Below are 144,179 nucleotides of genomic sequence, written 5' to 3'. Positions count from 1 at the left end.
ATTCTATCTCAATGAGAGATTTCTTAAGAACCGGGCTCAGGTCAAAAAAGATAAGATTTGGCAAGAACACCAGGAAGAACCACTCTTATGTTCCAGAGAACCAGAGAAGGGGTTATAAAAGAACATGTGATGAGATTAATAACTCTGTTTGTACATATTTCTCACGCAGTCTAAATGAGCTGTCCTTTCTCCTGTACTGTGTCTTTCTCTGCAGAATTTACTCAGGCTTTTATTACAATCAATAAAAGTCTAATTTGTTAAAGATCTTCGGCTGCTGTTGATTTCTTCTGCCACCACAATTGTTATGTTTTACAGTGTTCATTGCTTATTTATATTATTTAATATTCTTATTTTTATTGAATTTAAATGTAATTTCAGTATGTGTTGGTAAGTTTACCAAGGTTCTATATCTATTTGTCACCATCAACAACTTCCAGAGCAATAAGTTAAAGCACAGCAATGAATATATTTGTCATTATGAACGATAGTTAACAATTTATAAACACTTTCTATATAATTTACATGATGCGTTTCTTTCTTATGTGATGCAGTACATGTAGTAAACACACTGCTGAATGTTTAATGTCCTTTTATGCATATTACTGTCTAATATTGAAAGCAGAAGTTTAAGTTGTTCTTGCTCTTCATGTCATGTTGGCCCATATTACCCACATAATGAGGCTCAGCAACAATATATATTAGAGCATTTTACTCATGCTGCTGTAGTTAGATAAAGGAGAGAGAGTAGCGCTGACTGCACACTCTGGTATTTGATCACACTATGAAATGTGTTTTTACAGGCCTGATTAAGCTGTGGGTGGTATTAGCCAGGAAAGATGGACACACATGTAATTTTAGGACACTGGTTGTGTCTCCAATACATTTTGAACTAATAAATCATTATGAAGTAAAATAAAAGTAAAATATATTTGTTGATCTTACAACAAAGCCAGCATCGAAGACAGAGCTCATCATCATCATCATCACATTTACTCATATTCATACAAATGAGATACAATCGTATCATACAAGTCTTTGAGAACATCTGCCTCAACACGAGAGCAAATGTGGGACTGGCTTTGTGTCATTTGGTGAAATAAAAGGCTGCGGACAGACGGCGAGCAGGACTTCTTGCTGTTGGACTAGTCAGTAATATTAGCTTGGCTTGCTGTTGTCTTGTGTTTTTGTCTTGTGTGCTAGCAGAGTTGTATAAAGTAATAAATAATAAAAAATAATTATTATTATTTAATTTGGTTTAATAATAATAAATGCATGTGTGGAGCTGTCCATATTTACCACAGAGGTATCTCAACTGGGGTTGTCAAATCGCTTGGAACAATAATGTGAGTCTGATGTGTGTTTTTCTGCTATAAATTATACTTTAAAACCCTTAATACATACATACATACATCTACTAATTTGACTTCTTTAAAAATTCCAGTCTATGAATATGCAAATGTAGTTCATCATTAAGTATTTGTGATTTCACAAATGATGCCCATAGGCCCCGCCCCTTAAAAACCCAACTACCAGTGAGCACAGAGAAACTTTGCAGATCAAACATCCTTCTAGAGTCAAACTACATCATTCTGCACTGTGAAGATCAAACATCCAACTGTAGGAACAAGAAGAAAAACAGATTTGTGAGTGGAGGGGGGCTTTAATATTACATTAAAAGTTGGTTAAAAGTGTGAATTAAAGATTCCCTGCATGGACAGAATCAATTTGTGTCACAACACACACAAAAAAAGGTGCATTAGCCAGCATGTCTGTCGCTGAGGAAGAGGACACGATTTCCAAATGAAGGGCTGGATTGAGTTTAAGGTTTGAAGTTCAGTCGAGCTGCAGACTTCAGTCGATGAGGAGCAGACAGCAGGTCAATATAATTCATTATCAAGTTTACTGAACCAAACCAACCCAGTATCACGCCAAAGCGTGTAATACACACGCCGGTCACTAGGGCCTTGCGTGTCCTCCCCACGCCTTTTATCTCACTAGCGTGTGGAGGACACGGTCATGGTAACACCTTAATATGAACGTGCAGTACCAGCAGATGGCAGTCATTTACTCATTGTCAACAACTATTACAACAACTACATGGAGCAGAGGAAGAAATCAGTCACGCCATTTTTACAGATCCCGACCCACCAGGTAAGTCCGTGATATGTTGCTGATTTTAATTTTTGTTTATGATGACTTTGTGTTGGATATGTTCTAGCCCGCCTATGTGTCTTACTATGTTTATTGGATTTGATGAGAGTCGGTAGAGATCTGAAGGTTATTAATTTGAGATTAAACTGAAGGACTCGGTTAGCAAACGCTAGCTATTTTAGCAATTAGCTTTACAACTAACGTCATATAAAAGTATGTTTCAGCTTTAAATTATTAAGGGGAAGTCTTGGTTAATGTTAATTATGGCCCCGCGACACTTTACGGAGGTCCGTTGTTTTTTCCTTCTCTCTCTTTTTTTTTTTTTTATCGTTTTCAGCAGGTCCGGTCAGCCAAGGTCCTTTTAAACAGCGCTAATGATGTTTTAGCCTGCCTATGAAGTTAACGTTATATGTACGTGTGCACAAGCATTAGAGGACTTCTTAAAATGTCCCCTAAAGGGACATGATAAAAAAGAAACCTTTCTAGTGAGCTAATGTTAGATACAGATCGAGTGTTGTGGCGAATCAGCACATGAATCATTTAAATATTTAAATTAGCCATGTGTTGATAGGTCACAACACGAAAATGTAACCAATGAAATTACTTATTTTGACACACATTTTAAGCCAATAAGTCTTAAACTAACAAGGTAATGTGTCAGAAGGTGGACTGTTTTTGTTATTTTCTCAAAAGGAGGACAAATGAGTGTCCGACTGCAGGACAGGGCATTTAATTGCGGAATGTAACAAAACAGGTTACAGATGAATTAGTTATCTAATATATAATAATATAATTAGTATCTAGTGCTCACAAAATAGTATCTAGTGCAATGCTCAGATGAGCCTCTCTGTGTCCAGTGTATTAATGTCTCTCCAGTCTGCTCCCATTTTACATATTCCTACAACAAGTTAGTTTTGCAGCCACAATCTTGCAGTGAAGGTGTCTAAATGGCACATTTAATTCATTTTGAGGAATTCTGCATAATCCTGTAGATATGTATTGTCCACAATGTCCACTGTGTTTTGCTAGCATGCTTGTAGTTGACACGTTGAAGATGACTAAGAATTCAGTATTTGCTCTTTGTGAAATCCAAAAAGGCTTGCTGCAAGATAATTGACCATGTTTTTATTTTCTTCTGTCCAACAGCTCCAGCCCATTCTCCCTCCTACCTTTACCTCTCCTTGGCTTTTTCTATAGTAAACCAACGGCTCTTTTAAGAGCCACTCCTCTACTGCACTCGCTCTCTCTCTGTCACACACACACTCTCACACACCCCTCTCTATCTCTTTCTCTCTCTCTCTCTCTCTCTCTCTCTCTCTCTCTCTCTCTCTCTCTATATATATATATATATATATATATATATTTGTTTGTTTGTTTACCTGTCTGTTTGTCTGCGTCTGCCTTAAATGGCTGATCCGCGGGGCAGTGGGAAGGCAGCGGATGCTCTTTTCCTAGCAGAAAAGTTACTGGCTGAATATAAAGTGAGTCTTGAGTATTTGTGATAATACTAAAACATGGCAATTTGTAAGTGTTCTGAATTTCAGTGTTATCATACAATGCACGCTTTTTCATGAAAGGAAAGGGAGGCAAAGAAAAAATCTGCATCCACTACACCTGCTGAAGGCAGTAAGCCTACTGTCCGATGGGTGGAGAGAGATGCAGATGGACGTCGAATCTTAAAAAGAAGCAGAAGTGGAGAGACACGGAAAAAACGTGCATCGGCTACAGGTATTTCATGTCTTGCAAGATAACTTGTCATTACCCTAATCAAATGAGTAATAACAAGTAACTGTGTCCATAGTATTTAAAATTAAGCTAATGTACAGTTTTTTTACATTTAAAACATAGACCACCGAACAGGGTGGGTTTTCCACTGTATGTCTGTTTCCTTTCTATTCGTCTATGGTGCCAAAAAGGCCACAGGTTGGATCTGTTACATTTGTTAAAATATATTTTCCGGGACCAGAAACATCTTTACACTACATAAGCTCAAATGTCAACTACTGTTATGCTAAACAAATGCAAAGATATGGAGTCAAGTTCCCTGATGTGTTGTCCCATTCTTCTGTTAAGGAGACTGAGATTTGTGTCAGTTAGATCTGTTTCCAGATTATGTCTTTTGATCCTCAAGTGCAAAGAATCTTCTACCGCTTATCCAGGGTCCGGTCGGGGGGCAGCAGCCTAAGCAGGGAAGGGAGGCTAAGAATCCAGATTTAACTGTGCAGCCTTATGTTACAGTACATACTGTATATTCTATACAGATTGACTTTTTTGTCTTTCCTTTTTTATCAATCTTTTCAGTTTCTGTTGCCCCTAAGGAGGCCTCTACTTCTTTTGAGCCTGCTGAGGAGGTTCCCACAGTGACCCAAGACACCCGTTGTCAATATGTATTTGGTAAGATGATACTTAATTGTAATTAAGTATTCAATGAAGTGTAATTAAGTTAGGACACAGTGTGTAGGAATGTTTAATTATTTAATGTTTATTTTATCTGTTTTTAAGACACTGAGATGCAGAGCTTAAAGGACATTCTGACTACAGCAAATGTTCAGAATATGGAAGAGCAGCCTTCAACGTCCACATCATGGTGCTTGCGACAGTCTGCTGCTCAAGATGAGTGGCGGAAAGCACGGTCCCATCACCTGAACTGTTTGCTGTCCTGCAATGAGGTCCCAAAAAGGAAGTGCTGTCATTGCACCTCCCCTGCTATAATTCGCTGCAGAGACTGCATGCCAGAGGAGTGGCTGTGTATGGAATGTGATATACACATTCATTTTAAACTCACACTCCATAACAGGGAGTCTTGCATTGATGGGATTTACAAGCCCATTGAGCCAACAGTGTACTGCGTAGAAAAGGATGGCGCATACTGTCTGGTCAATCAAGGTATTATTCTGATCCTTTTGGTAAAGTGCTTAAAGTTATGTTTGACCTTTTAGTTTAGATAGAAATCTTAATTGGATACATTTTTAAGTCTTCTCCCTAGTTACTGAACCTCTCTTTTCAGTGCGACTGTTGCCTACAGTGAGACCTTCCCAGCTCTGCACCTGTGACCCTGAAAACATTACAGAGTCAGCTGGCAGAGCAGTTATCTTGGTTTCCATAAATGGTATGGACTATCAATTTATTTAAGTTGTATGTCTCAAAATAACCACATATTTATCGTATTTTTTTTTTTGTTTTTAGGTCGGTATGATTTGCACATGCCAAAGTTGTTGTGCAGATTGTGCCTGGCACAGTGGACACCTGACAGAAGCGACCTTATAAAGAGTGGCTACTGGCCAGCAACTGTAAATGCTGAGACGTTGTTTTCAGTTGATGTCTTCAGCACATTTGAAGAAATGAAAACTGTTGCACCCAGTTTGTCCAGGCAAGCTTTTCTGCGGATGTTAGAGAGGAGAACTTCTCACTTTGGAAGGGTAGGTTCAGTGTGGATGACTGTTGTAGAGATTGGAGAATATTACTTTAGCTATTTCATGTAACTTTTTACAAATTGACAGGCTGGGAAAATACATGGAGACATATTCCAGAGAAGCTTCATGGAGTATACATTCTGCCAGTTCCAGTGTGACAAAATGGCCTGTGTTAAACAGTTCACCTGTCCTGCATGTACACCGAACATGCTGGCTCTCTGTGCAGATGGCAACCGAAAACAATACAGATTTCGACAGTCAAAGGGGTGAGTTAATTTACACTTTTTAAAATTAGCTGAATAAATAATGTCTGAGACCCACGAACATAATCTTTTTTTTTCTTATCTCATTAAGGTCAGAGGAGCCATATTTTGATGGCACTTTCATTGCCAAGGATTGTGACGTACATCATTTTGTTGAGGACGTCCAGAGCAAAATGAAAAGTGTTAGTAGTATTTGCACTGTTATTTAAATACATTATATGGCCAAACTTTTGAGATATATGCCTTTTACATTATTTAATAGTGTTAGTATTCTTCAAGGTCAGTTGTTGTCTGTCAATATAATATAAAAGTATGTAAGTTAAGGAAATGGCACATCCCAGTTTTAACCAGAATATTTTATCATCTAGACTGCTGGCAGAGGAATCTGTGGAGCCAGTAAGTGGTCTGCTGCACGAGAGACTGCCCGAAAAGCAAGCAAGCTGGATGAAGAGGGCCTTGAAGTGGTTGTTTGCAGACATGGAGTGCTGCTCAAGGCTCTCAACATGTACAGGGGGGAAATATTTGCCTATCCCCTTTTCCTTCAGAAGGAGCTCCAGGCAGCCACAAATGGGCAGTTCTACTGCACAGACATTGCATGTAAATACTGGCCCTACCTGGAGAAGTTGGCAGTGTCCATGGTGGACCTCAGACCTTTGCTACAGATGAGGCCATTCCTCTCTGTGATGCATGCTAAGGCCCATTCCACCAAGTGTGAGGTACTACATATTCATAATTAAAACAAGTGTAACTGCTTCAGTACTTAAATAATATATATGACAGGTTTCCCTGTGATTTGTTAGATCACATGGAGTGGCAGGAATCAGGAGGGTGCTGGAACAACTGCAGGGGAGGAGGTGGAAATGGTGAACAGCTTCCTTTCTCGATGTGCTCTCACGACTAAGTACATGACAAAATCTGGTAAGTATTCCTTATTTATATTACATTCTAGTCTTTTATTCTTTCTTCTTTTCATTCTAATACTTTGTACAGTATGAGATATTCTTAATTTTTATTCTAATATTATAATGCATTAATAAAACTTCTATTTGTCTCTAATTAAAGCTCAGTTGTGAATGCATGTACCATGACCATTAATGGGACTTTCCTCCTTGCAATGTATGTTCTTTTTTAAGCCCGGAATGACATGCTAACGATCCACGCCATTGGTTGGAACCAACGGAAGCAGGATGGCCTTCATCTTGCTTTATCCAGCAGATATGTCAAGGTATTGACCAGATGCCATGTGACAAAGCTGACAAACAATATTAGTTCTGTGTGTAAATGTGGTTGGAAAACATGACTGACAACATGATTACCTCATACTGCGCTTTTCATGATTTTCCTCACTTTTCTAAGATTTTAAGAAGATGGCAAAGTTTGTTTATTTACTTTACTGTAGACTTTCCAAAAGGCTCAAGAAGAGTCTCAGAGGCTGGAAGATTTGAGCAGAGAGCTTGGGTGTCCTGAGAACATGGTGCAGCAGTGGGTACACGATGTCAAACAATGGGCTGCTGATGGTACTGTATTTTATGGCTAATTTATTCAGTAATAATTTAAGATAATGATCAATTGAATAACTGAGACTGTATGGTCTGCTTTGCCCAAAGACCAAAAGTCAGCTTAACTTATATTTTGAACTCTTTCAATGCACTACCTAAATGAAATATGAAATGTTTACTTATATTTTTATTGTTGTTGTTTTTATTAAGATTCTCTAGGTACCCAACGCGATGACCAGCAGAATCTTCAGCAGTCCATTGAACAAATGTTTCTTAGTGTCCATCAGAAAAAAGCCAGCCTTTATACTCAAACTGGTATGTTGAAAACGCATGTAATATTTCTACCATCCGATGTCTGCATACACACATATGTGCATAATTTCTGTGGTTTCTAACTTTATAGATAGCAACAAAATTCGACACTTGCGTAGAAGGAAATTGAGGGAAGAGAAGAAGAAACTCCTGGAGACAATCAAGCTCTATAATGAGCAGGTGTCTAATGAGGAGCAGATCGATGTGGTGAAGGTGGAGAGCAGACTCTCTGTGGTTGGAGGAGACACTGGGGCAGATCTGATATGGCCATGGGAAGTGCACAGCAGTGGTATGGGACATTTTTTCTCTAAAGTGATTATAAGTTTGTGATCATGATTGACCAAACTAAAGATATGACATATTTGCTACTCTATACATACAGGTATGCCACACAAAAGATCTTGCTCACTTTACAGTGTTAATTCTGTAATGTTTGGGCAGCTGTGGTGTCTTTGAGTGTCATTTCTATACTTGTTGCCATTTGGATCTACACTTTTTATGTATGTATGTATAGCTCAACGTTGTTTTGATTGAATGTTGTTTGTATTACTTCAGAATCCAGCAATATCCTCACCAAGAAGAAGATTTTTGATGCATACATGTCAAAGATGAGGCTTCAGGAAGAAAGGGTCATTGTGGTGAGGGAGATGAGACAGCACTGCACCTACCTCAGAGGACTGGCTGAGAACATCAGGACAAAGATGTCAGAAATGTCCACTGTCAGGACCAGTGGTAGGTTAACTTGTATGTCCTTGCAGCTACGGTTTGGGGCATACTATGGATTTGTACCTTTGTACCACACTTGTACCACCACTACAGATCTTGGTTTGGAACAGTACACATGTTAAATTTACTGTCCAAATTCATGACCACTACAGGAACAATCCTATTGTTTTTTGTGAGTGACATTTCCCCTGCCACAGTAATCTCTGACTCAACCCTAACTTGATAGGATAGGTTCAGACTACTGATCAGAAGAAGTATCTAGTAGTGCTTTGAATTCCTTGTGGCAGAATGTAAATTCTGTACTTCTTCTGTAAAGTTAGTGAAGGTCTAGTTGAACATCACAAACTCACTGAAATTATGCCTCTTACATTTTTCCTTCTAGGAAGTTTAAGCGAAGTGGGACATCGAGGGCTACAGTGTCTTCTTCAGAAAAGGCTTGCAGATGTGGATGAGAAGTTCCAACTTGTATGTGCAAGTTACAGCCAGGCCCTGGGACCAAATGCTGCATCTTTGCTGGAGGACTGGCCCCAAGAAATACCGGAGTGCCAGACAGAACTGGATGAGAGTTCAGAAGACAGTGATTTTGAGGCATTGTAAATCTGTGCTTCTTGACGGGTGGGTTTTATGGCAATTCTGATTGGACTGCAAAAAATTAAGTTTTAATTGATCAATCTATAAAATAATAGATTGATTTATCGAGTTGGAAAACAGTTGTTAGTTGCATTCCTGTAGTATTTTCTGTATTATCTATTTGTTGTATCCTTTTATAATGCACTCTGTTGTAGTGGAGTATTTTTTAAAGTGTGTTATCAATGCTTTTCTTTATATAAAGGAATTTTATACTCACTACGCCACTGGATGTAATATATTTCATACTGTGTGCTCCAGTATGATGTCATTCATGGTGATAGTGTGACTAATCTTTGGAGTGAGCTTATGTACATGTCACTACATAAAATACTTTCCAAAACATACATATGATCAATAACAATAGTTGAGTCTTGAGTGTAGTGTTTGCAGTCATTACTTTACCAACTAAAGGAAGTAGTTTGTCATAGCATTACATGAGGCATGCATAAAAATGTGTTGCAGTGCTTGTAAACTTGCTCATGCTAAAGTGTTGTTAATGTCTATGAAAATAAAATGTGTGAAAATTTTTTTTTCTATTTGTAACTCTGTTTTCCAGTTATTTTATTTATTTATTTTTGGTAGACTATAGACACAAATAAACAACAGTTAATATTGTTATTATTATCATTAGTAGTAGTAGTAGTAGTAGTTGGCTATTTGCTGTCATATACAAATGTTTGGTCTTGTATCCCTAAGCAGCACCTTACTTTATATGATGCACTTTTACTGTTGACAAAACATCTGCAATAATACTTTATTAAGTCAAAAAGCTTATGAGAAAAAATCATTATGTGATTGATTGGACACATTTCACATTATTTTAAGAGGCTGTCCTTCCCCCAAAAAATGACCCTATAGGTGTTTGTACATGCAGCTTAAAAGTCTTCCTCAATAGAGATACACACAGTCCATGCGTGTGCATTAAATCTCTATATCTTTGCACTTGTCATTTTCATATATTTAATCAAACTGGGCTTTCCATTTGGCATTACATCCAACCCCTGCTGTTGCATAATCATAAAAACATATATCCATATATATATATCCATATATCCAAACATATATATTATATATATATAACAAATATCCAGGGTTGTGTTAATAGCTTATGTATGACTAAGAATGGGTCTAACCCTAAATCAAGCAATTCAGGCCTTCTTCAGAATCAGATCAGAATCAGAATCAGAATCAGAATCAGAATTCAAAACCTCTAGTACTGCCCTAGATTGTCATTAGTATTACAATCTCCTAAAGTGACTAATTTTGGTCCCTAATTCCACTAATAAATAACAAACAAATAAACAAGAGCTTCATTTTATCCACTGGTCCTTCAAAGTGCTCTTAGAAACTAAGCCTGTGATGGCTTGGGTCCATGAAATGTGAAAGTTAAAACTTTGTCATAGAGCTAAACCAAATACATCATTGGAAAGGTCTCGGCCTGGAGAGTAACATATATCAGTATGAAGACTCTACATAAGCGCCTGCTTTAAAATATTGACCTTTAAACCTTGAACTTGGTGCTTATAGAAAGCTTCAAGTTTGGCTGTAAAATAGGGTTATGAAATTATATTTATACTGAATATATGAAATATCTGGTACAGCCGAAGTAGTAATCGGACTGTATCTAGATAATCTATGTTAAGAAAAGGTATATACGTTGCTTTATTTCGGATATATTCGCTTATATCCTAGAAATTGCGCTTTTGGGGCGGTAGTTTTGTGTCATAAAGTAGGGTTGTAAAATTATATTTCTTCTGAATATATGAAATATCTCGTAGAGCCGAACTGGTAATCACGCTGTTTCGAGATGATATATGTTAAGAAAAAGTACAGTCGTTGCTTTATTGCTGCTATTATCACTAATATCTTAGAAATTGCGTTTTGGGGGCGGTACTTTTGGGTCGTAAATTGGGTTTGTAAAATACGGATATGAAACGATATTTTTACTGAATATATCAAATATCTGGTATAGCCGAACTAGTAACTACTAGTATATAGACGATCTGTGTGGAGATAAAGTAAAGATGTTGCTTTATTTCTGCTATCTTAGGTAGTATAGTAGAAATGGCGTTTTGTGGACGGTAGTTCTTCCAAGTTGCTAAGTTGTGACGTAAAATATGGTCGTAAAATAATATATTAATTAATTATAATATATTTGTTGAATATATCAAATATCTACTACAGCCGAATTAATAATTGCATTGCATATAGATGATCTTTGTTTATAAAAAGTAAAGATGTTGCAACCTATGTGTTTGTTTGGGTTGGAGGACTTTTATTTTAATCATATCAGAGCAAATCATAGTATAGTATGGCCAGAATGTTTTCATACAGACAAGAGTGTGAAGAATGTACTTATATTTTTGCCCAAATGTAGATAACATGAATTAGAATGATAAACGTATTAGATAATAATCACTTTATTCATCCCCAAAGGGAAATTCAAATGTCTGTCAGCTCATCTTTTGATCAAAGAAGTGTAAAGCCTGATGACTGTAGGTACACAATATGTCCTGTATCTCTGAGTCCTTGAGTGGAGAGATAGGAGCCTGTTGTTTCTTTGGTCCATCAAGGTGTTAAGTGGTTGAACCATGTTGTTCAGGATGGCCTCCATCGTCTTCATTGTGTATCTCTCCACCACATCCCCCTGAATCCATCTTGGCTCCAATTACAGAGCCAGCCTTCCCATAGTATTATCTCCAAGAACAATGTACCAATGATATTAAAGAAGACTTCATTTAGTATGTATTTATTAAAGAAAGTACTGCAAATGAACACTCATTGCTTCAAGTGGCAATAATTGGCAACACTGCAGAACAATCAAATAACAAAACAACATGACAAACACAAGGGCACTGCAGTCCCATCTGCACTTTGGCAACATTAGCAAGTGGTGTCTTTATCCGGCACCCACTCCAAAGGCCAGTCCTTTCCACTGTAACACAAAAAAAGAAAGCAACTGATGTTATGTTTGGTTATGCAAATGCATAGTCAGACATAGTAAGACTCACATTAGACCCCTGTGACTATTTTCCAATAGTTGTATCGTAGTGGATTTTAATGAAATGGACAGTAAATTAATAGTCAAGAAATGGTTGTAGAAGAACACCATGGGGTGCACACAAGTCACTCATGTATCCATTCTCTTCCACTTATCCCTGTTGGGGTCACAGTGGGGCTGGAGCATATCCCAGCATCTTTTGGGTGAGATTATCCTATCCCCAAAATGCGGTGGGAGGGAGCCAGAGTACCCACGCAGACACAGGGAGAACATGCAAGCTCCACACAGAAAGATCCCAGGATAATCTAATCTCCCTCTTGCTGTGAGGCAACAGTGCTAACCACCAAGCCACCGTGTTGGTGTTTTATGTCATATGGCCAAAATCACAAATTGCATTTGTTTTGTTGGGCTTTACAATATGTACAGTATGTGACACCCTCTGTCCTTAGACCCTCGATTCAAGTAAGGAACCAGTGTTATTTTTGGTGGGAATGTCTGGAAACTTAACTTTTAAATGAATATCATATACAAAAATGTATCATATACAATCATGTTAGCATGTACACCAATCATCCACTAATAAAGTGAGAGTAAGGCAGTAAGGCAGTGATGCAGTGACGGACAATTTTAGCATTTTTAAATAAGCCTCTTTCTGACTTCTGTACAATGGTGCTGTTAGCAGAGAAGCATGATAGATGTTTTAGAATTTCTGACTGAGACAACTGCAGCCTCTTTATATTCAATGACACTATATTCACAGGGTGGATAATCATGGACTAAACCTATGTGGCTTTATTTATTTTTCACATTTCTCCTAGAAGACTAATATATTTTATATAATGTAGGCTATTTCAGCACTGAATGTTTAGTGTGGGGACAATTTTGGCCATGACTAGATTATTGGTGTTCATGTGAATGTTCTCAGTGTTGGTGTCAAGTAAGACTGGAGACAGATTAGGAGAAAACAACATAACATGTAAACTATGACAAATCAGAAGTCATACATACCAGAGTTTGCACGGCTCCCACTCCACCAGCTTCAATTTTTGTCCCTAAAAAATAAAGAGACTTTTTCAGTTCAAATATTTGGCTATACCACTGTCTTGACTACTTTTTCAGGATTATTACACAGATTACAGAAAAACTATCAGCACTTTTTGACTGGAAGATTCTCTAACATGAGACTTTCTAAAAAACTTGGAGTTCAGAGGTTGCTTTTATAGACTTTATCCACAATATGAAGAACCAACAATGACAGACAGGAAGTAACCCATAAAGAAATAAAATCATTTTGAATTCCTTATGATTACGGCAGGTGAATGACTCTGACTGTGTGGGATTATTGAACCTTTACAACTTTGCATTTGGCAACCCTCTTCACAGGGTAGAAATCTTGGCTCCCTGACACTGTATGTGGGCATTCTGAAAGGGAAAATATGAGGTTAAAAAATCTTAATACTACACTAAACCTTTACAGACTGGTGGACTTTTTATTGTAGTTATTCTGGTACAGAGCTGGCATGCATCATTGGTAAATTACTGTGATCAATGGACTATAGAGATGGGTGATAGGATAAATATATTGGCAATCAGTGCTCAAATCAATCAAAATCAATTCAAATTACTGTGTCATGGAAGTGTAGAGCACTTCACAGCAGAGACTAGGGTATTTTTGTCTTCGACAACCAAGATCTCTTCAAAATCATGTGTTAGTAGACATGTCTGTTTACAAAGAATGGACACACTTACTGTATGAATTAAGGGAAACGTGTAGCAATGAGACCAGTGGGGAAAATAAAAGATTACAGTCTCATTCACTGTCAGCTAATGCTCTTACTTAACATCTAAACTGAGACCAAGTGATGACCAAGACTAGACCAATGCAAATCCCACACTAAAATGAAAGGTGGAGCATTCAAACTATAAGCACATTTATTTAGAGTGACATTTAGAGTGAATTGATAACAATTAATCAACTATTGATCAACTATTACATTAATCAAGTATTAATTTATTTTATTATGATTTTAGCCTCTCAGGTGTGAATACGTTTTAATTTCTTTACTCCTCTATGACCGTGTACTGACTTGGCTCTGACACTATTATGGACAAAAAATATTTGATGACAAAACAATTACAATTATATACACACATTTTTAAACCATATTCTGACATTTATGGATTGACATTATGACACACCTTTCCTCTTTCGTCGCAGCACTGCACTGGGAGCTGAACAGCCTTCTTCAATGTCATCTATTACAGGAAAGGATATAAAATGTGTGATCATGATTAAAAAATGTGCTTAATATTACATCAATGTGAATAACAAACATAAAAAAAAATGTATAGATCCAGTGCTTTTCTATTGCATCAGAGATGACAATTTTGGAATATAAGTTCACCATGAAAGCTCATAATTAAGATGCTCTTCATTGGGGATTAATGGCAGCACACAGTGAACATTTTGGGTGAATTGCCCCCTTAAGGATAACCTGGCTTTAGCAGGCTAATACAAACATTTCTAGCTGCCGAATTACTGAATTACTTGTACATTCCTTTTGGACTAACATTATCGCAATGAAGGAATTAATACACAGTGGATGATTCTACAGCACCATAGTTGTACTTCATATTTAACATGTTACTGTCACATCCTCCACATCCACATTAATAACGTGAAATACTTAAATCAATTCCTGAAAGTGTCTATGCACCTGAAGCACCGGAAGCCATATGAACACCCAGAGACAATCAGGGCTCTATTTTTGCCTGGCGCAATGTGGTGCACAGCAAAACACAGCACAGTGCTGTAAACGTGTGTGCTCCATGCTTTATGGACTATGCACTATAGAACAACTAAATAGGACCCTAAGTGTCCTAATACAGTCTAGGCCCCTGGCCTCTGAAGGTGGGAAGGTCAGAAAAAGTTGGAGAATCATAGATACAGGCGTGATGTATGATATGTAATGATAACAGCTTAATCCAATAACCTGTTTTCTTTTCTATCCTTATTTTTTTAATATCCATTTCTGCCATTCTTATACACAATGGGATGTCTGGTGCTGAGGATTTATTTACATTTTCACATTACACAAAGTAACAATATGGTTTTGTGGGGTTTGCTATTTGTTTCCTACATACCTTTTTCTAAAGAAACTGGGGTTGCTGGAGTTCCCTCTGAGGAATGGGGTCCAGATGATGATGGTTCAGTTTGGGCTGCTGGTGGCCTAGTCAGGGACTTGACTGATGTAGCCGAGGTTGCTGTGGGATAAAATGAAGCCACTGCTACTGGTGGGTCTGGTTGGGCCATTAGTGGTCCAGTTGGGGCTGCTGGGGGATCAGGTGGAGCCAATGTTTGCTGGGGATCTGGTGGAGCGACTGGTCCAATTGGTGGTTCAACTGGGGCTGATGAGGGTTCATCCAACTGTTCTGTAGCATCTTGTGGGACCCAGTCTGCATAGCAGAGAATTAGGAGTAATTATGTTTTCAATGCGGTTTATGTTATAAACGCAATGTGCAATATAGTAGTATATTGTAAAATACAGAGTTAACTAGGGCTTTACCAAAAAGATTTTCAGTTGAACTGGATTTGGCTGTTCAACATGATTTTTAATATTTGTTAGTTGCCTTTCTTTGTTATTGGTGATGCCAAAATTTTAAATTTTGCATTTGGTCAGAAAGTGAGTGTCCTGCTCATAGTTCAATTAAAAAAGTATACCACAAAGCATTTCTCCTGCCAGGCTGCTGTCAGCTGAACAGTCAATCACAGTGGACAGCAGTAGAGGAAGATGTTCCATTAACTTAATCAAAATTCTCAGATTCTCATGGATTTTTCTGTGTGGACTTTGCATGTTCTGTGTGATTAACTGGCAACTTACAAGTACTTGTGTACTTGCCCGAAAGATGCTGGGATAGGCTCCAACCCACCTTGGTCTCAACAGCGATAGCGGTAGAGAATGAATGGATGGATGGATGTTCAATTAGGTATCTATTCAAATAATTTTCAAATTGATTTTACTTCTGTTATTACCCTTCTTGGAGGGCAGTTTAGCCAGAAAAATGTGTGGACTCATCAGCAATAGCTTTTTACTCCGCTAGGATCAGTGTTACTAACTACAAAGGTAAGTAAAAGTATACAGCCCTCAACGTGCATAGAGCAATAGGTTTAGGGTGTTGCCTAAAACTCAATGAGTGACTGAAAAAACCTGCACATCTATATAAGTTTGTAAAAAAGTTCCATCTCCTCAACCCACAGAGCTTAAGCATAGCGAAATGGGTTACTCATCGTGACTGTGACCACAAAGCTGAAAACCAAACACAGAAGACTCACCTTATAAACCGTGAACAAGAAGTCCATAAAGGTCCTTCATTCTGTCCACACATGTAGTGGCGTACTCTGTCAATTGGCAACGGGGCGCTAGCACCTCGGACAGCCAGGTGTTTGGTTTTTTGCCAGGTTTTGCTGTAAAGAGCATTGCCCTTACACCCAGGGCCTGCAGTTTTTCAAGCTAAAAAGGACACACACAAAAGAAAAGTAAGAGATAACATTAATATTAACATTCATAACAACATTTGCAAATTGCACTGCATTAAAACAACAAAAAGGAATATCATACCAATATATTTGCTTCATCGTGGATATGAGATACAGTCCTGTTTTTCTTGTTTGTTTGGACCCAGCTCTCCCGTTTCTCATCAAATTTAGCCAGTTTCTTTTTAAGCCTCAATTTATGTGGCTGTCCTGCCTTGCATATTTTGCAGGTTTTGCAAGCTACGTTTATGATAGCATGACAGGCCACACACTCTCTTGAGGTTGACCCCTGGCCTGGCATGTCTCTGAAACAGAAAGATAGACAGACAAACAGAAGACAGACAGAGCGACAGACAGATTATAGACAGAGATGAAGCTGTGTATGTGTGTGAGAAAAAGAGAGGTGTGTGTGTGTGTGTGTGTGTGTGACAGAGAGAGAGCGAGTGCAGTAGAGGAGTGGCTCTTAAAAGAGCCGTTGGTTTACTATAGAAAAAGCCAAGGAGAGGTAAAGGTAGGAGGGAGTATGGGCTGGAGCTGTTGGACAGAAGAAAATAAAAACATGGTCAATTATCTTGCAGCAAGCCTTTTTGGATTTCACAAAGAGCAAATACTGAATTCTTAGTCATCTTCAACGTGTCAACTTCAAGCATGCTAGCAAAACACAGTGGACATTGTGGACAATACATATCTACAGGATTGTGCAGAATTCCTCAAAATGAATTAAATGTGCCATTTAGACACCTTCACTGCAAGATTGTGGCTGCAAAACTAACTTGTTGTAGGAATATGTAAAATGGGAGCAGACTGGAGAGACATTAATACACTGGACACAGAGAGGCTCATCTGAGCATTGCACTAGATACTATTTTGTGAGCACTAGATACTAATTATATTATTATATATTAGATAACTAATTCATCTGTAACCTGTTTTGTTACATTCCGCAATTAAATGCCCTGTCCTGCAGTCGGACACTCATTTGTCCTCCTTTTGAGAAAATAACAAAAACAGTCCACCTTCTGACACATTACCTTGTTAGTTTAAGACTTATTGGCTTAAAATGTGTGTCAAAATAAGTAATTTCATTGGTTACATTTTCGTGTTGTGACCTATCAACACATGGCTAATTTAAATATTTAAATGATTCATGTGCTGATTCGCCACAACACTCGATCTGTATCTAACATTAGCTCACTAGAAAGGTTTTTTTTTTTATCATGTCCCTTTAGGGGACATTTTAAGAAGTCCTCTAATGCTTGTGCACACGTACATATAACGTTAACTTCATAGGCAGGCTAAAACATCATTAGCGCTGTTTAAAAGGACCTTGGCTGACCGGACCTGCTGAAAACGATAAAAAAAAAAAAAAGAGAGAGAAGGAAAAAACAACGGACCTCCGTAAAGTGTCGCGGGGCCATAATTAACATTAACCAAGACTTCCCCTTAATAATTTAAAGCTGAAACATACTTTTATATGACGTTAGTTGTAAAGCTAATTGCTAAAATAGCTAGCGTTTGCTAACCGAGTCCTTCAGTTTAATCTCAAATTAATAACCTTCAGATCTCTACCGACTCTCATCAAATCCAATAAACATAGTAAGACACATAGGCGGGCTAGAACATATCCAACACAAAGTCATCATAAACAAAAATTAAAATCAGCAACATATCACGGACTTACCTGGTGGGTCGGGATCTGTAAAAATGGCGACTGATTTCTTCCTCTGCTCCATGTAGTTGTTGTAATAGTTGTTGACAATGAGTAAATGACTGCCATCTGCTGGTACTGCACGTTCATATTAAGGTGTTACCATGACCGTGTCCTCCACACGCTAGTGAGATAAAAGGCGTGGGGAGGACACGCAAGGCCCTAGTGACCGGCGTGTGTATTACACGCTTTGGCGTGATACTGGGTTGACCAAACATGTGCAACATGGGTTGAGAATATAGCAGAGTGCACAGTCTCTATCTGCCAACATAGGTCTTACACAACGGACACATGTTCCATATTGATTGGATGAATAAAAAGTTTGCACTTTAAAACTGAGTGCACTGAAACCAAATCAGTCAGCATACCTGTACTGGGAACTAATTACTTATATTATCACTTTAAGTGCAGTCTGTATTATTTGCCGTTGGCTCTGGACTCCAGCTGAAATGAAACAGTGATGGTGAGGTCACAATGAGCTTTAATTTGATGGTGTTCACATCCATTAATATATAAATGAATATCCCTTCGCCAGGTCCATGTCCACTACCCACAGGTTGTTTTCCAAATGAATAAATCCAAGAGAACAGCACATAAAAAGGGACACAGTGAGGCACTGAAGTTTTAGTTTTCCACAAATTTCTTTCCATTGAATATCAACTTAATTATCTGTTAACATCCTAACATTTGCAGGTCAATCTCTGGTTGTCATTGTTAGCAGACCTCCAGGCTGCAGTGCAGCTCCGTACTCTTCACTGATGAGCCACACTGATTAGACTGAAGTACATGGCATTAGTATCAAATTAATGTTAGTTTCAGTTACACATCTCTTCTTCCCGTCCCTATCCCTCTCTTGTTTGCCCAAACAAGTCCAGTCTCTACTTCTGTCTTTCTGTTATTTGTTATTTCTGTCTTTGCGAGGTTAAATTGTGATTAAAAACAAATTCAATTAAATTATCATTCCAATATTTTTACTGATTGTCACATTATATAATCACAGTAGTACTCAATACCCCAGAAAAAAAAATACAAAAATAAGAAAAGGAAGGAAAATAAATAGAAATTACTCAGTATACACAAGGTAACTATACTGTACATACACATTATTTCCTTCATACATCCATGTCTCTGTGTGTTCTTCACAGTCCATCGTTGAAATCCACACAGTTCTGGTGGATGCTGATCCTAACAGCAAACTAACCTGAGTAGTCTGTCTAGTTAGTCTGTTTTAAGGCTATATAATGTGCCATTTGTATAACATATAAAACGTGTCTAAAGTGCCCTCTACAGTGGTGAGGACCTGCTATATGTGCCCTTTTTTTTCTTTCCGCCCCTGCCCTTCAAAAAGTCTGTGCACGCCACTGCTCACCATGTCATAGAATCACCTCTTCAGTTTCACCTATGTGTCGTCTCAAGGTTGCCTTAATTTCATTTATCCACTTTCACTGGTTTCAGCTTAACTAGTTTATGACTCGACTCACTCGTCTGCTTTGACTGAGCTGCTGAGCGTCAACCTGGAGGGGGTGGGACTTAATTCCCCTCTCCAATCAGATATCTGTATTGACTGATACAGCCAATAAGAACCAATACTGAGCAACCTCACTTTGACTGACACATTTTTTAGCAAACAGAAAGTAAGAATGAGAATAAAATGAAACTAAGAGATGAACTATCTACTGGGTTACGTAAAGTGTTATTAAAGTTTAAATATATGGAACAAAAGGATCGCAGGAAGTCTCTCATCAGAGAGAAAGCTCCTTGTGTCCACCATCATCAGTCTTCTAAGTTTCACATTCCATGACCATAACTCGATATCTCCTGATTTCTGGAACACAACAAGAAGTTCCTGTTCCTGTTTAGGTTGTTCCAGCTGTTCCAGTTGCCTGTCTCGTTACTTCCACGTTCTTTACAGTACAAAATGTTTTACGTTGTTTAATTAAAGAAAATTAAAGGAAATTGTATAATACAGATCTAAACGATGAAGACCTGAACACAAACTATATTCACAGAGCCTTCAATCTAAACAGCCTCGTCCTGCATTAGAAAGGTGGTCAAAATAACCAAAGAGCTAATAGAACAAAAGGGAAGTATGAGGGACAAGAAAACACTTACTTTTTCATTTTTATTAGTAATTAATCACTGGGGATTAATAATACACTCGTAAATGGGGCACCACCTCCGTTGTTTAGCTACTGGAATAATCCGGAGGAAATTATTCCACAGATCTAATCAAATCAATTTTAAATCAATTTATTAAGTTTCAAAATCTATATTTAATCTCATATTTCTGAAGTAGTGATTTCTTTTACACGATTCATCGATTTCCCCGCATCAAATCAAACCTGCACCAACAAGGACATACGGTTATATATGTTTATTAACTAAACTAATGCAGAGTAAATAGCATGAAATGATAAACAAACAAATGACAACAAGTAACAGAATATGTGGACAATATATGAATTATTACTATTAGGTGATTCAGGAGCGATGGTGGATTTTGCGATGCGGCAGTAAGTTTAAAATATTACGAGAGTAAATTTTAGAACTGAGAGGCCCTAATCCAAAATTCTCTTAAACTTAAAAGATGGGAATCAAAGCTTACAGACAGACACCAGCTCTTCTTCATGTGTGTGAATCCTGCTGGTACCGGAGAGTCAGCCTACTTTGTTTGTAGATGGAACTTGGAAGGATTCCAGGTCCTTGGCTTTCAGCTCAACTGCGGCTTTGCGTCACTGATCCAACAGGCTGAAGGGAGTTGTAGTCCCTGGTTCCAGTGGCAATCTCTCCAAAAGGCCCAGCTGTGTGCGCTAGTGAGCGTTGGGGGCAAGGTGGCTGGAGAATAATGTCTTTATTCGGCTGGAAACGTTTATACGTCTTCTTGAGCAGTCAACTACTGCGACGTCCTTCTGGCTGATGATGAATGTCTTAGAGTGGTTGGTCTTCAGCTCTGATTGTAAACTCATTCAGCTTCTTGTTTAAAAATAACTGGAGGATGAAACGCTGGCCTGGAGAATTCTCCAAGAAAGTCCAAGAATTTGATTAAATTCACTTTCTGTGAAAAGGCGACAATACTTGACGATAAGACTACAAAAATATAAAAGAAGAAATTCGTTTGTGTCTTTAGCTTTCAAAATAAAAGTACTTGAAAAGTACTTCAGCACGGCAAGTTATTTCTTGAGGAAAAAATCAACACGTGTCGCAAACGAAGTAAAATAAAGTACGGAAATTAAAGAAAAAGCGAGAATAAATAACGAGTTGATACAAGAGAGAGAAGAAAAGCGAGAGGAGCGAAGAGTGACCGGAGTCTATCTCTTATAGCTTTTATTTTGGAGGCGGAACTGGACGAGAGGAGCTGACCGCGCGCGTCACTTCCTCTGGTGATAATTTGATATACGTAACTTTATAATTTATTCCTATCGTGTTTTAAAGTTTCGAGATCATAATTCACCGTTCACAGAACCCACCATGACTTAATACATAGTTCACATATTTTAACATAACATAACCGAAATTACTTAATGTAAAGGTAAAGTGGAACTTCATTAAAATCATTAAATCATTAATCATTAAACACACACATAAAGTAGCACTGAGGGATTGTACATATTTCGTATAGTGCTAGATTAATCCTTGTTATAACAAATATGTGTCAGGCATTTACTTATTGTATTACTATACAGTTATCAAACAAAGTTCGTTTTGAAAGTACCTTACGCTATACCAGAACCTTACCAAAAGGTGGCGCTGTGGCTCCATCAAACATTCAGACATTTTACACATGATTTTGTAACTTAGTCCAATCTGAAGACAGAAACATCAGACAAACATTACATTTGCGTCCTTCTCATGCTGGATGGCAATCTGTTAATTAGGAGGAGATGAAATTTTACCATAATACTCCAACAGAACTAAATCTATATCCGTGCAACTGTTGTTACTGCTTCCTAGATTGGATTGTCCACTATCAAAAGAAAACATCGTCATTTACACTTTAGAGGAAGGGGTGTCAGAATACCAGATGTGGATTCCAGAGGAGTTTCTCTCTGGAGGTGGACCTGTCAGACTAAAAGAGATGTAAACACATTTCAGGGATATCTAACCCTGATTTACAATCAAAAAGGCATTTAATTATCACACACGATCTACTTTAGGTGTAGGGTGTCGTTCTGATCTGTGGAGAAGTCAGTGTTCTGTTAAAGAGGATAAAACATATTGATACCTTAGAGATCCCATCTGAGAATCTGAAAAGAACCAGGCTCTCTGTGCAGGAGACTGTCGGCGCCACAGTCTCACCTCCCCTCCTGGGTCAAAAAGGTCAAAGGGAAAGAGGAGGCCTTGAAAACTCTCCTGGTGGAACAAAATCAAAATAATATGATGATTGTTGAATTAAGAGACAGATAAAGCGTCTCTTGTAGAGGAAGACGAGGACAAGGTCCTACAGAAGTGTATTCAACTATTATGACAGTTCCTAAAATCAGGAACACTCTTCCCTGATGCAATAATCAGAGGAAATAATCTGCTAGAACTCCCTCCAAATCCTTCCTCATTTTACACAAACTTCCAGTTATTATGTTCACTACAACTATAACATAATATCAATACATATATTAAAAATATAAACACATGAAATGTTTGAATAAGAAATAATGGCATTATACGTTTGCACAAACCCAAGGGGGGTTCCAAATATATTTATTTAAAGGACCAGTGTGTAGGATTTAGTGGCATTTAGTGATGTGGTTGCAGATTGCAACTCACATGCTTCACCCTCCCTTTCCAAGTGCGAAGGAAAACTACAGTGGAAAAACCTCACCAGTCCTATCTGAGCTAGTTTTTGTAAAAGGGTCCAACTGCAGCACCACAGACCTCCTTCATTAAGCCTCTCTCCTCAGGCCCCTGCAATCTCTCTCCTCAGGAACCTACAATCTCTCTCCTCAGGCCCCTGCAATCTCTCTCCTCAGGAACCTACAATCTCTCTCCTCAGGCCCCTACGATCTCTCTCCTCAGGCCCCTACGATCTCTCTCCTCAGGCCCCTACGATCTCTCTCCTCAGGCCCCTACGATCTCTCTCCTCAGGCCCCTACAATCTCTCTCCTCAGGCCCCTACGATCTCTCTCCTCAGGCCCCTACGATCTCTCTCCTCAGACCCCTACAATCTCTCTCCTCAGGCCCCTACAATCTCTCTCCTCAGGCCCCTATGATCTCTCTCCTCAGGCCCCTACAATCTCTCTCCTCAGGCCCCTACGATCTCTCTCCTCAGGCCCCTATGATCTCTCTCCTCAGGCCCCTACAATCTCTCTCCTCAGGCCCCTATGATCTCTCTCCTCAGGCCCCTACAATCTCTCTCCTCAGGCCCCTACAATCTCTCTCCTCAGGCCCCTACAATCTCTCTCCTCAGGCCCCTATGATCTCCATACCATATTGTATGAAATATAGTGTAGTATATTGTATGTCTATATTGCATGAAGTGGATCACTGGTGACTTTCAGCAGAATGGCTGTAGTAACGGCAAATGTTGAAAACAGTACAAGAACACGTAGACTACCTTCCTCAAAAAGCCTTTGCATTTAGTTCAAAGTCAACAGCTAACACGGTCACTCTTTAAACCGACACCAGTAGTGCAGCTGCCCGTTCCTCATTAGAATCAGAACCAGAAATACTTTATTGATCCCGTGGGGAAATTTGTTTGTTACAGTTGTCCTATTCACACACTGTTAAAGAATAGAAATATTACTTATAATACAATATCTAACATAATATATAGAATATGAATGTATGTATAGGTATATACATATAAGTAAAATGTATATCTAATAAGAGTGAATATTTAGCAAGTGCTGCTAAGGTGAAATAAGTTCAAATTTACTCAGCTCACTCCATACAGACTCTACTACTCATGCTTAACTAAGAGTGGCTCACAGATCAAGGGGCTTCAGGATGGGGGGCTCAAGTTGGACCAAATTTTAGCTAGTTCATTTTGGGCTAAAGTGGAAACATGGCAGACTCCACGAAAGGTGATCTGCAGCATCAGTAGAAAAAACTGCTCATTCTAAGGTAATGAAAACACAATTCTTATTTTCAGGTCATATGAAAACATATCTATGAATATTATATTACATTTCTGCCAATAGATCCCCGGTAACACTTTATAATGAGTACACACTATTAAGCATTAGTTAAGCATGAATAAATACTGAATTCATCATTTATAAAGCATGAATACACATTAGTATGTAGTTTATAAACACAGTTAAAAATGTTTTATTCATCATTGATAAGCACATTAGTTATGGATTGGTAAATACTGAATTCATCATTTATAAAGCATGATTCTGCTGTAAATAGTCATTACTATGTGGTTTATAATCACAGTTATAAATGTTTTACTCTTCATTGTACTGTACATTTCTGCATGCACTTGCACATCCACTATTCAGACATGTATTAATGATTAGTGACTGTGTTAGCAGATGTTCTATAAAACTCACAACAAATTCATTTTCTAATGAATGCCTATAAACAGTGATTAATGCAGGAATTCACAGTTACAAAGCACTTACTACTCGTTAATTAAGTATTTTGCGCGAGCTTATCTAAAGTGAGCACTATCTATGGCTTATTAAGGATTTACAAATGAGATATAAAGGCTGACAATGCCTCGAGACTCACAAAATGTTCAGTTATCTTAACAGACGAAGGAGAGACACAACACAAAGGGATATAGAACATATTGTATTGATATTTATTGCAACTTCCCAACATATTGTATGAAGACGAACAAGGGTGGTTTATGAAGACATGCTATTGTTGTGATCTTATCTGTTTGGGACGTGTACGTTGAGCTAGCAGTCCGCTCTCAGCACGTTGGTGGGATGTTACGCCATATTTACGTTCTCCATGCTCCCCTTGGCTGCACTGTCAGAAACTTCTGAGAGTTAACGTAAATATGACGTAACATCCCGCCAATGTGCTGAGAGCGGGACTGCTAACTCAACGTACACGTCCCAAACAGATAAGATCACAACAATAGCATGTCTTCATAAACCACCCTTGTTCGTCTTTATACAATATGTTGGGAAGTTGCAATAAATATCAATACAATCTGTTCTATATCCCTTTGTGTTGTGTCTCTCCTTCGTCTGTTAAGATAACTGAACATTTTGTGAGTCTCGAGGCATTGTCAGCCTTTATATCTCATTTGTAAATCCTTAATAAGCCATAGATAGTGCTCACTTTAGATAAGCTCGTGCAAAATACTTAATTAACGAGTAGTAAGTGCTTTGTAACTGTGAATTCCTGCATTAATCACTGTTTATAGGCATTCATTAGAAAATGAATTTGTTGTGAGTTTTATAGAACATCTGCTAACACAGTCACTAATCATTAATACATGTCTGAATAGTGGATGTGCAAGTGCATGCAGAAATGTACAGTACAATGAAGAGTAAAACATTTATAACTGTGATTATAAACCACATAGTAATGACTATTTACAGCAGAATCATGCTTTATAAATGATGAATTCAGTTTTTACTAATCCATAACTAATGTGCTTATCAATGATGAATAAAACATTTTTAACTGTGTTTATAAACTACATACTAATGTGTATTCATGGGTTATAAATGATGAATTCAGTATTTATTCATGCTTAACTAATGCTTAATAGTGTGTACTCATTATAAAGTGTTACTGATCCGCCTAAATGTGACACTGGACCTTTAATATTAATATTTGTGATAGGGACATGGCCATAACTGGTTACTGTGATTTTCCTTCCAAATTTACTCTCAGAATTCAATGACCTGCCACTTTTTTGGGTTGTCTTGCTTTTGCCTGATAATTGCGCTAGTTGTCGCTTTCGTTTGAACCAAAGCAGTTGGAATTGATTCACAATCACTTGTGCTTCCTAAATGGACAGATTGATATCCCTAAAGTTTAACTGACTTGGTGTTATACTGTAATATACTTTTTTGAGCAGTGAATTTCCACTGTATTACAGATTCCTCTGTATTAACAACCACCACTCTATTTACACAATCATTTCTCCACATTTGGGTGGCTGTGGTTCCTCCCATCAAAAATATGTATAAAAATATGTATGGCTATGCTATGCTAAGGGCAGTAAAGGGGAGAAAGGGAAAGGACCAACATTGACACCTGGAGAATTGCGCCACAAGAAAACTCACTCAGGCTAATTTCTGACATAAAACTCTTTCCCAATTAACCAACTATTTTATGAAATACTAAAAACAAAAGCAGGGACTGGAGCTGCTGAAAAAGAAAGATATTTAAGAAGCAAAGAAAAAAATATCTACAACTCAGGCAGTGTGACTGCTCAAATCTGTTAACATGGATGCCGACATAAACAGGAAGATGTTCTACCACACACACATCTCAGTTATTTGTGTTTACAGTATGTACATAAACACCTGATCAAAGAATCCATACAACATGTGGTAGCAGTGATGTGAAAAGATGTGCTGTTTAAAGTGGAAGTTGTTTTTCGACACCCTCATATAAAGGGTAGTGCCTGACTTCTAACAGCTTCTAACAACAGAACATAGAACAGCACAAAGTAAGAACATAGAACAGTAAATGGACCTGTGCTTGTATATATTTACACTACGTGCCACATTCACCCATCAGTGATGGCAAAGCCCATTGAACAGAAACTAACTCATTCATACACATTCACAGACTGATGCACAGCATCAAGAGCAATTCGGGGTTCAGTATCTTGCTCAAGGACACTTTGACATGTGGCGGGAGGAGCCAGGGATCGAACCAACAACCTTCTGATTAGTAGACAACCCGCTCTTTTTCTGAGCCACAGCCGCCCAGTACAGTGCAGCACAGTCCTCCACAGCGTAATCAGATATTGGTTAGAAATGTGCAACAACGTAGCTACGGTTACTAGCGATGTTGCTATGGTTACTGTTACTGGTATAGTGTAGCCATGGATGTTAGCTACCAATGTTGATATGGCTAGCTATAGATACTACTGGTAATACAGACATGGCTACAGTTTCCCTACAGTAGAGTAATGTACACGACCTGCGCTACCTGACGATGGAGTCTTAATGAATAATTCATTGGGATTGTCTCATTATTTATCCGTTCTTTACAGAACAAACTGTTTGACATTGTTTCATTCACACTGTTTCCTTTTTGTCACCCTGTTGATGTGAGAGAACAGAGTTGACTCTGTAATACTCTTCAACACTCGTACTAATTAAATGAAGTACTGGAGGCTTTGTGGTCCCTCAGTTGACATTTCTCCAAAGGTTGGAAAAGGCTTGAGATATTATGTAGGCTGCTGCCCTGGGTCAACAGTTCACCCGAGGAATGCTCTCAGATGCTTGAAGTTATTTAGAAAAGAAATCAATGAGATGTGAACAATCAGTAACATCAGTGATGTGGGTGCTGGGGTGAGGGAGAGACTACAGACTAAATCCTAACCGACTTTGAAATCACGTTGCATCATGCACATTGGTTTGTCTAATCTCAAACATGCACACACTACAAGATTTGAAAATAATGTGACCTTCAGAACGCGTGATCTCATGGGGAAGCAGATGTAAACAAAATGAGGTAGCGGAACAACTTGCTGTAGTAAGGTTAATGCTGTTCAGAAATGGTTGGGGGGATGAGGTTAACAGTGAGAACTGGAGGTATTAAGGTTAGGGTTCTAACCCTTATCCTTCAGTTTTAATATCTCAGAAAAAGTTAACCACTTCTGTACCGCAGTAATCATCCAGATTTTAACTCCTGGATCTATAAACCCCTCACATTACCAGGTAATCTAGTACCAAGATTGTCTGAGTTATGAATTACATTTAGGAAACTGTATATACATATACATATAATAGGTAGAAAAATATACAATATATTGACAGTAATCAGTAATACCCTAAGTTAGTGAACATACATGTTTTTTATGTACGGTTACATAATAGCCGATTTGTGCAGTTTCTCAATATATAGTATAGTAGGATAGTGATCGATATAATAGCATATAATACAATATATAGTAATATGATACTGTGGGATGAACACAGGAGCTGCTGTTGACTCTGTGTTAAAACAACATGAACTAAAGTAACATCTAACATGAATCAGTGCTAACATTAGCAAGCTGGGCTAACACTTCCACTTTCTAAGTGGAATACAAACTTAACAGCATGATGGGTCCTTCCAAATGTTGAATGAGGTCACATGTAGCCACTGATGACAGCAGACATCATGTTAAAATCCACGTGGAAGCAAATATTACCTTCCTCTGTGTTCTTATACTGTGGAGAATGAAAGTTATATAAAGTCCTCTGAGGATTTATGTTGTATCGCTGTAGTGTTCTTTGCATTGTTCATAAATGAGCTCAGAACCTTTGGTACAGTCAACTTTTTGAATGTACAGGAAATAAAATAGCACACAGTGGTAAACTCAGCTCTCTACTTTATTGAATATTCTGCTCAACATTTCCAACAGGTTTCACAGGAATCTGACATTGCTTCAGCTCTACAAACATCAGCAGTGTACTTAACATCTAACAAAGTGATTCCCTCCTCAGAGTGGTAAAGCCATTAATTTAACCCCAGGTCATGTTTAAGACACACATGTGACAAAATGATTCCTTTTATATTCTTTAAGGTTACATATGATATATTTTTAGGCTGAGCTGAACAAAAAAGAAAAGAAACAAATGCTAAATTAAAATATTTGCACTTTAACTACCTTATGTCCCAATATAACCAACATCTCACATTCAACTAAAGCAATATCAATATTATACCATTATTGTGAGTATCTGTTTCAACATTCTGCTCTTAAGACAGAAAGAAAACTTGTGTATCAGTATACATATGTTTAGGTATTAGAACAGAAAGTTACAATTAAAAACACATTATTGATTAATCAAGCAATGCAAACTGATTATGAAGAACATTTTGAGAAGAAGGCTGTGCTTAGAATCATCATGAACTAATACATAGAAGTTACATGTACAGTCACTTCATTAGAATCAGTGATCCTGGTCCATCTGGGTTTGAATGCATTTTTGATTTTTTTTAAGATTGAAGCTAAACTGGGGGTGTTTAAATGAAAATCCATATCCCCTACAGACCAAGATCTAACAAGTATTTGTCATTGCTCTTATTCAACTGGACACACGTACACAAAACTGGATTTTCGTCCAACCCAGAAGCATGGGTATACAGGCTCATTGAATAGGGTTTTAAAGGTATAGAGGTGAGTCAGTGTGTGAGAAGAGACTTTGTAGTAGGACAGAGTGCCAGCAGGCCAGTCCAGAAACAACCCAACTTTGTTGCAGCCAGAGGGAAAAGTATCTTCCCCTAGCCAACCATTATGATGTATCTGAAGTTTGCGTTCAAGATCCGAATAAAATTGGCCAACACCCCAAGACATGGTATTATTTCCAAGACTACTCTCTGAACTGCCTGATTTTCTGTCAATTCCCTTGTATGCAACACAGTTATAAACAGATTCAGGGGAACAATGACTCCACTCTACCTCCCAGTAATGGCGCCCCTTCAACCTCTCTTTGCAAAAAACCGTAGGTTGTTTATCAAACCTCTCTGGGTGATCAGGGTATGTCTGCCATTCTCCATATTTTGCCTTTTTGTTTCCCTCAGACAGAGTGAGGTAGTTGTTGGCAGTGTTTGGGTCCAGGTTGACATCACAAGCATCTGATGGAGAGACCAAAACAAAATGTGTTATTAGTTATTCTGATGGTCAAACAGGTTTCTGGAGGACAGAACATTCATATGGGGAATTTGTTACTCAAAAACAAACATGGAAAGTGACTTACACCAGATCAAATCTTTTTTGTCTGTGATAGTCTCCACAGGAGGGAGGTTGGGCTTTGAAAAATCCTCATTGATCAGAATGCCGTCCCTGTAATGGTAGATGGTTGCTCCTGTGTATTTCTTATTTTCAATGGCTGCTACAAGGAAACAGAACTGACTGTTGTTCTTCAGTGCTTTGGCAAGATAATTGAAATCTTTGGCTTTTTTCCTCATTTTGATGAAAACCTCATCTGAGTAGCACCAGTGGTCTTCATTGCTTCCTAATTTAGGTGATTTTAAGTAGTCAGCCATTGCATCAAGCCTGGGGTCAGAGCTCTCCAGGGAGGTGAAAACAAAGCACAGAGCATCCTCTACACCTGGAGCACGAACATCTCCGTCCAGCTTCAATTGATTTGGAACGATCTTTGTTCCCTGCATCGTTTCTACACAGGACCTGATGATGTTGATCTCTTTCTCTTTATGATCCAGCCAGCTCTTTAGTTTTTCATTACTGAATAGTGACTTGTCTCTGTCTTCCAAGAGTTGTTTTGTTGAACTCTCATCTTCTTTACCTTCACGGATGAGGGAAAATTTCGTCGCCATGGTCCTCTTCAGGTTAGATTCATAGTCTTCACACAAGTTTCGGAATCTGTCTAACCCTCCTTTAATCTGTGGAAGATTCTCTACCACTCTGTCATCCAGATATTCGTTGTATCTCATTCGTGTTTCACTGAAATCTTCAAGAGCATCTTGTGCCTTCCTCACTAGTCCAACACTGATCCCACTCTTAAGTTCATCAGCTTCGGAATACAAATTTTTCAATGGCATCAGCCAGACCTTCAGAGGAACACCCTTCTCTCTCTCTTCTCCCAGTAGCTTGGGGAGTTCTGCATAGGTCTTCACTGCCTGTTCAAATGATGCAGGGTTGCTGTCAAGAATGAAGTCTCCGTGGAATTTGCAGGAGAATTTGTTGGACAGGTCTTTTTCTTCATCAGTCAGCTTGATGTCAACTTTTCCCTCAATATCGAATAAGGGGATTTTCTTTATCACAGCTTCCATTCTGCCCTGGATGTTCTGAACGCTGCTGACATCTAATTTCTCACTGTCAAACACAAAGAAACCATTTGCCCCATAAAGGATGCCTGTGACTACATGTGTTGCTGAGGACTTCTTAATGATATCTATCTGCTGGGGGTCTTTGCATTGAAGGTGAGTCACTGACAACTCCTTGAATGTGGTGGTAGCGTTGTACTGAAGTGTCACTCTGCTCTGATTCTTGTATTTCTTCGTATCATTCAGATATTCAGCAGATCCTCCAACTTCAATCAGTCCACACAGGAAACTGGCCTTCAGAGAAGCGTTAATATCCAGCAGAGAGGACTTGGATTCAATGGTGTCAGATGCAGAAATTTCAAATGTACTGCCCTGATGAGAGGTCTCAGTTACTTTATGAGTTTCTTTATCCCATAATGTCACACCTGTAGGAATTTGAGAACATTAATCATCTGATAAAGCAGGAAACCCATTTTGTTAATATAAAATAACACAAAGCTAATCATTAAAAAGGAAGGAAACATAAAATTGAGGGTTTTTGGTAACAATATACATAATAAGTGTAATTGCACAACAACAAAACTTTGTGCCTGTAGACTTCAAATAAACAAAATATAAAAATATTTTAAAAGTTCAATATTGCAGTATAGTTTTTTGAAAACACAATGGCATTGTCTATTAATACAAATAAATTGCACAACACACAAAACTTTGTGCCATTTTTTTCGGGCGCTTCATTTTTGGGGGGGGGGGTGTGTTTTAAGGGGGGGAGGCCCCCCCCCAAACAAAAAAAACCGCCGGGGAGAAAAAAAAAAAAAAAAAAAAAAAAAAAAAATGTATGACTTCAAATAAACAAATATATATAAAAATATGTTTCAAAAAGTTTTTAATATAGATGCTTTTAGTATAGTATTTTTTATAATAACACAATTGAGCATATGGTATGAAATGTCACGTGATCAAGGCACTACCTTGTGATTTTGATACCAGCCTAAATTTTTTTAAAAAAAGTTTTAAAAAAAATGGGGAGGGGGGGAAAAAAAAAAAAAAATAAAAAAAAAAATAAAAAAAAAAAAAAAAAAAAATAAAACACGGGAAAAAATAAAAAAAAAATAGAAATTTTAAACCCCCGAAAAAAAACAGGAAAAACGGATGAAGATGATGATGACGATGATGATGATGTACTGTAGCTGTATGTTTAAACACATGCATGAAGAGCAAGGGTTTAATGTGGTTAAAGCAGGAAGTCAGTATCAATCACGATCTTGATGATTGATGAATGAGTGATTCTTACAGTATCAACTGTCCACAGCAGTGTTATATTGTATAAAAGCCTGGTCATGGTCGGAATGTTAAGTTGTTTTGCCGCGCCAGAGCGCAGTGTCTTTATGCACGACTGTTCGCTGAGTTTACCTTCATTAAATCGCCTTAAAATGACAGCAGACAATATAACCATACAGAGCTCTACACACATCAGACTGGTCGGATATAACTCGATATTCTCCTTTTAGTGAAGGAGATGTCCAGTTACCAGGGCTAATTATAGCCTCATCCAACTTTCTTTTTGGCAAACGCAGCGTCTGATGTTTTATCCATGGAACACAATGCATTGCAAACACTGACATTAATTACTGAACTATATGACCATGTACAAGGTGAGAGAGCGTCAGTTAGAATAGTTTCACTAGCATTGACCTTTCAATTAGAAGGTGCGTATTAAGACGCCCATACAGTCCGTGCGCCTATAAGACCACCTTGCACTTGACAAAAACCTTGGCTGAAATGCATGTTTGCACCGTCGTAGAACCAGGCCTGATTATTAAAAGAGTATAATTACATATTATTTAAAGTGGGGCATGTGCCCTTCCAGCTTAAATGGGCATGACTGGACTGTCTTGAAGCAACATTGTAAAGATATTACACATCTAAAACAATAAGATGGTGCATTGCCTTGATGATGTCATATTTCATTCCATATTTTCATATTATATATATATAATAATTTCTTAAATGGCATTCAATAATATATATATATACACACATTTTTATCTATTCTAAATGTCCCTTGATTTCTTTTTGTCCCATTATTTGTTCTCATTTTAATGCTCTTATCAACATGGAAAAGTGGATCGGCTTGCTTTGTGCAAATGTTGTTTTTATTGAAAACAACATTGGCATATACTGTAGTGTTCAATTTCACACTAACATTCTCACTTGGAGCAAATAATCTCTCACACAATGTATAAAAAATACTTTGTCACACAAACAGCCCCTTCAACAGCCCTTTCTAAGGGATCAAAACAGGGCCATACAAAATAATTACAAAGTGCACATGTAAGGTATACTAGGACTGAGCCTATAGTGCAGTTAAACCATGGCTTAATACTTTTCTCAAGTTTGCTTTGAACATAGCAGTCAGGCTACTGCTCTTTATTCACCAGAGGCTCAACCCAGTCTCTTATTTCAGAAAGAATGAACAGTAACGGTTACCAATAAAAGGTTAGCCTACTACTTCTTTGCTTTGAGCCAGTTACTCAAACAGACAAGCCTGTTGACATTTTAGGACAACAAGGAATCCATCCATTTCGGCGTCTTGCGCTCGCCATCCACTCAAAACGTAACGTCTACTACTCTTAAACAGGTGTGTGCGGCGTGCCTGTTGTTCTGTTTCCGGTCTAGCTAGATCCGGTGTGGTGTTGTAGTTTTTCTAACGTTACTAGTTGTTGCAACAGCATGTGAAAAAAACTACAAAGTGTGCTAGGCCAAAAAGAACGTTAATCTTGCGATAAAAAAATTGACGCCGTTAAAATGGGTTTGCGTTAATGCCGTTAATAACACGTTAAACTGACAGCACTAAAATATATATAGAGAGATGTTTTCCAAGTCAAAACTTACCTGGGATCAGTTGATCTCGCCGAGCATCATAGAGCATTCCTAGGGTGAAAGGTCGACCCAGGCCTGCAACTTTCATGTTATCTGAGGCCATTTCAACAACCTGTGGAGAAATGTAAAGTCAGTGACCACAGAGCCTTCAATACTTCATTTAAAATGTATTATCAGTATGAGTGTTGAGACTCAGAGAGAAAATAGACAGGATGACAAAGATAAGAAACAGAAAGACAGACCGTTTACTGTGCTTAGTATTTCCCAGGAGACACTAATGTGACAGTGATAGCTGTACACAGACTGGAGTTCAGTAAAAGTCTAAAGATATTTCTGTTTTTGTCACCCTCTGTGTCTGTCCACCCAGTTTGTCCTCACCTGGTGAAGTTGTGTAGATCAGTTGAGTTGTGTAAGTCTTCTTGTCTTCCAACTGGAGCTGCCAGTCTGATCATCTCTGATATCTGCGAGATTACTTATATCCTCTCAAATACTCCTCCCATGACACTCCTCCAGACATGACTACAAGTCCAGGAACAACTACAGAGCAGATTAAGGGAAATGGGAACAGGTGGGTGGATGGGTGGGGCAGTCCGGTTGATGGGGAAAAGAATGATTGTCCGTGTCCATCTGGTGGATGGATGGAAAATGGCAACGAGGGGGCCTTGAAATGGGAACTGGAGAAAGAACACTTTAGCTTGGAGAGAGAACAGTGGTTATTTGAGTGGCTACAAGAGGTGTTTTGTCATGGGGAAGAAAAATACTCAAACCATTTTTCCAGTGAGGACAGTCTGGATCATGACACTTGTGTACAAAATAAACTTTTACTAACTTTTTCCTAGTAAGACCTGGTTACCGGTATATGTGTGCAGGACTGTCACATCACAATCCAGGGTGCATTTAATGAAAGCACTTTAGTTAAATGTTATTAAATGTCACTGCTGACATCTAAGATTTTATTCACAGTTTTAATTCAATTCAATTTAATTCAATTTTATTTGTATAGCGCCAATTCATAACAGAAGTTATCTCAGGACACTTTTCAAATAGAGCAGGTCTAGACCGAACTCTTTGTAACATTTTTTACAGAGACCCAACAGTACCACCATGAGCAAGCACTTGGTGACAAGGGCAAGGAAAAACTGCCTGTTAAAAGGCAGAAACCTAGGACCTTCGGCTCTAGGTGGGTGGTTGTCTGTCTCGACCAGTTGGGGTGAGAGAGAGAGAGAGAGACACAGAGAGACAGAGAGAGAGAGAGAGAGAGAGACAGACAGGTGCACAGCAACAACAGTATTGGCAATGGCAATCTAGCAGGACCATGGCAGGAGGCTCCACCAGGATCGATAAGAACCTGCGAGACGAGAAAGCACAAGAACTCCGGGGAAGAAGTGAAGTTAGTAACATGCATTAATGGGACATGAATGAGTGCATAAAGAGAGAGGAAGAGAGGAGCTCAGTGCACCATGGGAAACCCCCTGATAGTCTAGGCCTATAGCAGCATAACTAAGGGATGGTTCAGGACTCACCTGATCCAGCCCTAACTATAAGCTTTATCAAAGAGGAATGTCTTAAGCCTACTCTTGAATGTGGAGAGGGTGTCTGCCTCCCGAACCACAACTGGAAGCTGGTTCCACAGGAGAGGAGCTTGGTAACTGAAGGCTCTGGCTCATGTTCTACTTTTAGAGACTATAGGAACCACAAGTAGCCCAGCATTCAGAGAACGTAGTGTTCTAGAGGGGTAATAGGGTACTATGAGCTCTTTAAGATATGAAGGGGCCTGACCATGAAGAGCTTTATAGGTGAGGAGGAGGATTTTAAATTCTATTCTAAGTTTTACTAGTTTTTATTGTTTTATCTGTCATTTGTATGTATTGCGTGGTATATTTTTCACACAATATTCATATTAGCTGTAAGTTAAGACATTATATGTAATCCATTGAGGTTTAACGTTAATGTATGAAACTTGACCCACGTAAAGGGTGAGTACAATGAAATAACTCATTCTGTGATCTGTACCAAAGCAAAAAGAAGCATTAAATAAAAGGACAAAAACAAACTTTTTGACAAGGAAGGAGGGAAAAAATCAAATAAACAAAGTAAACAAAGGCCGTAAAGTGAAACAACCAAATAGCTCCTATCACTTGTCTCTGAATGTGATTTTTAACCTTTGAATAACTTTAAATGTCTCCAAGCCATAGAGAGAGCCGGCATTCAGCGCTGGCTCAGAACACTATTCATCATGTTAAAGGAGAAGGGACAATATTCATATTAGCTGTAAATTGAGACATTATATGTAATCCATTGAGGTTATGTGTGACTTTATGTTTAACTTTGTGTTTATTCTGTCTCAATGAGAGATTTCTTAAGAACTGGACTCAGGCCAAAAAAGATAAGATATGGCAAGAACACATGGAAGAACCGCCTTCCTTCTGGAACCTTATGTTCCAGAGAACAAGAGAAAAGGCCAAGTGATTAGGAGAGACGGCATCCATCCCACTTTGGATGGAGCGGCTCTCTTATCTAGAAATATGGCGAAGTTTATTTCTAAAACCTGACAGTCCAGAGTTAGGACCAGGAAGCAGAGCTGCTGTCTTACACACTCCTCTGCGCTTTCTTTAGAACAGTCACCCACCCAAAACCCCATAGAGACTGTGTCTGTCCCCCGACCACCTAAACTATTTAAAGAAATAAAAACAAGAGGAGTTCAACATAAAAATCTAATAAAAATTAAAACCAACTCCTCAGTAGCACAAAATAAGAGAATGAAATGTGGGCTGTTAAATATCAGGTCTCTGTCCTCTAAAGCTGTTCTAGTGAATGAATTAATATCAGATTATGATATTGATTTACTTTGTCTTACTGAGACCTGGTTGTCCCACGAGGAGTATGTTAGCCTAAATGAATCCACCCCCCAGTCATATTAATACTCACATTCCTCGAGGCACAGGCCGAGGAGGTGGAGTAGCAGCTATATATGATTCGAGCGTTTTAATGGACCCTAAACCTAAACTAAATTATAATTCATTTGAAAGCCTTGTTCTTAGTCTTTCTCACCCAAACTGGAAAACACTGCAGCCAGTTCTATTTGTTATAGTGTACCGCGCTCCTGGACCGTACTCTGATTTTATATCTGAATTTTCAGAGTTTCTATCAAGCTTAGTCCTTAAATCAGATAAAGTAATTATTGTAGGTGATTTTAATATTCATGTGGATGTTGACAATGACAGCCTTAGTAATGCATTTATATCATTAATAGACTCAATTGGCTTCTGTCAGAGTGTAAATAAACCAACTCATTGTTTTAATCACACTCTTGACCTTGTTTTATCATATGGCATTGATATTGAACATTTAATAGTCTTCCCACATAATCCTTTCCTATCTGACCATTATTTAGTAACTTTTGAATTCATACTATTAGATTATAAGCCATTAGGCAAAACTTCCTACAGCAGATGTTTATCGACAGTGCTGTAGCTAAATTTAAGGAGGAGATTCCTTCAGTGTTTAATTCAATGCCATGTCTGAATTTAACAGAGTCCTATAATGACCTTAGTCCCTCTGAAATTGATAATCTTGTCGATAGTGCTACAGGCTCACTACGATCAACATTAGACTCTATCGCTCCTATAAAAAGGAAATTATTAAAACATAGGAGACTAGCACCTTGGTATAACCACCAAACCCGCCAGTTAAAGCAAATAGCTAGAAATCTGAAAGGAAATGGCGCTCTTCCAAATTATCAGAATATCGCTCAAATTGGCAAGATGATCTTAAGATTTATAGAAAGGCCCTCCGTAATGCCAGAGGGCCTATTACTCAGCACTAATAGAAGAAAATAAGAACAACCTAGGTTCCTCTTCAGCACGTAGCCAGGCTGACAGAGAGTCACGCTCTATCGAGCCACATATCCCCATAAACTTAAGTAGCAATGACTTCATGAGCTTCTTCTATAATAAAATTATTACTATTAGAGAAAAATTAATCCCAACTGCCATCACAGTTATCAGTGGCTCTCCAAGTTCAGGGACTTCTGTCATGTAAACTTAGATGTTATTTAGACTGTTTTTCTGCTATCGATCTTCATCAGTTAACTTCAATCATTTCTTCATCGAAGCCATCAACCTGTCTGTTAGACCCGATCCCAACTAGGCTGCTTAAAGAGTTGTTCCCTTAATTGGCACTTCTTTACTGGATATGATTAATCTTTCTTTATTATCAGGATATGTACCACAGTCCTTTAAAGTAGCTGTAATTAAACCCCTTCTTAAAAGTCTACTCTTGACCCGGGGTTTTAGCCAACTATAGACCGATTTCTAACCTCCCGTTCCTCTCTAAGATTCTGGAGAAGTAGTCGCCAAGAGTTGTGTGACTTTCTACATAACAATAGTTTATTTGAGGATTTTCAGTCAGGATTTAGAGTTCATCTAGCGAGACAGCTCTGGTTAAAGTTAATAATGACCTTCTGACTGCTTCTGACAATGGACTTGTCTCTGTACTTGTATTATTAGATCTTAGTGCTGCATTTGACACCATTGACCATGATATTCTTTTACAGAGACTTGAGCATCAAATTGGCATTAAAGGAACTGCCCTAACCTGGTTTAAGTCATACTTATCAGATCGTACTCAGTTTGTACATGTTAACGATGAATCCTCCATAAATACTAAAGTTAGTCATGGAGTTCCACAAGGTTCTGTACTTGGACCAATACTATTTACTTTATATATGCTCCCTTTAGGCAACATTATTAGGAATCACTCCATTAACTTTCACTGTTATGCAGATGATACGCAGTTATATCTATCAATCAAACCCAATGAAATTAATCAATTATCTAAATTACAAACATGTCTTAAGGACATAAAATCCTGGATGACCTGCAATTTTCTGATGTTAAACTCGAAAACCGAAATTCTTGTTCTTGGCCCCAAAACCTTAGAGACTCATTGTCTAAGATATAGTCACTCTAGATGGCATTAACTTGGCCTCTAGCACCACTGTCAGGAATCTTGGAGTTCTCTTTGATCAGGATTTGTCATTTAACTCCCACATAAGCAGACCTCTAGGACTGCCTTCTTTCATTTACGTAATATTAGAAAAATTAGACACATACTATCACAGACAGATGCAGAAAAACTAATCCATGCTTTGTTACTTCAAGGCTGGATTACTGCAACTCTTTATTATCAGGTTGCCCCAATAAGTCCATTAAAACGCTCCAATTAATTCAGAACGCTGCAGCACGTACTGACAGGAACTAGAAAAGAGATCCATCCTCCTGTACTAGCTACTCTGCATTGGCTCCCTATAAAATGTAGAATTGAATTTAAAATACTCCCCTCACCTATAAAGCTCTTCTGGTGGCCCTTCTATCTTAAAGAGCTCATAGTACCCTATTACCCCACTAGAACACTCGTTCTCTGAATGCTGGGCTACTTGTGGTTCCTATAGTCTCTAAAGTAGAACAGGAGCCAGAGCCTTCAGTTACCAAGCTCCTCTCCTGTGGAACCGGCTTCCAGTTGTGGTTCGGGAGGCAGACACCCTCACCACTTTCAGAGTAGGCTTAAGACATTCCTCTTGATAAAGCTTATAGTTAGGGCTGGATCAGGTGGTCCTGAACCATCCCTTAGTTATGTGCTATAGGCCTAGACTATCGGGGATTTCCCATGGTGCACTGAGCTACTCTCTCCTCTCTTCTGCACTCATTCATGTCCCTTTAATGCTGTTACTAACTCCACTTCTCCCCGGAGTTCTTGTGCTCTCGCGCAGGTTCTCATGGATCCTGGTGGGCCTCCTGCCATGGTCGCTTGACTGCCATTGCCAATACTGTTGTTGCTGTGCACCGTCTGTCTGTCTGTCGCCCCCCCCCCCCCCCCCCCCCCCCAACTGGTCGAGACAGCGACCACCCACCTAGGCCGGAGGATCTGTCCTGGTTTCTGCCTTTTAACAGGCAGTTTTTCCTTGCCCTTGTCGCCAGTGCTTGCTCTGGTGGTACTGTTGGGTCTCTGTAATTAATGTTAAAGAGTTCGGTCTAGACCTGCTCTATTTGAAAAGTGTCCTGAGATAACTTCTGTTATGAATTGGCGCTATACAAATAAAATTGAATTGAATTGAATTGAATTGATGTGATTAATAACTCTGTTTGTACATGTTTCTCACGCAGTCTAAATGAGCTGTTCTTTCTCCTGTACTGTGTCTTTCTCTGCAGAATTTACTCCGATAAAGGAGAGAGAGTAGCGCTGACTGCACACTCTGGTATTAGATCAAACTATGAAATGTGTTTTTACAGGCTTGATTAAGCTGTGGGTGGTATTAGCCAGGAAAGATGGACACACATGTAATTTTAGGACACTGGTTGTGTCTCCAATACATTTTAAACTAATAAATCATTATGAAAGTAAAGTAAACTCTAAAAGTTCATTTACAAAGCACACTGAAATGATTGGTTAGCATTATAGGCCCTTTGGGTTGAAGCTGTCTTTCCGACATACAGCAAGTGCTTCCAGCTGTTGCTCTTCCACACACAAACCCTCAAAGTGAAGAAAACGACTGCTTCAAGGAGGTTTTAAAATATTGTGTGTTGAACTTTAATATATGAAACTTGACCCACCCAAAGGGTAAGTGCAATGAAATAACTCATTCTCTGATCTGTACCAAAGCAAAAAGACTCCAACTCAGCTCATAGGCCTCCTCGGCTGAGAAGCATTAGATAAAAGAACAAGAACAAACTGCTTGACAAAGAAGGAAAATTGAGTAAACAGTAAGTAAAGTAAACAAAGGCCGTAAAGTGAAACAATCAGATAGCTCCTATCACTGGTCTCTGAATGTGATTTTTAACCTTTGAATAACTTTAAATGTCTCCAAGCCATAGAGAGAGCCGGCATTCAGCGCTGGCTCAGAACACTATTCATCATGTTAAAGGAGAAGGGACAATATTCATATAAACTGTAAATTGAGACATTATATGTAATCTATTGAGGTTATGTGTGACTTTATGTTTAACTTTAAAGATAAGATATGGCAAGAACACATGGAAGAACCGCCCTTATGTTCCGGAGAACAAGAGAAAAGTACATGTGATGTGATTAATAACTCTGTTTGTACATGTTTCTCACGCAGTCTAAATGAGCTGTCCTTTCTCCTGTACTGTGTCTTTCTCTGCAGAATTTACTCAGGATTTTATTACAATCAATAAAAGTCTAATTTGTTAAAGATCTTCGGCTGCTGTTGATTTCTTCTGCCACCACAATTGTTATGTTTTACAGTGTTCATTGCTATTTATATTAATTAATATTCTTATTTTTGTTGAATTTAAATGTAATTTCAGTATGTGTTGGTAAGTTTATCAAGGTTCTATATCTATTTGTCACCCTCAACAACTTCCAGGGCAATAAGTTAAAGCACAGCAATGAATATATTTGTCATTATAAACGATAGTGAACAATTTATAACCATTTATATTATGCTGTGTCTTTCTTATGTGATGCAGTACATGTAGTAAACGAGCTGCTGAATGTTTAATGTCCCTTTATGCATATTACTGTCTAATATCAAAAGCAGAAGTTTAAGTTGTTCTTGCTCTTCATGTAATGTTGGCTCACATTACCCACATAATGAGGCTCAGCAACAATATATATTACAGCATTTTACTCATGCTGCTGTAGTTAGATAAAGGAGAGAGAGTAGCGCTGACTGCACAACGAAGCCAGCACCGAAGACAGAGCTCATCATCATCATCACATTTACTCTCATTCATACAAATGAGATACAATCGTATCATAAAAGTCTTTGAGAACAACTACCTCAACACGAGAGCAAATGTGGGACTGGCTTTGTGTCATTTGGTGAAATAAAAGGCTGCAGACAGACAGCGAGCAGGACTTCTTGCTGTTGGACTAGTCAGTAATATTAGCTTGGCTTGCTGTTGTCTTGTGTTTTTGTCTTGTGTGTTAGCAGAGTTGTATAAAGTAATAAATAATAAAAAAAATAAAAATAATTATTGGTAACACTTTATAATGAGTACACACTATTAAGCATTAGTTAAGCATGTATAAATAATGAAATCATCATTTATAACGCATGAATACACATTAGTATGTAGCTAAGCCGACCTAGTCTAGTCTCGTCTAGCTGGGCGAGGAAGTGCCTAGCAGCGGCGGGACGGCGTAGCCACCGCGGGTCGGTAACGTTAGTAACGTTAGTCGTTAGTGACAAGCTAAGGTTAGCTTTCAATGATAATGTGTGCTACCAAACAAAGACGCAAAATACTTAATTAACGAGTAGTAAGTGCTTTGTAACTGTGAATTCCTGCATTAATCACTGTTTATAGGCATTCATTAGAAAATGAATTTGTTGTGAGTTTTATAGAACATCTGCTAACACAGTCACTAATCATTAATACATGTCTGAATAGTGGATGTGCAAGTGCATGCAGAAATGTACAGTACAATGAAGAGTAAAACATTTAGAACTGTGATTATAAACCACATAGTAATGACTATTTACAGCAGAATCATGCTTTATAAATGATGAATTCAGTTTTTACCAATCCATAACTAATGTGCTAATCAATGATGAATAAAACATTTTTAACTGTGTTTATAAACTACATACTAATGTGTATTCATTCGTTATAAATGATGAATTCAGTATTTATTCATGCTTAACTAATGCTTAATAGTGTGTACTCATTATAAAGTGTTACCTAATTATTTAATTTGGTTTAATAATAATAAATGCATGTGTGCAGCTGTCCATATTTATAACAGAGGTATTTCAACTGGGGGTGTCAAATCGCTTGGAACAATAATGTGAGTCTGATGTGTGTTTTTCTGCTATAAATTATAACTTCCACATTACAACCCTTAAAACATACATCTACTAATTTGACTTTTTTAAAATTCCAGTCTATGAATATGCAAATGTAGTTCATCATTAAGTATTTGTGATTTCACAAATGATGCCCTTAGGCCCCGCCCCTTAAAACCCCGACTACCAGTGAGCACAGAGAAACTTTGCAGATCAAACATCCTTCTAGAGTCAAACTACATCATTCTGCACTGTGAAGATCAAACATCCAACTGTAGGAACAAGAAGAAAAACAGATTTGTGAGTGGAGGGGGGCTTTAATATTACATTAAAAGTTGGTTAAAAGTGTGAATTAAAGATTCCCTGCATGGACAGAATCAAGTTGTGTCACAACACACACAAAAAAAAGGTGCATTAGCCAGCATGTCTGTCGCTGAGGAAGAGGACACGATTTCCAAATGAAGGGCTGGATTGAGTTTAAGGTTTGAAGTTCAGTCGAGCTGCAGACTTCAGTCGATGAGGAGCAGACAGCAGGTCAATATAATTCATTATCAAGTTTACTGAACCAAACATGTGCAACATGGGTTGAGAATATAGCAGAGTGCACAGTCTCTATCTGCCAACATAGGTCTTACACAACGGACACAGGTTCCATATTGATTGGATGAATAAAAAGTTTGCACTTTAAAACTGAGTGCACTGAAACCAAATCAGTCAGCATACCTGTACTGGGAACTATTTGCTTATATTATCAGTTTCAATGCTGTTACGGCCGCCGCTGGCTGTCGTTTAGTGCATATTCTTTGTGGTGTTCAATGTGTGATTCCCTTTTGAGGATTGGTCCTTCTGGAGCAGAGACCGCCTACTTCCTGGTTGCTGTCCCCTGGCACCTGTGATTGGTGTGGCTGTGATTCCACTGAAGCTACCAATCAGGAGTCCTCATCAACCCCAGCTACGCTTAAATAGCTTGTGTGTCCACAGTTCAGGGCGGCTGTGAGTTAGTGATCAGTTCGCCTGGCTGTTATCAGAGTGGATTCAGCCAGTGCCTTTGTAATCTTTTGTGACCTTTTAAGTTGCTCAATAACGGCAGTTTTGTTTTGTTGTTCACTAGTTTGTAAGCTTATGGGTGCTGATCTCCTTTTGTTCTTTAACTGTGATTCAGTCATTTTCATTTTGTGTACTAGTTTATTGTCAGCATCTGTATAGCTTCTCTTTTGTTATATTTCATTCTGCAAGCACGCTCTCCATAGTTAATTAAACACCTGATTAGAACTTGAACCTGTCAATTGTCTCATTCCATCTCATTTCCAATTGTATGTTACTGCTCTCCACATCGAGCCGGGTCGTAACAATGCAGTCTGTATTATTTGCTGTTGGCTCTGGACTCCAGCTGAAATGAAACCATGACGGTGAGGTCACAATGCTGGATGTGAGCTTTAATTTGATGGTGTTCACATCCATTAATATATAAATGAATATCCCTTCGCCAGGTCCATGTCCACTACCCACAGGTTGTTTTCCAAATTAATAAATCCAAGAGAACAGCACTTAAAAAGGGACACAGTGAGGCACTGAAGTTTTAGTTTCCCACAAATTTCTTTCCATTGAATATCAACTTAATTATCTGTTAACATCCTAACATTTGCAGGTCAATCTCTGGTTGTCATTGTTAGCAGACCTCCAGGCTGCAGTGCAGCTCCGCACTTTTCACTGATGAGCCACACTGATTAGACTGAATTACATGGCATTAGTATCAAATTAATGTTAGTTTCAGTTACAGATCTCTTCTTCCTGTCCCTATCCCTCTCTTGTTTGCCCAAACAAGTCCAGTCTCTACTTCTATCTTTCTGTTATTTGTTATTTCTGTCTTTGCGAGGTTAAATTGTGATTAAAAACCAACTGAATTAAATGAATTGACTCCGAACAGAAAGTAGAAGTTGCGATGGAGAGCCTGCTGATGCTCACTGACCCATTCAGAAAGTAATGTTATTAAACTGAACATAGCCCACATTAATGTTCCTAACATTAGTAACACTGTTGTCGTAACAGGTCATTTGCGTCTCTAATTCCTATAACTTTACAAACCCCCAGGCATCTATGTGTCACAAAAGACCCAGAGGGTTCAATCAAGTGAGAAATAAAAAATGTAACCATATACGTCCAAGTGAACAATAACTAACTTCCTTTGTCCTTTTATGCAACTGGATAAAATTATTGTTCTGTGCATTTTCCCACATAACTGGTGATATTCTGGTGTTGGGTTAAACATTAATGAAAAGTTTAGAAGAATTATTCTGCAAGCAAGCACTGGCTGCAGCGCCTCAGAGATTAACACACACTCTCTCTCACACACACACACACACACACACCCCTCTCTCACACACACCCTTCTGAGTCTCTTGACACACAAACCTGGAAGTGTGAATCGTCTAAGAAATTACAACAGCTCAGTGCGCTGGGCAGTGAGGCAGGCAGGTATTGATAACACTGCAGCTACTTATCGCCTCGTTCTTCTTCACCTGCTCACAGTCTACCTGCCCCACACACCTTCCTCTCCTCCTTTACTCCTTTTTGTTTCTCTCTTTTCTCAGACTTCTTCACAACACAAGCGTTGTGTTTTAAAATCCAGATATCAGAGAGCTCAGGAGTGCTGAGGTGTTGAGAGTGAGAGAAATCTTCCCTATTGGGATAATCTGGGGAAGACACGAGTTAAAGGTCCAGTGTGTCAAATTAACGAAGATCAATTAGCACAAGTGGAATATAACATTGAGGGGTATATTTTCACTGGAAATAAGAATGACATTTTTCTTACCTTAGAATGAGACGTTTTTATCTACAGAGGGAGTCCACCATGTTTATACAGTAGCCCAGAACAGACAAAATAAGTATTCAAATGGTTGCAATCTGCAACTTCACTGCTAGATGCCACTAAATCCTCCACATTGGTCCTTTAAAAGGCTCCAGTAGTTCAGCAGCTCAGCTCAGATGGATCATGTGCAGACAGTTTAAGGATGTAGAGGCTGAACTGCAGGAACATTTCTTATTACAACTTATAATACAACTTTTACAAATCAAAATTTAAACAAATGTTCTATATAATGTCTGTAAAATTCAACACGCCTTTTGTTAATGCTAACAATATTCCTACCTTTACCTGATATAGGCCACGTCCATTACCACCATAAAAACATTCTGCCATTTTTTATTTCTATCGGTGAAGACGTTATTTGCTTGGCACATCTTTTATCTGATCTTCACTAAGATTGGTGCATAGCATATTTAGATGAAGCAAGACGTATAGGTTTGTGTTTAGGTATTAGTTACTTTTTGTCTGTAATTTGTGTACTGAACTTTTGAAGGCATTTCCTGATCGCTTAACGGGCCATAAGTCTTCAAAAATGAACTGCAACCAAATTTGAGAATGTTTTACATAAAGCCACACTTATACAGTATTCTATTACTACCGATATTGGATGCTATCTTCAGATGTGAATCATGAACACTTCCTGCTGAGACTCTTCCAGAAGCTGTGCCTGTGAGCAGTGGTACTGGTGGCAGCAGCAGATGCAGTAATCACACATATTTTCTTCAGGAAATGCAAATAATCGAGTGAGAGCAGTTTCACTTAATATTCCCAACAAATACTACTGTCTGCTGACATTCTTGCCAACGGTGCAAAAGGAGGTTTAATACAGAAAAAGAAAATTAAATAACAGGCTCCATTTCTTTGTGTATAATGATTTTAACCCTGGGCATGACCACAGGATACGGCTAAGAGCGACATGAGTTCCTTTCTGTTTCTAACTCTCTTACTCCCTCTAGCTCCCCTCTTTGCTTTCTACTTCTCAGTGACTTTCTCCCTCCCTCCCTTCTCTCTCTGTCTCTGCCTCATTCCCATTCGACTCACATGACTCTGTTTAGTCGCCTCCTCTCTTTCTATATTCTACCCATTTTCTGCCTCAGTGGCTCCTCACAAACACAGACAGTATTGGCGTGTACAGAGGAGTGCATTGTAACAACAGCCCTCCTCATGGACACACAGCATTAGTCACAGAGGCCTGAATACATACTGAGATGTTAAGACATTGCTTTAAAAGGGGCCCGTGTCTGTGCAATGGGTTGGAAACAGCAAACTGACAAAGTTCCAAATAAACCCTCCTCAAGTTCTGCTGCATTCATAAAGGACATTTAAAATCAGGTGTGTTATGCCTGTGACAGATTCACAATCATTTGTAAGGGTTATTTCTGTGAGGGGTTCTTGGGGCTTGGGGAGGATTTCAAGTCAGACAGACTTGAACTGGTCATCGAGAGCACTGGGATATTACCCTGTGGCATGAATGTCAGGCCAGTGTTAAAAATGCAAGATAGTATAAATATAATTATTACAGGATGACCTCAAACCTGCTAAAACGACATATATAACCAGTGGAGAGTACCAGCAACTGGAGTACTGGAACTTAAACACATCATGTGAGCCATGTGATGTTAAACATTGTTAATATTGTGAAACAGTTGCAGTTTGGTTCGGATTAAGGCAACAAAACCATTTAGTTAGGTTTAGGAAAAGATCATTGTTGAGGTTAAAGTCAGTAAGTTATATCACACAAGTCATGTACATAACATAACTTCAGTTGTATAAAACTTCAAATAAGTTAACAGTGACTTTTGGTTTGACTCAGGACACAAACCCCAGTTTCCTGGGTCCTGTGTTTGTTTGTCTTACTCTTTAAACTGCTCCAGTCATAATCACTACAGCCACTTGAGGTCGCTGGCAACATTGAGTAGACCTGTGTCATACTGTATGTGTGTCTGCTGATAAGGGGGCATACGTGTACCAGCAAGTCATGGCAGTGAGCCAAAATACACAATATCAGATGCCATACACTGCCAAACACCTGGGACACCTGATATGGTTTAAATCAACATCAAATTGAAAAGAGGTGGAGGTGAGAGGGAGCACATTAAAAGGAGAAAAGCCCTGGAGGAGAGTGCTGCACTTAGCCGTGATGCAGCCTGAAAGTGGGCTGTGATGAGTGAAAGGTGCATTCTCTGTGTGTCAGAGTTCCCAGACACCTTTTAAATCACACCTTGACCTGAGCAGGGCTACTACAATATGGTGAGATATCTGCCGTCCGGTGAGGCTACGAGATTTATGTATGTGATGATATCCAGATACCTGGTGCATGTTGGTGACGTAATGTTCTGCACTGTGGTCAGTCACTACCAGCCATATGTCCAAAAGTGTGAACTATCACTTCCACACTGTCCACCTCGCACAGAGATACAGTATTAAGGATGGTATGAAATTGGTGGATAGAGAATGGATCAAATGGACAAAGTAAGTGCTGATAACGGCAGTTCTTACAGGAAACCTGTTTCCTCAACCGCAGTCTGCACACAACAGCTCCCAAGTGTTTCCCCAAAGTTGGATTGCATTGATCTGGCCGTCCATTAGAAGACACAGCATGATGGCAAGAACAAAGTGTGTGTGTGTCTGAGTGTGTACATTACCATGTAGCTCTTCTCAGTTACGCACATGGGCAGGGATGCCATTCAAAGACTCACACAAGTTGTTCGGGCTTTTATGCTGTTACATGCATACAAACACAGTGTGATCACATTACCCCCCACCCCTTAAATAAGTTATGTTGGAGTTTAGCTGCACCCATACTGCAGCACCTGTACAGACACATGCAGAACTCAGATCTGAAAGTATAATTTTTTATTTTTTAGGGGAACGTGAAAGAGAATGCACACCTGTCAAATTTCAGATGTCTTTCAGATTTAGCCACATCCACATCCTCCATTAGAGTTTGTAGCACCACACAGATTTTTTTTAAATGGGTGATTAGTTGAAGTAAACAAAGTTGAAGTAGAAACAAAGACATTTCAATGACAGCTTGATGTTCTTGCGATTGAAATGCAGTGGAATATGGGTAAACACAGTCAAGATGTACAGAGATCACAGATGGATCTCCTAATCCCAAATTCCTTGTATGAAAAAGTAGAGGGAGGGTTGAGATGAGAATGAGGGAAGTGGAGAGAAAGCCAGAGCTTTGTAGTTCTCAAGCTGTGGTTCATACCAACCATCAGTGTCTTCCCCCCCAACACACACACACACACACACACACACACACACACACACACACACACACACACACACACACACACACACACACACACACACATAAACAGCATACGTTAGTGGTGTTTCAGTCCAAGAAATCTGACAGGCAGACAGGAGGAACTGAGCTGGTGCAATCTGGGACAACCCAGTGCAACAACAACATACCAGTAAAAAGCAAAGCAACAGTAAACACATTGCTCCCCATAAGCCATGCAGTTGCTGTTGGGATACATTTTAAAATACTGTATGACAATGAAAAATGATCCCCAGATGATGAATCTACACATGTCTCGATAACTATTGGATGGATTGTTCATGTTCCCATCAGAATGAACTGTAATCACTTTAAATGACTTTGTTCCCATAACTTGGTCAACTAGCTCTATCATCACGTCAATACCAGAAAAATGAATGACATTCCCATCAGCCTCAGCTTTAGTGCTAATTACTTAGTTCATTAATATGTATTATGCTAACATGTGAAACTAAGATGGTGAACATGGTTAATATTATATCTGCTTAGCATCAGCATTTGCAAAACTTGCTTTCTCAGTGCCCATATACCAGAGAGGAGAAATTGCATGACCTGACTGAGTACTTTATTTCCTACTTTTCTGGACAGCTCTAGATATTTTATTTATTCTTTCAGCGGCAGAATTCAGTTGTTGCTCTTTGTAGCCACATGCTTTAAATTTATCTTTAAGTACATGCATATTTCTAGTAAAGTCGAAAGGGTCTTTACAGATCTGCTTCCACCTTCAGAACTGACTATAATGTTGACAGTTCTTTGGGGGAAGAGGACAACTATCAGCTCTTGCTGCAAAGCTATTGCAATCAGTGGCTTTAGCACTGTACTTTAATCGCTGCCGTCACTTCTCCAACACTGGCGTGCATTCCCCCCAAGAGTTAACCTACTGTGATGTCGCTCATTGGTGTGTGGAGAACCATTTTAAAGCGTGAAATTCGGCACTATGGCCATCACAGCCAGAGGAGATGATGTACCACGAGCTGCGATTGGTTTCATTTGCATAATTTACAAAATCATGCTGTATGGAAGAAGACTTGAAACTTGCGATTGTACCATAAACTTGTTAGGAAACTACTGAGCTAATAAATAAAGTGAAAAGTAGGCTAATTTCTACATAGGACTCAATACTATCAGACCATTTTTGTAACCAGTGGAGTTGCAGATTCTAGGAACTTCCGTGTTGACTTCACTTCGCAGACACAGAACCCCATAACTACATACTGCCAATGGTTCCTCCACCCTCTCATTTACTATGCCTATTACACACAGAGAATATTGGAAAAATAACTCACCATAAATTTGGTGGAAACCTAAAGTAGACAAAAGTAGGAACATTTAACAAAACAGCACAAAATATGCTAATGAACAGAAACTCTGCTTCTGAAATGCTACCAGTGGACATCTCAACTATGGTGGAGATGTGACAGACACCAGTGGACATTGGAATACCGACCGCCTAATATAACCCCTCTCCCACTCGATTGGTAATAATGAGAAAACAAAGTCAGCGCCGTGTTAAAAAGGCTCGTCTCTCAACTGGTGTGACATTTATTAACTTCCACTGAGAGGGCTGAGAGTTCTCCAGTCAATCTGGGTTTAAAGCTGAACCGCTTTGCTGTCCTCACATGCCACTGCATGTCAAGATGTGAGAGTCAGGGATGTCTCACCCCTTTGTAAATATGACATCTGAGAAGTTAAGAAATTACCAGATTTCTCCACTGGGACACTTTGTCTCTCATCCTTTCTCACCCTCTTTAGGACCTCTCTCACCCTCCCCCCGTGTCTCTCCTCACATCCCTTCCTCTGACATTCCTCCCACATTTCTCCAATCAAATAGCTACAAACCCAACCTTAAAAAAAGATTCTCTTGAACTCTGCTTGAAAGTGAATCCCCCCTTGGCTGCAAGCTTTTTGTCTTTTAAGCTGCGGCTGATTTCTAAAGCAAGGGTGACTGAGCTGTCCTCTTAGTGGACAGCAGCAACAAAACACAAACATGCTGGGAAGAAGGGGAAGAAGAGGAGAAAAAAAGAGCAGAAATACTTTGAAAGAGAGTGGAAGGGTGCAGCTGAAGTCCCTCTCCAGCACCCCTCCAAGCGAGGCCACCTCCTATTGGTCGGGTTTGTTGATGTCCCCGATCAGTTATTTGGCTTTGTGCTGTCTGGTTGCCCTGGTGACAAAGGATTAGACCCAGTGAGTGGGTGCGTTAGTCTGTGCTTCTCTCTGAACAAATCCATATGCCTCTGTGTGTGTGTATTTATTTTCTTTATGTATGGGTGTGTATATTCAGTGCCCCAGCACAAGGAAATACCCTTGTGCATGTTTGTGCCTATGAGAGAGGGAAACACTGTCCATGATCTGGTGATCTACTTCATATCATTAAGAGTGAAAGATGGGAGACTCCAGAGTCATGTCACTGCTCTGGCTCTATAAAAACACACATATTGAAACAGAATAAAGTCAGCAGACCATCATCCTGAATCAGCAGCAGAAGCACAGTAGAATAAATACACACTGTCTTCAGCTTGTCGGGCAACCAGCAGAGACTCTAGGGTGTTACTAGTCCCAAGACAGAATGGCAACACAATTTGAAACAGCAAACCTTAGATGTGTGTTCAGGTTTTGTATGGATTAAACTACGGTTTCTCAACTGGTGGGTCGCCACACAAAAATGGGACCCGTCCTGAATGTTTTTTGAGTGCTCAGGCGGGCTGAGAGCCGACCCTAGGCATGGAGAGCCTACTGGAGGTATTTTGTTAAATTCTGAAAGACAGAAATAAGTTTTTCCATCTCAGAATTATGAGGTAATAAATTTGTAATTCAGAATTAACAACTTAATTCAGAAAAACAGAGCGAATTTGGATTTGCATTCTGATGTCAATGCAGTACGTTATATCGCATCAATAGATGCCCAAACCATCTTACAGGGCAGACTATCGTTTTTGATGTATATAGGTGTGAGACCAAATATACAAATTAAAGGAAAACATGAATATTAGATTCTGTATGTCTTCATATGTGACATGCATATTATTCGCTCATGTTGTTTGCAAGTATTATTCAGTGCACTGCAGTCAAAGCATGGGCTACAACGTGAGCTCACCAAAGCATACACTGCTTCGTCCCACAAAACCTTTCATGGACTCCCAGTGCAGCTAGCTCCACCCGGGTAAAAGATCACCAGCCACCACTTATTGGAGTATCATCGTTGTCCAATTATAGGAGCAGAACGACGTACTGTACCTGCTCATCTGCAGCTGTAGTAACTGCAGTTTTAGAATTGTTTGACTTTCGATGAGTTTTTCTTTGCCTGAATGTAGCTGCTGTTGATCGTTATCATGTGTAGCTCGCTGGCACACAAGTCAAGAACAGGGAATGGAGTAGGTGTTGCCTAGCAACAGCAAGAGGCCTCTCACTGGAAAAAAAGCGCCGCAGTGTGATCAGGATCAGAGCTGCAGGGCCAAAAAAAACATCACGTTACATATATCACACATTTTTGAGTTCAGTGTGATCACCACCTGAAGGAGCGCGCAGGTAACCTAAACAATTTTCCGCAGCAAAAGTTGAGTTCAGTAGTTTTGTGTGATGTCAGATATCATCATCACCCTGTAGCCGACGATGAGGCGTTTTGTAGCAGGTCGCTGAGCAGGTCGTTGAGAATCACCGTTCTAGTTCTTGGAGTGTTTACCTGATTGTGTCAGCGTGTGTTCGTCTTTCATGTTGAGACTCTGAGACACAGAGTTGAAGAAGTGGATCGATGAGAACCAAAGTACTTTTTCATCATCCTGACCATCCGATCCAAACTCCCCCACCCCCCTGTTCCTCACCCGTCTCCCTGCTGCTCCCTCTGATCAGGCCTGACAACAGCATTCACTATTCATTAGGAGATGTTAACTGGGAACCTGGATCACTGTAAGCCTCAGGCACAGGTGGGGATGAAAAGGACTTCAACAACAGCCAGGAGACACACACATACACTGACTGAAGGAAATTAGTCTTAAAAAGTTCAGGTGAGGTGAGTTGTAGTTAAGCAGAGGGGAAGATTTATGAACCAAAACATAATGGCTGAGGATGTCATTTACAGTTTTTCTCGATTGTTTACACACATTTTCTGAAAGCATGCCTCATACTCTCAGAACTCTACACACAAATCAAAAAAGACACACACAATGGGCAAAACCCCTCAATTCTCCTGCAAAAGGAAACTTTACATTCTAAACAATGTAATTTATTTTCAAAATGGTATTTTGTTTTCAAATGACACACACAAACCATCATATGAATAGACATTTATAAGAACCAGTTGAACACTGATGTGCTCAATGTAAAACACTATGATGAATGGAAAACACTTCTTCTCCATTTATCATAATGACTTAGGCCTTAAATACATGGTAACAAATAGATTTTACAGTTTTTTTTCCAATTGCTAAAACAAAATTTTGCAAACTAGGCTGGTTTTATCAAAATACTTAACACAATTCACAAAACCACACACCCAAACTGCAAAATACCTCATATATCCTACAAAATGAAGCACTGCAACCGAAACTACATATAGCATTATCAAAATCAAACTTCATTCATATTACCAGATTTTTGTCTAACCAACTACACACTGTTGGGCATAATGAAAAGCACTCTCATCTTTAGTATGCTTTGCCATAATACTAAAATAGTTCAAATTGTAGAACATTCTTCAGATTGTTCACATGCACAGAAATATTTGCAGATACACACACACACACACACACACACACACACACACACACACACACACACACACACACACACACACACGCTGTTGAAACATTTATTTATTTATTTTTCACCAAACAAGTCAGTGCAACATATGCACAGCAGATATATTTACATTGGAGTGAACAAAAATATGCTCACAAAAAACATTTAACTGAAAAAGATAATTAAAGAAAAAATAATAGAAAAAAAAGACCTGTGGTCTTTTTATAGTGCTTCCTTCCTGATTGAAGTGGTAACAATTAACCATTGAGGTGTTTGGCCAGGTGGATCATATATTGGCCAATTAGCTCATGTAGTGTCATTTTGAATGGCAGTGTTTTGAAATGGCAAACGTGTGACTTTATGTCAGATTGTTGTGTCTTATGCAGAGAACCGTGTTCAGTGCATTTAAAAAGTGCCATTTTGAATTGCAAAATGTGTGTAAAGCAGAAAATGTGTTTAGAGTTTTGGAGACGAGGTTTTGCTCTCTGTGTGGCAGTTTAAATAATTGTGTATGCATGTCATTTTAGTGTGTTAGCAACTGGAAAAAACTGTGTTTTTCCCACAAAAACAATGTACACAGTGTACATCCCAACCAACACAAAGTTGCACATACAGTGGTCTACATACAAAACAACAGAAGAATTTACTGTATACAGTTACAGTAAAAAAACAAAATAAACTATGCTGCATCCTCTCTTCTGTTTGGGTCTGGCCACAGCACCTCATCCTCATCACAAGCAATGTTTTCCCTGGCCAAGCAGTGGGGGAAATATCGCCTAGCATGGCGAATCCAGCCATGAAAAGCATCAACTGCTATATCTAACCCTAACCTGTTGCCCTTTATGCTAAAGCTCTGATTGCTAATTGTAAAACTGTGTGACAGGTGTTTGCCCATGTGATGAGTCAGTGTGCATAATAGGGCAATTAACTTTAGAATTCTGAATGACAGTGTGTTCCTTGTGAAAACAAGATATTTTCTTCATGAAAATTGTGCCAAATGCAGAGAATTGTGTGTAGTGTTTTGAAAAAAGTGTGTTTTAGAACTGCAATTTGAGTGTAAAGCAGGAATTGTGCTTGTAGTTTAGCAGAATTGGTTCAGGGGGTTGGTGCATGAGTTACATGTTGTGGTTATTGTGTCTCAAGTACCAGTATTTGTGTGTAAACAATTGAGAAAACCTGTAATGCAGAAAATTGAAACATAAAGTTTCACACAAATGTGTTTGCAGGGTTCCCAGGCACCCTAGAAAACCTGGACATTTAAAAACAGTCAGCCATGAAAACACGAGAAACTTTCCATTGTATTTTAGCCTGTGCTGTGGCCAAATTGATGTTATGGTTAGACGAAAGCTGCAGTCAGTTCATAAAGTGGAAAAACCAGCAGTGGTAAGAACAAATAAAAAAAAATAAACCTCAAATTGAAGTCAGTGATGGAAAGTATCTAGGTATATAGGCCGAGGTACAGTGCTGTTACAGTCAATATTTTACTGACTATCTATAACCAGGGAAGTTTCTATGAGAGGGATGCTCTCTTTTTCAGCTCAAACCTGGAAGCTGCCCAGTTCAACCACAGTCTGATCTACTGGGTTTCTTCTGTTTCAGTTTGAGCCTGGAAACCAGGTGAATCTGCATTCTTGTGTTTTATTTGCTCTGGCAGATGCATCTGGCCACTCTTCTATTCAGGCAGATTTCCACCAGTGCTGGATCTTGTCAGGCCGATCATTTATCTAATGTGGGACAGGTTTCATATGATGAATGTAGGATCTCGACCTTGTTGGCTGTTACTTATATAGTGTAAAAGAAAGATTTTGTTCTTTTCAATAACAAATCATCTGTCACAAATGTGTGTTAACACTCCTATTTATATAATCTCTATTATACAGTGTTAGCTCTGTGTTTGGTGAACAACTAATATTTTCTCTTTGTATGTCTGTGTGTAAGTTCCCACTGGGGACCCAGAGCATTGTCTCAGGCTGTTATATCCATGTAAAGAGATTTAACACACACACAGGTTGCTGCCACAGTCGAACAGCATAGTCAGCTTTGCAGAGCAGAACAAATCCTGAAAATTAATTATTGATTATTACACTCCTATAGCCTCAGCGCTGTGTGTGTTTACTTCCTCTGTGGTTCACTAATCCTCCACCAAACACGACACTTTGACATTTTGTATCATTTTGTTTTTTAAGTTTCTTTGCCATGTAGCTTTCACTGACTGACGTCGTTACATTAATTAATAAAAAAGTGAAACAGTAACAGTACGGCCTCTCTTGAGCAGAAGCCCGGTTCATCAGTTACCGTCTGTCGAAAGTTCAAAAGCTTGACATTTTTCCTCTACCAGAGAATAGTGTTTTTAATACTTACGTTCTGGCGAGGATAAATTGTAACGTTTAAATTCTGTTTACCTTCCGTGTCCAGCTCCTCCGTCAGAACAAAACTCCACTGAAACACTTTGATACTGAGACAAGTCTCAGTAGGAACATTTTTGACAAATAATTCCCTCAAATTAAGTGAACTCAATATACTTATTTAATTACCTTAAATTAGTGATTTGTCCTTCAGCCCAATTCAAATCTTTAAATTAAGTTGCGTCTTCAAAATACTAAATCTTGCCCTCAGTTTTTTTTTTTTTTTACCTGCATTAATTGACTTTTTGGGCAGCAAAACAAGCTGTAAACACTACATTGACATTAACTTGAACATATAGTGAATATGTTGTTGTCCAGCAGACATGGAGCAACGTAAGTATTCATTCGGAGTCATGTTTCTGGCCACCTAGTAAATACGTCCCATATTCACTCTCCTTTAAAGGTGCAATATGTAACATTTAAGAGACAGAGATGGAATATAACATAGGGATGTTTTAATTGGTTAGAGTATGTCGATTGTCAATGACTTCCAAAACGACATATATGATCGTTGGAGAGAACCAGGAACCAGACGTCATTGTTAACGTGGGTAACATTGTGAAACAGTTGCAGTTTGGTTTGGGCACCAAATGTACTTTTTAGTTAGTTGACTTTTAAGTAAGTAGAACTGCAGTTTCCTGAGTGAAAGTATTGGTGTCTTTGAGCCATCCATCCGCCCAGAACTTTACCTTATGCAGACTCTGTCACCTCTTATGCTCCTTACATAATTACTACAGCCTCTAGAGGTAACCACCTAACAATGAAATGGAAATAATAATAATAATCTGCTTCCACAATCAACGATTTTTCTGACGAGGACAGGCAGAACAGAAAGAGTGACCAACAGAATAACAGCCTCTCGCTTCTCCTTTTAGGGGGGCGAGAATACACTTTCATCAAAGGTTGCCAAAGAAAACACTGTATAATTAAAGCTGCAAGCAGCAATGATCGGGCCTTCGCACTCTTTGTGTGTAATGTGTGGACCACAAATTAAATCAAAAATTAATGTAGATCAGATCATATTCCCCAACAAGGCTTACTTCCTATCGGCAGTAGGTGGCGATATCACTATGACTATATACTGGCATGTAGATGTGTTCAGGACGGGACTCTTATCAAACATGAAGTTTGGTGGAGATTGGATCATGTACACTGAAGTTATGACAACTTCCTGTTTCATGGCGAATCATCAAAATCCGACGCCACACCAAGGCCGTGCCATCCGACATACAGTTACAAGTAGCAAAAATTGTAATCGTGAATGTCTTTGATGATGATTGCTGTGACCAAATTTGAAGAGGAGTTTGTTCAAATACAATGCACAGGACCAATAGAATACTTAACTTTCACTGCCACCGAATTGTGTGTAAAGTTTCATTAGTTTTTGTGCATCTTAAGGCCTCCACAAATCCCCTAATAAGAGTTTGCATAAACTAAATGTGCATTGCCGTGTTTCGTTTTTGGCAAAAGGACTTTGTGAAGAAGTTGTAGGTTGAAAAAAATAAATCAATGTGAGTCGACTCTGAGCTCTGAGTCGACTGCGGCATCGAGGAGAATCAGAGCGAGCAACGCGAGCTGGCTGGAGCTGTGCTGCACTGACTGACAGGTGAGTATAGCTGCAGGGCTAAAACACACACACACACACACACACATCATAAAGCACACTGCAAGATACAAGCAAAGCTCTTGATGCACACGCAACTAAACTACAGAGGAAAACCTTCATACACACACTGAAGGACACATTAATAAACGCACACACACAAAGTTGCGTGCATAACATAGAGATAATAATGACACAGCCTCTGCACCACTGCTGCACTCAGACAGCACATCATCTATCACCAAAACAGTTCAAGGCAAAGACAGCACACACACACACACACACACACACACACACACACAGCAGTAACTCTAGGTCTCATTTTTTTCATTTGTTCATCATTTCTATCAGTAATAATAACATTCAACTTCACACAGTCTCAAACTTCACAAAGAAGAAGAAAAGTTAATTGCTGAGATCTGTGAACATGCTGATGTCACTCAGTATGGGTCCAGTGGGTCCAGAAACATGAGCAGGTAGACAACCAGACATGTAAACAAGTCCAAAGGTTAAATAGATTTTCTAAACCAGTGAAGGTAAAACTCAAAGTAAGTCTTACTGTAGACTGTGATAAATGAATACCAACAGTTAATCCCTGATGTATAAGAGCTAGAACAGCGAAACAAACAATCTGTTTCAAAGAGAGTTTCATTCAGTGATCACGACTGTGCAGTTTCATGTGTTTAGGTTGTTAAAAAAGGCAGAGAGAGAACCAGAATCCTGAAACAAGACTGAACAAGGAACTACAATCAAGAAAAAAGACACTTTGTTTTTGCCTGAAATGAACATTTCATGAAATATGCTTCTTTTTCTCTCTTCATTGAGAGTTCATACAAAGACTGGAAACAGACGGGAACCTGCCAGGCACCATTAAAAGCGGGAAAATAGACCTCCATTGTGTTATTTAAATGTTCTATCTTGATATATGTTTATAGGCAGCACACTAGCCATTAACACATCCAGGAATCCCCAGTATTCTTAGTTGTGAAGGTTTGTGATGACAGAAGTGTGCCACGCATACTCGAATTCTGAGCGGCCATTGTTTGTCAGAACATACCAACAAGTCACAATATCTCATTTCCAACATCTTAAATGTGCACACAGAAAGTGTGAGTCCACTTAAGAGCTGTTAAAGATTCCGGTCTTTGAGGAAAGTTAAGCTAATGTCTTACTGATGGTACATCGATAATGCAAACAGATGAGACTGTGTCAACCTGCTTTATAATACAAAACAACTTAAAGATCCCCTCCAGACATAAAGACGTAAATACAAATAATCAGCTTGGAACAATAGTGTGTGTGTGTGTGTGTGTGTGTGTGCGTGCGTGCGTGCGTGTGTGTGTGCGTGTGTGTGTGTGTGTGTGCGTGTGCGTGCGTGCTCCTTTTTACCTCATTAAAAATTCCATAATCTAAGTTCAAGTTTTCCTGCTGGACACAGGATGTCTCCTACTTCATTGTAAGGCCCTTTCTCAGTGTCTGTGCACTGGTGGCTTCAAGCATTTACATCACACTTGTATAAGTATAAGTTGCATACTGGACCAGAAGAGAAATTAGCATGGAGGCTTCTGCAGTGTGTGCATTTCTGTATTGTTGGATTGCATATATTTCTTCTTACTTCCAGTGATGAGTGTGCAAACAAAAGCATAGAAAATGTTTCATAAATTACAGATATTGTGAAAATGCAATAAGCTAGTTTGACACAAAAGTATGTTAATGTGTATCAGTGATAGCCACTGTATTTGCAGTTTAAGCTAAAATGGGCAAAACATCTTAAAAAGTTAGTTTTAATAAAGAAAAATCTGCCGGCGTTAATACCCAGAGCTCATTAAAAAACACTCAGCAAAGCACAGAATCCACACTGGACTCTCAGCACACAAATGAATAAAACTCTCTCATGAAAACAAATACAAGCATACAGAATGTTTGATACTGTAATGCTATTCAGGCTCAACCCTACAGTGTACAGTTAGTGTTGCATTCTGACTGACACTCGACTTCTATGTTTGTTTTATTGGAAGAGGCAGCCGGTCAGGGTTGACGGGGTTGTTAAAGATGATGTTGTGGTATATTTTTCTTCCTTTGATCGAGCCTGAAGGACAACAACATTTCTCCCGGCATCAGTATTTAAACATTTCATGCTACGCTTCCTATAGGATGGAAAATTCCTGATCGGTCCGTAAAACACAGAAGTCACAGAGAGTTGCTGATTGGTTGTGAATAAAGATTGTATGTCTTTACAATTTTACCCACATAGCGCTATTACACAAGGAAACTGCATTATATAAGTGAAACTCCTGCCAGCTTACCTCACCTGTGCAAGCCTGCAGTGCAGCAGGAACCCCTGAATCCACTGTCTGATCATCAGTGTTCACGTTTTCAATGATTACTAGAGATGTTTTCTATGGCTCAAATTAATATACATTTATATTGATATGCAGGTAATACTGTGATTAAAATGAACACATGCCATGCTTCTATCTTCCACCAAGTTTAATGAAAATCCTGCTGACAGACAAACAACCGGCACTGAAAAACGTATCCTCCTTATAAGTCAATTCAAAACTTAAAACCCAAACGAACCCAAAAAGTCTTTCGTGCTGTTTTTTTATTGGTTCTGCAAAATGAATGGAGCCCATTCAGCTAATCAGTACCTAATTTCCTTCATTATCTTTACAGCTAGTTATACATGTGCACAAGAAAACACATACACACAACTACAAGGTGGTCCGAACAGTGTTGGATGTGTCAAACCAGTATCTGTGTGCTGATGTTCAGAACTTTTTGTGAAAGCTGTTGTTGCAGCAGCTCTCTCCTGATTGGTCCGACAAGACAGACAAATAATTTGTTTTGACAATTTCAATTACCACAATCAAGTCTATTCAAAGAGGACTCCTGCTGTGTGTGTGTGTGTGTGTGTGTGTGTGTGTGTGTGTGTGTGTGTGTGTGTGTGTGTGTGTGTGTGTGTGTGTGTGTGTAATAAAATGAAGTGAGAGCGAGAACTGCAGACAAAGGAACAAATGTAGATGTAGATAAATGGGCAAATGATTAGTTTTCTTTTGTGAACTATGGGTTGTTGAATTAGAAAAGCTGAATGAAAATGAGAAATTATTCTTAGCAAAAAGACTAAAGCGACCCTTAGAGGCTGCAATTATCATTACATGTCAAACAGAATGAAAGTGCAACAGAACAAACATCAAAGTAATGATTTTAGTATTTAGAGCCTTGCCAGAAGTAAAACATTAAGTTTGTCCTCATGACCTCCTCATGGGGTCATAAAAATTATTAGGGTTCATCCTCAGGGGATCATATGCTTTAAGTTTTTTAGAAATGTATGTAGCAATTGTCAACATATTTTATTCAGGAGCAGTACAAAAAAAATACTTTAATTTTTGGGGTCAGCTCAACAAGCTGTAAACTCAACACTGACATGCTGTCACTTTATATTATGTTATGTTAACACAGAGCAACAGTAGCTTTTGTACTGAGTTGTGTTTCTGACCATGTAAGTCTGGTGCTATGCCATTACTCGAAACCCCAATAGTCTGAAAAATGTCCCATCAGACCAAAAGTCCATTTGTCTGGCAGACCAAAAACCTAAAAACACCCATCGCTCTCCCAGAGGGACTGAAGCCACGGTGTTTAACGTGCTCAGGAAGATCCTAAAGCTCAAAAAACATCTCAATCTACACATAAATACACACCTTTAACTTTAACAGTGTGAAGCAGGAAATGCTGTATGCATCAGAGACATGGAGAACAGGATGCAAAAATTCATTAACTTCTGCCTCAGGAGAATACTGAACATCTGCCAGAGAGACAAACTGAAGTGAGCTGGATTGGACACAGAAAACCTGCCACAAACATCACCTGACAAGCCTTGAAATGGAACCCCCAAGGAACAAGGACAAGAGGTCGCCGCAGTAACAGCTCAAATAGAGGTGTCCAAAAATGTCTGGGATTGGGCTCAGCTGGGGGACTGCAAGAGAGCCGCATATAACCCAGTGAGGTGGAGGACATCTGTCAATGACCTCTCCTCCCCCAAAGACCTTAAGTCCAGCTTTAGATAAAGGGTTTTCAGACCTCATAATGTAGGACAGTCCGTACTTTATGTGATGCTGGTTTTACCTCATTTTAGAGTCAGATGTGACAGATGTACCAACTGAGCTTCGGGCTGTTTAGCAGTCAGTGAGCGTCTCTGATTGGCCGAGCAGAACACTGCTGGCTCGTCACTAGTACAGAATGGATGAGACAGAGCCAGAATACTAAACACATCAGTTAGTGTCCTCTCTTTTCTTCTCTGTTACATCACACACGTATGCACACCTATACTTGTACCCTCATTAACATAACCTTGAACCCAACTTTCCCTAACCTTGAACCCAAACTCTTCCCCCTAAACCCGATCCTGCAACCGCCTGCTACACCCACACTGCGTGGACTGATGAGACTAGAGGACAATCTGGTGGTATCACAGCGACACCACATGCTGGGAAAAACAAGACGCTTCAGCTCGTCTCCTTGATATAGTGTGTGTGTGTGTGTGTGTGTGTGTGTGTGTGTGTGGAGCTTACAAAGAAAGAGTACAGCCAATGTTACAATGTTCAGTTGGCAGATGGGAGAGCGAGGGAGCGTGTTTGTTTGTTTGTGTGTGTGTGTTTGTGAACTTGTAGCCTGTGAATACCTGGGCGAAGGAGAGGCAGAGGAGCAGGAAAATAAATGTATTTATTGAATGAGGGAAAAAGTGGGACTGTGGCAGAAAGAGAGAAAGAAAGAAAGAAAGAAAATAAAAAATTAATTTTAAGGTGGCAGGCCATGCTTAAAGCAAGTTTGGCTTTCAATGATTAATTTATCTTAACACCAATCCCACAGGAGGACTGTGTGTTTTTGTGTGTGTGTGTGTGTGTGTGTGTGTGTGTGTGTGTGTGTGTGTGTGTAGTCTCCATCACGTCTCCCCTGCAGGATTATTATAGCCAATGGTAGCCTGGATACAGTGAAACAACGAGTGCTTTTGGGTATGAGTGTGCACACGCACACACACACACACACACACACACACACACACATATATACTGTACTGTCTGTGTGTGTTTGAAAATGTGTCAGCACTGGAGAATGTACATCTACATGTATGTTATACAGTTTGATTGATTACAAGGGTAAGGCTGCCAATATTCAATATTTTTCCTTATTGTCAACAGATCCAATGAAAAGCTCAAAACCAACGTCACTCGATACTTTCTAACCTCTAGATCAGTAATTTCCGATCGGCCGGTCACTTAAGTATTTAATCAATAGTTATTGAAACAGGAGGAAATTTATGGGGGACTATTTTCACTGGTGGATCAAATCACATTTAGAGAGTATTTGGGGCAGCAGGACGGTGTATGTGGGACTGAATCACACCCTTATTCTGTTATCCTCCTTTAATACCTCAGCACTGAACCTGCACTAAATCTACCTCTCTGGAATACAGCACTGTTACATACTGTACACACTGTGTATATTATCTGTCTGTATTGTTTTTTTGCGTTTGTATGTTTTAATTGTTGTATCGACTTCCTGTTGCTGCCTCTTGGCCAGGTCGTCATAATTGGTTCTCAACTGACTTATCTGGTTAAATAAAGGTAAAATAAAACAATAAGATGAACACAATTCACTGCACATAAACAAAAGTCACCAATTAAGTATATTTGCTTGTTCCTTGAGCCCATGTTCAGTGGTCAATAAAAAGAGTCCAGCTTTACTGCAGTAAGGAAGGAAGGAAAGTACTCAGAGAGCTCCACCAGGGCAGCACCGTTCACTGAATGTGTTATTTTAATAATGACAGTGTTATACATATATATATACATTCATCTAACTTTGCTCCCATTTCAAACTGATTCCGAGGTTATGAAACAGACAGGCCATGCTGAATTCAGGAAACAACCAGTAACTTACATTCTGTAGGTGCTTCTGAATAAGTGATGCAGCAAGTTTGGTATAGCTCACCTGGTAGAGTAACTCAGGTGTGAATCCCTCCCTGAGTCATTTGCTGCATGTCATCCCCTGTCTCTCTCTCTCTCCGCCTTTCCTGTCACAATCCAAATTAAAAAAATTACGGCCACTTTAATTTCCAAATCTCTGTCTACAACTCGCAGTTCAGGATTCATTTCGGAGCCAAAAAAATCAAATGTTTCATAATTTTTCCACTAGATTTAATACATTTATTTAAATTTTTATTCATTTAGTTTGTGTAGTTTCTGAGATATGCTGCAGACTAACAAATAGAGCCAAAACAAAATCCTAATTGTTGGATGTGAGAAAACACAAATTTTCATGGTGTAATGTGAGTCTCTGTAAAATGGTCGAAAATAAAATTTGGGTTAAAGTGAAGACAAATATCCTCACTCAGAGGGCCTGACACTCAAACTGGTTTATACAAGAAAAGAAGCTCAAATCATCTCATCCACTGTGTCGGAGTTGTCTCACCTGCAGCGGCTGAGCTCAAACTTTAACCCAAACAAACACGACCTCTCTGTTCGACCTCCTTCTTCCAGCTCGCTCTTAAAACTTCCCTCTGTTTCCTCTCTATTCGCAACACCGCTGCTGCTCTGCTCTGCTCTGCACACGAGGTTGAAGAAAATTCTCATGACACTCGTCTTCCTCCTCTGCCTCTTCATCTCTCAGTGCTTCCTTCTTCACAATAACCAGGAACATAATGTTTGACTCTCCACAGGGACAGAGGTCAGTGCTGGAAATCAGATGAATACATTTCATGGTGGAGAAGTACACTTAATCACTGAATCTTTTCACTGATGGACTTAACATAAATGAGCCAGAATGCTTTTTCAGAACAACTTGTCCTATGTTCATATAGCTTCGGAAACATGAGCACACACCATTTTTAGATGCGGGGGGCAAACATTTCTGAACCTTTGAGGAACCAATAATCCGACAACCACACCCACGTCACGCCGTGATTGGCCAGCTGTGTGGAGATGAGAAAGCTAGGGATTGAACTTCTCTCTCAAGCTCCCTTTTTTCATTCTTCTGAACTATTTGTGGCACACTTCTTGTGAACTGTCTGAAAATGTACGCCATCGTCCCCATGTATGAACAACTAGACCTCACCAACACTCCTGTTGCTGAATGGGAGCAAATCTCTGCAGCCAGGCTCCAACATCTGGTGGAACACCTGAAGAACCTCAGAAGAGCTGAGGGGGCGATAGCAGCACATTAAGGCCTCTGTATTGTTCAGGTATCCATATACTTTTGGCCAATGTGCAGTGTGATTCTCTGTCTTCTCTGAGCCAGTTTATTTGAACTTATTTCCTGCCTGACCTCTCCATGTGTTCTCCCACCTTATTCCTCTTCCAACACTCTCAAACTTTCCTCTCACTCTGCTTGCAGCGCTGCAACCATCCAGTGTGCAGAAAGTTGAAGAATTCCCTTGACTCTTCTATGTTCTTCATCTGTCTGTCTCTCTGTCAGTCTGTCTCTCTGTCAGACTGTCGCTCTGTCTGGGCCAGACTCTCCCGCTTTCTAAACCGTGGACAGGCGGGAACCTACTTTTCCCCCTCACAAAACTCCATGGGGGACAGATTTCAGCATTGCACGTTAAATTATTAATGAAGCATCCCCTTCCTCTTCTCTTCTCTCCCCCAAGGCTTTGTGCTGAGGGACACTGAGAGAAAACAGAAATCTCTGAGGACTCTCTCTGCATCTCAACACACTGCAGTGTGGCTGCAGACACACAGCCGGCTGCAGGTACACACAGGCTTCTCTGGCCCTTACACGACAACATGCACCCACAAACACACAGCATATACTGGAGAGCAGAAAATAAACTTTACATGGTTGAATGATCTCTGAGGAATCCATTCAAATCTCTGCAAATACAAAACACTTACACGTACATGTGTTAGTGTCTGAGTGGCAGTCTAATGTCCCAACAGTGGCCCCTAGAGTTCACTGTGCACCTCATAATAAAAAGTGTTAGTAGAACAAACATACTGATGTTTCTCAAAGCTTCCAAATCTTCACACTGGAGTCTTCATCTGCATCTCATTTAACATATATTTATCCACAGCTACACTTTCAGCACTTCCTGTCCGTGTTGCCTTCAAAGTTAAGAATCAAAGTTCTCTCTTAATATAATTTAAACAGGTGAGTTATATAAATGTTCACCCTTGTACAGTTATCATGAACTACAGAGATCAAACCTGTTTGATGTACCAGGCTGTAAACATGTTTATTTCTGCTGTAAAGGGTTATAATATGGAGCCTTACGGAGACTGACTGTGTTTCAGTCATGTGCCACAGAGGTTTCCACCTGGTCAGACTGCAGAGGCAGCTCCAGACACTACCTCTCCACAGCCATGCCTTCCAGCTCCTCCTGGGGGATGGTGAGGCCAAATGACATATAAAATACCTTAGCGAGTACAGGGTCTACCCCGGGGGATCTCAGAGGAAAGTGCCCAGGAGGATCCTGATCAGATGTCCGAACTACTGCAGCTTTTGATGCTTTTGATGCTTTTGATGGAAAGGAAAGGAGCAGCAACTCAAAACCCACATCTGCTCATTTGTTACTCACTTACACTGAAGGAAGATAATTACTGGACCAGATTCAGTTGGTAACACGTTAATAAATTACATTTTTTATCAAAAATCTGATTAAATTAACAAATAAGATTACCACAATGGCTTTGAAATCAATTGTAATAACTTCATAATATTCATTTGTGTGTTACCAAGTATTTCTTCCTCCTTCTGATTTATTAGAAAAGCTCCTCAGCCTGGTGTCAGGACCGCTGTCCGTGGTGCTGACTGGGCTCACAGCAGCTTGCGCTCTGTGACGCTGTCCAGGGTGCTGAAAGTACCTGAACAATCACATGGGCATCTTTTTTTGGCTGTATTTATGCATTCATAAATACAGACCTGTTATTACTGCAGTGTGACAGAAAAATACTAATTAGCTGATGTTCACCCAGAGAGGAGGAAGTACAAGACATCACCTGGAGAAAGCTTTAATTGGAATGAAAACCTGCATGTTCTCTGCACCCCATGGTACATGAAACAAAAATCTCCCCGTCTATGTTGCCTGTTTTTAGGAATAATTTTGGTTGATTTCAGTCAAGTATCGCCCAATGTATTAAATGTCAGAATATGTTGTACAGCAACGGTTTTCGTCTAGCCCAACTTCTACCAGGAAAAACTATAAAATATATGTTTTAAAATGTGAGTATTCTCGTCTTGTTTGGAAGCAGCAAGCATGCGTTTTGGACTGGACTCCAGAGGTATTTATTTCATCCAAGTATAGCATTTATGTTTTGTGTTACGTTTCACTTTTAGATAAAATTACTGGTTTTTAAGATTGTTTGTTGTTGTCTTTATTAGACGGCAGCAGCCAAAGAGAGTCAGGAAAAGGGGATAGAGAGAGAGAAGATGACATGCTACAAAGGGCCGTGGGTTGGAATCGACTCAGGACTCTTTGTACATGGGGGGCACACAGTCGTCAATACTGTCCTTTTTACTCCACCACATTAATGTAAACTTTGCAGGGCAAGATTTTATCTCTGCTAACTCTAACTCAACTTTACCTCAACCAGCTACACATTAAAATGCTGCTTATATGTTAATTCATCAATAATAGTAAAATATATATAACAATATATCTATAAAAGTACAATGAGTACTCTTCATACTTTATTTACATTTTGCTGGTGATACTTCATTAAAACTTTGCCAGACTTTTACCTGTAATGGAGGATTTTTATATTGCGGTGTTGCCATACTGTGTGTGTGTGTGTGTGTGTGTGTGTGTGTGTGTGTGTGTGTGTGTGTGTGTGTGTGTGTGTGTGTGTGTGTGTGTGTGCGTGTGTGTGTGTCCCTCCCTGTTGAGTATTAAAAGTGGAACAGCAGCTGGTTTGAGCTGCTGTCTCAGCCTGTCAGCCCGGTTATTAGACAACACTGCCTGACTAACACACTGCTGTGCTGTTTACTGCCACAGGGGAATACACACACACACACACACACACACACACACACACACACACACACACACCATACATAGATACATAGAGAGCTGCATCAGCTCCGTCCTCTGCTCTTACAAGCACAAGAACAAGCAAAAACAAAGCCAGTCACTCATTCTCACCACACAAACATCTTAGTCACTTTTAAAAACACGGTCAGTTCACAAACCAACCCACGATGTGTGTGTGTGTGTGTGTGTGTGTGTGTGTGTGTGTGTGTTTACAACAGTGTTCTGTCATTATAAACAAGTGTCTGGATGTAAAACAGAAAAAAATGTAGAAAAGTGAAGACACCAAACTGACTAAACATTTCACATTTGTGGCAAGTGGACGGCCCAGTCTCTCGCCAGAGCGTGTCATAGACCTGCCGATTCACTACAGGGATACCGTGTCAGTATCACCTTTTACCTTGCCTACTTATTGAAATGCCACAGCAGCAGTAAGTGACAAACGTCCACATTTGAAGGAGGTTGGGGTGGATGGATGGCTCAAACACACACAGGAATATTACCCAGACTGCACTGTGAAACCTGAAGTCAACTTTGAGTACAATCTTTCTTTATTTTGAAAGTGTAAGTGGATGTTGCCTGTTTTTATTGTTAACTTCACCAGAATGAGCCTGTGTTGATGACGTGACACTGCCGCAGGGAACTGGCAGTTGTATTTACGCTTTGACGTGATTTCTTCAGAGACCTCGCAGTTAGAGGGCCAGTGGAGGACAGTGAACCTTGGGCAGCTACATCTTCTTTCTGTGATGGAGAAACTGTTCAATCATTAAAATCTAAGATGTAAATGACAGAGCAGCAGCAGGGACTGTAGAAATTATTCAGTCTATGAATAATGTAGACTTTGACTGGATGTCAAAACATGTCATTTCAATTCACCCAAAGTTTGACTTGGACTGCTGAGGAAACACCAGCTCTGTTTCCATGTAAGCAGCCAGGGCAGAGGAACAGCTGTCAGTCAGTACGTCAGCACTGGGCTGAGAAGAGCGAGCAGCAAACATGACCTCAAGGGCTCCATGAGACAACAGCTACAGCAGGAAAGTTCTCTCAGCAAGTTAATATTGTTCTTCTTATTGTTCTAAAGTCAGCTGAGATACAGACTGACGTCTCTCAGTCCAACAGGAATACAGTAAAGATGTTTCTGTCAAATCCTTGATGTTTTTGGTATTTTATACAGAGGCTAAATTATTCTCTCCTCTCCCTTAAAAACAGCTTTAAAAAGTTTTATCAGGTGATATATTTATATTTTTCTTAGTGTTTTTTGTTGTAATACTCCTTTCAACCACAAGAGACTGAAGTGCACCACTACCTAATGTTCTAAAGCACTAGAAGCATTTATTTTTTCTTCCATTTTAACAAGGGCCACGTTGTGATGGACGACTGGGTCAGAGCATCTCCAAACCTGCAGAGGTCAGTACCTATCAGAAGTGGTCCAAGGAAGGAACAGAGGTGAACTGGAGACAGTGGTATGTATGTAAACAAATATATTATAGGATAATCATATTATTTTGTTTTATCGTCAGATGTAACTTCCAGGTTAACACAGACTAGGCCTGTAGACAGAACACTTTATTTAATCCAGAGAGTAACTGAACACTAACAGTAGAATTACATTCACACAGGGAGAGCTTCAGCCTCGCTGCTTCAGGGAGAAGGTTTCAATTCAGGGCTTAAAGTTCTTGATACCATGTCTGATTTGAAGCATAGAGCAGTTTTAAATTAATATACTGCTTCATTCAATACATTGTACACATTTCCTCCCAGATCACTTTTCAGGCTCACTTTCTTGCTTCAATCCCAGTTAATTAATTACCGAGTCAACTTCTGAGATATTTTCTTTCCTTAATTTACCACTTTAATCTTAATTTACAGCAGTCGTATTCAATCATATCACAAATAAAAAAGTCCATACGAGAGAAATAGAGAGCCTACAACATGAACACTGTAATGTTACTCGTGAAGTTACTCTGTGGACAATGTGTCATTGTTACTGCAGTTAACTTTTCTTTAAACTGCTCATATCCTGATATTATCAATGTACATTCTTTTGAGAACAAATACGCAGCACGAGACATTATGAAACAACACTTCCTGCTCTGCAGCACACACCACTTTCACGTGAATGTGCACAACCTCAGATTAAGATGATACAGACTCAACTAATAACATCTCAGTCTCCGTCCTCGTACTGTTTAATACCAGTGTATCCATCAGAGTTTACCAACCCAGACTTAAATCCCCCACACTCAACGTAGTCTCTTCGTAGTGCATCCCTCAGGACTGAGACAAAAAAATGTTTTTTTAAAAGGTTAATATACCAAAAGACAAAGACTATAGTAAACTATATATATAGTAAATATGTTCTTAAATTCATTTTCAGTTCAGTTTTATTTGTATAGCACCAAATCATAACAGACGTTACTTTTCAAATAGAACAGGTCTAGACTGCTCTCCTTATAGAATATAAAAGTTCTGGTTGTGACGCTTCAACTCTCACCTGCCAGCGTGCAGCCGCCACAGGCCAAAGCCTCATTGGTCACTGAGCAGCCGTTAGCCTTCTGCTGCTGGTTGGGAGCCAATCACATCTCATTAGTTCTTTCTTGCTTGTCCACCTGCTGGCTAAGATACAGCACACACACACACACACACACACACACACACACACACACACACACACACACACACACACACACAGTGTCGATAGAAAGCCTATTACACATGAATCACACAAACACAAAATCGCCCGCAGGTGCTCTGGACAGAATGACCACCAAAGCTATTCAACCCAACACTCACACTGCCAGTCCAGCAGCACAGCACACTGTAATGAGTCTGTGTTGTATAATTTATCAGACATCACTGTCTCTCTCTGTGTGTGTGTGTGTGTGTGTGTGTGTGTGTGTGTGTGTGTGTCAGTCTCTGCATTGCAGATTGACATACTAACTGTAATGCAGCTGCTGTTGCCTCCTCTCACCTTGACAGGAATGGAATAGACTTCAGCATTTTGGAGCAGCTGTTTAAACAGTCATGATGTTTGCCCTGTGGAGTTTCGAGTAAACAAACAAAAGTTCTGTTTACAGTCAGAGATACTCACCAAAACACTTTGTGTGGATTCTCGAGCTCTAACAAACATGTTGAATGAATTTTCATCCTCAAAAAGCCTCCGCCTTCACTGCAGCTGAGGAACGTCTATTCAAGTACAACAGTTAAGGATCATTTGGACTTTACAAAAATAAGAAACACTGTAATATTCCAGCAGCAAAAATACAGTAATTTTCTAAAACTGAAATAGAGTAGCTTTAATTTGACATTAAATTGTGTGTAGTTTTTTGTTAATTTAAAATATTTATACATGTAAAAACAATGAAATGACCTATAACTACAGGCGAATAAATATAATAATGTGATAAGTCATTATCTGTGTAATTACAGTAATTATTTCACTGATAAAAACTGTATTTTAACAGTTAACTAATGCTTATACACTGATAAAAAAAACATTTTATCCATAATTATACAAGATATGTCAGTACAACAGTATTAAACTTGAATTGAATGGTTTAATCTATTCAATAAACAGTAAATATCTGCAAAAAAATTATAGATTTAGAAATGTATTTTAATCTTTTTGTGTGAAAAAAGGAAAAATATTTGCACTATAAACATTTTACAGTGTAAAAATGGCATTTTTTGCAACAAACAAACACACACACGCTCTGTCTGGCTCTTTTAAAGCAGCAGCAACCCACAGATGTGCTTTATACTCCGCTGTCTGTGGTACTAATGTTCTCACACAGGGTTCTGTAAGAGATCGTTCCACTGCGGTACATCCTCACATACTCACAGTTCAGTGAACACAACAAGAGAAAAAACATTGTACAGTTGATTTTCTGCCATTGCAGGTTTTTTTTTACAACAACAAAAATCCCAAAGAAAAGTGGAATTACACCACAGTGATCAATACAATATGTTACTGTAAAGTCACGGAGGTAAAAGTGATTACAGTAAAATGAATACATCTAGTAATGGGTTGTAAGGGGAGGGGTGGATTGTTAATGGATGCTGCCTTCAGGGTCGGACCACAGTGACATCGCTGAATGAGCCCACCTCAGTGTCTGCCTCTTCCAGTCTATGTTTGCAGCACAAAAGAGATGAGCTTACCTCGGGTCTGTTTGTAGTGCTAAGGCTCACACTGACTGGTGTTCAGTTAGTGTTTCTCAGTGTGTAGTGTGTTTGTTATTGGAGTGTTACAAAAGTTAAGGTTCTGATGCCGATGCAAACTTTATTATAGATTAATTAAATGATCCCCATCTTTATTAGCTGTAACATTAAAGTGATGAACACATGAATGCATCAATACATATAATCAGTAATATTATGAGCACGTTTGGTATATTTTGATGCTAACACTGCTAACAATGCTAACACATACTGTAATCAGATGAAGAACTGCAAATGAAAACAAAACTCAAGATTCCCAGTGGGTTTAAAAATACAGCCGCCACTAGGTGGAGACATTGTATGCCTGCAGAGGGCAGCACATGTATAAACTGTGTCTATATATTTATATTCTATATATTATTTACTGACAGACATGTGATGTGCAAATATGACTCATATACGGTGTGTAGAAGTGAGCGATTCAACTTTTTTTCCATGGTCTAATGTTAAAAAAAGTAATAAATCGTAACAATGAATCGCAATATAAATCGTGCCCCAAGTATCGTGAGCCCATCAACCACAGTCCTGAGGACAGTTCCAGTAAGGGGTGAGTGGAACAAACGTGTGCAGGGCCTTTAAAGCCTTTAACGTCTAGAGGAGGAGAATGTTGCACTTCCAGAGATCTATGAACACTCCACTGAATCTTCATCACACAAAATTAGACTGCGGCAGTCAATAAGAATTCTGATTTGTTAGATTTTCCTCACAAAAAAACAAATTGCCGCCTCAGTACTCCGGCTCAATATTTCTGCTTCACTTTTCTTCAGAATACACACACACACACACACACACACACACACACACACACACACACACACACACACGCTGTTTTGTGTGCCTGGCAATCAGCTTCTCAATCACAGCTGGAGTCTGGCAGCAGGTAACACTCACACACAGCTTCAGGCTCATCACCGGCACTGCTTTCAGCTACCCTGCTGTCTTTAACTAACCTTCAGTAGGAATGCAGAATATTGGGAATTGAGCGCACGTTGCACACTCACACACACACACACACACACAGTCTCTCATACATGAAGAAGTGTGGCAAACCCACAGCTGTGGTGGTGTTAGTGCCTTTCTTTCTCGACCATTTGAGCCACTGAAGGCGAAAGAGAGGGAAAGAGGAAATGTAATTGCTCGACCTCCAGGTTAAATCCTTAATAGACACGCCGTTTGCTCTGTTATTTGTTTATGACGCACACAATACAGACTGAGTAGTGAACCATACACGCCTCAGGTGCACACACACACACACACACACACACACACACACACACACACACACACACACACACACACACATATCATTACATCTATTGAGAGTGTTAGCTGTATTTTTAGTGATGAATTAGAAGAGTGGCTAACCAGGCTGCATGGTGGGAGAGAAAAAATAAGTATTTTTCACATTCAAGTGGAGGGAGAGTAGTCAGCAATCCAATTCACGTCAAGTGTGGGTCTGCCGCCACGAGGGTTCTTAAGGGGCTTCTACCTCCTCTGTTGGAGCTTTATGTATCTATAGAAAAATAACCATACATCTCAATAATTGGCGGAGATACATGTGACTGTATTAAAGAACAATGGAGCGTGCTGTTTGCTGTGTATAGGCGACAGGGAAGTGAAGGGACAGTTAACGGCACCTCCTGCTGAGTTTGACTGAAGAATTGTTCATAAATAAAGAAATATATAAAGAAATATTGCTCTGCTACACTCTCGGAATTAGAAGAGCCTCGAGGGTCTCTGGAGATATTCAAGTAACCTTGCTTGCTTGGGGGGTTACTGGAGGAATCTTTGGTAAAAGAGTTCCAGGAGGATCGTTTTTTATTTCATCTGTAATTAACTGGTGTGACTGTGCATTCACTTGTAGTAGGAAATCCCAGCTCTCAAATCATTGCAGACCGTTGTTTAGGTATATGAAGTGTGAGTTGCCAAGTTTAAGTCAAAGTCAGCAAGGTCAAAGATATGGAATCAGATGGATCTCCATATTAATGAATGCAGACAGACAGATTCCCAAATGTATTTTCTTATATATAAAAAGTTGCTCTTTCCACACAAATATCTTCCAGACCACATCCCGCTCTCCCAGCCGAATTACAGAAATACACACTAGTACATCTTGAGGTGTGTATTGATTATATGTTTCTTAACCATTAACTTGATTTTGATTAGGAATAACTGCAACTCCATAAATCCTGTATTTGAATCCATCATTACCCGCTGACAGTCGCCCAAGGAGAATCTGTAAAACACAGGCATCAATAATCTCTCAACACTCAGCTCAGTGGTTGAAAAAGGGTTAAAAAGTGTCTTGTGTGTTAACTCTGAGGAAACAGTGCCCCCTTCTGACCAATAACTGCACTTTATTCAATCTGGAGACGTGTGTGTTTGTGTTTGTCTCAACACACACACAAACACTCTCTCTTCTCTCTCTCTCTCTCTCTCTCTCTCTCTCTCTCTCTCTCTCTGTTTTATCAGCATGAGTTTTGAATTGTTGCTCCTGCGTTTATGTGCATAAAGAACAAACAGTTTGATAAATCTTTAACTGTCTCTGTAATTTGTGTATTCTTTCTGTTAGCTGTCGCAGTCTGCTCACTGCTGGGATGTTTTGTGAGCTGAAGAATTCATTGGGCTGAAACACTGAATGAGGTGGTCTGGGATCAGTTCGTGGGATTTGGTAACAATAAAAAAATTATATAGCTTTACCTTTGTAAACACAACAAGCCAAATCAAATGGTTTAAGGTCCAGTGTGTAACATTGAGGAGGATCTATTGTCAGAGATGGAATATAATATTCATAGGTATGTTTTCATTGGGGTATAATCACCTGAATATAAGAATTGTTGTGTTTTTCTTAGACGCTGCCTTCCATAGAGGCAGCCACGTTGAACTGTTTCTACAGTAGCTTAGAAGGAACAAACCAAACACTGGGCCTTTAAACCAGAGTGTGAATAGAAATTGAACACTATGAAATTTGGTTAAATTTCGTGAATTTAATTCCTGCTCATTCATTCAAGACTTTTAAATTAAAAATATCATAATTGTGTCTTAGGAAAAAAAGAGCTGTGTATCCTCTGGAGGACCTTTCTACTAACAGCAACCTGATTCAGCTACTGTTGCTAGGCAACCGGTGGAAACAGGCCATAGAGACACCTGATGGGAAGTCGTACCGAAATGTCCGCCCTGCTGGAAGGATAACCAACTTCCTAAAAACAATCGACATGACAGGAACACAGTAAATTTATTCTAATGTGATAAAAGCAGATTTTCTGTGTGTTATTTTCCAGCCTGCTGTGTGTGAATGTGCCTGAACCAAACCTCATTTGGTGAACACTGCTCTGTACGCACCCTGAATGCAGCATCCTGTTCATGTATCGACCCGCTGGGACACAGGCAGGGATTAAAGAGGATGGACGCTCCTGTACCACACTCAGGGCTCCATTATGAACAACAGAATCCTCCTTTATTTGTATTTTTTATCTTATTTACTACAAATTCTTCACATTATTCATCACTGCCACATTTGCCGGATCATCTCATCGGTTTTTAGATTGATTTCCTTCCTTTCAGGCAGCCAGCGGGCACAGTTCATTTCAATATAAATCAGCTCTAAAGAGATGTGACCATCACAAGGTCATACAAGTGCTAGAGGGAATTCTGAAAACTCTCCCTGCGATGCATTCAAGCACCCTTCGAGACTTGCAGCTTCAGATTTGTCTTTGAAAGCGTGACCTTTTCACTCCGAGAAATGTTCACATTCCAGTGTGGTTTTCTTTCTTTTCTTATTGTCTCCTAGACCAGAGGCTTTCTAACTGAGGTCCTTCGGGGGGTTGTAGGGGTCCACAGCAAAAGGAGAAATAGTACATTTTTTTTACAACTTTTATCACGTTTTTTGGAAGTTCGAACAACAAGAGAAGAATAGGGTCGAACATTTAATCATTGATTGACTGAAAACTTTATTATCTACGAACCTAAAATTTTTTAAAACATACTCAGAGGGGATTCCTTAAGACAAAATCCTCTCAAATTAGGGGTCCATGGTCTAATGTCCATCTATTGTGGAGGTCCCTGACATGTTCTAGACCTCATAGTTTGTGAATACAACCAAACAGAGATGATGTTAACGTAGATTTGAAAAATAAAACAAAACAGGAATTAATCAGTGTCTAATGTAATTGACTGATTTACATACAAATAAAGTCAAATTAAAGGAAATCTAAAAACAGACCATTTCTAAAATCAGCAGCAGTGTGTTGTTTTGAAGGTATTATGCAATTACTGGAAAACATGAACAGTCAAAGAAAGTATATTTTGAATCTAAACAAACTGTGAAGCTGAAAACTAGAACAGGAGAAGTTACAGTAGAGAATGCACACAGACTGTGAAGAATGTCGATTGACTAACATCCTCTGCTCCTTCCATTTTATTTTCCAAATCCTCTCAACATGTTTATGTGTCTCTCACACAGAACCCTCAGGACTCTCACTCTCTCTCTCTTTCTCCACACTCTCCAGTCTTCAGTTTCTCAGAGCCACAGCTCCCTCCTTCGGATCACCGCCGTGCCAACACTGAGCACACGTGTGGGTATTTTTATACTTACGAGGACCCCCACTGAAAGAACCTCTCAGCCTTGCCTTATTCTAACCCTCATTCTAAAACCTCAAACCATCAAACAGTCTTCCAAACCCAGAACAGCCACAGCGAGGACTGGACAAAATGTGTCCTCTCTTTAGTAAAATGTCCACACAATGAAGAAATGTTCCTCACTTTCCAAAATGTCCCCACATCCCCAAAAACACCTGCACTCATCAAATATGTCCTCACTTTTCAAAGATTGTCCTCGCTTTGTAACATTTCAAAAATGTCTGCGCTTATGAAAAATGATCCTCGCTTTCTAAAACATCCACACTGTTAAAAAGAAGCTGTTCTCACTTTACAAAATATTTGATGTCTTCAAAATGTCCTGATTTTAAAAATGTCAGTACTTATTAACTTTTCCTAAGGTAACCAAAATTAATATAATATTAATATTATGTGGCACATAAATAATATATATGGTACATGGAAGCCACATTGGCTCATTTAATGCAGATGTGGATCCAGACGCAGTACAGTGGAGGTATAGTTTGACATTTTATTTATTATTATAAAAAAATGAGTTTGAAATGCAAAATCCCAAAATACAGTTTGAACTTGATGAACTTCACATAACTTCTGTCTCACTCTCCATCCTCCTTCCTTCTGTTTTCTTTAGATACGCAGTAAACACATAAGTTCGCCTCCTACGTTTAAACACAGAAAGAAGCACAGAAAGAGAAAAGGGAGTGTGGTGAGATATGATTTAGCTCCTCATCCTGTTGTCTTATCTTCCTCTCTCCTCCCAGGCAGTATTCATAATCCCACCTGACGTTTCTGACATCTCCTCTCCCTCCTGCCTCGTGCATCTATAATTAATCATCAGTTGGTGGGGGTTACAGGAGCAGCGTCAGCCGGGCAGAAACAGGTAGAGGTCAGGAGGTCAAGGTATCACGGTGAGGAAAACATGCCCGAACGGATCGTCTGTCAAAGCTGCAGACAGCTGGGAAAACCAGCAGAGACGTGGGGTTCAGAGCAGCAGGGAGGAGGTCTGAAACCAAAGAAAACTAAATCAGATACGGCAGTTAGGACGTGAGACAGAGTGCGACATGATGCAACGTGATGATATGATACATAAACAGGTGTGATGTGTAACAGGTGAGGACAACAGATACTTGTTTCTGGTGTTTCTGGCAGGTGTCTGAATCAGTAGGAAAGGTTTGATGAATCCGAGCCCAGAGTCCACTAACTCGCCTCATCCAGAACTTTTAACCACATCTCGCTGTCATATTTTCCTCAGTTGTCATGGAAACGCAAAAATGCACACACAGCCTGCAGATTCTTCACCTGCTGGCAGACATTGTTTAATAATGTTATTGATCGCTGTGTGCTTGTGCACTGACACGTGATCAGCCTGCTGGAGTGAAACACATACACACACACACACACACACACACACACACACACACACACACACACACACACAGCCAGACACACATCACACACACACACATCTACACACAGCCAGAACAATCAAGAGAAACACATCTACAGACAGACAGACAGAAAGATAGATAGATAGATAGATAGATAGATAGATAGATAGATAGATAGATAGATAGATAGATAGATAGATAGATAGATAGATGTTTAATACTAAAACATCGGAGAGGAGATTCATTTCCCAGCGGCCGTGATGGAAGAGTCTCGGGGTGCTGCTGTGGTCCGGTGGGGCAGCTCAGTGGGCGGGGTAATAAATTACATCTGCAGTTTCTGATGTGACGCTGAGAAGAACTCAACACAGTTCACACTGTTCCTTAAACCTCCTATAAAGAGTTTTAACTGAGATATTTTTGTATAGTTGTTTTTAATGCCTGCGGTGGCGGTGGCGGTGGAAACAATACCTCTTTAGTCCACAGGGGCCGCCAGGATCAACACAAAATGAACATTCCTATAGGGGCTGTAAATGTCTGAAAGTAATTTCTTTTTTCATTCATCTTTTCTTTGAGCTCGTCTTCCCACTGAGCTGAACTGATCATCGCCGTCAGGAAATTCTTCTTGAACCTACAGGAGGCAAGACAGCACAACTGGAAGACATTTAGACAAAGTGAAGACACCTTCTAGGAAGGTAAAGACAACTTTGGAAAGTGAAGATTTTTGAAAAGAGATTTTTCATTTTTGGATAGTGAGAACAATGTTTTTGGAAAGTAAGGAAAATCTTGGGACATATTTTGAGGACAAAGGTCAGACACAGGGAGAACAGTCACAAACCCAGTACACACGTGTATGTGCACAGCAGAGACAGTGAACGCCTCACAGCTCACTGGAGAAACACGGCATCAATAACAACCACTCAAACACTCATTTACACACTGTAAGACACACACACACACAGTGAGGATCCTGAGGGGCCGATAGAGGAGGCCGATCTTTCATTAGTGGGGCAACACGCCTGATTAAACTCCTTACGGCCACACACACACACACACACACACACACACACACACACACAGCTGGCCTAATCAATGATTAGTAATTGGACCTGCTGGGAGAGAGAGCAGGAGGGTCCTGTGATGTATAGTGAAACAAATGAGTGTGTGTGTGTTTGTGTGTAAAGGGTGACACAATGAGGGAGGAAGGAAGGATCACTGGTGTGAAATGAGACAAATGAGTGTGTCGGGGGCTTTGTGTGTGTGTGTTTGTCTGTTCGTTCTTGTGTGTGGCCGTTTGAATATATGGCCATTGATCTGTGTGTGTGTGTCTTGTGTGTGTGTGTGTGTGTGTGTGTGTGTTGTTCCTTCTGCATCACAGCATCAAAGAGTTTTTGTCACTTTGGAGTCCTGACACACCGAGCCGACAGTCCGCCATCGTTGGGCGGTGTGTTGGGCGACTGTCACCTGCCTGTAGGTTGTCCGGGTGTGTGTGTGTGTGTGTGTGTGGGGGGGGGGGGCTCTCTGATTGGCTGTTCAGACTGGCGAATGAGTGGTTTTGTTCATTGAGTGGTTCTTCCTTATTTCTCACCTTTTCTCTTTCTCTTTTTCCACAAGCATCGACAAGCACAAAGCAGAAATCACAGATCACTCTGAACATCACGCAGGTTGACTCAAACAATCCGACACAGCGACCATCTCAACAGACAAACACATCATGTAGGAGAGAAACACGGCAGTTATATGAGGTTTGTTTATGTCTGCAGCCTCTTTAATACCAGACTTCATGTCTGTGTCAAGTTTGAAAAAGAGACATTTCAATGTCAATAGAGAACCATAACTTAACTCGCTCAAGTGTTGCTTCTCCTCTGAGCCGCAGACGGTCAAAAATCAAAATGTGAAGATCAACAGTCAACCAAAAACTTTATTTCACTTTAACTTTATTTCATCAGTATCAGCCTGTCAACAGTCTTGTTCCTTAATATAAGGAGAAAGAAAAGTCAGTCATATGAATTATTTATATTGTTGTTATTCTCGTATGCACTGATAACTTAAAAAAAAAAAAAATTGTTTGTAATAAAACTTTAACTATTGGCTGGTGGGTTTTCAGGTAGACGGCAGACTTACACCATTTTAAGCATTTATCAGCTCGGTGGTCGATGATGCAAGACGCTGAAATAAGCAACATTGAAAATTGCACACTGCAGTCAGACATCGAGCCTCAAATCTTTGATTTTAATGTTTTATGTTTTCACTTTCAAACTCAACTAATGATGTTGAAGATGATCCAGCTGATTCACTCAGTGTCCATATTATACCATTCCTTCTTGACGGCCATTGTTCTCACTTCATTTCTTCATTTCAGGAAAACAACTTCCTGTTTTTTTTGGTCATCTTCGGGTGGTATTAGAGTTGTGAGCAGGGATTGTTGGACAGTTCTGTCCTGTTGGTGCATTTGTTGAAAAGGCTTATTAGGAATAACCCATTGGGTGTACCATCTAGTTTTTAAAGGGGTCCTCAACGACAAAAAGTACCATTTACAGAATTACACACAAATAAAATTGACAAAGATAACAGTATGCAATGAAACCAAATTAGACAAAAACAAACTAGAACATAAAGACAAAACAAACCCAACATGTTAGTGAGAGCATTACATAATAGAACATGATTACAGATACAAAGGTATTATTATGGACATGTACAACAGTCAATAAGCAGTTAAACAGCAACCTATTTAATTCAAGAAACAATCAGATTCTCTTCGGTGTCCATTTATGATTGTAATTTATCTGTTTATGATCAACAGCAAAGCTCATGAATGAATCCTTTCAAATCTTTGTTTTCTTTGGATTTCTGGCCATAACTGACAGAAATAAATATCCGATGTGGACTGACTGCGACTGAATTTCCATTTAACAAGCTGAAACAAGTTGAACCCAGTGGCTGAACTTGAAATCAAATGTACAAAGCGTCTGTGTGTGTGATTTGTATTGCATTGGCTGAAGCATGTAGAAGCAGCGGTACGGCCGTGGGTGAAGGTTGAGAATCGATCTCTGTGTTGCCTCACTGACTCAGTGGATGAAAGTGGTGGAACTCTAAAAAGGGTTTGATCTACGGCCTGTGTCCGACCGCTGGCTTCAACGAGCCGTTTCATTGGGTTTAATAAAGCGGAGCGTGTTAACAACTGAAGCCAAACCTCTCCTAACTGCTAACTGCTCCATTTTGTTTTTATTTCCCAAACAGAAATCTCCATTTTGTTGTTTCTCAACCAATCATAGATCAATAGAAACCCTCCCTCTCATTTCTGTTGGACCCAAACGTAACCTGAAAGGATAACTAGTGATATTCCATATGGTTGTTTTTAGCCTGATATATGTCTTCCTCTGTGCCACAGAGCTCCACTGTTACATCATTGAGTCACAGCGTTGTACTGGGCGACATGTTCCTTCATTATGAATATACACACACCAAATACTCACCAGAGCTCCAAATGTGGATTAATCCTCTGCTTAAAATAGTTCCAAACAAACGCACAACTTCCTCTTGTTTGAATAACATGTGATAAAAACTACAGTGAGCCACTATTTCAAGACATTACTGACCCTTTTTTAAACATAAAACTATATATTTGTGTTTATAAAGATTCACATCTGCAGCAGGAAGCAATGGGACTAAGAGCCACAGACAGGAAGTCAGACATTACTGAGAGACAGACTGACACATTGTGTTATATGGGATTTATTGACACTAACAAAACACTGAAAATGCCTCCTTTAAAGGACCAGTGTGTAGGATTCAGTGTCATCTAGTGGTGAGGTTGCAGATTGCAGCCAACTGAATACCTCTCAACTCACCGTTCACTTCCAAGTGTGTAGGACAGTGAGACTCAAAACATTTCAACACCAACTCAACCACCTAAACTGAGCCAAATCCTAACCTAATACGGTGTGTTTAAACTCATGTTACTGTCGTATTCAGCTCGGAGTCGATGTATGTTTGTTTCTAGATTGTGCAGAAATCGGTGGAGATAATAAGCTGCCTCCAAAGAACAAAGATCTAAAGCACAATGACTCTGAAAGGTGGCCAGCAGTACAGTTTGATGGCTCTGTGTAAAACAGTCTAAGAGATACTAAACTCATGTGCTCTGAAACAACAAAGTGGTAAAGCAACTTTTGGAGTTTGTGAGAACAGAAGGTCCGATACGGTCAGAAGACTAAACAGCTAGGTGTCATCTGTAAGGGCCTGTCATGGCGGCGTGGGGTTTGATCTGCGGCCCGTGTCCGTCCACTGGCTGCAATGAGCCGTTTCATTGGGTTTAATAAAGCGGAGTGTGCCAACAACTGTCATCTGAGTCGTGAAGCCAAACCTCCCCACGTGCTCCAGATTGGAGAGTAAAAAGAAACGAACCCGCAGCCTCAGACAGCGAGGGTCCTCCTGGCCATAAGGAGTCTATTATGCTCCTGTGTGTCACGCAGCCATCTTTGTGCCAGCTCGGTGCCACGCTGTGGCGTTTGTAAAGGCCCGGCCCGGCAGAGTGCTGGCACACGGCGGTCCGGACACGCTGCTAAATCCCATTAGAGTCTGTCCAGAGGATGCGAGGATGCCAGTTACTGTCAGTCATCATCAGGCTTTTCCCTCAGGGAGCCGCAACGCTTTTAATTAACCTTAAAAACAAGAATCCCACTGACGAGCTGATGAGCTTTAATATACGAGACAAATATCACAACAACAGTACAACCTGTAGAGGACCCAGAGGAAACGCTGCCTTGTGTAAATGTAGCTTCATTGATGTGGCTTTCGATTGGAAACAAAATCTGTGATCCAACACAGCCAGATTGTGAATAAAGAGACCAATGAAAGTATAACAACAGCAGGGCGGTAACCAGGATTTCAGACACACTAAAGTCTTAAGTCCCCCCCATAAACACCCCTGAGCATCCGCACAAAATCTTTGACCAAAAACAAAACAAAAAAGAAAATTCTTTCCTCAATTTAATTATATTTTCTTTTTTATTAACTTTTCCCCCAACACAAAAGTCTCAGCCGTCCCCACACTGCCGGAACAAAATGATGAAGCTTTTCTTTATTTATTGTTATGATAATTGTAAAATTTTAACTCCCTCCAAGCTGCCAAAAAAATCCTAAAAATTAAAAGAAGTATGGACAGAAGCACAATTTGCTCCAATTCGGCCCTGTAGGAAAGGAAACTAATGTTAACTAACTAAAGTTAACAAAAAAACAAACAAATATAGAAACAGAAAAAGAAACTGATTCAAACTTAATTTTAAATTAAAATTCATTATACAACAGTAATACCATAAGAAGCCCAATCTGAAGCACTATAAAGCCAATTCAAATTAAAATGCAGAACCAGAATCCCCAAATTCAAATCATTTCAGGACATTACCATAAAAATACCTTAGAGTTAGAATAAAACCAGTTTGTGTTCCACACACAAGTCTCAAATAACTTTTCTGTTTGTGGAGTTTTAAAATGTATTATTAATGGAAATCATAACGGGATTTTTCAAATGTTCCAGTTTAACATAGTTATTTTATTGAAACAGAAAGTTTGTATTTGATCTTTTAGCACATGCAGGGTAGAAATATTATTGAGTATCTGCTGCTTGTTGAACTTATTATTTTTCCTACTGAAACAACTTAAAGCTTCATAAAGTGCAACTGGAGCTTTTATTATGAAGGACAGAGAGGACTGTAATTGATTTCTGTTGTAAAACTGTGTGGAAGTGATCATTTACCATCACACCTCTCTCATCCTATCTTTCTCCCTTCCTCTCTCCCCTCCTCTCTCCCCTCCTCGGCCGCGCTGCTCTTCTGCTTGGCCGCCTCCCTGTATCGGCCCACAGCAGCGCACTCAGACGCTTCTAATCCTCTTTTGATGAACTTGGTTAATAGACCTCCTGCAGTGGGCTTTGGCTCTGTTCATTAGGCAGCACACGACCCTCTCCACGCCCCCGGAGCACGCACTGCGCGTCCCCGCGGCCCCCATCCCCATAAATTCACCCAAAGTGAAGAAAGTTGAACTTTGTGTTTCTGGCCTTTGTGGAAGGTTGTTGGGAGAAAGAAGAGGAGCGATGCCGCCGAGTAAAAGCCTCTTTGCGCCTTTCATCTCAGTGGACCCGGAGGGAGGCGTCGGCCCCGCGGCCCCGGTGGCCCTCCACGCCGACATCCACGCTCTGCTGCAGCGGAGCCGCGCACAGGAGCGGCCGGGGACAGAGCGCACCCGGCGCGGCTGCGACCACCGAGACCCCCCGTGCGCCATCGTCGAGCTTCGGCTCGGCCCCGCCGGCGGCGCGCTACACTACCTGCAGCCGGATAAGTGCGCCCTGGAGCGTGCGCAGAGACGGCGACGCCTCGCTGCCAACGCCCGAGAGAGGAGGAGGATGCTGGGGCTCAACGTCGCGTTCGACCGGCTCCGGAGCGTCATCCCCAACCTGGAGAGCGACAAGAAGCTCTCCAAATCCGAGACCCTCCAGATGGCGCAGATCTACATCGCCACCCTCAGCGAACTGCTGGAGGAGGGCGCCTCGGTACCGAGCCGCACACCGCGGCCCCCGGCCTCACAGGGGACCACATATGTGTCAGGGGAGCCATCGGGGCCAGTCAGGGACTTTGAGAGCGGGAAGAGCAGCGGGGGCCCGGCGCGCACAGAGGAGGAGCACAGGAGTTATGGGGAGGACATGTGGGAGAGAACGAGCGGGACCAAGTGACGTTCAAAAGCTCGATGAAGATTTTAAAATGAGACTTTCTATTTTTTATATTTTCCTACAAGACTGTAAAATCTGTTTCCTGCTGTCAGAAAAACATTCAGCTCAAACATGTGTAATGTGATCTTTCATTATCTCCACAACGTGTTCACTGAGGGGAAATGTATTTTTATATTATTATATTAATATGCAACAATCTGACCAATCAGGTTGCAGCTGAGACACTTTCCCAAAAAGTTTGCAGATGAAACAGAAAAAACTGTTTTAAAGCAAAATTCACGTTTCAAAAACAAAAGACGGAGCAGGAAGTACTGAAAGTAGCAATTTTTATTATTTTAAAATTATGTACAGGTAACCAAAGACATCAGTCTGCAAATTGGTACAAAGGTCAAGTTTTCCTGCAGTTGGCTTGTTAAGAAGCTCTCTGTCTGTCTGTCCAAAACAACAACACGACGGGAGAAAAGGCTTTAGAAAATGAAAAATAGAGTCAGATTCAGAAAAGTAGAGTCTACCAGGTCTAAATTTAAATTTAATCCCCCACCCACCCGCTCCACCCAAACCCCACCCACAATCCCACCCTCCCCATTACCCATCAGCCTCTCCTCCTACGTGAGGAAATCAATCTATGTACAAGAACTATGTACAAAAAGCTCTTCCATTCATTCTTCCAGACGTCTGTGAATAAAGCTCTTGTAAACTTTAAAGAAAAAAGGAGTGTGAGGGTTAAACTGTGTGTGTCAGCGTGTGTGTGTGTGTGTGTGTGTGTTAATGATCACAGAGGAACAGGCAAATGAAAATTAACGGGATGAACATGCTCGATGACAACGTGCTTCAAACCTTTACAAACAGGAGAAATGTGACAGCACTCGTCTGTATTCAGAAAGAACAAAAAAATATACAATTATATCTTCATTTCCAAATCGGAACATCAAATCAAACAATCTCTGTCCCACCCTGGACTATCAGAAAACACCAACTAAAGACCTCCAGGCTTTCTCAGACTGTCTGGGGGAAGATTTATGGTTCTGCCCTGATGGCCGAACACTGTGGAGAAGTTCCAGGAACAAACGATCGATAACCAAAAGCTTTAAAATGTGATCAGGTGATTAAAAAAATAAATTACAACATTGTCACTTTTCATTTTGTCAACACGTTCGTTGTGTTTGGAAAGTGAAACATCCAATCATAAACCTAAGAGCCTGTTTTACATCCTTCCTCTGAGTTTCACCTCACCAGCTCGTCTTCAACACTGCGAACGAGACGGAGCGAAGAACAGTCGGTACCGCGTTCTAATAAGGCCGATTGACGCTATAACTATTGGCTGTATTAATAGGTAATGGATCCTTTATTAATGAGTTGTAAGCCATTAAAGGGGCACTCAGTTTATTCGTCTTGGTAACAGTTCTTCTGTGTCTCTGGTCTGAAAACATCTGACAATGTCAAAGGCGCTATCCAGTTGCATGATGGGACTCGTAGGATCCAGTGTTTTTGGCATTGGAGCCATATTAAAAAACTCAAAAAAACTAACTTAATAAAATCAACATTCACTTTTTATCTAGTTAGAGCCACATTGTTGTTAATAACTTATTAACGTTAACAAGCATTTAGAAGCGTGTACAAGCGTAATGCTGGAGGATAAACACCAAAAGATGTTTCACAATGAGGCAGACCAGAAGTCCAGACAGAATTCATCTTTGAGTCGCCATTTTGGACCAATCAACGATCAACATACGGGGGAAAATCCACCAGAAAGGACACCTATTTTTAATTTACAAACTTTCCCCTAGTGTTGCTGAAATGCATTCTGGGAACACAAACGCAGGCTAAGGGAACTGTAACGATGTCAAAAAGATCAAAGGAGGATTTTTTTATGAAGTGTAACTACAAACTGTGAACTTTTGGATTTGACAGCTACAGCTGAAGTCTAAAAACAGCCCAACAGGAAGAAAAAAGTATCAACCTGATGGCTGAAAGCCTGTATTGGCCGGTGGTTCGGTTCAAACTAAAGAAAAGCAGCACGTCTTCACCTCTTGGACCGGGGCATCCCGGCTGCCTTTGTGCTGTAATTGAAGGCTCTTCTATGAGCGACGAGCACACACGCGAACGGTAATTGAAAGGACCTGAAGGAGGACAGGTTCTGGTCCGGGGGGCTCGGTTCCCACTGAGACACAAAGCTTTGTTGTCGAGTGAGAGGACGATCGATTCTGTGAAAGGAAAAAGTTTCTACTTTTGGACGGGGGCGGGGAGTCGTTTAAAGTTTCCCAGAGAATTTGAACACCTTCAAGGGTCAATTGTGTTTTAGTCTCAGCTGTGTTGGTGGGTGCTGACTGACTGCTGACTGTGTGTTGGTGGGTGCTGACTGACCAGGGGGTGCTTGGCATGCTGGGAGGAGCACCCGTTTCGATAACGGCATGAGAAGGACAACCAATTTAAAATCCACTAGTTTGCTACAGAGGTTGAAGAGGAAAGAAAAGCGCGAAGAGAGAAGATTTCTGGTTCTATACGGATTAAAACACCTAAAAACAAACCTCGAGCAGGCGGTCCCACCTTAAATACCACCTTAACGTCACAAAAGCCTGCAATTCAGGGTCTGAACTCTTGCCATTTCTGTGCTCTTGGGTGAGGAAAGATCAATACTTTTGATTTATCTACCTCAAACTGCCTCCTTCCGACAGAGTCGAGAGATCAAAGCAGCAAAAAGAGAAGAGAGAAGAAGAAGAAGAACACAGCGTGTAAAGCAATTATTCTGGTCAGTAGTTGTTTTTTCTTCTAACCACTCGAGTTGTTTTGGCGATTATCGGCTCCAAAGGCAGAGCGGAGGGGTGCAAGGCTTTGATGACAGGCTGGAGAAAATGGCAGCTCCACTCCAATCTGCCTCCGATCGATACGAAGGCGGGGTGTTTTCACGAGGGAGGGGGGGTGAGCAGGTGAGAGCTGAACTGTGAGGAAACTTTCAAAGGAAATGTATCAAAAGCCAAAAAAGAAAATAAAAAAAACATCAATCTGAGCAGCTTTTATAAATACAGGAAGGGTGGGAAAAAAAATAAATACTGACTTGAATTGTATCTAAATAAAATCTGATCACAGCTGAGTTCGGGGCCGACATCCCTCAATAAGTCAGAACAGAGTTAAATCCATCTGAAGTCAGTTTAGGGAAAATGGAGGAAAGTTCCTGTAACTGGAGGATGAGGAGCACGTCTGGTCACAACACGGAGAGGAAAAAGAAGAAGATGATGATGATGTTGATGGTTGTTTTGTGTTTGAAGAAACAAACAGCGGTTTCCAGCCATGAACTCAATCAGAGATGAGGAGGATGAGGATGATGGTGATGATGATGACAGAGATGAATGAGATAGTTGTGGTGTGTGTGTGTTTGTGTGTGTGGGGTGTGTGTGAGACAGGCTTCTCTCTAGCAGTGCTCCAGGTAGTCAATGATCCGGGAGATGGACTTCTGTCCTGTGGTGCCGACGTCACACTGCAGAGAGAGCAGAGGTCAGTTTCCACACATTGTTTCTCACATAATCTAATAATTGATCATCTTTTGGTCTCTTAATGCTACGACTGTTTACCTATTATTTCCTCTTTACACTATTGTTTATAGTCATCATCATTATTAGTGCATTACAAAGACTATTCAGCAGTAATTAACTATATCATGCTTGTTCATAAACACATGTAGGATTTGTTTTTGTTTGGATGCGAGACTGACACATCACAACCCCCTTTTTGAACTTTTCTTGCTATTAAAAATAGAAAAATCTCATCTTTAATCTAAAATAAATGTGAACTGAGTGTTTATTAGTTTTATAACCAGTGGATTTCCAGACAAAGGGCTGTGACTCACAGTGAGGTTCATGAAGTTGAGGAACTTTTTCAGCATTTCTGTCATGATGGAGAAATCTCCTTTTGGCAGGTTGTCCCTCACAGTAGTCACATTCAACTGGGGGAGAGACATTGAGACAAAGAGAGAGAGAGTCAAACAATATGCACACACACACACAAAGAATCAGAAAACGGACATTAATTTAAAATGTTATTTACAGATTGACCCTGATCATTCTGAGTGCATACTGTGATACTGGGTGTATCTCAGGTTTTATATGTGCAAAAGATGCTGATGTGGTGTGTTCATGTGCAGCTGGGAAACAGGAAATGTAAAGCTTTGAGGTTTTTCACTTCACTCAAGTTAATTTGCATTTGACGCATTAAAAAAAGACCACAACTGGTTTAACATCAGTACTGAGCATCACTTCTATATCTGACCTCTTTCTTGTTGTAAGACTGTGTGTGTGTGTGTGTGTGTGTGTGTGTGTGTGTGTCTCTCTCACTCACCGGGCTCCCCTGACACAGGCAGCCCAGCAGCAGTGCTGTATAGGAGGCCACGATGCTGTCCTCCATGTGCTTCCCTGCATGCTGCAGAGCTGAGGAGGAAAGGCACCGATTAGAAAAGAAAGAAAGAAACATTTCCAGTTTTTTGAATCTACCCACGCCTCCACACGACGTCTGTCTGACGCGGCCGTACCTTTGTTGAGGTCCAGCTCCTCGTCCTCTTCGTCCTTCTCCTTCTTCTTGGCGTCCTCCTGCTTGTCGGACTCGTTGTTGTTGTCGTTGGCGACCCACTGGATCTCCCCGCCGGTCTCCTGCCACTGCCCGCTCTGGTCCGCAGGCTTCGGTGTTTCCTTGATGAGGTCATCTGTCTGCGCCTCAGCCAGGATGGCGGCCCGCTCCCGCTGGAGGAACAGCTGAGGAGGACGAACAGGAGGACAGTGTAGCAGGTTAGCATGTACTTTGACAATTCTCAAGAAAACTTAAAGCCCCTAAGTGTAGAATTCTGTTGCAACTACAGTGTCTCTCAAATGAATGATGATCCGTGGTTCTGTTTGGAGACAATCCTGGTGGAAAGTGGTGCAGATCTTCACACCCAAGTTGGATGTGTGCGCTGTCTGCCTCAGTATATTTTAAGATACAACCACTGAGAGAGCCAAGTATAAAAATATTTTACTTTTCCACCATTTCCACCTCCCCTCTCTTATTTCTAAGCCCTTGTTACTTTCTGTATGGCGTCAGACTGCTACTGGTGATTCTACTGTTGACCCCACTGGAAGCCAGCCTGAGCATCAGCAAAATCTGATTACAGGGGATGATTCGATTTAAATGAAGCTTTAATGGTGCTCATGGGAAACTGAGCTGCCACAGCAGCACAGAACAAAACAGAGATGAGACGAATCGCGAGCGCTAAGGATAACACGACTATTAATTTACAGTCTAACATGTAGACGTGATCAGCCTGAAAGATTTGTCATACAGCACCTGCTGCATGATTCTGCTGTTTGGAGTGGAAAGAGGCTCTTTTCAGCAAACAAACGCAATTCCTGTGGTAAGCTGCGTCCTCATGTAGTCTGAACACACACACACACACACACACACACACACACACACACACACACACACACACACACACACACACACACACACACACACACACCCCTACCTGTACAAGAGCAGCGATGGCGCTCAGTGGGCCAGCACTGGTGATGTCCTGGTGCTGAGGGTTCAGCAAGACAGTGGAGTTGCAGGGACCCTGACCTCCCTCCATCTCCATTTCCATCAGACAGTACTTGTTCCTGGCACTGTACTCCACCAGGTTGATGAGCAGGCCCAGACCCTGAACACCACACACACACACAGCGATCAGAGTTATAAAAACATCTGCCACCTTGCATCTGTCAATATAACTTAAGTTTTATAACTTTTCACAGATTCTGAGCACCCTTAAGTGACCGATGGTCTTGTATTCCAGCAGGAAGTTCATGGCCATATATGTCATTGTTATTTCCACAATTTAATGAAAAATCAAAGTCATTTTTGAAATTTTACTCACCAGTACTCTGATGTCGAACCTCTGTTCTTGAGGAAGATATTGAGGGACTTTGAGAACACAGTTCAGAGCCGTCATTATTAAATCCTCTTGTTCTCCTGTCTTCGTACTGCCCCACTCTGCCACACACACACACACACACACGTGAGTACATACTGTAACGAAGCAGCGGTCAATTGTTTGTAATAAGTCGTTGACTTACTTACACCCATAGGAATCTACCTTTTAGATTCCAGTAAACCTGTTTATGTGCCAACTATCAGCAGTGTTTTTTAAGCTGTTTGTGTGTGTGTGTGTGTGTGTGTGTGTGTGTGTGTGTGTGTGTGTGTGTGTGTGTGTGTGTGTGTGTGTGTGTGTGTGTTCTAACCGTTGTCATGGGTGAGGTTAAGCAGGACTCCTATAATGGCCCTCATACAGTCCTCCACTGCTTTCCCCACCACGGCTCCGTCTGAGTTCAGCTCCCTGCTGTAACGCTGGATCATCTCCTCACATCTACTCAACGCTCTGAGAGAGGAGGAGAGGAGAGCATTAAAAACAGCACTCTGTATTTAAAGACACAAACAAGATGGAGGATCCAAAGAAGTTTATTTCTGTTTACAACAAAAACCTTCTTTATGTGAAGCTCCCAATTAAAAACCAACTGCAAGACAATGATTAGATTTTTAAACAGAGAGACAAACAAACGGTGAAGGAAAGCCATTTGAATAAAATCCTGTACACTGCAAGACAGTGTGCCAGTTGTTTTATTTTCCTTTTTACTGATCATAACTTTTCTGTGGTTTCACCATCTTTGTCTTGTAAGAAGAGAAGTAAAAATAATTTCACCAACACAAACAAACTTAATTCAAATCCAGATGTCATCTGGACGCATCTCAACGTGATTTTCCTCTTTCCTTTTCTACTCCATCATAAAACAGAGCAGCATTCAGGGAAAGATGTGTCCACACAGACACACACACACACGCACACAGACACACACACGACACACACAGACACACACAGACACACACAGGCCGGCTGCAGCAGCAGAAGGGGTGAAGCAGGTCAGCCGCCTGATGTAAATAACCAGATTAAATCTAATGACGGTGCTGACTGAACAGAGAGCAGAAGCCAGAGTCTGAACACCAGGACAGAGAGAGAGGAAGGAAAGAAATGAAGAAAAAAAAGAGAAAGTAAGGAGAAAAGAGAAGTGACAGTTTAAAATTAAATGTGGCCTATAGAAGGTGACAGTAACACAGGATGTGACAAAGTGAAAGTTAAGGGTGCATAAGAAAACCACAAGAGAGAAATATTTGCAATTTAGGGTATGGTTTCCTTTTTATAGGACCAAAGTGTGCAACAATATTATAGATTTCTATTCTACATGTTGAAGTTCAGGAGCTAAAATAAGAAGAAAATAAAAGCTAACTTGCTATAAAGCAGAATATATAATAATATTATTGGGTCTGTCAAGAAAAGGTTTGATTCCAGCTCAAGACGCAGACGGTTGGTAAGCAATAGGACTTTAGGTGTGTGTGTGTGTGTGTGTGTGTGTGTTGGCTAATGGGGTGGTTTGGGGGATTATTGAATTAGTCCTGCAGACAGCTGAAACACTCAGAGAGGCAGAGGGGTGAGTTTGGGTTGAAACAATAAGGGCAGCGTGTAAGGCAACGAGAAAAGTCCAGTGAAAAGAGGAGGAGTGATGACGTAAAGGAAAATATAAGAACAAAAGGAGGAAAACAAGAACAGTAAATGATAGAGAAAGAAGACCTGGAGTGAATGAATGCAGTGCCTCAGAGAGAGAGAGAGAGAGAGAGAGAGAGAGAGAGAGAGAGAGAGAGAGAGAGAGAGAGAGAGAGAGAGATGGTCTCTCTCTCTCTCTGGGTTAATCGAGTTACCAGAGAGGACAGCTGAATGCTCAGACTGAGGCCTGTGTCACCCACTGAAACAGCAGCGCTTTGTTGACCCATTTAGTCTTCATCCTCATCTTCACCCCACCCTCACTGCAGATCTTCAGTCGAGGGCGAAGGTCCGGTCACAGAGAGGGTGACGGAGGAGGATTGGGAAGGTAAAGTAAGACAGCACTGCGTCGTTCGACTCATACTGATATCTGACGTACGCTGCTTAACTAAATGATGTTTCTGTGTTGAATAATGAGTTGTTTGGTGGACAGATTGTAATGGAAACACCGTTACCTCTAACACATCTTCAGCATCTCTGGAACCTGTGGTTAGGGATCAGCTGACGTACACACAGGTTATATATCTGTGATATGAAAGTCGTGTCAGTGTATTGGCTGAGCTGTAGTCAGTAACAGGACCAAACTTGTGTTTGTGTGTAGTATTTTAGGAAAAGTTCTCTTTTTTTGTGTGTGTTTTAATCACTATGCTAATAATTATCTAGAGCTACTACAGCTTCGAGAGCGAATACTCTTTTTGGCCTTCAGTGAAAATGACCCGTGAACGTCAGAAGCTTTGACGGTTGATGAGACAAGGAATGAAACAAGTGTATTGCCAGTAATGTTGCAGCCTGTCGAAGCGATCAAAACCAAAGTGAAGAGGGGGGGTTTAGGTACCAGTTCAGTTCAAGAATTAAGGATTATTTTCTAAAAAATAAATGTTAAAAAAAATCCTATTTGGACCAAACTGACTGTATTTGAACACCAATATGTGCCTGAAACACTCGAGGGCAAAGACGCAAAGTGACGCAAAAAAAGAGGGAACAAGCAAGGTCAGGTCATTTCCACAGTGGACTACACTCTCTCTCTCCCTCTCTCTCCCTGCTGATACTCTGCCAGCAGTGGGGCCCGAGGTCAGAGGGCGAAGGTCAGTGCTTTGACTGACAGCATGTCACGACCAGGAAATTGAACAACAAAACCCTGATAATGATACGCATAATAACCGTCAGGCACAGACACACACACACACACACACACACACACACACACACACACACACTATACAGTTGAACAGTCAGTCTGTGTTTCTCAAGGCAGAAATCGATACGTGTTCAGCAGCTTTATATCTCTACATTTTAATAATAATAAGACAAATATTCAGTATGTCCTGAAGACTCTTTTTAAAAAAGACAGTTTGGACATCATGGGGCACTAAACTGTTCCAGTGAAAAGAATGACAAGATGAAGGAGAAGATGAGAAAAGCAAAAAAAAATCTGATTAAAATGACAAACCGGCAATGTTGTGTTACTCAGATAAAATCAATCTGAATGCTGTCAGACTGGAGCCCAACAGTTTCAGATTCCCCTCTTCCAGACAGACAGACAGTCAGACAGAGAAAAGGTTGAGAGACATTGAGGACACCTCTGGGGTCAGAGGTTGAGACTGTGTGTGTTTGTGTGCGTTTGTGTGTGTTTGCTCACTTTGCAGAGGAGATGATGAGTGATGAGTCTTTGTAGGCGATCAGGTAGCTCTGGTTCTCTGGGTTGTGGACTGTCACCTGCATGTACACAGAAAATTACTTGTTTTCCAGATGGCAGTTTTTCTTCACCTATAATATCTGCGGCTGTCTGACGTTTCATTTTTGGAGTTTTACTGGTGAACAAAATTAATCAGGTACGTTTTAAATGCTCAGATTATCGAGAAGAAATACACATTTACATTTTATTTAGGGGAATAAGTGACAAGAGGAGGAAGATGTTGGGAGAATGATTTTATGTGGCTGCAGAAGGTCTGAGTTAAACATTACAGGAGTTTGTTGTTGTTTGTGGATGTTGATTCTTAAGGGCCCAAAGATTGAACCTGACCTGAAACAAACCTGTGATTTATCAACCTAAACCTAAATCAGAGGTGAACCTCGCTCTCCCTCTGAAAATTGGGTACAGACCTAAACAGACCAAACAGACACCAACTGCCCCTCAACAGTCCCAAAGGAAAGTTTTTCACAAGGCTCATTTCACACTCCAAAAATGTCTGACTTCTATATATTGTAAACTTAAAGCAGCACGATATGTAGCAGTTTTGTTTATAAAATCTAATTTTAGGACTTTAACTGTTATAGTATAACAAACAAACCGGCCTGTGCATAAAATCTGAGTTTTACAAAGAGTTTACTTTTTCAGACCAGGTAAGATCTGTATGTGTAGTTATTACAGTCCCTTTCATTGTTATATTTCCCCATCGGTATTCTGTCGAGACCCACCCTACTCTGCCTCTGATTGGCTAATGTTTGTGGTTTTTATTGGTTTGGTTGGTTAGGTTTAGGCATGTAGAGTGCAATGGTAAGTGTTAGAGACACTGTAAACACATGGGTGACTGAAAATGCTTGTTAAAATGAATTTAAGAAACACCATAAGAACTAGGGGTGTGCTGAATCAGGGTCCTGGCACCTGTTTTATTCAATTCAGGCACTGCTACATCCTGCTGGTTCCAATCATGAAAATAAATAATTGAGCCTGACAATAGTCTATTACAGTATATATAACAGAATAGTATGTGGCACTTACACTCTCCAGCACCCGTAAACACCTCTCAGCTCCCCACAGAGACGACACCAGCTTCTCCTTATCGTCCTCCTGGTTTAAGTTATTGACACACTCCTTCACTGTGAAGACAGAAATAAAAAACAGACAATATCAGAAACCAGACCATCATTTTCTTTCTATAATTTTTGTGTCAATTTAAATTCTTTATAATTTATTTAACCTTTATCTACTATGTGGTCCAGTCCTCCCAGTAGCCGCAGCTCCTCTTTGAACCAGTCTCCCGCTCGCTTTGAAGTCAGAGACAATAACGTCTCCATAGCTAAGTGACCCGTCTACAGGGAGAGAGAAGGGACAAAATGAGTCAGCTTAAAACCTAAACTGTCTGATATATCGGTTTACACTGTAAAACAACCCAGAATGCACTGCAGCGGCAGTCCAGACTGTTTCCTGTGGCTGTACAAATTCTCTGATGGATTTTAGAGTGTATGGTGTAAAATGGCGACTCTTGATTGTAAGAGACCGACATCAAAACCTGATCTTTACTGTAAACGTTTTAGATCCTTCTAAGATTTCAGCTTCACTGGAGCTGCTCGAAATATCTTGACACACGTAGGTGGCTGTGAGTCATCCTGACTGAAGAGCTGCTAAAAGAATATCATTAGTCAGAGGTTTCAGTGGAGAGGTTTAATCGTCTAAATGTTGTTTCAAGGCTTTTCCACGCTGACAGTTCTGCAGGAAACACCGAGTACATGGAATGGAAACGATACAGCAGACTTCGTGTTTAATCAAAGTACCGTTATGTTCTGTAGGTCCAGGTGCTTGTTGTGCACGGTGTCACAGAGCTTCCTGATCTTCTCCTTCATCTTAGCGATTTCCCTGGCGCTGAATTGAGCGCCGGTGGAGTCCGTCACGGCCTTGCCACCCTGGTCCTGGACCTGGTCCTGGACCTGGTCCTGGACTTGGTCCTGGTCCTCGTCCTGGTCCAGCTCCAGCAGCCGGATCATTAGGTCCAGACATGACCGGTCCAGATCCATGTTTAATCGGTCTCTACTGAGGATGTACATCAGAGACGCCGTGCACAGGGCCAGGTTCTGCAGAGACGAGAATAAATTCATTACAATATATCACATTCAGTTCTGACATTGTCCAACGACTTCACTTTAATAGAATTTCAGAACTTTCTTATGACTATATCTTAGAGATAATTGTTTTTTTTAAGCACAATTTACTTTGTTAAACCACCAATATAAATGGCTTGGTCATGTATTTAAGAGTTATTGTGTGGATTTCAACTTTGGTGAACTCTGACCAGCAAAGTAGCCTCAAACCGATAGCAAAGACGTGTGTGGTTGACCGTGACAAAATAATCAATAAAGCAGGACTAAATGACAACAGTCATGTTTGATTTGACCAAATGTATCTAATATTGCTGTTCGTTTTGTTCTCCTACTGTAGTTCCCATCTGGGGGAGAGTGAATGTACATTGAAATCCTCTGTACTGACTGATCCTTACCGGGTGTTGCGGGGCATCATTAAGTGTTTTGAAGACCTGAGCCACCTTCCCTCTGGCCCTGAGGTGCATCCTGAAGCCGGGCATGGCACAGCGCGTAGCCAGGCTGATCACACTGAAGACACAACACACACAGACACACACGGCATCAGCAAATGATGAAAATAATATCTTGATATTTAATTTAACTACTTTAGAGAAGAAGTTTAAGTAAGCGAAATCCAGGATCTTACCTAAGGCAGCGTGTGTTGAGAGGTTGTCCACTCTTCAGACCGGTGGCCAGATACTCAAAGTCATCAGTAAACTCCTGGTTCTCTCCAAACTCCACCACGTCATTGAAGTGCTTCACATGCTGGACGACTGTATACAGCTGGAAAACACAGGGGCAGGGGTGAATGAGTGGAATATGTCCAAAAATACCTTTTAGAAAACATTTTCCTATTAATACGATTGAAGTTAGTAGAGAGCGACAAGGGATGTTGGAGAAGGGACATGTAACTAAGGTCCGAGAGACTTTACAAACTCCGCACTCAAGGCTCAATTTGAATAAACCTTGTTGTCCACCAGTAAAGTGCTTCAGACATCACAGGATGGACAAATGTCTCTTCAAGTGTTTATGGCAGAAGATAAGAGACATTTTCAGTTTTAGGATAAGTCAAACATTTCCATGTACCTCCTTGTGCTCCTTGCGGCATTTGAGTGCAGTGACGGTGTCCTGGTAGAGATCTGTGGGGAGGGTGACACACTTGGTGACCTTTGGAGGAGGGGGAGGAGCCTTAAAAACACCGTCGTCCTTGTGAGCATCGCTGGGCTCCTTACTGGATCCTCCTGCAGAGACTGGTGCCTACAGAGACGAAGGAGGGTTGGTGTGAAATGAGTAAAAAAACAAAACACATTTTATGATAAAAACAAATATATGATTTAAAGGGGGGTGTGTGTGTGTGTGTGTGTGTGTGTGTGTACACTTACAGGAGCGGTCTGTGATCGTGAGAAGAAAGGAGGAGGGGGCTCCTCTTCATTCTCCAGCGTCCAGTGTCTGGCATTGTACACAGCTTTGGTGGGAGACTGAAACATGAACACACACAAACAGAAGCCAGATATAAGTTCACTGACAGTGGAAGCACAAATGTCTCGAGTAAGAGCGACAGAAAGCAAACATGTTTCAACTGGCCATGAAAAAAAAACCAGACACTGGTAGACCGTGATGGGTGGTGGGTGTGATATGAGGAAATCACCTTGTAGATTGCTTTCTGTTTTTACTTGCCTTTACTGCAGTCGTGCCCATTATGCTAATGAGACATCAAAGGTGGCGCACTTGAAGTAATTCTATTAAAAGCAGTGTTTCCTCTACGTTGATTTTGGAGCGGTGGGCCGCCGCTGTTAAATTTCTGCCGCCACGGTATCAGAAATGGGGCAGACGCACAATGTAGTCACGGTTGCCTTTTAAATGATCCTGCAGACATAATGCACCCCCGCTGGCTGCCGCTCACATTGCAATTTAACAACAAGTAGAACTATTCAGAGGTTATTGGGGCTGTCCAGTTTAACTCCACATACTGTTGTGTTGATGGAGCTTATTGTCAAAACGTTCGCTTTCTTCCAAGTCGACTATTAAACTAACAGCTCCACCAAAAACGTCACCGCGGTGGGTCCGTTTTAATTGGACAGCGTTCAACTTGTCAGTTCTCAGCTCAACGTCCTGATATCAAACATCTGGAAACATTAAAACGGTAAATATATTTGTTTGTGTCGCAGCGAAGTGTCACTTCTATTTCATACGTAAAACGTGACGTGACTGGGGGGGGTGGGGGTGTTCGGACGGGCCTGCCCCCACTGCTAAAAAAAATCCTAGAGGAAACACTGAAAAGGTTATACATATGAGATTTAAAAGATTAAAATAGCAGCAAACTATTTGCTATGTACAGATATAGTGGAGTCATTGTATCCTGGTGTTGTCATTTAACTCAGTGAATTAAAAATTGATTTAGGCCTAACCAGGGTTAGTGATTGTTGGAAAGACTAACAGGAATAGATTTATTTTATTTCAGTCCAGTTTGAAGTGTTTTTCACAATTATCTCCTTAGTAAAATTACTGGTTTTGGCAATGGAGTCTGGTGAGCGCCCACTGTTTCGGTGCAAGATGCGGGTGCTCTAGTGCAACATCGCTTTGAACCAACTCCCTGAAACATGTTGATGTGGCAGAGAGACGCAGAGAGAAAAAGGAACAGTAAAGGAGAAAGAAAAAGAGGTGAAAAGAGAAAACATGATAACTGGATGCACATTAAACTGGTGAGAGTCGCCAGCACTGATCAAACAGCAGGATATACACACACACACACACACACACACACTTAAAACAAACACATACACCTCCCCACGCCACCATCCACCCTCATCCTTTCATCCTTGGCTCGTCTTCTGTCCTCTCTATATGTTTTTGCCAAACCTGTGGTTGGTGGTTGCCGGGGTATTCATAATGAAAAACAAAAGAGGGAAGGGCAGGACAGAGAGAAAGAAAAGAGAATTGGCTGTAGAGCAGAGTACTGAGGGAGGTGTGTGTGTGTGTGTGTGGGGGGGGGGTTGCACCACAGGGTTAATAAGCAGAGACAAAAGAGGAGTTTGGGAATGAGCTGGAACATCAACACACCGAATTAAAGCCTCCTGCAGTAATCTGAATGACACAGACGGACACCTACTCCCACCCGCCCCGCCCACCTGCCGCTAAGCAGCATGGGAGATATGAGAGTGAAGGAGGAAGGTGGGCAAGCATCCTGCTGTGCCCCCCCCCCAGAAAAAACATAAGATGGATTGTTTTGGCATTGTGGGTATGCGTCAACAGCAAAATGCCTCCTCATTGGACGACACAAGCTTGGGAATGGGCATTTTAATGACTTTTCCCCAATCCAATTATTTATTAACTGCTTTTGGACCAAGCAATTATATGATGATGATCATATAATTGAATTTTTCTATACTTTATATGGCCAAAAACACTGTTCTGAGAACTCTATCGTTTAAACACATCAAAGTCAGTCTGGAGGAGCACTAATGAACCCGAGGAAACATTTCTATAAAAGGTATCCTGCGGCTGTTGGAGAGAAAGTGTTACAAACCAGGGGTGAAAGAGAGGAAAACCTCTGGAGTGGAAACATTGTGTCCTAAAAGTTATACAGGATACTATGACAGTTGCCATATCACCTGGATCACAATATATCGCATTATAATAACCACATTCTTGCCAATACACAGCCCGAATCAAAATGAAGTATCAAAAACTTTCAAATGCCAAAATCTAGTAGTGAATGATGAGTCAGATCTGTACATTTATTCTTTGGACACTTTTTGTATTTTATTTAGGTGTGACTGCGTGAGTTGTAGACAATATTCAACATATTTTGTTCATTCCAAAGAAAGGATTGTGTCAAAAAAAATTTGATTAATATACATCTTGGTGCCGTATTTCTTGGCTTAGGGGCACCAGTATTGAAAAATTAAAAAGGTTATACCTACAAACATGATGGACAGATGAATAACAAAGAGAAAGTAATATTTTCCTCTCTTTCCTTGTGGGACGACAAACACACATTAATGGTACATCAGTGAAAAGAGCCACACTGGAGCTTTGGAGAGGGTCGTTGTTATGGAATTAATAACTGCTCGTCCCATAAAAAAAAACTTTCCCCAAATAAACCCAACGCCACCTCCTAAATATGGATGAGTGTGTCTAGGCGCTGTCATTATGGCAATGTCTAATATCTCCCAGTGTCCTCCGCGGAATACCCTAACAGCACTCCGGCTCCACCGACACAGTTTACTGTAATTGAGGCACAGTTTTGATAACTCCTCCGTAGGCCGGTCACTTCCAAGGGCTATTGTTTTTATAATGAGCTCAGCTCGGCCCTCACTCACAATTATGTTAACTGAAGACGGAGTGAGAGAGAAAAAGAAAGTATATTAGAACAAGAAGGTAGGGGGTGAGGTAGAGAACGTTACTCGGGGAGGTAGAAAGTAAAGACGAAGTGGTCAAGAGGAAGTGATGGGAGACAGAGAGGAGAGCACATTATTAAACTGAGAGGGAGGAAAGTTATGGTGAGAGTCAGGGCATGAAACTGGAGAACGAGAGAATGAGAGAGTACATTAAGTACGTTATTGTGCGCCTATGGGCGATGTGTCTGCTAATACTATAATAGCTGGTCTGCGATGGGCAGATGCAGAGGAAATTAACTTTACATTCAGCTCTTGAAAAGTTCCCTGCAGGTGCTGAGAGAGAACTTCACAACAAAGTTATCTCTGCTCTGCCAGGGTCTGCAGTTAGCTTACAGGGGAGCTACTTAAGAAAAAAAAAAGTTGTGTAAACTGTTCAAATGTTTCTGTTTTAGTGGTTAGGTGAATAATTGCTTTTTCAAAAACGCCGTTTTTTTTTTTTTTTTTTCAGAGCTACCGAAGTAGCTGCCTGTTAACCAATGAAACAGTTAACTGATGGTGAGAACAAGCATCAAACTGTCCTGATTGTTATCCATGATATCCACACAGATTTTTTGTTAATGTTATTATAAAATGCTTCATATTGTTTCCTCTTGAAGCCAAAACTAATTGGTTGAGAGGAGGTCATGTGATTCTACCTTTTTCGCGACACCTGAAGTCGCTCAACATCATCCTGGATCCATACAAACCACTTAGTCTATGTTTCACAATCCACACATATCTGTATTTCTCTCATCAAAATGTGTATATATAGTATATAGATTTTGTTGGTTTGTTTTAATGTATGTCTATTAGTCCTGGGAAAGAGATCCCTCCTCTGTGGCTCTTCCTGAGGTTTCTTCCAGTTTTTACACTGTTCATTTTTCTTTAACCTTACCCAATTTGAGGGTCTAAGGGCAGAGGGGCATTGAATGCTGTACATATTGTAAAGCCCCATGAGGCAAATTGTGACTTTGGGATATATAAATAAAATTTGACTTGACTATTGTTTTTCAGGTCTGCCTCACCTGCTCCCCGACCAAGATGGAATCTCCTCAATATTTACAACTAAGTCTCAACTTCCAACCAAATATACTGCTGCTAACTGCAGCTAATATCAGGTCAGTGACAGATACAATGTTGGGTTTAATATGTTCTGGTTACTAGCACAGTCCTAAACTTTACAGTTTTTTGATTCTATGAAAACCCTCCAAACCGAAGATTATTTAATTGCAAAATGATTTTTTCCTATGCAATAATACTGGAGAAGAAAAATATAAATAATATGCAAACTGCAGTATACACACCAGAGGCACTGACTTGCGTCTACATTACTATGTTTCAGCTAATCCCCATCAGTGAAACTAATTTAAATTAAGGAATTAGTCTCTCAGCTACAATCATGCATCACTTTTCCCCAAAAAGTTGATAAATGCAGCAAACTTTAAAAAAAAAAAAAAAAAACACATTTAACCATCAGCTGTGATGAAGAGAAGCCTCGCAGAGTTTAAGACAAACACAGCAAACTACTGAAACTGCACTGAGATCTGATTAACAGCAGTATTACCTGATGTAATGCTTTAGTTGCAGCACGATTAATGTGAGAGTTAAATATAGCTTCAAGTAGGAAACGCTGACAATTCGTATGCACTAAATATGAGTTACTTAAGTTTCTGCCGGTCTGGATTGATGACATTGATCTGTCTCTACTATAAAAAGGCTCCGGGCTCTTATGAAATCAACAGAGTCTGATATCCAGTCAGCCCAGGCTGAGAGCCGGGGAGCGACGGGCCATTAGCACGCTGATAAATAAAAGAGAAGCAGTCCAGAGATGTTCAAAAGACGACTCAATCCCTCCTCTCACCCAGCCATGAATAAACCAGAGCCGACTCCTCTGCTCTGCCCACACGCACTCACACTCGCTGCTGAGTCATACTGGGTGTAGGCGGACGGTCCGGTCCCCACAGGTACACACTGATCTTTTTTTGAAATGTAACGAGGGGAGGTTTTACAGTTAGGGATTAAGACATTTCATCGGAGTGCTTCACACAGATGTACCGCCATACTAAAAGATCATTCCCAATTATCCCAACAAATATTAATATTATGTTGGAAAGCATTTCTTAATAAGCATATTCCTAACCTTAAAAATCAAAACTGTTAAAAATAAGTATTTTCTAGACTGTTTCAAGTTTGATCCAATTGAACCTTTGAGATTTGTATGTTTCAACTCTGTAAATACCAACTTGTTAAGTGTGTTTAAACCTGGCAATATAATGAGCAATAACATCTCATGTTGCTTTTGCATGCAAACATTTCTAAAAAGATCTGTCTGAAGTTATTCTTTATTTCCCTAATTGTCAACAAAACCCTTGACACAGCCCAACAACGTTTTAGGCTGTCCGTCAATACTTTCTGATTCCCCAAACATGAAGAAACAGTACATTGATGGAATATTTCTCAGACTCGCAGATTAATCCACATTCAGTGTTCTAGTGAGTATTTGGGGCAGAAGGACGGTTTAGAGTCAGGACTGAGTAAAAATACAGCGAGTGTACATTGTAATGAAAGAACAATGTGACAATGGAGCTCTATAGCACAGAGGAAGAAGACAAGGCTTCAGACAATAAATGTTAGTAGGATTAATTGATTGTTCGTTTGGCTCTTTTCATGGGATTTATATCACACTGATTATATGCAACATCAGCCATACCCTTTAAATTATACATATAATGTATAAAGTATGGCAGTATTCAGCAGAATAATGACAATCTCATTATTTGTGTCTTTTAATATCCTGTCTCATATATTCATAGCAGATCCAGGGATTCTAACAAGTGGCAGTCTGAGTCTGGGAGCGTTTTTAACAGCGCTTCAGAGGGTGTAACATGAAATATCAGCCACCCAACCTGGCTGTGTGAACATGGGTGTTGTATCTGACCTTCTTGTGTGCGCTGAAGATCCTCCGGAAGGAGTCAGGGTTCTTCTCAGTAGCTTTGCTCTGAGTTTGCCTCCTGGTAGCCCCGGCCACCACTCTGAGTCCGTCCTCGGAGAAGTCCAGGACTTCTGCGAACAAAACATAGTCAGTCGGGAAGAATAGAAATCTTTATTACACTGGGATTGTTGTTCTGATGAGACGGAGAAGGAAATACGGTTTGTTAGTGCTGTCAGGGCATCGTGCTCTGTGTGTGGGAGTATGGGTTCATAGTGTACGCTTTTATGGGGGTAAAAACAGTACAGTATGTTAGTGGTGATGTGGGCGCCCGGTGTTTACATATCAGCATTACACAAAGCACATGACCTTTAGTCTTCTCTAGAATCAGAAATGCAGCCTGGTTATACTAGTTCTGTCTAAGACTGTTCATTATCCAGCAATGCAGAAACATTTACCACAGAAAGGGAACAGAGAGTGTGTGTTTGTGTTTTTGACCTGTTCGTTTTCGGCTCTCCTGTCTCGCAAAGTGTTTCTTGTTCTCCTTGGGTGCCGGTCTTTCTTCAATCTCCAGCCTCTCGAAGGGATCTGGTGGCTCATCTTCTATCTCATCTTCCGGCTCATCTTCCGGTATTTCCTCCACTGTAACCATCGGGGTTCCCATGGCGACGGCAGCCTTCTTGGCCCTCCGCCTCTCTGAAGAGCCGTATTCGTCGTCATCGTCGGTGCCGTCGCTGTCGCTCATGTCATCAAATCCAAAGTATTTGATTTTGTAACTGGATCCGCCGTCTGCGTTGTCTGTTGCGCTGGTGTCCTCCTGATGGGCGTCCGCGTCTTCGAAACCAAACAGCTCCAGCTTGCTGTCCTTCTTTGACTTGGTCTGGGTCGGCCTGAACCTGAGGCGAGGACACGCACACACATCGGAGAAAACACGGTTTACATCCTACAGTCTTGAAAAAGACAAGCTTTGTTCATGAATTTCAAAACGAAACCAAAATATGAATCAGTTTTCAGCGAGTCTTTACACCCGTCCAGTGCATTTCTTAGTTTCTAACTTCAGGCCTCAGTAAAATGTGTCCAACATTTAATTAATAAGTTACTAGCAGTAATAAAATTACTGAGCATTTATTGTCCTTGGCAAAACGAGACCAAATTGAAATACTGGTTGAACCCAGAACCTTGTACTGAAAGATGAAAATATGTAAAAGATGTGAAATGAAAAGCTCCAAAAAGTACGTTGAGCAGAACAGTAACTGTCCCTGAGTCTGTGACAGACAGATACCTTCACACATACCTTCATACCCAATCTGTTCAAGCAATTTGCTTTTCTAATTTTAGTGAACTCATTCAGACAATATTTGGGGGGAAGTTCTGAAATCAGACAGCAAGGAACGCTGAATTTCTTGTGCGATCACTGCTTTACCCAGAGAGGAACTAAATCTGGTTTAATCTACTACACCATGATAGATTCCCACTATTTGTTTCCCTTGAGTAGCTTAAATTCTCTCATACCACAATATCTGAAACTAACATACACCTTTATATTCTCAGTTTGTTCCAGCAGTTTATAAAAGCTATAAGATGTTTCCACTGAGTAAAATATTCAGACTAAGATTGTCAAAAGTATCAATACTTGGTATTTTCAGAACTTCCAGCTGAAGTTGGAATAGATTAAGAGAAAGAAATAAATTATCTCAGCCTTAAACGGTTGGAAACATCTCAGTGACGAGGTCCATTTAGTCGCTGTACTTGAACTTTCAAACAAATCACAAGATCTTTAGAACAGCTCAAGAAGAAGTTCTACCTTGTGTTTTGTTGTTCCGTCTTCTTCCGCTGCCATCCCGCCTCTCCGAGCTCTGTCGTACTGCCAGACCCGGCACTACTGCTACCACTAGACGGTGCTGCATCACTACTAAACTCTTCCACTCCTCTGCCCTGGATGGTGACGTTACACATCGATATGGAAGAGGGGTGCAGCACTGTGTAGTCCCTCGTCCTGCCTCGTCCCCCTCCACCTGTCGTCTTATTACTGCCATCAGATGAGGTTTTGGGAAGATCTGTGTCAAAAGCAGCGCTCGCAAAGCTGCTGGAGTCCGAGGCTTTGCCAGAGCCGTGTTTGGTAGGCCTCCTGTACGTCCGACAGTTAGTGTTTCTTATAAGTGATGAGGAGGAGGATGTCTGGGAGTAGTCTGACGTCTCGACGAGGAAGTCCGAGTCACCCCCAAAGTCCTCGCTCTCGCTTGGGCTCTGGAGCCGTGGAGGAGAGGGGGCCTTCTCACGCCGGGTCTGCCCTACGTCACAGCTGCCCATGGTGACGCCCGCCGTAGCCCAAGAGAGCGTGGGGGCGGGGTTGCGAGGTTCCTGGCTGGGCGAGGGTGGACGGAGACCCATGATGGCATCCCAGGAGTCGTAGGAGGACTCTGCCTTGGACCCTGTCTTCAGGGTGGTGGTCTGCGCCAGGGGCTTCTTGTCGCTTTCAGAAGCGTTTTGGTACCACGAGTAGCTGTGCTGGTTGTCTGGCAACAAGGAACTCGGCTGGGACTTCCCTGTGGAAGAGGAAGGTGAGAATCAAATATAAACTGGTGGCATCAGTTGTTGGTATAACAATCAGTATGAAATATAGTTAGGGCAGGTTAAAAAATATATTAACCTGAGAGTCAAAGCAAATGTCTCATTTATCTGGGAAAGAAAAAAAAACCCAACCAAACTAACAGACCACTAAAACTACAACAATAAAAGTTCTTTCAAATTCAAGAGATTAAAAAACAAACCCACAGGATCATATTTTTAAACTTATTTTCATTATTTTCATTTTCAATTTGTTTGTATAGTATTTTTTGATTATGATATAAAAGTTGTTCGGATACTAGTATTGGAAGGGCCTCGGGAATCAGCGAGTAGGTAGGTCTGTGCACCAGTCTAGACCGACATAATGTACTAGACCCAAACCAGAACCCTGCTACTTCCCAGCAAACCCTAACACACTTGTATCGGTCAATACACAAAGTTCAGGTATTGGAATCAGATTCAGGAAGGAAAGAGTATCGGAACATCTCTAGTCAACAATCACATTTGAGAAGCTGGAACCAGAGATTGTTTCAGCACTGATGTCAACAATGAGTGGTGGTGCAGTGCTGTATTCTCTAAACTTGACAGTAACTGATCTGAACAGAAGGATGCAGTAATCAAGAGGGAGTTTATAAGCAGAATTATCATGGGTGCTGTTCAATTTGGGGCAAACGTAATTAATAATTTTACAATGTGTTTACTGAGACTTTTCCTTCAAGGCTGCAAACATCTGGCCACAGTTTTCCAACATATAAAGTTTTCTAGTCCAAGTTTTCTGAACCAGCCAAATGCATTCACACTAAACGGTGCAACCTCCAGAATTCTATTTGGTACAACAATGAAACAACACTGTGGTGCACAAAATGATTGCACCATTTCAAAAAGCACCTTTTCACACTGAAAACAGGTCACACACAAACACAGCTGGAGGAGCTACCGAGCTTCACGACAAACGCTCATTTGCCAGTTGGGTTTTTCTTCAACAAAAATCAAAAAAGGGTCTACGCACACTCTGGTTATTAGCGCCCGTGGCAATTTCTGCCTTCACAGATAACAAACGGGTGACAATACCGGACTCGTTACTCTGTGAAAAGACAGGAAATTGCTTCACAGTGCAACATCAAAGAATATCTGTATCTGCTCTGTAAAAAAGAGCATTGGCTTCTTTGGAAGGCGCCGGAGCGTGAGTGAAGCAAAAACTAGAACGTAGACCACGTCGCCACTCGTTGCCACCGTGATCGAGGGCATGTACCCCGTTTGTGCCAACTACTTTTTATAGATAAATGCATAAAGTTGATTACTCAAGAACAGTGATTAGCTGGGACGGGACATAAAAGACCTGTAAGTCTTTTTGGTCTGGATGGCACCAAAAGGTGTCTCAGGGTTTGGGGGTCCCTTTGATCTTTTACAAAATGAGCTCTGTTCGGATTTTAGGAAGTCTAACATGGTGAAGCCTGATCAGTCTTTGTACAGGATGTCAGGCTTTTAGACAACGCTCATATCCAGAGAGGACAGCGACAAGTGGAGGAGGTTTTCAGGCCTTGCTCAAGGACACACTAGCTGTAGTGGGGGGTTTGTGATGAGTTAGACGAGGACTGATAAGCCTCCACATTGAGGATCCAATCCTACATATACTCCACAGACAACGGGGAAGATCATTGAAAATATGAGCAAACGACAAAATGTACACCTTCCAAATGAAGTATATGTGACTCCTCTGTGAACCCACAACAACAACAAACCTCCACAGGAAAGAGGTTACAAAAGGGAAGAACCTCATTCATTCCATTTGCACATGCAGACATCACACACTCACTGCAGAATATCAGATAAGCTCTTATTGTTTTTGAGAAACCAAATGGCCTGGGCTTGATTTTTTCCCTTTTAATAATGTGCAATGTTGACACTATTGCAAAATGTGCAGTGAGCAAGAGACTTTCAGTTCTTCTTCAGATTGTTCAGATGGCAGAGCAGGTGCTGGCCTGGGTGACACTCACACAGGCTAACATCGAGGCCCGTCTGTCTGGAAACTAGCTGTACTGCTCGAGATATTGAGCAAAAAAGCTCAGAAAATAAGTGATTTAAAACTTTTAGAAAATCCAACCATAACATATTCAAATAATTCAATAAATAAACCTTCTTCCCCTTTGTCTGGAGGGGTGACACTTTGGGAACCTGTAAAGATGACAGTTTGTGTGCCTGGGCTTTGGGAACAAGATGAGACCTGATGTCAGGGTGTGTCCCAGCTCGTATATGCAAGTGTGTGTGATGATGATCATATCACAATCAGCTATTCAATGCTTCCGTTATAGTTTGATCCATCATTTAAATAACAAACACTGTCGAATGCCCACTACAAAAAACCTGAACCCAGATTAAACTACAGTTCGCTTTAAGGCTGAATTTCTCTCCATCACATCAACACTGATCTGAATACAGTAGGGGACCATTTAATGAGGGTTTCTTAGCCAAGTGTGCCAGGCTGTGACTGTTGGAGCTGGATAGTCTCTCTTCAGACCCATCGGGAAATTTAAAAAAGCACTTTTAAAACCAGCCGCAGGACAAACGAGCCACTGTCCACCTGAGAAATGTCACTGAAATCGAGGGGAAACAACTGTTTTCACTCAGCGTGGCTCCGCTGAAGCATGTCGGCGTATCATTAACTAACACTGCTGGCTTCGGTTTGTTCTGTGTTTCTCTCTCAATCACAACACTGCGTATCAGGAAACAGCTGCGACAATGAGGCTGGCGTACGAGGAGCAAAGCATCAGCCATTAATGCAGGAACTTCTGAAACTCAGTCAGTCTACAATGACTTACAAATAAATAAACTTCTTGCTCAATAAAAGTACTCTTAGTTATCTTTTATGTGGATTTAATAAAAGTCTGACAGAGCTGTATAGGAGCTTTATATGCTGCTGTCACTTCCCACACCGTTAGAATATAATATCTATAATATATAATAAATAGTTTAAAAGAAAAAAATGCCTCAAAATATTCTTGAATGTAAACATCAATCTGAAAGTAGCAGCTCTATAATATCGTCATACTTTATCTAAAGAGGTATTTGGTCAAGGATTTTGTCATATTTACTGAGTCAACAGCCAGCCTTAGTAAGCAGATAACGCGGCTGTTGATGGCAGCGTTTCAGATGAACTTCGGTGTCGCGCTGGCTTCCCTTCAATATGGCTCAGTGTTCTAACGCTGTGGAAAACGTCACTCTGAGCCGCAGTGCTCACTGAGGCACAGCTTGTTGTTCAGAGTCAGTTGGAGTGGCTCGCGTCTCTGGCAGGTGGCCAGCAGCGGTCACGGAAAACCGAGGGCAAGTCGAGCTGAAAAGCGACGACACACCGACGACGGCCGGCTGTGAGAGGAAAACAATCAAACTGATTTCTCCGACGCCGCTCGGTCAAAAGTGAAATCATCTGATCAAAAACTGGAGTGAAAACTGGAGAGGTATTGTGACGTATATCTATACCCTTCATCATCTGAGGGCTCAGTTGCAAGATTAACAATGAGTATTCCCCGCATGGTATTTTTGTTTTGCGCCAAAAGTAACGTGTGCGGTTACCATGAGCCTCAGGATACCAACAGATTGCCATCGTATCTGTGCATCTAAGTTTGTTTCCAGTCCCTTTTGAATGAAGATCAGGTCTCATCCTGGCCAGACGCGTTTCCATTTTGATGGATACAAAAGTTCAGAGAGGCTAAATGTTTTCACACCCGACTAAAGCCGCTCCGAGTCGGCTTCTGTTTAGTCAACAGCTTCAATGAGACGTTTTATTGTCGCCATTATATCAGAAGACATTCAAAAACAAACGTAAAAAAACTGCCCATTTTTCCGCCCCTTCGACAATCACCCAGTGTGGCAGCACTAAAATTCATGTTTCATTCTGATATCATAAATACATAAACAGTTATTATTTCTAAAAGAAGTCTGGAGTTATGAGCTTTAAACAGCAATCGATAGATCGTAACGACGCTGTTTCTGTATAACTAAAGTGAATATCTGTGGGTTTTTATATCAGTGGGTATCTATAATTCATGTAACATTTTATACATTAAACAATTACATGAATCAGTACGTCATCAATCATGAATAAAGGCGGATCCTAGTCCAGAACTACCCAGCCTTAAAGGTGTCAGATTCTGTGTATTACCTATGCTAGCACTGCTGCTGTTGAAGAACCGAGCCGTGTCCTCCAGCACTCGGGGCGGGTCGTTGGCCAGCCATGATGCCCCTCTAGCGGACGCCAAAGCGTGGGATCCCCCCTGGAGGCTGGACCTGCTCCCCGCATCCAAAGAAATGCCCGGCCTTTCCGCTTGGGGAGGCTCTGCTGAGGCCGGCTTGGCGGGCGACGACTTGTTGCCGCTGCGAGATGACACGGGCTTGGATTCCTCGTCGCTGTCGAATCCAAACGGATCCTCCAAGCCGTCTCCGGACGGACGGGGCCTCTTGTAAACCCCCAGGACAGAGTCGTTCTTGGGAGCGCCGGCGCGCTTGGAGCCCACCTTGGCCTTGTAGGTGGTGTCACCCCATTTGGTACTAAGGGTGCCTCTCTTGGTGGACAGAACCTCGTCGAACTTGGACGTGCCCTCTCCTCCCTTGCGGCTGTAGGTTTTACCGAATCTGGATGTCATTGTTGCATCTGGGTCATATTCTCTGAGAGGATACGGAAACAGAAAGAACCATTAAAGAGTCTGTAAGAACACTTTAACCTTTAACACACAATAATTATTAATCAATATATATATATATATATATATACAGTTCCTTTAAGTGTACAGTCAGTATCCAGTGTCAGTCCTCTTCTCTTTAACTTCTTACACAATCACACATTTATATTGTTTTCAGCCCACATGAGCTCGGCCTTTTAATATTCTGATCAGCAGGGATTATTTAATAATAATAATAATTAATAATTAATAATAATAAAACCTGTTTGAATCATAACGCATGCAGACTAACAGCTCGAGCACTTCTCAGCCAGCTGGTCCGACAAAACAACGTTAGCATGCTAATGGCGCTAAGTTACACGCACACCCCCCCACACACACACACACACACACACACACACACACACACACACACACGAACAGGGCCATTACATCAGTGTTATTACGAGGCCAGATTGTCTGTTACGCACAAACGTGACGAAGTTACCATTAACGTTAGCTCCCGTTTTAGCCGTTAGCCGTTAGCATTAGCATTAGCAGACAGGAGCCGTCACTGCAGCAGTTAGCTCGAAGCTAACCGCTAACAATAACTACAAACCGACATCGTGCTGGGCCACAACCGGGTCACAAGAACCGAGCGTGGCGCCGCTTTCTAGCCGGTACACGAACACTGGCTGTTATCCGTGAGTCCACGTACTTGGTGAGCTGAAGGGCCGATCCGCACAAACACTCTCCGGACCCGAACCTCGCACAGGACCGGCGGGCCTGCTTCCCCTGGCTCTCCCAGCTGCCCTGCACAGTATATAAACAAGGCCGAACAGACGCCCTCAGAGGCAAATCAGCGGGATCGAACCACAACGGAGAGTACCGCAGACCCGGACGGTTGAGAACAGACACACTTTATAACGCCATCTAACGGGATCGGCTCCTGTTTTCAATCTAAATCGGACTCGATTGTTTCCTCCGGGTTGCGACGAAGGCTTCCATTGGACTCCCCCGCTGCGTCAAGCTAACCGGAGGAAGCAGAGTGTGGCCGGAAGCTGTCCTTCAAAGTAAAAGCATAAAGTGCCCGTACTGAAATAACAATTTAGGTAAAACTACTTGGGATAGACTTATTTATGTATAAAAAAAAATAACTTTCGCAAATTGTTGATTTAATATAGACCCATTCGTGTACGTGTAATTCAATTTCACATCAATAAGTTGTTTTGTTATGTTTTTGGCGGGGTGGTTTTTTGCCTTGCTTCAGTTTTTAAACATTACAACCGGAATTGCTCATATGTATTATTTCTACCTTCACACTAGTGGCTTCATCAATCTTATCGTTATAAATGCCGCGTTCAGGTGCAACCATTAAACTCGTGAAAAGCTACATTTCAACTGACTACCAGTGAATACGTCATACATAATGCTGCAGCTCCTGGAGAGAAAAAAATGGAAAATTAATTAATTAATTAAACTCAACAAAGTTCATGAAAAAAAATGTTTCACTGTGGAAAGTTTATTGAAAAAAAACAATCCGAACTTCATCTGGCATTACTCTTACAATGTGCAACAACAACATTATTATACTGGAGCCACGGGCTACAACCACTAACAATAAAAACAGTAAAAATCACATCAGGAACACCGGAGGCAAATCAACTGCCAATAACTGATCAAATACATACGGTACATACAATTGAAGCACTAAAGAAGACATGGAGGGAGATTAAATAACAACAATTTTACCCAAACTAGAAATCATTTCATAAGCAGCAAATAAATCATACAGAAAATGAAATGTTTCAGAAGTATCTTTGGAAGCTGTTAGTTTGTGGTGCTGTTGAACTGTTTTATACTATTATACTAACAGGTGTGTTTGGCCATTAATGATGGAAGATTTAGCTACCTTAAAAAAAATGGATTTCAACTTTACAGTGTGGGTGGCTGCTACGCCCTCATTGCACATGTACATGTAAAAAATGTCCCCTGACCAGTTTCTAAGGAAACAACAAGGCACAAAGCATTATGGCTCTCATTTGACTCTAAAAGCAAAACTTTAGTCTGTGTTCGATGAATATGCAGAGACTTTGTATACTGCAGTATGGAAACACATCATTTCCTGTTATTAACCATATATATCCTCACATACTTGATGCATAACTGTGATCTTAGAAGCTGAAAAACATTAGAAATAAAAGTTGCATGATATCTAACAATCATTTTCATCTTGAAGTCTAACTGCTTTCTAACCATCTGCTGTTACAGAGACCTTTACAGGCAGTATTTTCAGTGGGAGGGCATTCCTGGTGCAAAGGAATGGGCACAATTTCTCAGTGAACGTGTGTGTGAAGGTGTGTATGTGTGTATTAGTGTCAGGATCAGAAAATGTCAGCTTTCCTTCATCCCAGTCCAGATGAACTCTGATCCTCTGGAGCTTCTCTCTGACTGCGACATCGGTGTATTTGTTTGTTGGGGAGAACGCTCTGTATCCAACACTGCTGAAGTCTACACTCCATACTGTAGACCCCACAAATCCCTGCCTACAAACAGACTCTGTTAACACCCCCAGTTCCCAGTCTTTGTTGTCTCCAACCTCGACCTCCCAGCTGTGAGTCCCTGAGTTAAATCCTAAACCCAGGACAGAATCCCAGTACTCAAACCTCTCTGGGTTTTCGGGAAGCTGCTGTCTCTTTCCGTGTCTGACACTGGTCAGATCTTCAGACAGAATGAGCTCTGCATTGGCAGTGTTTGGGTCCAGAATCACAGGACTGTAGGAGACCACGTCCTTCATCTTGCTCCAGATGTTGAAGGTCAGGTTGCCCAGGTGTTTGGCCTCGTCTATCAGAGCCCCAGAGAGCAGCTCTGGATCCTCCAGCAGGGGGCGCTGCCGGACTCTTTGCACTGCAGCCTTGTAGTTGTTCAGGAATGAGACGTCGTCAGCTCTCAGCTTCTCCTCTGTGGCTCTGACTGTGTCTGAAAGAGCTGCTATCTCTCTGCTCAGAGCCCCCATCTTCTCCTTCATCATCTGACTCTTATGCTCCTCTTCCTCCCTCAGTGCAGCCAGCCTGACCTCCTCTTCCTCTTCTAGAAACTGGTGAAGCTTCTTAAACTGCTCCTTAATCTGCCTCTCTATGTGTCGGGCCTGGACCTTCATGTGTTCTGCTGTTTGATTAAAGTTCACTTTCACGTCATTAAAAACCTTCAGCTTGTCCTTTAAGGGTTTCAGTGATTTCTGGAGCTCGTCTCTGTGATCCTGCGCAGCTTCCTTGATGGGTCTGAACCTGTGGTCAGAGTGTATTTTCGCATCTCGACACACAACGCACGCTGGCTGCTGATGGTCCAGACAGAAGAGTTTGAGTTTCTCAGAGTGCAGACGGCAGAGGTCCACAGACCCCGATGAGGCTGTCTGACCTCTCTCTCGTAAAAAGGCCTCACACAGGTTCTTTAACGCCAAGTTACGAGGCGGATCTCTCCACTGAGACACAGCCCGACAGACTGGACACTCGTTGAGTTGTTTCCCATTCCACCAGCTCTGCAGACAGGCTTTACAGAAGCTGTGGCTACATGACAGGAGGACAGGGTCTTTAAAGATATCATGGCAGGCAGGGCAGCAGAAGTCCTCCTCTGACCCAGAAGCCATTTTCCTCTGAGTGGAGCTGAAACCACAGCAGGCAGACACTTTAAGCCTGGATTTTCTTTTCTAAAACAGTTATTCCTTTTGTGGTGTCAGTTGCTGGTGTAAGTGACAGTATTCCAGATTTTCCAGTATTCCTAGCATTCCTTCCTGTAGCTCTGCTTAGTCAGTGGAAGTCTGGTGTTAGTGTGAAGGTGAATCTTGTTTCTGTGTTCACTGTCTGTAAGGAAACTTAACAAGCTGTGTTTCCTGGTTTTTCTTACATGAGTCACACAATAGGTGGAGCTCACTTCTCTCATCACTCACTAGGAATCGTACTAATGTCTAACACATATACTACTTCTTTTGCCAGTTATGTTTTGAGGTAAACAAAGTCGTGAGTCCTGCTTGTGGTGATGTTTAGGCAACAAAAGCACTTTAGTTAAGGTTATGGAAAACTGTGGTTTAGGTTGAATGTTATGTACACAAGGTTGTGCCTTATGTCTCAAGTTATTGTTGATTCTTTCAATATTTAAAGATCCCCTCCAGACACATATTAAGACATATGTACTAATAGTCTGCTTGGAACCATAATGTGTGTCTAAAATGTTTGTTTACTGCTAACAAAAGTATAGTTTCCATATTAAAATCCTTAAAAAGTCATGCACTCATTTATTAAAATTACAGAATCGATGAATATGCTAATTATTTTCATTTCTGAAGTTTTCCTGCTGGACACAAGTTGTTTCCCGCTTCAAGTCTTTGCACTGGTGTTTCTACATCACACTTGTGTAAGGTTGCATACTGGACCAGGTTGACCTTCCAAATGATGCTTGTAGGTTCCTGCTCCTTAAAACCACACTTTCAGGGATCACAGAGAAACTTTCAGCAGATGAATGTGAAAACATCCTTCTAGTGACAAACTGTGCTCATATATCTTTCTGCCACAGTGAAGCTCAAACATAAATTATAGGAACAAGAAGAACTAGAATTACTGCCCTGCAGTTATAAAGACTTTACCAACCCATCAAGTTGCAGTTTACATCCATGTCTGCCCAGTCTCATCTATGATTTATGTAGTGAACTTTGAATAAAAAAATAAAAAGCTATAAACTGATTTTTTTGGCGAAATTGAAGTTATCACTATATTGATGATACATATGTAGAATTCCAAGGAACATAAACTTGATTACTATGTAAAAAATAATTCTTATAGAGAATAAAACAGAATGAGAGACAAGAAGCAGCTGTCATCCCTTTAATGACATTCATCACAAGAACTCTGCGAACCTGGGGTTGTCACAGCTATCGCCGGTGTCGAGGCATAAAAACGTATCTTTGAGTGGAGGGGGACTTTAACCAAGACTACCGTCTCTTATCGAGTCCAGACTTTAATCATGCAATGGATTGGATGTTGTGGCAAACAAATTAAAGATGTTGTCACCAAACATTTTACTGATGTTACGCAAGATAAAAAACATGAGCATAGAATTACACCTGCTGCACATCCCTCATTTTACTGGAAATAATAACAGAAATTTCATTGGAATTGATATGCATTCAAACAAATGTGATGGACGAAAATGCTCTAAATGGTTCCAACCTGAAGCTACGATGCTAAGATTTGTATGAATTGAAAATATTTCAAGTTGAACACAAAAATCTGGCAGTTAAGCTGAGTCAACTCAAGTCAAGTAACTGGACCACCTGCTGCGCTGAATGTTACTACTGAGTTATGAATGGATCTACAACCACATCACAACATACATTTTGAGCCAGCTCTGTTAGGCATTAAGTAATTGTATTGATCCTCAAATTGGCCTCTATTACAATCTCTGTGTCCTCTGAAAGATTTGTAACACAATCAAAACAAAACAGGCTTTGCACTGTTTTTGAATAAAAAAATGTGTCTCCTTGTTTTCAGGGAGAGATGGGGACACCAGAGCTGAATGGCTGGTCTTTGCCATTTGCCACAGGACCTGAAATGATCCCAGTGCTTGTTGACATGCACCCTGCTATGGCTGTCCGTTTCTTCAGGGCAGTCAGGTCATCTTGGCACCAAGCCTTGCTTCTTCAAACCTCAAAAACCTGTTACTGCGGAGCTCTAAGCCTGGCTGAAATCCCTGCGTGGCATGCTGTGGCCCCTGAGCCAACATCGGCCGTCCAGCCAGCCAATACACTGAAGTTACTGTACCATGAGGGGTTCAATATTATCACAATGAAGAACAGATCTGAGTGTTTCACAAGGATGCAAAAGCTCCCTGAGCAGGCGCTGGTTGTTGAGAACCTGGCAGAGTTTGGAGGTGGCACCTGGAGTGTTGAGGCATCATACAGTTTTGAAGAATAGACTGGCACAGGGGCTGGCATCAGTGCTGGCAGTGCCGTCTTTAAAAACAATTAGGCCTTTGACATTCGGCAGATAGCAGCTGTAGGATCAACTCTGGCAAAGACAGAGAGGACGGAAGCCAAATGACTTACCACCCCAATCAACTCACTCTTTTGGAGATGATGATGAGAGGAGAAGGGGGGGCTTTGATTTGTTTGTATATTACGGAGCCCCTAAAGTACCAAAAGATAATATTTTTCTTTATTTTATGCTCACAAGATATGAATCTCTGGATGGTTCTGAAGTTCTTCATCTTGTACACAGAGAATTATGATCTTTCAGGACTTCGAGGTCTCCATAGTAAGACTCCCTCGATTGTTTTGGCTGGGTCAGGAAAAAAATAACATCATCTGCGTACATACAACCTTGTGACTATCACTGGCTATAGTGACACCTTGTTTATTTGCATCTAGGAGTGCAAGAACAAATAGACGAGGGGCAAGAGCAGCAATTTGAGTATTTCAAGTAATATTTCTGCCTTTATCGATAGTAGGCTATTGTAGATAATGGTGGTTAATCATGCAATCATGAGCTTGGTTACTTTGGACACATTACATTTCAAGCCTGAATCCATCAATGTGTGAGCCTAGATGCTGCTAGCATCACTTATATCAGAACTGGAGAGTATTTATTCATTCAAAGAAGAAAAAAACCTTCACTTTCATTACGACAGAGAGACCTTTGATATTCCTGGAATCTCTCCTGAACCTCCGCACAGTCTGCTGGACATCTGTTCTCCCTCCATACACATTCCTACATTTCCCACTCTTTGCTTCCATTGTTCTTTTTTATAAACACCATGTCACCGACCTGGCTTCTCCCTTTACATGTGAGTGTCTCTGGAGAGAGATTTTGATCATTGCATTTCTTTAGAACACAAGTGCATCTGGAGAAAAACAGTTTCAGGATTTCCTGTACTGTGATTTTTGTCTGTCACCACTAGATGTCAGAACTTACACATTATTTAAGTCTTTCATCTTCTCCCCTTGTCTTCTGCTTTCCCTCTTTTTCTAGTCTCCCTCTGGAGATTTCTGTTTTATTGCCTCTTCTCACCTCCTGTCCCCTCACCCTGCCCTCTCGTTGTCCTATTAAATTCTCGGTGAGTGACCTTTGACTTCTTTATTTCTTTATTAGTGTTACAGGACACATGTAAGGCAAACATTACATTATAAGACTTGCAGGCAGACAATAAGGTGTGTGTATGGGTGTGCTGGAGTTAAAGATGGGCTTTTTATTTGTGTGTGCGTGTATGAGGTTGAATATGAAGCCTTAACAAGGAAGAATAAGGCTGATAAATGACATTAATGTGAAAACTTCAGGCTTGTCTAATCGACAGCCTTTTGTCTGATTGGAGACAGGACCATGGCGTACATTTTATTTTACATTCATGAACTTGAGAAGAGAGTTAAAAATCTTTTTCATTTTGCAGAGTAGTGAGAACTCACATGGTATTTATCTTCCAGAATTTCAGAACAGGGTTTGTAACACATTACACCAAAATGTGAAATGAAAAATACGACTGATAAGATAAGACTTTCCTATTCATGCTGATGAAGGAAGGAAGGAAAAAGATACCTAATGAGTGTGAACACAGCCACTATGCACATACTGAAATTAATTCAGGCTCACCCAGTCAGAAACAACAACACTACACACACACACACACACACACACACTCACACACACACTCACACACACAAAAGGCCTGTGGGAAGTCCCCTAGTTGTGTATGAAATGCTTTACCAGATGCTGTTTCCTTCTTTGAGGTTTCAGGTTGTTTCAGGTTCAATCAGCGGTGTGTGTGTGTGTGTGTGTGTGTGTGTGTGTGTGTGTGTGTGTGTGTGTTTCTTACAATAAGAAATGTCACCATATGCAGATTTATAGTAACAGAAGAATCATCATTGGCCTTAGAAATACAATATTGTGAATATCCCACCAGTTAAGTGGCTCAGAATCCCGACTCGCTGTACTTTAACTGACCTCTGCCTGCTGACTTTCTAGTGGAAGGAAGAATTGTTCGAGCACTCTGTTGTTGTTGTGACTACATTTACCATCATCCTTTGCAAAGACAAGAAAGTGAGGGAAAAAAACCAAAAAGTTGAACTCTGGCCTTGGATTGGTCGGAAATCTGCATCAAGTTTTCAGTTTAAGATTATCAACACAGGAAATTGTATTCTGCCTTCAAAATAAAAGCATAAATATATCATGAAATAAATAATGAATTACAAGTATATAGAAAAATCCACTGGATCATAACATACGGCCAAACAGTATGTAACTGATTATTTTAAGTGGTCACACACCAAACGAGTTAGCAACCACTGATTCTTGTTGTATAATTCCTAAATCATTTCCTTTTTTATGATTCAAATATCCTGAGAGTTAAATTTTTTGGCTCTTCAAAGAAATCTGGGAAATACATTTATTTGCTTTTCTGGCGGTGAGTTAGAAGACAAGATTGATGCCACTATCGCATCTGCCCATGAGCTAAATCATCGATATAATAGATACCAGACGCCAAGATGGCGAACTGCTCACCTGGCACATGTACGCTAACCCCAGGGTTTACTTTCTGGTTAGTGTCCCACTGTACATGCACACTAGTTTTCTCTCACCTATCCCTGACTCGAGGAAGGTTTTATATAAATCGTCAATGGATCAAAAATGTATCACAGAAAGAGTCTTAATCCACCTGTTTTGTAGCTCAGTGGTGGTTTATGGGAAAAATACATTTTCACTGTAACACCACAAATGACCACTGGGCCACATCTAGTTCAATCTACCTATCACAACTGACATCTGGGGTTACACAGATAATTATGTGCCAGATTATTTCTTACCATTTGACAGAGCCAGGCTAAAGTTATCTGTCCAACCAATTTTACTAACCTGAGGCGGATTATAACCCATCTGTCTCAGCTCCTGTAGTTTTTAATGTGCTATATAAATAAACTCACTTGACTTGACTTGACTAAGCTGCTGGTGTGAGTAGTATCATTCTCCCTTTAAAACAAATCTAGACATGTTGTTGACGTATTCACAGCCCTTGGGCGATAAAAAGTATTTTACTTTGAAGTCCACATGGAAGTAACGCCGTTGGCGTCGAACGCTTTTATTTTTAGAGCTGGAACCGGAAGCGGTGTGACTCCCTTGCGTGTAACTTGCCGCTGGTGGCTGACAGCTGCCACACTGGACTCGGACTGAGCCGAACTGTGTAAGTAAACCCACAATCCGCCGCTTTTACCGGCCGTGTGTCGCCTCACCGGCACACTGTGTCGTTCGCAGCCAGAAATCCTCCCAAAAAATCTGAAACTGAAAGTGTGAGTGTGTCGAGCAGACGGATAATGGAGGCGGGAGAGGAAATCGGTCGATGTTTTCAGGCCTGTGACAAACAGTTTGTGCTCTGCTGGCTGGTTAAATGGGCTCATTGAGCACAGTGGGTGCTGTTCGGTATGCACATGTAATGGATGTGTTCATATGGAAGCTAACAGCTGTGTAATTACACCTTTAAATGATATAAACCGGGATGATTAATATGGAGGGAAGTGGAGTGTAATGGGATTTTCTTAGCTTGTCTCCGTTAGACACTATTATATTATATTATATTATATTGCTATAATATTGTCTTTATTGTGTGTCTGTGGTTCTCAGTAGTGAGTTTTATGCTTTAATGTAAATGTCCTGTGAATGTCCTGATATATTCCCATAGAGCCTGTGAGGGGTTACAGTATATATATACACATACATATATATATACACATACATATATATATATATATATATATATATATATATATATGTATGTGTATCTTCACACTGAGTGTACTTTAAATTGTGTTGGTTTGAAGTTGTTGGTTGGATAAACTACATCTGAAGATCTAAACTTAGACTGAAACTGGGGTGGGCGTTTTCTACTTCTTTTTGTCATGTCATAGACTAAACTGATGATACTCAACTTAAGGTCCGCTGACCAAATCTGGCCCGCAATAGGCTACTAGGTGGACAGCCGGTCATTGTCTCACTCAGAATGAAAATAAAGATGATTGTTTGTTAATAGCAGTTGGTAAATGTTCAGTAATGTCCCTGGCTGTTTCTTTGGAAGTTGGATATCATATAACGGAAGTGGTGACACTGGAGTTCACGTACAGCTGACTGTGACTGAGTCCGCTTCTTGGTAAAGATGGGTGTGTTCAATGAGAGATGGTATGATGAAATCGCCTTTAGTTTGTCACTTCACCTCACGGGTCAGAACATGCCAACTTCAGTGAGTTTAATGTTATTCTGTCACATCAATGATCCAATTTATCTGATAAATATTATTAATGTTTCTTTATTAACTGACCTGCTGCACTAAATGATTAATTGCTTAAAGTTCCGACACTGAGGAGGATCTGTTGGTAATATGTAATAACGTAATATAATGTGTATATATATATAGTGTGTAATCACCTGAAGATAAGGATTGTTGTGTTTGGTTGAGCGGGTCCTCTTCTACTGAGTCCGCCATCAAACCATCATGTGTGCTGTGGTGTGTGGGAGCAAACGGCCAATGGGAGCCGAGCCAACGAGGGAAACAGATGCAGAAGTCACAACAATGGCGTCTTAAAGCGCGGCGGCTGCATCCACGTCTCCCTTTCCTCCACTGTGGTCCTCCACTGTGATCCTCCACTGTGGTCATGTGTGACGAGTGTACACACATCGAGGTGCGAGGACAGCACCCAGCTGCAGCTCTTACTGCTTGAGGGGTCATTAACAAAAGAAATTTGGCTCCCATTATTTCTGGCTTCACACTGTAACACCGAGAATCAGACTAATAACTAAAACACAACAGTTCTTATCTTCAGGTGAATACACACTAATGAAAACACACCTATGTGTAAGAACTTTACACACAAACATAGTGATGGATTTAAAAAGTAGCTGGTGGTTCCAAATGAATAAGTAATATCTGATTAATAAGTAAACAAGATCACCAATCTGAGTGAACAGGAAGGTTTTCAGTGTGCGGGGCTGCAGACACATTGTGGTTGATACCAAAGAAAGAGCTGTGGTTTGATACCAGCAGTGCTCCCCTGCTGTTTAATAGACACTCTGTCAGCGCGGGCGAGTGTGTGTTAATCACAGCAGCAAACAATGGAGTCTTTAACCTCTTAGGCTGTGTGTGTGTGTGTGTGTGTGTGTGTGTGTGTGTGTGTGTGTGTGTGTGTGTGTGTGTGTGTGAAACCACAGGTCTCAAGTGTTGATGTGATGTTGAACTTTGCATTACGTCACCCTGCAGCCTGCAGCCTGCAAACAACAGACACAGTCACACACACTCACACACACACACACACACACACTCTCTCTCTCTCTCTCTCTCTCTCTCTCTCTCTCTCACACACACACACACACACACACACACACACACACACACACACACACACACACACACAGTAAAACAGCATTTTTGATTTTTGGTTTCTCTGTTTGTTGTCACTGGGAAGTCCAGTGTTTTCCTGTGTGTGTGGGTTTTATCTAGTCAGCACCTGCCCTGTTAATCCCTGCATGCTTTAACTAACACAACCCATGTCCATCTCTGTCACAATACACACACACACACACACACGCACACACACACTCTCACACACACACACACACATAGATAGGGACTTCCTGCAGACGGTTGGACACCATGAACCCATGACTGTTCAGGTGTTTTCCTGCATTTTGAAGTTCCACTTCTGCAACAATGTGCAATTTCAAAAAAGCCTGAAACTGAAAGTTGAAGAAAAAGAAAAAAAAAAGAGAGAGAGAGAGAGGTTGCATTCAAATGCTCCTCTGAGTTTTTAAATGCTGTTTGTAGGCAGTTTCGCTGGTCACCTGCTTGTAGCAACATGTTTTATCTGAGAGGGAACTGAAGGTTTTCAAAGGCAGCTGGACAGTTCCTCGCTCATGTTCAAACCTTAAAGACAGTTTCATTGCTGGGGCTCTTTTTATTCACATAAAGTAATTCTTTCAGTATTAAAGATACTCCTCCAGACACGTATTAAGACATATAAACATTAACCTAAAGCCTTAAAAGCTATCTATCTATCTATCTATCTATCTATCTATCTATCTATCTATCTATCTATCTATCTATCTATCTATCTATCTATCCATCCATCCATCCATCCATCCATCCATCCATCTATCTATGACTCTAGGAAAATGTACATTTTTAATATTTTGGGCAAGCCGAGATGTTTGGTAACTGTATAGTTATCCATCTAGATTGTTTCGGTGTGAGTTGCCAAACTTTGGAGGAATCAGCCATAGAGCTGTAACATTAGCTAGCTCACCTACCGCCACCAAGATAACGTGCAGCTATGGTTGGCAGGTGTAGTTCAGTAGAAAATAGTTCCTACATGAAACTGTTCACAACAAGGGTTAAAGGTTATCTTCACTAACTGGGTCATTCAAATCCAAAACTAAAGGCAGAAACCTTCACAGCCGATATCTCCCTTTACCTTTACTACAACAGCTTCTAAAGTTCTAAGCATATCTTCTTTAACCTGAGGCAACGCTAAAAGTTGACCTGTCCCTCCTCCTGGCAGCGTTCCTGTGATGCCCCAGGGCGGGCTGAGCTGGTCGGGGTTGCGATGCCTTACGTGGACCGACAGAATCGCATCTGCGGCTTCCTGGACATCGAGGAGAATGAGAGCAGCGGCAGGTTCCTGCGCCGATACTTCATCCTGGACACTCAGCAGGGCAGCCTGCTGTGGTACATGGACAACCCACAGGTGAGGCTGAGTGTGTGTGTGTGTGTGTGTGTGTGTGTGTGTGTGTGTGTGTGTGTGTGTGTGTCTGTGCTTATGTATGTACACATGGTTGGGGACTACTCCCATGTCTCTTGACATCTGTAGAAATTCCTCTGTGAATAGTCAGCACTGAAACATCCTAACCATCTGCGCATACTACGTCTATAATTACTGTGTGTATATGTGGTGCTTTATTTTGAAGATCTGAAGACATGTTTACTATAATAGATTGATGTCCTTCCTTCCTGGAAGCTTTTATGAAGGGTGTTTCCACAGGTGTTGTTTGGTTCATTTTGTTCAGAACAGTTTTGGTGAATCTCATCCTGCATCATCAGGACCCGTGTGGGGAAATCAGGTTCTGCTGACTGACAGACGTTTACACAGCACTTTAATGCTTCTGAGGCGTTTAAGTTCAAAAATAAGTGTGTTATTAAACTGAAAATTGTCTGAATTGTTATGAATAATGACTGAATACACCCTGTGAATACAGTACGTTTCAATTCTCTGTGAAAACCAACTTACAGGCACTTGAAATGTGCTGCAAAGAGATAATCCATCACAGTGAGTTGTCTTTATTTATTTAGTTTCATTAAAGCCGAGTAGTCCTTGCTAATGCAGGGACAGCTTTTAAAAGTCCCCTCGATGGTGCTTTCACAGCCACTCTCGAAATCTGACTACTGATTTGTTAGGGACTATTTACAGCCGCGCATTAGTCCACATTTAATGCTTTAGTCAGAATTTGGGGCAACAGGGGGGTGTATGTGTGTAAGTGTGTGTGTTTGTGGTGATGAAGGAAAATGACACCCAGTGCAACAGTGAGGCTCTCTGATGTTGACAAAAAGAAAAGCATTGCACACTATCTATCATTATTATTGCCTTATCTCAGAAGTTGAAGTTAACGAAATGCTTTGATGCATTGCGTATAACTATTAAGCAAGTCTCTGCAAGTTGATTTTTAAAGTGAACTTAGATCAACTTAACGCTCCTCATCTGTGTAAACTAACCTGTACAGTGCGTCGTCTCAATGCACTGTACAGTAACAAGAATACACCAAAATACAGTAGTAAGGAAGAAGATTTGTAACCAGAAGAAGGTCAGGTACTAACAATATAACCTATAAAAAGCCTCAACAAAGGTAGGAGAGCTTTTAAGAGTTGGAGATAAAAGAGGAAGTTGCTGGTTTAGGGGACTGAACAGATTTTAGCTGCGGTTAGTTGAAGCCTTTGACATGAGAGTGACACTTTGGATAGCTCTCATCAAACACATCTGAGCGGTTTGACAGAGACTGTCTGTGTCAAACCAAGCAGACAAACAGGAACCAGAACAGAAATTGAAAAAGGTTAGTACTAGTAGTATTTATATTTCCCACAGCTGGGGAGTTCATCAAACCATGCAGCTTCAGGCAGAAACGGGTCGGGCTGATGCAGGTTTTTGGGGCAGTTTCAGCCAGTTTGACTGATGATAACTAATATTTGCTGCTGGTATTAATAATATCTTCCGATTGGGCAAATGTCTACAGGCTTTTTAGGGGAACAAGTCAATAACAATACTTTTACTACTGCTCCTACTTCTACAATGAAACTCTATAATGAAACTAATGCTTTTATATTTGTGTTTCTTTGTTCAGAATCTGCCTAAAGGTGCAGAGAATGTGGGATCTCTCAAACTCACCTACATCTCCAAGGTTAGTCCTCTCACACACACAACTTCAGTGTGTCCATTCCTTTGGTCTACGACTAAATATCTGCAAAGGTAATTCCCAACAGCTTCAGGTGTACTGTGTGTTCAGTGCCTATTAGCAAATGTTAGCAGGCTAAGATGTCACACTAAGATGGAGATCATGGTAAAGATTACACACGCTTACCATCAGCACGTTAGGATGTCATCAGCATACTGATGTTAGCAGGTTTGGATGGATGCAGTAAGGTGTCCCCTGCTTTCTGACCACATCAGATTTTTAGGTTTTCATTCAGATGTTCAAACTGCATTTTCTCTCTCTCTCTCTCTCTCTCTCTCTCTCTCTCTCTCTCTCTCTCTCTCTCTCTCTCTCTCTCTCTCTTTCAGGTCAGTGATGCCACAAAGCTCAGACCAAAGGCAGAGTTCTGCTTTGGTAAGTTCCTCTTCATTTTCTCCTCACTATCTTTCCCTCTGCCAACAAGGTTATGTTTTCGGTGCTGTTTGTTTGTCTGTGAGGAAGATTATGGGAAAATTACTGGCCCGATTTTCATGACACTTGGTGGAAGGGTGTAGCATGGGAAAAGGAAGAACCCATTAAATTTCGGAGTGGATGCGAATCACAGAGCGGATACACCAATTATTTTTTTCCCCTTGATTTCTGACCTGCTCAAACCTGTCTTTACGGCAGTGAACGCTATGCACATTTGCGTATCGAGGACTGGACTTCTAGTTCTTCCTTTTTTTCCTCTTTTTCTCCTTCCCTCCCTGCTACTGTTGGTGGTCTTATATAAGTCCCCCAGTTCCAGTGAAGGTGAATGTTAGGCTACAATATACAATGAGACAATAGTGAGCTTCCAGCTTTGTGGCAACAGTTTGTCCCTTTCCTGTTACAACATGACAATGCCCCCGTGCACAGAGCCAGGTCCATAAAAAAGGTTTTCCCAGTTAGGTTTGGAAGAACTGGACTGGTCTGCACAGGTCCAACACCTTAGAGATGAACTGGAATGCCGACTATGTTGGACCTCACTAATGCTTTTGAAATCTCTGCAGCCGGGTTCAAACATCTGGTGTAAAGCCTGAAACCAGAAGAAAGGAGGCTGGTATAGCAGCAGATTAATGCCACATATGGGTTCAATCTTCAGCTGTCCACACACTTTTGGCCATGCAGTGGACAGCTTTTCTCTTTCATTTCTTCCTGTCCAATCTCATTTCGTTCCCACTCCTTCCTTGTTTCCTTCCTTCCTTGTTTCTCCCCTCCTGCCCTTCCTTGTCCTTTTCCCCCCTCTCTACCTCCCTCTTTTCCTCTCCCGTTTATTTCCTCTCTTTTGTCCCTTGCTGCTTGTTGTTGTTCCTCTGGTGGCCAACAGTAGCTTTTTGTCGCTCAATAGGAGGAAACTGTACAATATCCCTGACCTGACCTCTGTATGTGTATGTGTGTGCGTGTGTGTGTGTATTTGCATCTGGATGGGATGTTAACATACATACATGGCATGTTAACATACACACACACACACACACACACACACAGACACACACACATCCTCCGCCTCTCAGAAACCAGAAACAAACTGATATTTTTAGATCGTGATTTGCATGGAGCTCAGTGCACTTTTCTTCTTCCTCTTGTGTTTTTGGAATGTTTCAAAGTAAGAAGGTAACAACAGACACGTTTCCCTTTCCCTCCGTCTTTCTGTTTCTGCAGTTATAAATGCAGGAATGAGGAAGTTTTATCTGCAGGCCAACGACCAGCAGGATTTGGTGGAATGGATCAGTGTTCTCAACAACGCCACCAAGATTACTGTGAGCCTCACACACACGCACACACTGATGGATCAATAGGTGACCCTGTTTCTCCTGTTGTTGTAGGCCGCTCTGTCTTCTGCCTCAGGCTGCAGCAGATGGAAAATTACCCATCAGGCCAGAGAGATATACCGTAGTTCAGTTCAGGCTTAACAGAGTCTGAATGGAAAGCCAGGCTATCGTATCCATCTGCAGATAACTGATAACTTCAGTCTGGATGACAAGAGAAACACATGTATCATTGAGTAGTTTACCATTCTCACAAAGGTTTTTTTATTTCTTCTAAGGCTCAGTCATTTCCTGAAACAGCTGGCCCCTGATGTTTTTAGCCAGATGGAAATAGTGCATTTGTTTGGGACTATTTTCAAATGCGGATTAATTCACATTTGGTGCTCCAGTGCAGTGATTCCCAACATGGGGGTCAGGACCACACTTGGGGTTGCCAGAGCTTCATGGGGGTCACAAGGCCTTCTTGATTTTAAAGCGTGTAACACTAAATGAAAATATACACAGTAGGCCTATATCTCAGCATTTGGTTCACTTCTGTGAAGAAAAATGAACGTAAGTAAATTAAACTGTCTAATAGAACAACGGCCCAGCATCAGGGACAACAAAACACTGAATTTGTCAATTTGTTAAAAATTATTTGAAAGAATCCAGAATACAGACAGAGAATTGTATAAAAAGTTCCCTAAACAGGAAATAATCAGCTCAAAATTCCTCCGCAAACTTCCTGCAGTTACTGAGTTCACTGTTTGGGTTCATTGTACAGTTTTGAATATAATATAAAATACACATAAAATGTGTCGCTGAGTCAGGGGTGGACAGTTGGGAACCACTGCTCTAATGGGCTATTTCGGGCAGTGGGGCTGTGTATGTTCGTGGTAATGACAGAACATGTCACCCAGTGCAACAGTGTGGTTGGTGTCATTGCCATATATCCAAAGCCTAACATATCTTCTTTAAAGCTCCATTGTTGTCCAAAAGCTTTTAAAAACACAAAAGTAAAAACTTCTGATCTGGGTGCTAATTGGAGATGAAAGACAAGATTCAAGATCCCTAAAGAGATAAAAAAAAAAAAAGATCAACTGGCTTAAACCTTAAAGATCCCCTCCAGAAACAAGTAGTCTGCAGGGACCAACCCAGTCCAACACCCAGCTGTAGGAACAGGAAGAAAACGAGTGGAGGGGGACTGTATCCATTTGCTTGAAACACAGGACTGTTGATAATCTCATGTTGTGTCTTTAGGTGCCAAAGCCAGGCGAGGGCCACGCCGCCCATGCAGAGACTCCCCAGGAAGTACTTGGAGCCATGAAACAGGTCTCCTACAAGACCGAGATCATAGGAGGAGTCCCTATCATCACCGCTACACAGGTAACACACACACACACACACAGTCTGTCGTATGCGTTGTGATAGCAGCTGTCAGCGGCAGCAGTTCGGCACGTCAGGTCCTGTCTGCGATGGTATGCAGCCACAAACACGTGACCCAGCACGCATCACATCACAGACGAGTGATGGCTGGTTTGAATTTTATGACTAGAAGACTGCAACTTAACTTTTTGTTTTTTGGTCTCACTGCTTACATCAGCGTCTCTTCTGGCTGCAGCAGCCAGATGTTCTCTGTGAGAAGACTCAGTTAAACACACTTTACACTACCTGCCCAGCACCAAACAGCACAGAGACTCAGTCAGCAACCAGCTGCTGAAGCGTTTATCAGTGAAAGAGCCAGATATCTGGAAAACAGATAGAGCTGAACAGAGTGAATATTGGATTCATCAGGTCCAAATAGATGCAAATGTTGTTCACCTTGTAAAATATTTGTGTGTACGTGTGTGTTTTAGGAGCAGGGGGAGGGGCAGAACGGGGCGGAGCGCCGGGGGGTGAAGCAGGGTCAGAATCAACTGCCCTACTTCCTGTCCAGAGGAGCGCAGGACCAGGCCATCATTAAGGCCGGATACTGTGTCAAACAGGGAGCTGTGGTGAGAGCACATACATACACACACACACACACACACACACACACACACACACACACACACACACACACACACAGTGGCCACTTATACAACTAAAGTTCTGGTTATAGGTTCTGATTATATTTCAAACAGTATCACTCCCCACCTTGGACCACTGACAGCTAGACAACAAGATAGTGTCTTGATACCTATTGGCCAGATTCCCATGAGCATTGCTGTGGATATTAATGCTCTCCAGAGGATGACTCCTAATGTTAGTGGTGATAACTCGTCCTTTCCCCTCGCCCCATCATTAGACTGAATTGTCAACTTGTACTCAAGAAATAAGAAAGTCTAATAACCTGTTTTTCATGCAATGTCCTGAGTACGTTCCTGTTCCTAAGAGGAAGAACCCTTTTGAATATAATGACCCTGTGACCTTTCCTCTAGTGCCATCCTCACAACAAACTTTACATTGTAATATTAAATCAGCTCTGTGAACAGCTAATGTGGTTTTGTCAGTTTTACACTGAGGTTGATAGATAGCTCTGCTCCTCTTCCTCAGATGAAGAATTGGAAGAGGAGGTACTTCATGCTGGATGAAAACGCCCTCAGCTACTACAAATCGGACCTGGTGAGAAAATGTGTTTTGAGTTTTTTAAAAAACACCCTACTTACTGAAGTGCCTGTAACTATACCAACTGTTGGCTTACATTATACCTAATCATGAACACACACACACACACACACACACACACACACACACACACACACACACACATTTCACTAGAACTTAATACAACAGTAACTCTGTATGAATGTGTACCTCCCATAGCAATTAGGTAAACTGAAAGGAAAATGCATCTGAAAATTGAAAGACAGAAAGCAATGTGTGTGTGTGTGTGTGTGTGTGTGTGTGTGTGTGTGTGTGTGTGTGTGTGCAGCGAGGCGTGTTTTGCCCTCAGTTAGTTGTGTGTCTCTACACGCAGCGGCATGTGTCCCGAATACCTCCTCACATGATCCACGTGTGGACGGATTAGCGAGTCCTATCCACAGCCTGTCTGTGCACGTAAACGGACACACCCATGTGTGTGTGTGTGTGTGTGTGTGTGTGTGTGTGTGCATACTGACTGTGTGTTCATTCCTTTAGATTTTCCATTGTAGGTATTAAACAGTTATGTATGTGTGAAGTGATGATGATGAGTGCAACTGTTGAAAATGCGTCACTTCTTGAATCAAAAACCTCCCAAGTTGTTCAGAGATCAAACTGTAATGTTAATTTAGGAGGAGACAGATAAAGAGAGAGAGAACAGAGAGAGAGAGAGAGAGAGAGAGAACAGAGAGAGGAGAGAGAGAGAACAGAGATAAAGAGAGAGAGAAACAGATTGAGGTGCTGCTAGTTTCAAAGGTATTTCTCCCCATTTAAAACATCTCCATTTTATCCTGAACGTAGAAACACAGAAGTCTCTAGGATAATTCAACAATGCTGTCGGTTTACGTTCTGGCACTCTGCTGGCAGTGTCGCCACATATCCTTTCCTGCTAACACAGTTTTAACAAGCAGTGTGCTTACTGGCTGGTTAGCAGTGACATGCTATCTGAAACAGAGCAACAAGAAATTCAGCTGATTGGCCATCGTAGGTGCCATCTTGTTATCTTAAACTGTGACTATCAGAGGAAGGACCTTAGTTTGAACCAACTGTGGGACGATTACACCGGACAAGTGTTTACGGACCGACACAAGAAATTAAACAGTTTGATGGTTGGGCTCGCACATTGTCTGTAAGGGATTTGTATTGTACATTTGTCAATACAATATTTTATCCACACAGGTTTATCTATTTTAATTATGTTGGTACTTTATATTGTGATTTTATTTTGTATTTAGCCGACTATTGGGGGCTTAGGGAGAATAAAAAATGGAAGCTTTTAATTACAATATGGTGCCACTGTTAGATTGTGATTGGTAGGTTTATGTATCTTAAACACAGGGATGTGAAAAACTGTAAGGTTAGTTATTAAATTATATATGAGAAATATATAACTAGTGTGTGCACACACCTAGTTCTTGCCAGCCATGCATAGGTTTGTGCCCCACATTGGTCAGAAACATGTGGATACACCACTGCCAGGCAAAACCTAATTCCAGCTAAAACAGCTGCAGATGATACGACAGAGCTGTACTGTAAGAATCACATGTCCTGTAAAACACGTCTAAAATGAGACAGGAACATTAAACGCAGTAAACCACACGTATAAAAGTTATTTGAATAGCCTATAATTGTCAGTAACCAGCAGAGGAATGCCAGTGCTGCCCCACTTACCGAGGCTGTGGGTTGGTGAGAATGTGAGTTACCAGGCTAGGAACGTTAATAACAAGTACGCTGTCAGTGTCTCTGTTACAGCTGCCGGGTTGGGTTGGATGATATGTACTGGGAGAGAATGTGGGCAATGTGCCTCGAAGGGTTTTGGTGAAGTTCAGGAGTTATAACCCTGTATGGAATGAGTCTGCTATCCTACACCTAGCTTTAAGTCTGGATGTGAACACAGCTGACTTCACTCGGAATCATCTGCAGACTTTCTTTGGGTATTTTTGGTGACACAGGTTCAAAGTATTTGACAGGAGGTTTCCTGTTCTTGACAAGATAAAAATCTAAATCAAACCATGAAACATGGTAGAAACATAGTACAGACAAAGATGAGATGAGTCACGCGGATTTAAAAAGCACCATACCTGTGGTTTTGCCTTTTAGCTGTTGTGTAGTGTGTGTGTTATTGATTCCTCTCCTCTTCCTTGTAGGAGAGGGAGGCGCTGAGAGTCATCCCGTTGAAGGAGATTCACAAGGTCCAGGAGTGCAAACAGAGGTCAGTGAGCTTTCTTGTTAGCAGGTGAATATGTGCTGCTGTCCAGGCAGTAGGGTCAATTCACATCACATCACAGGTGATTAAACATGGCTGCTGCGTCGGTCTCTGCTCTGTATTCTGCAGCGAGCTGATGATGAGGGACAACCTGTTCGAAATGGTCACCACCTCCAGAACCTTCTACATACAGGTAACACACACGGTTGTGTCTAAAGTTCACAGAAGCTGCAGTATTTTGATAAATGTAAAATGTGTGACGAACAGCATTATAATGAAATACTGTAGAGCTGCAGAGATGTCCCAGTCTACAAATCTTGTTCTCCAGATGTAGGAAAACATGTTTGTTTGATACAGATCCCAACAAACTTTTACTAGGTTTTTCAATGATGCAAAAATGATCATTCCCACTAATCGGGGATCATCAATTGTATTATCTTTCAAAATAATCACGATATGATTTGTTTTTACCATATGGTGCAGCCCTAACGCATTCACTGTCCACATGGCCACTACGCTACAAGGGCAGGTCGTCCTGTAGACACCGATGTATGGTGTCCACATTATGCTCTAAGCACTGTGTCTCAGTACAGCCTCACAGAGCTGTTATTATGGCTGTTAGTCTTTTACTTTCACTTCTTTTTTTATCTGTCTGGCAGGTTTTTTCTAAAGGTTTTATCTTACCTTAACAGAGTCACCGTATTATGAGTACTGTAGTAATACTAGTTTATATACTCACAAATGACTTCTTTCACATCCTTCAGATGTACCATTGAAAAATCAATAAACAAAAGCAAAAATATACATTAATGTAATGTCTCTCTCTCGCTCTCTCTCTCGCTCTCTCAGGCTGACAGTCCAGAGGACATGCACAGCTGGATTAAGGCCATCTCAGGGGCGATCGTGGCTCAGCGCGGCCCCGGGCGCTCAGCCAACACTGTAGGTATCCTGTTGTTAAAGAGGAAATCAACCTCTAAACACCCACAGCTTTCAAAGCAAGTTTATACTAAAATACTTAAAATAAGACAGACAAAAAAATCTGATTTTGTTTTGTGTTTTACAGACACTCTAAATGGCATTGACCGTGAATTAAGCGATTTATAAACCATTTTACATTATTTAGCAGAACATATGCACACAAACAAACAAAAAGAGCAAATAGTAACACAAATACACTTACTGTTAAGATAAATGAGGCATTTTGCTTTATGATTAGATTTGAAATCTCTCCACCAGTTGGTCAGCCAAGCCCCTGATACCCTGCTGATTTTGGTGAAGGGGCTCCATCTTGTGGCAGGAAGAGTTACTGCAGGAGACATTAACACTAACATTTTAATGAGATTATTTTCATTTATTCTGAGAAAAACACTAGAACTTAGACGCTCAACTTCAATATCACCTCAGTTGTATCCTATATTTAGGAGTACAGTAAATATAAATCAGTCATTAGGTGATTGTGTCGGTCAGTAGATAATATATCTGTCTGTTATGTCAATATATTGTAATATGTTACCTCACATATTCTACAGATTCAGGTATGTTTTATCTTTTTTTTTCTTTCTTTAGGAGTTTCACAACTTGATGAAGATGATAATGATGGTTGAAATGGTTTTTTTCATGCCCTGAAAAGTGTTTTATTGTGCACAAACTGTCTGTTTCAATATGTCTGTTAATTCTCCCACACACACACACACACACACACACACACACACACACACACACACACACACACACACACACACACACACACACACACACATACACACACAGCTAATGTTATTTTTCCATATCTTTTTCCGTTCTTACTCTCTCTGTCTCTTCTCCCTGTTTGAAGAGTTTCCTTCCAAGATCACACACTTAACCACCAGAGGAAGAAAGAAACAAATAATGTAGACAAGACCATTACATTAGTCATCTTGGTATGTGAAAATAATGCAGCCAATCAGCAGAGCGTCTCTCTGGCCAGTGTATAATGTGGAAACAACCTATTAAACAGCGTTTCCAGTAAACATTTAGGAGACAACAGGAATGTTCTGTCTGCTGCATTGAAAAAGGAATAATCTGGGCAATATAACATGTACAAACACAAGCAAAGCTTCAGTTACTGCTGAATATTTGCATAGAAATGTTGATCTCATGGGACGTTATGACTCCGGTCAGGGCCTCTGTGGACGGATGTGTGGTACTGTGGAAGGGAGCTCTTCACATCACTGTAACTGAGCTGTGCTGTAAACTGTTGTTTTCAGGTCCGGCAGGCCAGAAGGCTGTCCAGCCCTTGTATACAGAGGTATACGCCATTCTGCAGTGGTGAATGCAGCACGTATGTGACCCCATGCCCTTTCCCCAAACCCCTCCATTCACCCCCAGCCACCAGCCTCTCCTTACCGAGCATTTACCTCTGCACACTACAGGAGTTCTCTGGTTCGGACTCTTTTTATCTACCAATACAGAAGCCAGAGTGAACCCTCTAGTGTTCATCCATCCTGTAGCTACTGCTAGCTGTATGGTTTGAGTAGTCTCGCCGTCTGCTGCTTCAAGCAGTGGTCCAACCCTTTAAGACAAGATCTGTAGTAGCAGTAGGCAGATAGTTTGTAGATTTGGGTGAATTGTATTTGATATTCATCTCAAATACAATTCAGTGTTTGTTCCTCAAAATGGGCAAAACCTGAATGTTTGGGGCTCTGTTTCCTTTCCACCTGCATTAACACGTGTGTATTGTACCAGTTCACAACATGCCTTTTTTTTTCTGTATCTCAAGAAAATGTTGATTCTCACAAGCATCACTGTGGATCTTTACCTAACAGTAAGCTTTGTGTCTCCATCTGTCACTTACGAAAGCTGCAGGCTTCTGTCTGTGCACCTTGTGGTACAATGTATGCACAGTGTTCAGTACAATTTAGTATTACATAGATCTTAAAGGTGCAATGTGTAAGAGAGTTAAGTTAAAGACATTCAAAAACGAGCTAAAATGATCAATGATACAACCGAACACTTTCTGAATTCAAGTTTCTCTCTTTTAACAAGCTAACTGCCTTGTTAACTCATTGTAAAACATACTTCATCCAAACTCAGCAGAAAAACTAAATAAAACTCCAAACTGTCTTTGCTGAGCAGCAGCTCTCACTCATACTAGGCAAACCCTAAACAACCGCCGATGGACTCAGCTATTCACCAATAGCGGCTAAATTCGTCCAATCTCCAAACCCAAAAGCATTGTAATACAGGAGTGTCTTGCTGTTTGAGGGGTTGAGGTTATATATAATGCAGTTTGATGCAGGTGGAAAGTGAGTCCTAAATCTGTTAACTATAAAACAAACATCCTTTTGGATATATGAGTGCTGCATGAAATATACCTGAGTGGCCTGAGTCCGTGTGTCTGTCCTTATGCAGGCAGATGTGCTTGCTCAACACTGATGATCCTCATCCTCCATCATAACTCGTCCCTTCTTATGGATCTTGACTTAGATTAACACACTGGTCCACTGATATCCCAGCTTCTCATGTATATATATTTTCTTTTTCATTTTTGATACTTTACCCACAATGACATGTGAGCAGAGCCCATCCCTCCATCCACGTACCAGTCGTTCCCTTTCATTCTCTTAACATGACCAATTATCTCTGAACTTTTTATGTCTGTCCTCAGTCTCTTCCTCCTTGTTTTATTCATGTTGTGTGTCATTATTCTCTCTATACATCTTAATAACATTTGCAGCGTTCCTGACTCCCAGCAGGACCAAATTCATCATGAGCTTTTTCTTTTTTTTCCCGCTAACCCTTTGTCATGTTGTCTTTTCTGTCTTTCTGCGTGTTTGTGCGTGTGTGTGCGCGTGTGTGTGTGTGTGCGTGCGTGTGTCCACTTTTCAGAGAGTGAGGTGTGACAGTGACGTACTAACCTTCCCCAAATGAGCCCTGCTGCCTACTTCCTGCCCCTCCCACCGCTGCTCATCGTCCAATCACCAAGCCCCACTGCCTCTCCGCTTCCTTAGCAACTGCTGTTTGATCCTGCCCCGCTCCTTGGCAACTGCAGCATCACTCGCTCGTACGTGTTGCTTGTAACTGCATGAACCCTTGTGTTCGAGTCACAATTCACAGCATTTCGTCTGGATGGATATTGTGTGACTCCATATCTCTCTCTAAAATAAGCTGGCAGGTAAAATGTTGTAACTGGAATAATGGGCAAACAAAAACAACTTGTACTTTTGATGCTAGTTCAATGGTCCATAGTATATTTATGATCTTCAGCTGTTTCTGAACAGGGAGCAGTTGTTTTGGGCGATGTAAAAGTCTGGTTCTGCAGTAGTTAGGGTTAGGGTTAGAAAGTAAATTCTCCCGGTTGAATCATCATGTTATCATATATCTGGTTCTTTTATAAAAAGTCAAAGGTACAAGCCTGTGGACATAAAAGCTCATAGGAGAGAAGTCAACAACATCTCACAAAGAGCAATTTTTTAAGAAACTTCCCCTCACAGAAACTAGTAGCAGCAGCTTACAGTTGACCGTGTTAATCCCTTTTCATTGTGAGCACTGGCTGAAGTGTGGATGTATTTCCTGGAACCACAGCCGAAACGCGTTTCTTGCTTTTAAAACTGTAATGCTACGCTAGCACCTATGTGTTAGCCCCTGTGATCACAAGGATCCCCGTGTGATATTTTTAAGTTTTATCTACCTGCTAAGTTATCAGAGGTGATGGAAGATTCCTACAATGACTCTGCATTGACAATATAATGTGAAACAGAGCAGCTCCTGGTGCACATGTAGCGTATACTTGTGCCATGCTGTCGCTGTGATCTGGCTTCTATCTTAATTTCCCTTCTAATGAAAAATGTTTGCCGAAGTTCATTTTAACACATAATATCTGATATGCATGTTAATTATTTGCATGTAAATGTTTCCTTGATCACCGGAAAACAGAACTTGTCTCTTCAGCCTTCTCATCTATTGCTATTCCTGAAAGTGAGTGAGGGTATTTCCCAAAACATCAAACTTTAAATTCAGAGTTTACTGGTAAACAAGGTGACATTAAAAGACCTTGTATTTTCTCCTCTCCTCACACTGCACTCTTTATCCATCCATCATCCATCCACCGAGTCATCCCAGTCGTCCATGCACCCGTTCATCCATCCATCATTCACAACCGTCTTTCTCTTCTGCCTCTCACTTCCTCTCCCGCTTCCTTCCCTCTCTTCAGGAATGCAGTGACCACTCCACTCCCTCCCCAACAGCCTCCTCCACCTTCTACTACCACCTTGACCCGGAACTACACCCTCCACAATCTTCCTCCAGCTCCGCCTCAGCGGGCCCTAAGCCTCACACTGGACACCCACCACCAGGACAACTTCCTGGGCCTGCTTCCGTGGAGGCTGAGTGGTGTCCAGTCCGTGATGATGCCCCTCCCGTCAGCGCGCTCCCGCCTGTCGCTGCAGGAGACAGTGCAGACTTCAAAGTAACGGAGGAGGAGGAGGAGTCGCTGTGGAAACGGCGCAGCGAAATGGCCCGGCTGGGATTTGTTGGCAGCGGGGAGGAGCTGAACAGTCGCACCACTGAGAAATCTGACCTGCAGATCACCCTGATTTGACGATGATGAACGTGAGGATGATGATTGACAATCTTTAAAGGATACACACACACATAAAGTCTTCTGTACGAACTCCATGTGCTCTGTGTGCTTAGAAAACTACCTGACCGGCCAAATGATCCTTCTACAGAACGTCCTGGGACCATTTATTATATGTGTGTGCACATGTGGAGTAGGACCTTCTTCCTCTACTGTTTTCTCCTTCACTTTTGTCTTCCCGGATATTATTTACAAAGTAAAGCTGTTGGCAAACAGAAACCATGTTTTCATGCAAAGGAAAACAGATGTTAGTACGTACAGTGAAGTTTTGACATGTTTTAGTAGCACAAGAACCACGAACCCTGCTCATTGCACAGCGATGGGCAGGTTTCATGATTCATGTAAGAAACAAACCAAAGTTTGCAGTCGTGGTTTTTCTACAGCAGCAGATCAGATGTTTAAAACTGAGAGTGTCAGTTGTTTGTGTCTCACTCTCCTGAGAGACTGACTAATCCAGCTTCTCAGTTTATTGTTTAAGACAATCCCGCTTCATATTATAAACTCTTTAATCCTGAATTTCCAATGGAGAACTTTTACGGTCTCCTCTCTCTCATCTCCGGTTGAAAAGGTCATCCTGTCAAAGCGCTTGTTAGCGCTTTGAAGCTCCAAAGTCCAGATTTACTGAAGTTGCATTTGTAGGGATGTCTGCACATTGTTTTCATCTTATTGACCACCATTTACTGCGGATAAAGTCCATAAATCTCTAAAATGTCAGTATTTAGAAAATAAGAAGTGTGTAGGATTCAGTGACGTCTAGCAGTGAGGTTTCAGATTGCAACCAACTGAATACTACTCGCCTGCTACGGTGGCTGTGAAACTTCCAAAAAAGCAAAAGGCTCTATCAAGAGCCAGTGCTGATTTGTGTGTCCAGGGCTACTGTAGGAACATGGTGGTACATTTCAGACTCTTCAGAAGAGGACCAGCTCCCTCCGTAGATAAACACGGATCATTCTAAGATAATGAAAACACCATCCTTATTTTCAGGTGATGTTACACTAATAAAAACATACCTGTCCCAAAAAGAATTTTCCCCATAGACTACCATTATAAATGAGATGTCTATAAACCTCTTGACAGGACACCTCAAAGGCCTATAAAGGTCTATAATACATTTTAAAAACATTGATTTTATATTGGCTAAATGTTCCACGAGATGAGAAACGATTAAAAAATCTGTTACTTCATCAAGTCTATGGGCGGAGCAAGAACTCGTACGCAGGACCAGCGGGAAAAATACTACTGTGCACATTCAGTGTGCCACGTACCCCGGAAGTAAACCCGGAAGGCAGACACTTTCTGGATGCATGTGCTAGGCGAGCATTCTTATTGGACTGAATAGGCGCCATCTCTGCATCAGGCATCCAGTTTTAAATAAGACATCCACGGTAGCTTCCGGGTAGCAAGCCAGCTAGCTAAGCAGCCCACTTTGGATGCTTAGCATGTCAACTAGCCCCACAAGTACTTCATACGTCCCCCCAGCTTCCATTTTGCAAGGACATGCATAGAATTTCATGGTGCCACTTTCTGGCCTGGCCGTGCACTACGACGCATTCAGTTGGTAAGCTAGAAATCAAACTTCATCAACATATCTCCAGCTGTAATCTGGAGCCATTCATTCTTTTATAACCTGTACCATGTATAAATACATCTCAAACATCATTCCACTCATTGCCTTGCCTCATCTCCACATACAGTATCTGGTTTTACATGTAAGTGAAAACACTGTATTTATGTCAGGGTTTCTGAATTATCAATATGAATTCAAAAACTTTTCTAAATCCAAAGAATATTGTAAAACTTCCAACTGAAGCAAAAACATGACATTTACCAAAGCAGTGACACAAACTTTGATAGCACTTTTGGCTGTGCAGACCACCAGAGAATCTGAGCTGAGCACTTACAGTGAGACGACTTCAAGCAGCGGTAATAAAAGGACACACTGCTGTGGACTGATTTTCATTTTTTCACCAGCTTTACTCACCTCACCTCGTGCACTGTACATTCATTACCGTTCCTTTGTAAATCCATCAGATGTTGGTGTATTTTTGTTAATGTTTTTTAGTTTAAAGATGTGGGGACATGTGAAACCAAACTCATATTGTTGATCTGTTGATTTGTAAATGTTGTTTTTGGACTTGGGAGCCCTTTTGGAAACCAGTTGTGGGTGTTTTTTCTGTTCTGATGTGCTTTTAGTTTGGAGGATTTTATTATTCACAGGGATGAGAAGCTTTTAAGGAAAAAAAATCTACACATATATGTTGTTTACTGACTTTTATAAACACGTGTGCATGATTGCATGCACACAACCCCCTCCCCCACCTCCGTTGTTCCCTGTTAAACATAAGCTGGGTAAAGTGCCTGCGTTGTTGTTTCTAAAGAGTTGATGAAAAATGACAAGCTGTTTTGACCCTTTTTAGTGTGTACTTGATTCTAAGACCATGTGCTCTGTTTATTAAAAGACATTTGAAAATAGTTTTTCACTGGATTCTGGTGTCTTGTTTGCTCACAGGTGGACTGAAGGAGAGTTGTTGTTCGTTACGGCGGTAGCTTGTTCTCCGGCTCAACAAACAAACACTTATCATATGTCGATATTTGCATGGATAAACCCTAAATGAAGATATTTGAACTCAAAAACATTAAGTTATTATGGCGCATTAGGAAAGCATTGAATAAAGATATCTAGAGGTTTAGAACTCAATAGTTTTATTTCCAAATACATTTCTTTTTAAATTGAACATTAGCCTATCTCTGAAATGTGGCCACAGTTTATTAAATTATATTTTCAAAATTAATCTGAATTAATGTGTCATCAAACTGGGGTGGCCATGCATTTTTTTTAGGGGTTGCAGCTGCTTCGTTTCCAGTGCCTTTAGGGTGCCCTTCCAGTGGATGAAAGGTGGTAAAGTGACCACTCTTGGGTCCTTTTTGTAACTCTGAAGCTGTTTAACCATAAATTCATCACAACTTTCTATGCACTGGTGCCCTTTTTCATTTTTTGCCCCTGTCCCTCAAACACCACTGAAACTGACAACTCATCACTGAAGCTGTGTTTCTTCAGGAGTTTCTGCAGGTCTTTGGGGTTTATGTGATACTGTAGTCCATAGAAGTGAGACTCTGCTGCCATCCTGTGGGTTGAAATCCTTCAGTGGGGAGCAGATCTGTGTTTGTGCACTAGGTGTCACTGTTTCTAAATACTGTAAATCTTTGCACTTATTTCCTAATTTCAGGCGTGTTTGTCTTGATTTATGGCCAGGGGGAGCCTCCATTCTTTATGCTGTTCCTCATCGATGGACTCTCTCCAAATCAAGGCGGTTGTTGGTCATTAGGTCACGATAGCTGGACGATGGCTGCAGAACGTCAGTCCCACAGCACCAAAACATGCTGCAATCGCGTCCCACACCTCGAGGAGTTGTGTAAGCTGAACATTATCGAGGCAGAGAGTGATTAAGACATTTATGTGAGCTCATAGTGCTCAGTGCATGTCTCTGGATAGAAAGACAGAGCAGGCCAGTTTAAAATTACTCTCTGTACCTGAAAAGTTTATTTCTGAAGTTATTTCTTCTTTTTCCACATTGGTGTCAAAACGGACACTTTAATTTATTTTGCTGTTTCGATTTTGAAACTATTTTGCTGTTTCTACATTCTCTCAGTTTTTTAATATGATTATTAGCTTTTACATTATAGCTTTTATCCGGTCAGGAGGAAGATGTTTACTGTTTTTCCATCATTATTCATTTGGGTTCAACCAGACTACATGTTCCTCAGTGGAACAATGAATCACAGTGCACAGAATCATTGTTTAACTGCTCTCTGTGGGCATGTTGCATTCTGGCCACGTCTCAATCAGTGATCTCAAAGCCCGTCCTGTTGGGTATAAAACCCAGAACGTGGTGAGCCAAGTGCAGCCGCCAGCTTTTCATTCATTTTCTATGAGAAATAAATGAACTGTGACCTGAAAGAGATGAAAAATGGTGGTGTGGTAACCAATCACACTTGAGATCTGTCATATAAGAAGCTGAAATTCACATGTGTCCTCTGTGGGGGACATGACACTGAGGCCTTTATTTCAAACATCATGCATGCAGTTTAATTGAGTACTAATGTCCTGTAAAGAGGACATACTGGGCTTTATAGTGATGTAACACACATGGGGGTTTGGCCAACAGCTAAAACTGAATACAGACAGGCAACATTAATTGTTATTTCTTTCAGTGTGTATCGGTGTCCGTGTAGCCAGGATGCGTACGTCTAAACACTGCCTTCAATTCATTACATAACATCTGGTCTTCTCCAGCTGTTACAGTCAGCTCTGTTAAAATATCCACAAAAATATTTCCAGATCAGGCTCAGTTTATGTGGACTGCTGAGGCCTTAAAGAGAAACTCCCCTAAATGACCCTCAGTTATTTATTCCTCAGGGTAACTGGCCAAATGTAGAGACGGCGACGCCTCGTCCAGATGTTTCCAGCAGCTAGAGTGGAGTTTGATATCAGAAAAATTGATTGAGTGAGAGATCCTTTTGAAATCTGCCATGTTGTACTAAAGTTGATCGGTCATACAGAAATAAATGTTTGAAACCTAAAGTAGTTCTTCTACCCTAAATTTGAATGTAAGTTAACATTTTCAGGGTGCTTGTAGAGAGAACTTTTATTTCAGGCAAACATGTAGTTTTATGGGTCTGTCAGACATGGTGGATTTCTTGGATTTACAAGTTTTGACAATGAACTCCACGGTTCATTTTGTTGTTCAAATACAGAATATCTGCAGCTGAAAATATATCAAGTGAAATCTGAAACATTCTTTTGGAAAAGCAACACTGACTCGCATCATCCGACTGAATTCAACTGTGAAACACCCCACTGGTTCCACATATCAACATATCCTTAAAAAGGAATGGTTGATTTCCCACCCTATAAGCCAAGAACTCCTGACAAGACCCATAAAGTTGACTGTAACCTTTTCATGTTCTGTAACAATTTTCTCAAATAACGCATAGATCGTTTTAAGACCAAATCTATTGGAGGAATAACGTGGTGGAGGTTCACTTCAGGTTGGCCCCTCAGCTCAGCCAAAAACAAACTTGATCCAAAACCACAGTGCATTGCCGTTAATGGCTCTTTTGGAGCGAGCAGCCTTGGTTTCAGTTGCTCTGCTCACATGGATCGCCTGTTTCTCCTAAAGTTTGGTTGTGAGCTTGTCAGTAGAAGTTGGAGGATGTGATACAGCCTCAGCTGGGTGTGACGTAGAAAACAACAAACTACATGAGTTTACATGAGCCAGTTGCTGATAGTGGACACACACCATCTGTTGTGACCTTCCATTAACTGGAAGTAAACTCCACACTTCAAATTCAATATTCTTTTATTCTTTGGAACGTCATTTCTGTGTGATTTTTCTCAACAAAAGCTGCTGCAGTGTAATCTTGTTATCAGACTACCTCGCATTTTTTCAAGTCCTGTAAGGTCCAAGCCACATTCTCCACAGACAGTCAGACCTGAGGAGGTCAGATGGACTACAAACACTACAGGTGAGGTTGGGTTCTTGATCTTCCAAAAATTAAGATTTTGAAACCATGTGGACAGTTATGCACAGGAAGAAGACCTAAAAGAACTGTTTCTGGTTCTTCTGTTGATCTGTTTCAGCTTGTAGATTTGTCCTGATTTGGCTGTCTGATCTGGAAACGTCACATTCGTCATTGTTTATCTTGATTTTGACCAAAATCCGCTTTCAGTGATACTACTACTTGCAGTCAATATCTGAAACCACAAACATGATGCAGTGGGGGAACTAAATGTTGCAGAGAGGTTCTGACCTGAAGACTTCACTGGACTGTTTGGATGGATGGTAGGAGGTCTGAGTCATCTAACAGACAAACACACATATACAAACACACTCACACATGCTCTACAGGCCTGGCAGCTGCATCTTAATATATGCCAACTCTGACTTTGTTGTTCTCTCTTTTGTCTTTTTCACGCTCTCTTTTTCCAACTCAAACACGCACATGCATAAATCAAAACATTATTGCTAAATGATTCAACTTTAGAGGAATTAGATTGATATTTCACACACACACACACACACACACACACACACACACTCTCTCTCTCTCTCTCTCAGTTTCCAGGAAAAGCAGAGCAGAGCGTTTGAATGGCCTCCAGCGGACTTCACATCATAAACAGGAATGATGAGCTGTCCAATTGACACTGGAGCCGAGGAGAGGCATGCAGGCAGGCAGAGGACACACATCCATCCAACATATATCTGTTTAATGTTAAGTCTGACTCATTATACATGCATGACTCACAATAAACATTTTAAAATCATGTTTCCAAGGTAAAGAATCTCAATTATGAAATAAATTGTAGCTCATTCCTTCCTATCCTACCACAGAAAACAACTGGAATCTCTGTTTAAGTAATTATGGTGTACACTTTGAGACACTTCTTTTTACTGTTTCAGATTCATTTCATCTGAAAAGGAAATAAAATGTATTGTAAATATTTCCAAATAGCCTCAAATCTTAATGTTTTATTACTCAGCTCCCTGTGGTGCATGAAAACAAACTTATTACAAAATGCAGACTGCTTTATTGTTCAGAAATGCACATAATTTAATTAAACAGAGTGGGACAGTTATATTTCGTTCAGCCAAACTTTATCCAATAAATGTTCTTTGCTGTTACACCTCAGTATCATGTGACAGGAAATTAAACATCCAACAGTCGTGTGTGAGGAGATGAATAACATTACGCTCGTTCCCCCAGTGCATATTATTATATAACAAAACTAAATCATGTTTAAGTAACATCAGACCTCTCAGTGTAACACTCTTGGCAAGACCTGTGTCTGTTAAATTGTTCCTTATTATTCTGGGAATCCCTTCAAGGACCACAGAAA

At 40.7% G+C, this 144,179-nt stretch overlaps 7 protein-coding genes and 2 long non-coding RNA genes across 14 annotated transcripts in view; 5 read left to right on the top strand and 4 right to left on the bottom strand.

The window, feature by feature from the left end:
* Nucleotides 1-34,475, bottom strand: part of LOC127372979 (stonustoxin subunit beta-like) — a 48,208-nt gene extending 13,733 nt beyond the window's left edge. Inside the window, exons 1-4 of one of the 2 annotated variants that reach the window (XR_007886811.1) lie at nt 34,360-34,475; nt 33,994-34,093; nt 30,069-31,523; nt 28,967-29,946 (exon numbers count right to left, since the gene is read on the bottom strand). Coding sequence is in view for 1 of the 2 variants with exons in the window: in XM_051416992.1 (XP_051272952.1) it covers nt 29,393-29,946; nt 30,069-31,523; nt 33,994-34,084 (2,100 nt within the window). In the remaining variant the exon portion in view is untranslated. Of the gene's footprint in view, nt 1-28,679; nt 29,947-30,068; nt 31,524-33,993; nt 34,094-34,359 lie in introns of those variants that run through there. The other variant, XM_051416992.1, reaches the window with a different exon arrangement.
* LOC127373038 (uncharacterized) lies at nt 3,160-4,530 on the top strand. The gene is made up of 3 exons (XR_007886864.1): nt 3,160-3,632; nt 3,729-3,879; nt 4,453-4,530. It is a non-coding gene; the product is annotated as an uncharacterized LOC127373038 (long non-coding RNA).
* On the top strand, nt 4,659-9,519 carry LOC127372973 (uncharacterized). Its single transcript, XM_051416970.1, has 13 exons — nt 4,659-5,037; nt 5,159-5,260; nt 5,338-5,570; nt 5,652-5,830; nt 5,919-6,009; nt 6,196-6,543; nt 6,628-6,745; nt 6,961-7,052; nt 7,227-7,344; nt 7,537-7,641; nt 7,730-7,927; nt 8,194-8,370; nt 8,747-9,519. The coding sequence occupies exons 1-13, from the start codon at nt 4,662-4,664 to the stop codon at nt 8,959-8,961; spliced, it is 2,352 nt and encodes a 783-aa protein (XP_051272930.1). The 5' UTR covers nt 4,659-4,661; the 3' UTR covers nt 8,962-9,519.
* On the bottom strand, nt 11,822-18,395 carry LOC127373012 (uncharacterized). The gene is made up of 7 exons (XM_051417074.1): nt 18,211-18,395; nt 16,615-17,063; nt 16,338-16,506; nt 15,140-15,451; nt 14,195-14,251; nt 13,004-13,047; nt 11,822-11,929 (listed from the first exon to the last, which is right to left on the bottom strand). The coding sequence occupies exons 2-7, from the start codon at nt 16,828-16,830 to the stop codon at nt 11,894-11,896; spliced, it is 834 nt and encodes a 277-aa protein (XP_051273034.1). The 5' UTR covers nt 16,831-17,063; nt 18,211-18,395; the 3' UTR covers nt 11,822-11,893.
* A 49,553-nt stretch (nt 34,476-84,028) lies between the features above and the next one.
* atoh1c (atonal bHLH transcription factor 1c) lies at nt 84,029-84,664 on the top strand. The gene has a single exon (XM_051418699.1). It carries the CDS (start codon nt 84,029-84,031, stop codon nt 84,662-84,664), a length of 636 nt encoding a protein of 211 aa, XP_051274659.1.
* Nucleotides 84,665-84,970: 306 nt separating this feature from the next.
* waplb (WAPL cohesin release factor b) lies at nt 84,971-111,621 on the bottom strand. Its single transcript, XM_051416947.1, has 20 exons — nt 111,306-111,621; nt 110,092-110,594; nt 105,169-105,910; nt 103,863-104,260; nt 103,374-103,498; nt 97,439-97,534; nt 97,143-97,313; nt 96,703-96,839; nt 96,473-96,584; nt 95,754-96,050; nt 95,180-95,291; nt 94,981-95,078; nt 93,898-93,974; nt 90,907-91,043; nt 90,543-90,658; nt 90,153-90,326; nt 89,184-89,403; nt 88,994-89,082; nt 88,506-88,601; nt 84,971-88,136 (listed from the first exon to the last, which is right to left on the bottom strand). The coding sequence occupies exons 2-20, from the start codon at nt 110,570-110,572 to the stop codon at nt 88,071-88,073; spliced, it is 3,744 nt and encodes a 1,247-aa protein (XP_051272907.1). The 5' UTR covers nt 110,573-110,594; nt 111,306-111,621; the 3' UTR covers nt 84,971-88,070.
* Nucleotides 109,126-117,700, top strand: LOC127373037 (uncharacterized). The gene is made up of 2 exons (XR_007886863.1): nt 109,126-109,387; nt 116,131-117,700. It is a non-coding gene; the product is annotated as an uncharacterized LOC127373037 (long non-coding RNA).
* Nucleotides 112,089-114,443, bottom strand: LOC127372996 (nuclear factor 7, brain-like). The gene has a single exon (XM_051417036.1). The coding sequence runs from the start codon at nt 114,231-114,233 to the stop codon at nt 112,839-112,841; it is 1,395 nt and encodes a 464-aa protein (XP_051272996.1). The 5' UTR covers nt 114,234-114,443; the 3' UTR covers nt 112,089-112,838.
* A 2,015-nt stretch (nt 117,701-119,715) lies between the features above and the next one.
* Nucleotides 119,716-139,753, top strand: plekha1b (pleckstrin homology domain containing, family A (phosphoinositide binding specific) member 1b). 5 transcript variants are annotated; one of them, XM_051417041.1, is made up of 13 exons: nt 119,831-119,912; nt 123,168-123,353; nt 124,999-125,055; nt 125,436-125,481; nt 126,751-126,848; nt 128,097-128,222; nt 128,693-128,830; nt 129,372-129,440; nt 131,606-131,670; nt 131,794-131,857; nt 132,514-132,603; nt 133,911-133,984; nt 136,856-139,753. In XM_051417041.1, the coding sequence occupies exons 2-13, from the start codon at nt 123,213-123,215 to the stop codon at nt 137,112-137,114; spliced, it is 1,227 nt and encodes a 408-aa protein (XP_051273001.1). In that variant the 5' UTR covers nt 119,831-119,912; nt 123,168-123,212; the 3' UTR covers nt 137,115-139,753. The 5 variants fall into 5 exon arrangements, 3 of the variants coding, with proteins under 3 accessions (XP_051273000.1, XP_051273001.1, XP_051272999.1); XR_007886815.1 differs by lacking the exon at nt 133,911-133,984 and adding an exon at nt 135,532-135,706 and having other exon boundaries at nt 119,834-119,912; nt 136,856-136,988; XR_007886814.1 differs by lacking the exon at nt 133,911-133,984 and adding an exon at nt 135,532-135,817 and having other exon boundaries at nt 119,834-119,912; nt 136,856-136,988.
* Nucleotides 139,754-144,179: the final 4,426 nt, after the last annotated feature.

This window comes from Dicentrarchus labrax, unplaced genomic scaffold (genome assembly GCF_905237075.1).
Source record: "Dicentrarchus labrax unplaced genomic scaffold, dlabrax2021, whole genome shotgun sequence".
NCBI classification, from domain to species: Eukaryota; Metazoa; Chordata; class Actinopteri; family Moronidae; genus Dicentrarchus; species Dicentrarchus labrax.
This window is presented reverse-complemented; position numbering and strand designations above follow the sequence as displayed.

Bases quoted from the DNA above. Each gene is read 5' to 3' on its own strand.
- plekha1b (XM_051417040.1), top strand. From the start codon at position 123,213: ATGCCTTACGTGGACCGACAGAATCGCATCTGCGGCTTCCTGGACATC. The intron at 125,056-125,435 runs GTTAGTCCTCTC...TCTCTCTTTCAG, and splicing joins AACTCACCTACATCTCCAAG to GTCAGTGATGCCACAAAGCT. The intron at 132,604-136,855 runs GTAGGTATCCTG...CCCTCTCTTCAG, and splicing joins CCGGGCGCTCAGCCAACACT to GAATGCAGTGACCACTCCAC.
- waplb (XM_051416947.1), bottom strand. From the start codon at position 110,572: ATGACATCCAGATTCGGTAAAACCTACAGCCGCAAGGGAGGAGAGGGC. The intron at 97,314-97,438 runs GTAAGTGTACAC...TCGTCTCTGTAG, and splicing joins CACGATCACAGACCGCTCCT to GCACCAGTCTCTGCAGGAGG. The intron at 95,079-95,179 runs GTTAAATAAATT...CTGTCTTCACAG, and splicing joins GGACCACATAGTAGATAAAG to TGAAGGAGTGTGTCAATAAC.
- LOC127373012 (XM_051417074.1), bottom strand. From the start codon at position 16,830: ATGCCAGGCCAGGGGTCAACCTCAAGAGAGTGTGTGGCCTGTCATGCT. The intron at 15,452-16,337 runs GTTTATAAGGTG...TCTGCTATGCAG, and splicing joins TTATGGACTTCTTGTTCACG to ACTGGGTCCCACAAGATGCT. The intron at 11,930-13,003 runs GTATGTATGACT...TTTGTGTTACAG, and splicing joins TGGGAGCCGTGCAAACTCTG to TGGAAAGGACTGGCCTTTGG.
- LOC127372973 (XM_051416970.1), top strand. From the start codon at position 4,662: ATGCAGAGCTTAAAGGACATTCTGACTACAGCAAATGTTCAGAATATG. The intron at 5,571-5,651 runs GTAGGTTCAGTG...ACAAATTGACAG, and splicing joins GAACTTCTCACTTTGGAAGG to GCTGGGAAAATACATGGAGA. The intron at 6,746-6,960 runs GTAAGTATTCCT...TTCTTTTTTAAG, and splicing joins TAAGTACATGACAAAATCTG to CCCGGAATGACATGCTAACG.
- atoh1c (XM_051418699.1), top strand. From the start codon at position 84,029: ATGCCGCCGAGTAAAAGCCTCTTTGCGCCTTTCATCTCAGTGGACCCG.
- LOC127372996 (XM_051417036.1), bottom strand. From the start codon at position 114,233: ATGGCTTCTGGGTCAGAGGAGGACTTCTGCTGCCCTGCCTGCCATGAT.